The sequence below is a fragment of the Helicoverpa armigera genome, chromosome 29 (genome assembly GCF_030705265.1).
Source record: "Helicoverpa armigera isolate CAAS_96S chromosome 29, ASM3070526v1, whole genome shotgun sequence".
Classification (NCBI taxonomy): domain Eukaryota; kingdom Metazoa; phylum Arthropoda; class Insecta; order Lepidoptera; family Noctuidae; genus Helicoverpa; species Helicoverpa armigera.
The window spans coordinates 1,493,586-1,637,764 of NC_087148.1; the positions used below are offsets into that span (position 1 = coordinate 1,493,586).

Sequence of the window (144,179 nt, forward strand, 5' to 3'; positions counted from 1 at the left end):
GCGTAAAACGTAACGCAGAGCTTTCTTTTTGAAGTTTTTTTGTTTTGCTACAGTAGCGCCATTTTTGTTGCCAACCCTACATTTTTTCTACCAAATAAGTATAAACATAATACGAAAATAATACAATTGAATAACTAACCGTATTCACGTACAATATGTTTTTATCTTGTTATTTATTTTTAATATGAAAGTTCAGAATGTATTAACTTGTGTTGAAAAGAGTAATTTTCATAAACGTTTACTTTGGTTTTCGCGACCGTTTTAAAAGCAATTCTATCACCAATCATGATATTTTTGTATCCATATACTTTCTACATCAGCAAACCCACTAGGATTTCGTTCCTGAAGTATGTAAGTATGTAACTCAAAGCACATCACAATATAACGTTACTGAACTTCACACAAATCCACCTACTATTGCACTAAGAGAAAAAACTACCATCGAAGGCTCTACTTCGTGGTAGAAATACAGAAAAATAATCTAGCAACCCCAATCTCGATTCATTCAACTTTTCTAAGCTTTTCGCCCTTCGCGTTTGGTATTCGCCACTTTGCCCGCTGCGTTTTATAAATCTATCTTTATTATTGTTCAGTTAGCTACATAAATTGCAACTATATATCGTCTCGCGGATTCACGTCGCGAGTGATGCATAGTGTTCATTCCACTTCATCTCAGAAACGAAAATACACTCGTTCAAATTCAGTGTTTTCTAACATGTGATTACAAATGTAAATAATTAATTGAAATTATCGCACAAAATGGACGTGAAAGGTTGTAATCGTGGGTGTAATGTGTGATTACTTTATTCCTGTTGTGTTTTCTTGGTTTTTGTGAGTGTGAAAGTGTATTTTTTCGAAGGATTTTGACGTTCTCCCGTTGGGTTTCGCTGCCAAAAATACATGTAAGTTTATTTATCAATGTTTACGTATAAAGTCTTGTAATAATCTTTTTGAAGCCTACATCTGTCTGCAATATACTTTATGAGTCAGTCGAAAGTGCGGTAGAAAAGTTTTTTTTTTTGTTTTGGACCTAATTTAATGGTGTTCTTGTAGAAATTAGCTTCAATTATCGCGAGTCGGTCGCGAGTGCATTTGCATCGTTTTATTTTGATGTTTATTTTTAGATTCAACGATGTTTTGTCTGGACTGTTGAGATGTATTTACTGGATCTTGAATGAAAATCTGTTTAATGTGATTTGAAGAGAGGTTGAATGTTCTAGATTCTAGATAGGTAGTACTTATTAGATGGTATAAGTTGGTATGTCGTTTTTATTCATACATGTCTATATGATGTGTCTATAATTTTAACTGATAGATAGATTACTAAGATTTAGGATGTTTATGAAAGTTTTAGCCCTAAACAGCTTGTATGATCAGAATAATGTATATTTCTGGTACTTTTTACGCTTGTACAGGAGAGAGGGTAATACAGTGGGTGGAAGCTAGTATGACAATGATAATACCTTACAAAAAATGATTTTGACCGCTATCAACAATCATATTAAAATTTGTATCAAGATAATCAGTGAATTCATTAAGAATATCCTTTTTAAATCATATAATATAATGAAATCCTTCTCTGAACTTCATAACCAATTATAATCATCAAAAAAAGATTATTTCTACAAGATAAGTAATCTTTTTATAAAAATCTTTCATTAAAGTTTCCTAAAATGCACTTATGGCTAAGTTAATGTCATCTTATGCAACATTTCATACTTGTAACAGCCTGAAATGGACATGCTTATAATTTCACAGAGAAATCATATAGAAAGATCAAAAGTTAGTATCTATAAGTATCATCACACTACCAATTAATACTCTTAATGTAAATGATGTTTACTCTAGAAAAAAAACTATTTAAGGGATTTTGATACTTAACTTTAGTATAGCTCATCTATCTATGTATAATATCAGCTAGAATACTAGGCTATCTTTCTTTTGTGCATTGAATTCCACCATCATCACACATCATCCTCCATGATCACAGCCATGTATTATTATCACCTACACATGTTTTGCAAATAAATCTATCTTTATCTCTTTACCAAGAGCGGGTGACAGCAGGGAAAAGAGCCAGTAGTTTTAATAAAATAAAACTAGCCGTTTCTCGCAGTTTCACCTGTGTTCCATTGGAATTACCTACACCCTGCACTCAGATAGAATCTCATGTCCATTCTCAGGCTCCAAAAAAATCCAAAATTTAATTTAAACTGGTTCAGAATTTTTGGCTTCAACAGAGTTACCTTTGCATTTATTATAGGTGTATATTACTAAGAATTTAGTTCACATAAAAAAAGAAAAATCTTTTTAACTTTATTACATGATGTGTAACTAAAAATTCAAGAACTTATTTTTTAAATGATTATATTAAATATTGATAGTTACACAGTCTATGAATGTAAACAATGTAATGTTTACATTAGAATCACTATTGTATCATTTCTATGTGTTATACAATTAAATGTAAATATAGAGATTTTCAAGCTTGTTATATTGTCACTAAGTTAGAACTAAGTCACCGACGTCAAAAACCATCAAATGACCCCTCCCGCTGTGGTTTAGCAGCGGTGAGGGAGTGTCAGACTCTTACTGACTAAAACCGTCGTGTTCCATCGTAGGCCTTTTTATGTGTTGAAGATGATAGATCAACCCTTACAGACCGTCAAATTCATAAATCGACTAGCTTCTGCGTGCGGTTTCACCCGCATCTTAGATGGTGACAAAAACTATCCCATATGTCCTTCTCCCGGGTCTAAGATACCTCCCCTCTAATTTTCAGCTTAAACAGCTAAACCATCCTTGAGTTATAAAAGTTGTAATTAACTTCTTTTACATACATTGATACTAATAAAATAAAGAAGGAACATTTTGCTGTCTCAAAACTACTTAAAATATTTAAAAAGTCTTTCACAGATGAAAAGGTACACTATCCTCAAGTAACAACTTGAGCTATATTTTATTTTTATCTAAGAACGGGATTTTATAAATTCCCCTGGGATGTGAGTGAAACCCTGGGAAAGTACCCGGTGTTTTGACAATATTTATATCATATCTCTTTAAAATTATACAAACTTCAAATATGAATATTCACATAACCAGTTATAATGGGAACTGAAAAAGTATTCACATATGTTCATAATTATCATAATGTAATTGTTGCATAAGAGTTTAAATTATTTTTGCTTACTTCTCATTAACCAGTGAAAGTGCCTACATACTACAGAAATAATCTAAGCTTTATTAAGATTATGAGATAAAGACAATAGCCTGTAGAAAGTTTCTTCTACATGCCTATGTGATATTAGAAAAAATATACACATAACTAACTAGCTGTTCCTTGCGGTTCCACCTGCGTCTGAATGAACTACATCCAACATACAGAAATAAGTAACCTATGTCCTTAATGTCATCATCCTCCAAGCCTTTTTCCCAACTATGTTGAGGTCGGCTTCCAGTCTAACTGGATGTAGATGAGTACCAGTGTTTTACAAAGAGCAACTGCCCTATCTGACCTCCTCAACCCAGTTACATGGGCAACTCAATACTTATCTAATATAAATCTAATATCCTTGGTAAGACTGATACCTACATGTACCGAATATAGCTTAAATTGGTTCAATCGTTTTGCTGTGAAAGTACGATGAGCCAACAGAGTTACTTTAGTATAACTGAACTCATATAAATTGTATGAACGCAAACATGATAATTATACCTACTAGGAATTACAGCTCATTATTTAATACATAGCTTGTTTGTTTTTATTAATTGTGTAGTAACAATGATAATTAAGTCTACATTTACATTAGGTGCAATTTCCTTATTTGTATTCACTATGCAACTGGATAATTAATATGGCAAATGGCAATGTTTCATCCAAAATTCCATTTTCAATAGGGGTGATGGTGTCATCTGGTAAGTCTAAAAGTTTGTGGCTCATTAGGACGCCAATGGCGACGTCGCCGGCTACGTATCCAAGCAGTTAATATTGAAATGTATGGGTACCTAACTCACATGGCGACGGCTTGGCAACGTCGCCAAATTGGAAGCGTGGCCACGAGCTATAGTTCTCTACGTGGCTTCTGGATGCTCTGGCCACTATAATGTGGCCAGTCAGCGTGCGATTTCTTCAGCGACGACGTAAACAATTGACTGCCGAGACGCCATTTCCACTCGACTTGGCGACCTTTGGATGCCAGAAGTAGCCAGGCCTGCGCCGATGGCGACATCGCCATGGCATCTCAATGAGGCAGAGCTCTAAGTCAAAGCTCGATCGATCGATTATAATGTAAAGCGACGCTTGGTGCGGTTGTCCCGTGGATGGGTGCCCGGGTAACTGGGTTGAGGATATCAGATAGGCAGTCGGTCCTTGTAAAACACTGGTGCAGCTGCATCTGGTTAGACTGGTAGCCCCAACATAGTTGGGAAAAGGCTCGGGAGATGATGTAGGACTTTGAGTATTAAGGATGCGCGAACCTTCTTTATAGATGTTTATACAAGTCGTTATCACTTCCTATAGATAGAGTGAGTGACAATGACCTCTTATCAGTGTCTCGGTGTGTTATCGGGCGCCGCGATCGTAAATATTGCGCGATATTATTATTATCTATTGGTATTCAGACCTTGAGAATTTGTACTGTATGTGTGAATAGTTCAAAAGTTAAGTAAATACAGGAGTAGGTAGATATTTGTATGTTATTAGTCGGTACTTTGTACCTAGTGTACCTACGCCTAGTATTTGTTTTATTATATAATACCGCTAGCCGTTTTCCCGCGGTTTCACCCGCGTCCCGTGGTAACTACTGCCCGTACCGGGATAAAAAGTAGCCTATAGCCTTCCTCGATAAATGGCAAGGGCGGATCCAGCTTCGGCGTCAGGGGGGGGTCACAAAGTCGTGGTCAAGTCACAAAAAATATTATATTGTAGCGTATACTTCTTTTCATATTAAAAGTAGTAGTATAAATACAATAAGCGCGATCGTAGCGAGCTCGAAATTTTTACGAATGTTAAGAAAAGTGTTTTCATGTAGAAAATGGCCCGAGCAGAGTGAGCGCAATTTCTCGTATTTATACTACACACACGTGCGAAATAAAAAAGCGCGAGCGAAGCGAGCGCGAAAATTTTTGTTCAGGTCGAGGACTAAAGTTAAAAAAGTGTTTTTATGTAGAAAATGGTCCGAGCTGAGTGAACGCGATTCCTTGGATCACAGTTGCGAAATTGAAAAAAGCGCGAGCGAAGCGAGCGCGAAAATTTTTTTTTCAGTCCGAAGACTAAAAGTAGATGAAAACGCTTTCTTGCTGTATAATGGTCTCTGCACACAGCGGGCGTGGCGCGGCGGGACGGGACGGCGACGTAAAATATTTTCTTTGAAAATTTCAACTGTCTTACTATTGGTAAGGGTTCATGAGATCAGGGCCGTCTCTAGCTCATGTAGCGCTTGGGTGCAATCAAGGTGCACCCAAGCGCTACCTATGTATCTATTGAAAGATTTTGAGTAGTACATATTGATCGAAGTCCTTTACAAGGAATATAAATAAGAACGTTCGAACGAAAGTCACTTTTTTGGTAGTTAAAGGACTTTAAAAAAATGGTTCCAAATCCAAAATAATAATTAGCGCGAGCGAAGCGAGCGCGCAATTTTTTTAATTTTGAGACACAAAAAGTTCATAAGTTTTAAAAAGCGCTGTAAAGTAACAAGCAGTCGGAAGCGCAAACTGTTTTGTTTTTGAGGACTCCATTAATATATTTTTTTGCTATATTTGACTTATGAAGCTATCAAGGCAAGGTAGATATAATATTGCGCGAGCAAAGCGAGCGCGAATTTTTTTGTAAGTACATTGTAAAGCAGTGGTTCTTAACCTTTTTTTACATGAGGAACCACTTTAACTAAAGTTCGTCTTGCCGGGGACCACCTCATCGGTTTACCTAAATTGAGAGTTCCTTGATAAAGAATACAAGGATACTTTATAATTAGCACTCATTTTTTTATTATTTAGCAAACAACTAAAAGTTACAGATTTAAGTTTTATGATATTTTTGTGACTGCATTCTCTTTACTAATTTATGAATTTTTGGTTCAGTACTACTCAAAGTAAAACGCATGTCGGCAGTTCTAGGTAAGCAAATGCAAAGAACGATAAACGTATGCCTACGTAGTTTCCAAATGCGCGAGCGAAGCGAGCGCGTATCGTAATTTTTATGGGACTTAAACCAAATATTACGTAAAATTTAGCGCAAACGTACTTAACTTTTTGATTGCTGTCAAATGCAAAAACAAATATAGTGTCTGAATACGCGAGCGAAGCGAGCGCGAAATTTTAATTATTTTTTAAGACTCAAAACCAAAATTACGTAAGTTGCGAAAACCCGCGCGCGCATAGATAAGTCGATAAAAATAAAGTTAGATAACATATATAGCAACGTCGAGAAGCAAAGCTTCGCGGACCATTTGGAATGCCTCCAGGGACCACCAGTGGTCGGCGGACCACCGGTTAAGAACCACTGTTGTAAAGCAACAAGTAGCCGCGAGCGCAGCGAGCGCGAACTTTTTTAAATTATTTGTTCGAAGACTCACAAATCAGACTGGGAATTACGTACAAATAAAAAGGAACCGTGATTAGAGCGAGTGCCATTTGTGTTCGTTGATTCGGTGCGTCAATAACAATAATAAACAATCAGAAATACAGTACAGACATAGTCATTTACTCGCGAGCGTAGCGAGCTAGAATTTTCGGAATAAAAATTATCTTATACTTATAAAAAAAACATAAAACATCGTGTTTAACCATTTCAATTATTGGTCCTCTTAGGTCCTGAACCTGGCCCAGGGGGGGGTCATGACCTTGTGACCTACCCCCTGGATCCGCCGTTGATAAATGGGCTATCTAACACCGAAAGAATTGTTCAAATAGGACCAGTAGTTCCTGAGATTAGCGCGTTCAAACAAACAAACTCTTCAAACTCTCTTTTTATCCGGGTTCGTGCAGAGGTTCCCACGGGATGCGGGTGAAACCGCTGGCAGAAGCTAGTCTTCAATAATCAGTAGGTACACGAAGGATTCTTTATAGAACGGCGAATTAAGGCCATGATAAGAAAGTGCTAACATTAATTTGTTTTGGTTGTTTGCTCGAAAGATAAGAATGAAAACAAACTTTTAACTGGTTCATTAGATTATGTGATTACAATTTGTTTTGAAGATTTTTTTGTCTTTACAATGCTTATCAGTTCTAATTATACCACCGTAGCCTTTTCCAGCGTTTACGGGATTTAATTGTATTTCTTATTCTCATTTACATTATATCTAGGTGTGCCTCGCGGTTCTGCACGAATCCTGAAGGTACGACTTCCCGGGTAATTAATAACCTATGACATTTCTCTCATCATTTCTCTCAGGCAGAGTATTTGTGTACCAATAGTCGGTTTCAAATACTTGTGCATTATAATATGTCCTACGCAGCTGGCTGATCTTATGTAGCCGAAAATCAACTAAGAAACCATTATTTTTTTTCGGTTCAGTTTTGGCTTGAAAGTTTGACAGAGATCGAGTAACTTTCGCATTTTATAAATACTAGCGTAAGAGTATAGATTCAAATCAGAGCGTTAATGCCTTACTGGGACGTTTTGCGGTGCAGTATGGTACGGTAGCCAACTTGATGTGTATTGCACATAATCCGTGAAAACCGACGATAGTACGAGGGTAATATTGTTAGGGCTGCGGAATTATTCGCTCGAGTTACCGCGGCCCTGGTACATTTGGGCCTCCAAACGGAATATGTTGGGTTTTATGGTGCGTCTATACGGTGCATGTAGCTTGCGCATATTGAGGCACATGCGCAGATTACATGCACAGCTACTCGCGCATGTACCAACGCAAAATACCCACCCGCGTGCTCTTGTCACTTGCGCATGTTAACTTGCTCCAGCTACATGCACCCTTAGTAAGAGTCTGACACTGCGCCCACAGTGAGGGGTCAAAAAACGAAATGAAAAGGGGGACAATATGACCTTTAGTATGACATTAGCCACCCCTAACTGTGCATTCAGTGTGCATTTCCAATCAGTGCGCTAAAGGGCACTTCGGCTCAGTAATTTTGCCAGTTCAGATGTGAAAAGGGGTAGGAAATAAATTCTCTTTCTTTATACTATGTAAATGCCAACCATTTTTTTTACACCCGCGTTTCTTTTCTGTCTTTTAATACACGTTCGTCTCAGAAACATGGAGCTGCTTTAATCAAAATAACTAGATTATAATCTGGTGTCACCTATATTTATTCAGCCTGAAAACTCTTATCAACTATAACGCATTATCCTTACTAATATTATTTATTTATTTAATACTTCTGCACATTCTCTGCGAGGGCGGAATTAACGCCCTAGGCATTTTCTCTCAGTCTACCTTTGGGAACCTTATTATGAATGCGAAAGTAAATCTTTTTATCTGTCTGTCGCGCTTTAACACAAAACTTAATCGATTTACTTATAATAATATGATATTTTTTGCGTGTTCCCGGCACGAGAGTGAAACCGCGTGAAATATCTATTTCTACTAAACGTAAAACAAGTGAATGCGACACTTTTGCTAAGCCTATCAAGTTATGTTTACCAAATGGTTAGCGGGGGTGGAAATTCGATGCAAGACCTTTTTTCCCCTCCGTACGCCGGGTACTTAGATAATATTGGCTCGTATTCTGTTACACTCGATTCGCGGAAATGGTGTTTTTTTTTACCAACTTTTTTCTACGACTTTAAAAGGGGTGTTTTAATTTGTTTTAGGGTTTACATATCAAAATTTTATATGTGTTTGTTTGATTTTTTTTACCTTGTAATGAGTTAATTTTTTGACAGTAAGGTCAACTTATCTTCATAAACAGCTGAAACTATTTCAATGAAACTCCCGTCAGTAGCATACTACATTAGAATCAGCAAAGGTTACCTCGCCTGAATAAAGTTAAAACAAATCTTCTATATTATGAAATTCAGTACCTATTTTGCAATTACCATATTGTTATCACACTTGAATTGATAATTACATTTCACGCAACATAATAGGTTATTGACTTTAAACTTAAAAACCAAAAGAAATATCACCAAAATTATAGATACAAAAAGCAATAGATAGGACTAATCTGCGAATTTAACTATCAATCTGACTGTCAAATATTTTTATGACAGTTTTGAAAAAACAAAAAAGGTTTTTGACAGCGGTGGGATTCGAACCCACGCCCTTTCGGACTGGTGCCTAAAACCAGCGCCTTAGACCGCTCGGCCACGCTGCCTTGAAATGTAGTGCTGAAATAGGCGTTCAGGTTCTATCTAGTATTTTAGTACTTTTCCATGGTGAAAATGGTTGGAATTGAGTTTGGTACCATATTATGTTGCCCTAAGATATCCCAAGATACTATTTATGTGTCGTTTTACTTATTAGAGATCGGAATTTGACATTACTTGAATAGGACTTATGTCAAAATTCTTATGGCAAATCTACATATTTTCATATGAGTTGAACTATTCAATGTAATCATATCCTATGATAATAGATTAACCTACTAGAAGATAATAATCTAGAACTGACGTCGTTTCCAATAATTCTATCTATCCGTAGTTTTGCTCACTTACTAGACATATAATTTTGACATAAACAATTCAATAGATAATAGGTATAGAATGTTGGAAACGGCCTTTACCCGAATGACAAGAAGGTATTTTTAACTATGCAACTTATTCGTCGTTAAAAAGTTTTCAGTCGGTCTGATTTATGAACCCAAACAACCTATCGGCCCACTAAAACTTTGCAGTGTGTGAGCTCTTAGTGTATCTCAGCTAAAATCAATAAACAAGGTTTTTCCATTAGTTAAATTCAAAATTAAACTAGGGGTGTTAAAATGACGAATTTCTGTATAATCGTATCGCAATAAACCCGACGCCAAAGTAATTGTTCGTGACGCTATGAAATATTAAATTTAAACGTCATAACTCGTATCGAGGGGAGAACTTAGATGGTAAAAGGTGTTGGATGTGGCAATGTGGAATTAAAATTTTATGGAATACTTGCTGTTTGTCTGCGGTTGCACCCGCGTCTTCACCCGCGGTTTCTATTCGTGGACACAGATAAAAAGTCGCCTTTTTCCTATTTTAGGATGAAGACTATTTGTATATAGCTCGTGCCAGCGGTTTCACCTGCATCCCGTGGGAACCTCGGCACGAACCCGGATAAAAAGTAGCCTATAGCCTTCCTCGATAAATGGGCTATCTAACACTGAAAGAAATTCAAATCGGACCAGTAGTTCCTGAGATTAGCGCGTTCAAACAAACAAACTCTACAGCTTTATAATATTAGTATAGATTTATAGTATTAGTAAGGACGTCATGTGAAATATTTTTTTAAAGTACCTGTGTCCCCTCGCTTTTACCTCAGTTACTGTATGTTTTAGAGGTACTTCCGGCATCCGGACCTGACTCCAGCTATTTTTTTTTAAATTTAGACTGAATATTTTATTCAGTCTACCATGTTCAGCAGTGGACGGCAACTGATTAGACCTTATTTTGAGATTGTGACCTAATCATGAATCCTTATTTCGCGAATTACATAATATGTAGATTTGATTACTCATTAGTTCAAGCGAATTTCAACCACTTCTATGTTAGTTAATCACCCTTAACGCATCGGAACACACATGGTTGGCTAGGGTCGGGGCTTCACCGGGTCGCTGACACCCCTCTGCCAAGGGTGGCCGCCAATCAATATGTGACGTCACTGTCTGGCTGGTCTGGCTGATTATGATGATGATCATTCAAGCTAAGACCTCATTTTGAGTCATCATCATCTCCCGAGCCTTTTTCCCAACTATGTTGGGGTCGGCTTCCAGTCTAACCGGTTGCAGCTGAGTACCAGTGTTTTACAAGGAGCGACTGCCCATCTGACCTCCTCAACCCAGTTACTTGGGCAACCCAGTACCCTTTGATTAGACCGGCTTCTGACCTGTAACGACTGCCAAAGATGTTACATGACAGCCGGGACCTACAGTTTAACGTGCCATCTTCATTTTGAGTATGCTTAATCATTCTAATTAATCAGCTCTCTATTGAAGTCTACTCTTAACGCATCAGAACACACATGGATGGCAAGGGTCGGGGCTTCACCGGGTCGTTGACACCCCTCTGCCAAGGGTGGCAGCCAATCAATATGTGACGTCAGTGTCTGGCAGGTCTGGTTTTATGAGGGGTAGTTTTTGAAGAGTTCAAGGTTGGTGTGTGAATTTTTTAGGGCTTTTTTGTATAAATTTTTGTTCTTTTGTTGAATTTGTACTTGAAAAAATTGAAATTTTTAAGTGCTTGACTAAGTAAGTTTTTAACTACTTACCTGCGGAAAAAAATATATTGTTTTAGGCACTTTGTAATTTGCTCGCAACATAATGATAACCAAAAATACGTCCTATAATTTTGAAAGGATGATTAATTTTTTTTATGACATTAATATTAAACGTATCTTTTATTGTTTCAGAAATCGGTGGCAAAACTACTGGTATGTTCTATTCTATATTTATTTATGTCGAATAATATCGACATATTGGTATGCTATATACTGCAATATTTCTTTAAGATGATGTGTAATACACACGTCAGATGCTACACGACAGCAGTGCCGTAGCTCTCGTAACAAGCTCTTCCTATATGACTCAGAGGAAATTAATATATATTGTTCACAGCTGATGCATTCATGTGAAGACTTATTTAATGAGACAAATTCATTTCTTGATTGTAGTAGGACTATTCGCTTTAGTATTACAATATCGGGAGACCTTTCACACACGGTCTTTTAGTGCCATGGTAAACTATTGATTAGTTAGTGTTTTCTATTCTACCGGAACTGACAAAATACATATATACTTTACATATAACAACACTCATGATATACATATGCAACAAACATGATCATCACACAAATGTTGACCGTACCGGGAATCGAACACGGGAACCTCTGTTCCGAAATCCAGCATTGAGACCATTGTCATTTATTTATATATTTCACTTCGTCACTATAGTTACAGGAATTTCCCAATTCAATACTGTGGCTATAAATGAAGTTCTAGTTACTGTTACATACAATGTACATGGTGGTTTTTGTGAACTTTATTTTTTACTGTAACTTTCAATCCTAAACAATTCTTTAAGGGCCTGCCAAAGCCAATGCCCTACCGAGTCCATAAATAGGGTCATTCATTCATGACGTCAAAGACGTTCTGTAAGTACTTCTGACGTCATTCAGACTCAGACTCCATTGATAAAAGATGTCTAGACTGAAACCGTCTAGAGGTCTGACACGTGACCTGTGCATGGGTTAAGTTTAGATAAGTGATATTGATAGGAATGTAAAAGATTTTCAATGGTATAATTCGATGCAATTCGAATATGCAATCCAGATGATCAGATGTTTTGTGGCGTTTTCTGCCTTTTCCCCGAAATTATGGGGCCGGCCTCCAGTTTAACTGGATGCAGCTGAATACCAATGTGCTACATGGAGAGGCTGCGTATCTGATGTCCTCAGACCAGGCTGTTTGGCGTTTGACTACTTATGCGTTATTCACACAGATCTTGAAATGACAGCTAGGACCCCCAAAAAAAAATCTCAAGCCCACATCTGAAACTATTTCACTTTCCAAAAAAAAAAATCGAGAAAATTCTCTAAGCACGCAAACCCAGTTTACATCAACTCCAATAAAACACGTTTCACGTTACACTAACTTAACCCATACCTACGATAACTGGCTACAAATAAACCACGGTTTAACGTAACAGTTTTCAGTTAAAGTTCGTACAGTTACATGTTTTATCAGCTATTTACAATCCTGCACTGGATACGACTTTGCGAAAGTTTCTCTGCTGGTGCAGCGAAAATGTTCGCCGCGTTATTGAAATCCTTGTTTTGTATGGGTGCGTGAATGTTTTTGCTACGTTAGTTCTGTTTAAAAGGATGCTTTGCTCATATTTAAAATGGGTATAGTACTGACGGGTAATTTATAATTTTATCATCCTTTGATTTTTATGAGATTGATTTGTCGAACTCTACCGGCCTTGCTTATTTTGATATACAGTCATGGACACATAATTAAAGACACTGTTGGAATCTTAAATTGCTGCCACATTTCATCTGTATTTCTTTTTTCTGATTGCTACTGGAACTTTATTTTCTATTTTAAAATATTTAAGAGGGCATTGTGAAATATTAAAACTAAAGACTATCTTCAGTGATCCTTCGCGACAAGTTTTTTTTCGCTTTATCCGAATCTCGAGCGGTATGAACCATAACGTGGCCTGGCCATATAACTAAAGACACTCCATTTGCGCAGAGGAACAAATGCAAATTATTAATATTATTGATGGTACTTTTCTATAACAACATTCCCTACACTGTAACTAAGCATACTAATGAGTACTAATATTTGGTTTATTTCCTTTTACCTCAATGACAGCACGACATCCCTAAGCGTGCAAGCGGTCAGTTTTGTTTTAAGTCGCTACGGGAATTTTCTTCCATGCTTCATAAAAATTTGTGTGAAATTGATCAATGTTTCATGTATGACTTATCGCCATTGTGTTTTCTGGCCGATCACCAGTTTTTTTTTCTATTAAATTTGCGATGGGCCAAACCAAAACCGTCATAAGCTGCTCGATCAAAGAGTCCTTTTTACTACTCTTACAGTGTTTTTCAGAACTTTTCTAATTTGGAAAGCGCTAAGGACCGGTAAATTATGCTTAGCATATAAAAAAATGCTATTTCTAAAATATTATAGTACTTGAATTCGCCTATTTTTAATAATATCTTTCTAAAAGATCACCACACCAAGTAGTGGAGAGAAGCCCCACACTATTACTTTTTCGCCTCCTATGTTTGAGAACTTTCTTAGAGTATTTTGGTTCCATCTCATGTTTTGGAGGCGACTAATTTCGATACATTATTTTAGAATTATTCGTATCCCTTTGTTTAATGAGAAAAAAAAACATTTTTGAACACTTGTTAACTGCACCTTTCACATTTGATAGAAATAGCCAACTACAGTATGGACACGCGGTGCTTTTCCAAAAGTAACCTCTTCCGATACCCATGCCTTACAGCTTTTCCTGACCCGGTTGTAGTCTAAAAGTTCTGCAGACACAATTTTCGTCCTTTTAGCATCAAATGACTCCCAAAAAAAACAGTACCGAATCATGTAAATGGTTCACTATTTGCCTATAGCACCGCCTTAAAGTCTGTTTGCGGACAAGTTTTCCTTGGGGTCGGTTTTGAGTTGTTCTCAAACCATGCCTTTTTTAGAAAGAAGAAAGAAAGAAGAAAGAAAGAAAGAAAAGAAAATAAGTTTAATTGCGCAAAATATAAGACGCATAAATGCCCCTAACAAAATGAGCATAATATGGATAAAAAGAACATAACACAAATTTAAGGGAAAATATGCGTCCTAAAGTGCGCAATACGGCCCTCGCTCAGCATAATGCTGCGACCCGAAACGAGATAGAGTCCCAGCGGTGGTTTTCAGCGATAGCCGGTGCTACCGCGATGACGTCAACCGGTGGAACTAATGTATAAAATAAATAAATAAAAAATACCTAAATTTTAGTGCCATTGATAAGAAATCTTTAATAATAAATTTATTACCATGTCCTTACTATAGATCAAGTGGTATGAATAAATCCGTATGTCAAAATATAATATTAAAAAGCCTAAAACATTTTACTTACCAGAATTTTTGTTCTAGTCTTATTGATAAGACTATAATGAAAATTTTTAATGAAATAAACCTAAATTATTACCTAATTCGAGTTTTCGTAAGTATTTTATTCATTTCTAAAAAAATGTATGGCAACTATTTGTATCTTTCGTTTTTTTTTTTTAACTAGGCTTTAACTGTCTTTAATTAGCTGACCAGCCAAGTATCAGCTACAAAAGTTAGTGTTCATTTCCCATAGAGCTTTATATCTAAAGTATTAAAGAAAGAAAATATTTTTTGTCCTTAATTTAAAGAACACAATGTAATGTTTCTTTTAATAATTATTACACTACAGTTTATACCGTGCTTAAGCTCATGTCAGTACCATAACTATTTATTTCACTTTGAGTCGGGGGGTGTCTTTAATTATGTGTCCATGACTGTATTATTTTGAAGTTCATTGTGAATCAAATCGAACTTTTAAGTCCGTCTGAAAGCGGTTGGGTCATTGTAATTTGCGCATATTGCAACATAGTGATTTTTGAACCCGATCTATCGGCAGGACAGTTTCATCAAAATCCATCCAGTAGTTTTTGCGTGAAAGAGGAACATACATCGATACATAAGTAAAAACTTTCACCTTTATAATATCAGTAGAATACCCACTAAAATGGGACAATACCTACGTAGTAAGAAGAACCTTTGATCATATGGAGCGTGACCCCCGGTTATAAATAGATGTCTTCCCGTATTAGGAAACGGGAAGACACTCATGAAATTAATTCAATAAGTTAAGATTAGGCTCATTCAACACTCTTGGTGTAGTGCAAGCTATCTTTCTTAGAGAGTGTTCTGTTCATCTTGAAGAGCGAATATATTTGTCAGGACCCATGGTTAGGCGTAAACTCTCGTGTTATTTTGGGCTTTTGAGAATGTACTAGCTATATACATACAATTAGGTGTTACAAATTTTGTTTCAATAACAAAAATATTATAAGTACACGTTGACTTGGGAACTTCCTTCTTGTTTTTCGTTGGTAAATAAAGCAAGTGGATTTCTATTTCAAATGTGCAGATGGGTACATAAACTCTCTAAGTAATTGGGAATTGTGAATCTTAATTTATTACAAAACTTTACTCGTAAAAGGTGTCGCTGATCTATATTGAGATGGGAAAATATCAGATGATTTACTTACTACAACTTATTTTGTTACACACTGGAGCTCTATTTATCAAGGTTAAGAGTAGAAGGGCCTACAACAAGAATCTAATAGTACTGAATTTAACGATGACAATTTTAATATATTTCACACAATTCTATCTTCATTTAGAAATTTTATTACCTTTTCAATGCCTTTTCAGGTGCAAATAAATTTCTGACATTGACTTTACCAGACTGACAGTCCTGGTCGTCCTATTGGCACAATGACACCACATAATCCAGTATTTAGCAATCGAGGGCGTCCTAAGGAGGTCTGGATTATAACCTCGATACCACCCAGACGGGCAAAGCTCTACTGACCCTGTGCAAAGTTGTTCAAGGGCATAGGACTTAATTTGCTGGAGTGAATGAGGTGTCATTGGCTTTGAAATTTAACTAAGATGTCTTTCCTTTTATTGTGTTTTAGAGGTTTAGTTTTTTGGTGGTCTCACAATGATATGGAAAGTCAAGTCATGGTGGACAAGTACACTAATGCATCTCAAGTATGACGGTTCGGGATCGATTCCAAGTCAGACAAGTACCAATGCAACTTTAAAAAAAACGGCCAAGTGCGAGTCGGACTCGAGCAATAAGGGTTCTGTACCATTATTTAAAATGAGCAAAAAAATCACGTTTATTGTATGGGAGCCCCCAAAATATTTATTTTATTCTAGTTTTCAGTATTTATCGTTATAGCGGCAACAAAAATACATCATCTGAAAAATTTCACCTCTCTAACTATCACGGTTCATGAGATACAGCCTGTTGACAGACGGACAGATAGAGGAGCGAAAACAATAGGGTCCCGTTTTACCCTTTGGGTACGGAAACCTAAAAACACTGATGATAAAAGGTCATTGTCTTCCAAGACTTTGTAAACAAAATTTAAAATTGCACCTACAGTCGCCCACGCCATATAAAACGCATATAATATAGGAAGTACAAATAAGGTTGTGATGCAGGAAAGACCCTGTACTAGCTAGCTTGAAATACTAATGATGTGAGGTTTAGGCTGGTTACAATTACTTACAATGTTATGAATAGGTTTTGTTCACTGCCTATGTTAATTTGTGAGAGGTGTAAGAAAGGGGGCGTATTTTGTGTTTTGAAAAGTTGTTTTAATATTTTAAAATTCGGTGGTAGGTCTGGTCCTCCTGTAATCTAAAATGAAGGTAAATGTAACATGTCTCCTTGTTGGTAAATGTATTTTGAAAGTACATATTTACTTCAGAAATTATGTATTTAAAGTTTTATATAATAATTTTATATGTCCATCCAGAAAATATACTATGATGCTTTCTAAAGCAAAACCAACTAATAGAATTAGTTTTTTACCTAATGACCAAGATGCTTTTCACATTGGAAACGGTCAAAGAATTTTTAACTACATATTAATAATTTAATAGATATATCACAACTAAGATAAAGTATGTAAAAAGCCTAAACTACAATAAACGCTTAGTATTGCGATTTGCTATTACCGATGATTACCAACAAAAATAGATCAAAACGTCACGTACAGAATTTGTAATGGCTACTTAGATTTTTATCGTACGTGATGAATATAAATAGTTTCTGATTGATAAACTTTGTAAAGTGAGGCTCTTGAGGTTTGATTCTCGGTTTGGGACATAACCTGCCTAGCTTTATAATCATCATCATTGTCATCGTCGTCGTTCCTTTATCCCAATTTTAATTATGGTTAGCGCAGTGTTTTGTGCTCCCATACTCTTCTGTCTGCCGTCATCTTACAAGACCAGTAACACTCTTTTTAGCCATGTTGACTTTCACACAATCCATTAATCGTTTCTTTGGTCGTCCCTCGCAACTATATCGGATGGATATAGTATCATGGGACGACCACCATCATTTAGCATTCGTGCTCATCATCTTCCTCACAACATGATTCTCATTCCTCCGCATCACCTTTCCAGATTCATCATCAGCCTATCGCAGTCCACTGCTGGACATAGGCCTCTCCAAGTGCACGCCACTGAGATCGATTTTCGGCTTCTCGCATCCAGCTCCTGCCAGCCGTCTTGCGCAAGTCATCACTCCACCGTGCCTGAGGACGTCCTACACTACGTTTGCCGAGGCGCGGTCTCCACTCTAGAACTCGTTTACCCCAACGGTTATCGGTTCTTCGGCTAATATGGCCAGCCCACTGCCACTTCAGCTTGCTGATTCGGTGGGCTATGTCGATGACCTTGGTTCTCTGACGGATTACCTCATTTCTGATGCGATCCCTCAGAGAAATACCGAGCATAGCCCTTTCCATAGCCCGCTGAGCGACTTTAAACTTGTGGACCAGCCGTACCGTCAGTGTCCACGTTTCGGCTCCGTAAGTCATGACAGGTAGGACGCACTGATTGAAGACTTTGTCTTTAGGCACTGTGGGATCGACGATGTTAGGACTCGACGCAGCTTCCCAAATGCAGCCCAACCCAACTGAATTCTCCTATTCACCTCGTCCTCAAAGTTGTTTCTACCTAACTGCAATGTCTGCCCGAGGTATACATATTTCCGAACAACTTCGAGAACGGCGCCGTGTATCGCAATCGGTTCCGGTAGAACATGTTCATTGAACATGACCTTGGTTTTGTCCAAGTTCATCCGTAGGCCGATGCGTAGAGAAGATTCAGCCAGGTCGTTCAGCATCTGTTGTAGGTCCTGCAGCGTTTCCGCCATGATGACGATATCGTCAGCAAATCGCAAGTGAGAGATGTGTTCGCCATTGATGTTGATGCCTCGTCCTTTCCAGTTCAGCGTCTTGAACATATCCTCCATTGCATTAGTGAACAGTTTCGGGGAAATAACATCCCCTTGTCTCACTCCTCGATGCAACGGTATGGGCCTTGTTTGCTGATTCTGTACTTGGACGGACATTGTAGCGGCTTCGTAGAGATATCTCATCACTTGGATGTATCGCCAATCTACTTGACAACGTTGCAGGGACTCCAGAACAGACCAGATTTCAACCGAGTCAAAGGCCTTCTCATAGTCCACAAATGCTAGACACAGGGCTGATTATACTCTTCGGTCTTCTGTATAATCTGCCGCACTGTGTGGATGTGGTCTATGGTGCCGTATCCGCTCCGAAACCCAGCCTGCTCCGGTGGTTGGAATTCGTCGAGTCTTCGCGCAAGTCGGTTCGTGATCACTCTTGAGAACAGCTTATAGACGTGGCTTAGGAGGGAAATGGGTCGATAGTTCTTCAGCTGGGTTTTGTCTCCCTTTTTGAAGAACAGGACGACAACACCCTACTCCACGCCTCTGGAGTTCTCCCTTCAAACAGGACGGCATTAAAAAGCTTCTGGAGCTCCCCCAGTACGGGCTTTCCTCCTGCTTTTAAAAGCTCTGTTGTAATGCCATCCTCGCCAGGGGCTTTTCCATTTTTGAGCTGTCTCAGAGCGATCTCGATTTCGCCACTGCTGACTTCTGGCAGGTCTTCGGTGAAATGGCGTGTTAATGTGGCTCTAGAATCCTCATTTCCGGGATCAGGTCGAGATGCATGCGATGCGTATAACCGGCCATAGAAATTTTCCACTTCCGAAAGGACTGCCGGCACCGAAGAAACGACTTCTCCACTTGTTGTGGTCAACTTCGTCAAGTGGCTTCTTCCAAGAGATTGTACGAACACCTTTGACCCCCGATTTAGCTCAATTGCTCTTTCAATGTCAAGAGTATTGGAGCACCGGAGGTCGCGTCGTACGTGCTTGTTGATCTCTTGGTTTAGAGCCCGCTTAGCTGACGAAGTGACAGGCGGGTTTTCACGTCGTTTCTTCATAAGCCCTAATGTCTCTTCCGAAAGCTTTGATTTCTTGCCCTTACGCTGCATGTTACAGAATCTCGAACCTTCCTCCCTGAGGATCCGAACCACATATTCGTGGTTCTGGTTAACGTCTGTTGTGGTTTCCACGGCGGCAAATCGGTTCTCCAAATTTGACTGGAACGTTTCAGATCCTGTCATGGTTTGGAGCAGTGTTGGTCGGAGCCTGGCCTTCATCAGACGGAAACGTTCGGCCTTGAAGTTGATATTCAGAGAGCCTCGGACAAGTCGGTGATCGTTACCGGTATTAAACCTATTGATCACGGAGACATCTCTGAATATGTGCTTCTTGTTCGTCATGATGAAGTCAATCTCATTTTTAGTCATAGTGTCGGGGCTTTGCCACGTCCACTTCCTTTGGGGCTGCTTTTGAAAAAGAGTTCATCAAAAGAGCCCCTCGCGTTCGAGGAAGTTGACGAGCATTTGCCCCCTATGATTCCTGCCTCCAAATCCATGGGATCCTACTGCCGATTCACCGCAAATCTGTACTCCCACTTTAGCGTTAAAGTCCCCCATGACAACGGTGTAATGGGTCTTTGTAGTGAAGTGGAGGGCCCTTGATATATCATCAAACATATCCTCCACTTCATCGTCTGAATGTGTCGAGGTCGGTGCGTACACTTGCACTACCTTGAGGCTATACCTGTCGGTGAGCTTTAAGATAAGGTACGCTACCCTGTTCGACACACTAGACACCTCCACAACGTTATCAGCTAGGGACTTATTAACCAGAAACCCAACGCCACCTTGGGATTGTTGGTCTCCCTCTTAGAAGTACATTAGGTGACCTGATTCGAGGGTTATGGTGTCCTCCCCCTCTCTTCGAACTTCACATAACCCTAATATGTGCCACCTAATCTTCCCAAGTTCCACCTCGAGTTGCGCCAGATGCGAGTCAAGCCGTAGCGTGCGGCCGTTGTACGTCGCAAGAGTCAGATTAGTTTGGTGGCCTCCCGTAACCCGGAGATTCTTCGCACCCCCTGTCCCGCCGTAACCACGGTCGCCACCGTGACCGGGAATAGCGGGACTGCCGGGAACTAGGGGCCGTGGCTTTCTCGTTCTGCACATGAGGAATTTAGCCTACTGCTATCACGCTGGCCAGACGGGTTGATAGAGGGTTTTTTTCGAGTTTTCCTTCTCTCGCACTGGTGTTCGGTGCATTTTTTTTCCATTTTCCATTAGTCGCCTTGTACGACACCCACTGGAAGAAGGGGTAGCGATACATGTATTCTTAAGCCGTCGCTAAACGGCACAGATTATTTCCTTTCCAGATTATTTCCAATTATATATGGTCTTCCAGTCTCACTGAATGAACTTTTGTAAAAATGTTTTAATCTCATGAAAGCGTATGAGCCACACTTGTGTGTGTAAAATGCACATTGTTGTTGTATGACTCGACCACTACTGAGCGCTCCCGAGCTTACGCATACAAAGACAATGTGCATGTACATTCACACACACCAGTATGGCCCACCCGCTTTCGTTAGATGAAACATCTGTAATTATTACAGGAGTAGGTTCCTCATAATGTTGTGAATATCTAAAATCTAAACAGATTGTCGTTCTACGAAATAATCCCCGCGTTTCCGAATTAATCACGCATGGCTGATCTTGGGGGATATTGAGTAAATCCTTACAATGCGATTAGGAGAATAATCCGCTTCGGTATTAATATTAAATAATTTTACGCCTTATTTTCATGGATGGGTAGGCAGAGGTTGTCATTAAATAGGTCATGAATATTATCAAAGTGAAGAGTTTGTTAGTTTGTATGTCTGTTTGCCTGAATGGGCCATTCTCTGTAGTAACTCTGACGCAAACGATATTTTTCAAATTGCGTCAGATAGAACATTTCAAGAGGGAGGATATATGATACTCTTTATCCAGGCGCGGGAAGTAATAACGGAACGCGGGTGAAATGGCAGGTGAACACTTGTTTCAAATAGACCTACCCCAGGTTCTTATGATACGTCAAAGCATCTAGGTGCAGTAAATTTAATACCACCTATAAAATCCTCAATACTAAGAAATAGCCTATTGGATTTGTAATCAAAATAGTTGGCACCTGCTGCAGCGTCTCTGGTATAAATATTTGTCGATGCAGTAATCTGTAATTTAATATGGCTTCCGAAAATAACGTTATGGTACATACTGCAGTTGAATTTGAACCGTGTAGCATACAAGAGCTCGTGGTTAAGGCAAATCCGCAAGGATCGATTGATCATGAAAGTTAAGCAACTCGTGGTGAGGTCGGTCTAAGTGGGAGACCATCTTGTCATAACGAGTTCTTCCGTGTTTCGGAAGGTACTATAAACTGTAGGTCTCGGCTGCCATTTGAACGTCTTTGGCAGTCGTTACGGGTCTGATAACCAGTCTTACCTAGGCGTATTGGGTTGCCCGGGTAACTCGGTTAAGGAGGTTAGATAGGCAGTCGCTCTTGTAAAACACTGGTACTCAGCTACATCTGGTTAGACTGGAAGCCGACCCCAACATAGGGAAAAGGCTAGGTAGATGATGACCTGGTACAGCTTCTCTAGATAAAATATTTGTCGATGTAACTGTCTTGTCAATCTGTTACTTAATATGAGTTCCAAAAATAACGTAATGCTACATACTGCATTTGTATTTGAACCGTGTGTAGCTTTCAAGAGCTCTTTCATGTAGGCCGGATTCTTTTTCAGACTACTCGGCATGTAAAAATGTTGCTTCACATTGCGATATTTCCACTGAAAAAATCGTTTTTTTTTCTGGTTGTGTAGTACTAGCATCTGCCGCTTTTCACCCGATTCACGGGTTAACTACTTCGCACACTCGGATGAAAATAGCTTATAGGATGCCATATTTAACACTGAAAGATTCTTCATATCGGTGTTATAGTATCTAAGCCTGACCCATTAAATACTTCAGTCTAACAAAAAAACAAAAGAGTCCCTATTGGACCAAACAAAAAACTGCAGCAGATTTTTTTGTGCCAAAAAGGGCTGCATTTCTGCCTTAAAAACCCCCTCATGTTTCTTCACAATAGATACTAGGTCACAAAACATTCCCATACTTGAAAGATACGTCCTATTTCAAACAATGGCCGACCAATATTCTCGATGTGTCGATACACGTTTGTCTGTTCAAAGCGTGGAGAATGAAATGACTAGCGGAGGTGCCATTACGGAAAATCTCCTAAGAAAGTAGGGCGCCAAAATGCGGGTGTGTGGAGGACGAGAAATGCTACTATCTTCGCGCTTAAACGGTTTGGCGATCATTTGCTGTAATACCAATAATAAATAATGTCGGGACACCTTTTCACTCGCGGTCGCTTAGCCCCATGGCAAGTTATTAATTAACTTATGTTATGGGTTCTAACACAAGTGATAAACTACATATAGCTATATCAATACATATTTATACATATATATTGGAACACCCAGACCACGGCCAACACATGCTCATCACACAAATGTCGACCGAATCGGATACCGAATACCAAAAATCGTTGACAGATGTCTTAAAGAGCCCGAAAACCTCGTTACATCACTCGTAAATTATCGTTCTGGTCCCACACCGTACGTATTTGACCTAAAACAAGGTGCCTGACCTACCTGCATTATAGCATCTCTCATCTTTCCTTACTCCGTGGTTCAAAGCTTCACTGCTGTCCTATTTGTTACTGTCTGGTTCTGAGCTCCAGAGATCGATATCCTATATGTCTGGCTGATTTATACAGAAGCTGCTTAGATTTATCTAGGTTTAGAGCTCGAGAGAACTTGGCTTGATTGTTTGAAAAAGAAAAATGGTTTAGAAGACTTTTAGTTGTGAATGCTCGGTTATAGACGTTTATATAAGTTGGGGATGGTGTCTTAGGATTAGGGCTTTCAATACCGGTATTACGGGATCCCGTAATACCGTGATCACGGATATATTTTGGTCTTTTTTCAATACCGGTATTGACGAGCCAATACCGTGATCACGGTATTACAATTTATTTATAATTTTAATTATTTTGGTTTGTTGTAAGTAGCAGGAAGTTGTATTAAATAAAATAAATAACTACGTACTCGTAAGATGTACTCGTAATATTATTCTCACACTTCACACTTGTGTATCAAGCGCCAACTTTTATCTCCAGCATACCTCCACCTTTCTTAAACAACTGGTTTCTTAATCGATCGAGCGAGCCAAACGACGTTATTGTTTTGTTAGTCAGTAGTAAAGAGACATCTCATCACTAGGATGTATCGCCAATCTACTTGGCAACACTGCAGGGACTCCAGAACAGACCAGATTTCAACCGAGTCAAAGGCCTTCTCATAGTCCGCAAATGCTAGACACAGTTGAAGTTGAAGAACAGGACGACAACAGTCCTACTCCACGTCTCTGGAGTTCTCCCTTTAAACAGAACGGCGTTAAAAAGCTTCTGGAGCTCCCCCAGTACGGGCTTACCTCCTGCTTTTAATAGCTCTGTTGTAATGCCATCCTCGCCAGGGGCTTTTCCATTTTTGAGCTGTCTCAGAGCGATCTCGATTTCGCCACTGCTGACTTCTGGCAGGCGGTGAAATGGCGTGTTAATGTGGCTCTAGAATCCTCATTTCCGGGATCAGGTCGAGATGCATGCGATGCGTATAACCGGCCATAGAAGTTTTCCACTTCCGAAAGGACTGCCGGCACCGAAGAAATGACTTCTCCATTTGTTGTGGTCAGCTTCGTCAAGTGGCTTCTTCCAAGAGATTGTACGATGTCTCTTCCGAAAGCTTTGATTTCTTGCGCTTACGCTGCATGTTACAGAATCTCGAACCTTCCTCCCTGAGGATCCGAACCACATATTCGTGGTTCTGGTTAACGTCTGTTGTGGTTTCCACGGCGGCAAATCGGTTCTCTAAATTTGACTGGAACGTTTCAGATCCTGAAATGGTTTGGAGCAGTGTTGGTCGGAGCTTGGCCTTCATCAGACGGAAACGTTCGGCCTTGAAGTTGATATGTCGTTGATATGCCGTGATCACGTGATCACGGTATTGAAATTTTTAATACCGGTATTGATACCGGTATTGAAAAAATCCGGTATTTGAAAGCCCTACTTAGGATCTACTAGTCGAATTTGAAAACTTGTGTCAGTTTTAGGTAGCCCATGTATTGAGGAAGGCTACAGGATACTTTTTATACCAGGTGTGCTGAGTAGTTCCTACGGGGTGAGGCTGAAACCGCGGACAGAAGCCAGTAGAGAAATATGTTTCTAAACATAAGATCACGATGGCTGTCTCTGAACGGTCAAGGATTAACTTATAAGCCTCCGGAGCGAGGGTCGAGTCTATAACTACTTATCTAAAGGGCATAAGTTAAGATCAGTACGCGTATATAAGTATTTGTGTAAAATATTAAACTAGGGATCTATACCATCTTGAAGAGATGGTATAGATCCTTTATCTTACGATAGCGGGTGAGCCGTACTTGTATGTGTAAATGTATGTGTAAATTGTCTTTGTATTCATAAGCTTATTTACAGCTTTACCGAATCATACAAAGACGCATGTTCATTTACCTACACACACAAGTCCAGCTCACCCGCTTTCGTGGGACAAAATATGTACTATGATCCCCTTGCGAAAATAGCAGAATTTTCAAAAGAAAAGTGTAAAATTCGTCCCTGAGCCCTAATTGGCGAAACGTTGATGAAGTTTATTTTTACATAACCCTTTAGGGACACCAGGTGTGATGTAATAGGTATTACGTAAGTATGAAGTACCGATTAATTAATTAAGGCTGAGCGGTTGCCTAAATTAAGAGTTTCGCTCTGTTAAAGGTACTCGGGGGTGTCGTTAAACACACTTTGGGTACTAGGCGGTCAGAATGGATGGTCCTTTAATTAATGTACTAGGTGTGTATTGCCTACTAGTGTGGTATGGTAAAATACAAACATCCGAATTGAGAACCTCCTCCTTTTTGGGAAGTCTGTTAAAAAGCAGGACTTAGCAGGACACACTCAGAGACATTTAATGATTAGTTAAGCCGTTCCTTAGTGCCCGTGCAGATTTTGCCCGCGGTTTCACCCGCATCCCGTGAACACCTTCTGCATAAACCCCGATGAAAAGTAGCCAATAGCTATCTCGATAAATGGGCTAACTAACACTGAAACTGTTTTTTAAATCGGACTAGTACCCTGAGATTGGCGCTTTAGCTTTATAATATTATATTAGTATAGATATTTCATTACTATAGTGTAAAATAGTATCAAATTCACCAAGAAAGTACTTCCCATTATATCCAACCTGATCCCCCGCATCTGTTTTATCTCGTCAATATTGATGGAGGCAACAGTATGCTAATGAGAGTATCTTGGCAGGAAGACACTTGCTTAGCCAATCGCATCGTGCGGCAATTACTGGGTGATCGATTGTTGTTCTATCAACTGTATTGTGGTGTTAAGATAAGTTGGTTATTGAGGGTTTAAAAGTTTGAATGGTCAGTAATAAAATCTCTTAGCCTGAAGCCTTTTCTTACCTGTTTTGCGGTCAGCTTCCAGTCTGAATAAATGCAGCTGAGTACCTGTGCTTTACATGTAGCGACTACCTATCTAACCATCTCAATTCAGTTACGTGGATAATTGGATAAGATCCTTGGTAACCCTGGTTGTAAGGGTTTTATTAAAACTACGACCCTATAATCAGTCTAACATGCGTAATAGATAAAAGAGACAGTGAGAGAATTTAAATGCTACAGAATCATCTATCAATTTCAATTCGGGCAATTTACTTTTCAAATCTGGTGGAAAACTTCAGTAAAACAACCCTTATAAATTGCCCTTTGTAAATAAATAATACTTGCCTTTACAACTTTGGATAAGTTTCAAAAACTCTTGTATACAAAGAACGGAGCACAAAAGGAATAACTGATCAATACTTTGCTGAACTTTTGTTAGCTTTGTCGCCTAAGGACAGTTGAAAATCACAGGGTGAATCTCAAGGGCGTAGTTTAGAATCTCTGCATAAATATGTGTAGGTGTACTGTAAAAAACTTGATTAGATTGAAACTCGTCTCTGACTCGTTAGAATTAAAAAAGAGACTGAGAGACAGACAGTTTTATTACTTTTAGTAAAGGCTATGGAGGACCTATCAAGATACATGTTTACATGGCCCGTGGCTCCAAGCCCAACACTAATGTTTATGATCACAAATGTTTGACCACAACCTCCAGCCTGGCAAACACTAAATTCTACGCCATCTGGTCGCCAAATTATCAACAACTACCACTTTTATTTCCTTCAGTATTTTACCGAAGAAAAATTAAACTGACTTCAATAATATACTAGTCTGACATATAGCCTGCTGAAAACCGCATCATAATAGGTACAGCGAAAAGTGAGACAATTTTGCACAAGTATACATATAAACACAGGTCAAACAGCGAACCTCCTTTTTTAAAGTTGGTTTAAAATAATTCTGTTTTATATAGCATAGCTTAACAATAAAGGTCACGTCCCAAACGCCAGAGCCTGCCAACTGCCAACCCCAAGTCAGAACTTAAACAAGACATAACAAGTTGTGGCTGAGTCAGATACTCTGCCGCATAACCAATGAATACACTGACTTAGACAGCTGAAACTATTTTGAACTTTACTGATGAGATTGGTGAATAGTTTTGTTTCGTTATATCATAATTTGAGTAGCTTTGTGGGTTTAAAAAACTTTCACAGAGCAGTACAAAGCCTGAAACTTGGTGATTGATACACCCGTGCATCGGAGAGCACGTTGCAGTTGGTCTTGCCTGTGATCTCTCTCCGGTCGTGTCGGATTGCCGTCCCATCGCGCTGAGAGTGAAGGAATAGGGAGTGCACCTGTATACTAATACCTGTACCTGTATACTAAGTAATGAATACTACACTGACTTAGACAGCTGAAACTATTTTGAACTTTACTGATGAGATTGGTTAATAGTTCTGCTGAGATGAAATGCTCGAATAAGAATTTTTAGGTGAAAACATGCTAAATTAGAACATCTTAGACAGTCGGAAGCTGGAAAATCTAACAACTTCATCAAGAGGTATCGGGTTGTACTGGTAACTGCTTTGAGAAGATTAGTCGCCCCATGTTAGACTGGAAGCCGACCCCAACTTTCCTGGTTTTTAAGTATATCGCTCTGAATTGAAAATGACTCGTACCATTAGATTTCTATAAAAACGACGGCCTATGCCAAGAAGAAATAACGGAGTAATCCAGTTTAAGCAATTTATCCTGATTTCGGAAACGAAGACGACCTTAGCATACATAATGAACCAACAGATCAATAAATAAAAGCAGATGGGTACAGTTATAATTTATTTTTGTAAATAAACCTGTTAAATAAAAACCGCTATCCGATTTGAACGGAGATCCTTAAGAGGTCTCATCACGTTCTCGGCTGCTTTAGAAGGTTAGCAAAAAGTTGTTTTTTTGGGGTTCGGTATGAAAAGGTTAACAGCGGAAATATATAAACTTTAGAAGCAATCAGTGTTACAAACATTTTGTTAGTTCTAGACCGCCTCTATTCCGTGACAACTATCACACTACCATCGCTCTATTATGATGACCTAATATGAACCATAGCACTAATATGATGAAGTAATATGAACGCGAAAGGTGTATTTTGCATGTTTGTTACTTCTTCACTCTGCTAGCTGAACGGATTTAGATAAAACTAGAACATCTGGAAACTTTTTATACGTATGCGAAAAGTAGTGGTTTGCTTAACAAAACCATAAGATATCTGCTCTTCAACTCATACAGTAAAGTTTTTCTACTAACGAAATAAGGATCGTTCATAATTTACAATTTCTCACACCACGCAACCCTTCCACAAATCCAACTCACACTTGACCGTCTTCCATCCTTTTTACAAACATTTGCAGATAGTAGGTATGTGGTTGTTGGTGGCTACGTGACTGGAGTGAGACCTAGTTCGTAACATCGCTATTTGTTGTGCCCTGCCAAAATGAACTGGATTTGATTTGATTGTTTGGACCTGAATTGTTCTGAAAATTGGCTGTGAATACAACCAATTTTCAAATATTACATATTTACTACTACGAATTTATTACATATATTTACTGGTATATACTTATGCGAAAGTCCCTATAACTCAAAACTACTGCACTAATTTAAATAAGTTTTTTTTCGTCCGTACGTTTGTAATACATACACTCAAATCAAACATGAAGATATTTTTATAACTGGAAATGAAATTAGGCACAGATTTGGTGTAGTCTACAATCTAGACCCTGAGAAATTGCGGTGATTAATCAACACATCATATGCCAAATACATACATATAAATGGTTTCAATTAAGATGATGACAACAAAAACAGAAAAAAAAAGGTTTACAACAAACCAAATATTTTTTCAGCGTGGTACAAAAAGGAACAAATTCCTACACTTGAAAAAGAGACAAAATACTTTGGGTTTCTGCGTTGATCCGATAAGGAAAATTTAGATATTAAGGTCAAGGACAAAAGGAATGCGGAAGCTGGGAACGCGAAACGGGACAAATGGTCCCTTTACGTAATCGAATTAGACAGGGAAATATTAGCCAGATGTCGGTACTTAGTGTTGGATGGCTTGTTAGAATAATAGGCGTTACTTAAGGTTATACCTAAATGCTGAAGGAACTCTGTTGGGCTTTTTCGCTAAAACCACAGAAACAGCAAATCCTAATTTAATATTATAAATGCTAAAGGAATTTTGCTTCTTGGGCGTTTACGCTAAAACCTAGTCTAGTTTAGTCTAGCTAGAGCCTGAGAAAAGACAGGCTACTTTTTATGCTATTTCTCGCAGAAAGGCGTGAAACTTCGGGGAGCAGCAAATTAAGCCATTTGGTTTATTTTTTTTAAATCTTGACCCTGACTTCTGCAATGACATAGAACAGTTCCAAAATCTAGCTCTTGTAGGCTTGTTCGATGACAATGTTAATTCCATAGGTCAATATAAAGACGTATTGTTTTCTTAAAACTATTTGTTAACACACATAACCCTACTTGACAGTCGAGTAAAAATTATAACTTCCACAACCTTGTTATTTTGATTTTCAACAAGAACCCTAACAAAGCCAGTTCACCCAAAAAATTCTACGGAACAAGCAAATTTTGCTTTTTTCTGATTTCTACGAGACGATCCAATTACGCATTCTAGCAGTTATAGCTTAACTCAACGGAGAAGTTTGGTAGTCACGTAATCTGTAACTTAAGTTAGGTTCGTGACTTCGGAATTCTGGTGAATATTTTATCTTCTGTACGATTTTGTATTCTAGGTCTTGAGAAATTTTGAATGGCTCTGAAATTGTTGACTGTTTCGAGTCTTTTAAGTTTTTGTCTGTGACTTTGATTTTATTTAATGTCCCGTATTTAACTGATTGTCTGTCTTCTTTTTCTTCTTGCTCTGTTCTCAAGTTATATGTTGTCCGCACACTATGTCTTCCGCTTCCATTTCTATTCGTGATATTTACATTTACTCTCTTCCTATTAATCTTTCAGGCAATCTGCCCATGTTTTGTTTCCTCTACCTCTGCTTCGCCATCCATATTCATTCTTCTTATGCATATTATAAACCCAGAAGTTTCTATGTATGGATGTTTGTTACCATACATGCATGTTTGTTGACAGTTCCTTTGTAAAATACTGCTGTGATTCTAACAGAGTGATGAAACTTTGTACATTCCAATTACAGCTCAAATAGACACGTACAACAAAAGTACATGCATTCTAAATCAAGGAAAGTGTAATACTACCCGCAAGACGGACTGTTTCCTGCGGGCGCTATGAATTTATCATTGTTACCGGAAGATGGACGTTAGTGGGTCATGTGCTTAGAAATGTACGTTTATATCTGCTAGTTTACTCTGGCTTCATGTGGTTAAATTATATTTTTTGATTGTTTTTTGGATATATGTAGTTAGTTTTCTGTTGTCCCAAATCTTTCCGTAAAGTTACACATTAAAATGAATCGTTCGAAAGTTCGAAATGCAAATATATTTCAAAGATTGATTTTTATTTGCTTGATATTGTGGGGGACTAGCTGTTTCCCGTGTCACTCTTGTCCCGAGAGTACCTTCTTCTCGCACCCGGATAAAATGTAGCTTATGTTCTTTCTGGGGCTTTATAGTATTTGCATCATAATCGTTAATTTAATAGCCCAGCTCTTGTCGGTGCAGCTCCTTCCATTTACAACTATCTAGCGCCAACTCCTGAACTTCCTTATACGTCACAACCTTCACCTTTTCTTCAATTTGCTTGATGTAGCTATACCTTGGACGACCCCTTCCTCTCTTTCCTTCGACCTTCCCTTCCACGATGTTTAGATCAAGTGTCATTTAAATAGGTTGAGTAGTTTTGCGACAAACAGGCAAGCAGAGTTACTTTAGCATTTACAATATCGGTAATTATTATGACATGCGATATCACACACTCCAAACGTACAAATAGAAGTTTCGAAATAACAATGATAACTAATTTGAGTATCCTCTTCCGAACAATACTTACATTATCGCAAAATTGCGATAAACCTATCGAAAATAGATTCCATTTCCACTATGTTTACACAGAAACATACTCCTACGTAGCTAGAAGTGACACGGTACCCCGAGGAAGGAAAGATAGCGGAGATGCCATAAGGAAGGTAGGCCAGGCGCCTTCTTGTAGGTCAAGTAGTAGATATAGGCGTGATCAGTCACTTTGAGCAAGAAGGCTTTCGGGTTCCTTGTTAAATCAAAAGTAATCTATCAAAGATTGATCTTGATTTAATTTTGAAAATAATGAGCTAGTTCCATTCCTCGTCCTCCGAAAACCGGCATTTTGACGCGTTACTTTATTAGAAGACTAGCTTCTGCCCGCGGTTTCACCCGCGTCCCGGATGGTGACAAAAACTATACTATGTCCTTTTCTAGGGTCTAAGCTATCTCCCCTCTAATTTTGAGCTTAAACAGTTCAGCCAGTATATAAAGATATATTTTGCGTTATGACATCTTTTTTTTTTTAGCGACGTAAAATCATCAAATGACCCCTCCCGCTGTGGGTTAGCAGCGGTGAGGGAGTGTCAGACTCTTACTGACTAAAATCGTCGTGTTCCGTCATAGGCCTTTTATGTACCAGGGCCGCGGTATCTCTTTCGAACAACCCGCAGCCCAGGCGATAGTCATTTTGTACTCCATGAACTATACATATTTACTCAGAAACATACTCCTACACAGCTAGATGAGTTCGTACTCGGAACAGCTGATAATAGCCTGATAAACGTCCGGATAACGCAATAAATCAATCAGAATTGTGACAACTGTCTCTGGTTGTGTTCTGTTTATTGTGAAGCCTAATTTATGTGGTCGATGTTCTTGATTTTGTCGTTTCTTGTCTTTTATTCACTATTTGATAGCGCTGTTTTTGACCGACTTGCCATAAGGAGGAGGTTCTCAATTAAGATGTTTGTATGTTCTTTGGGCTATGTTTTATAAGGAAGTATTTCTCTTTCGTAGTGCTGTTTTCGCCAACTCCATAAGGATGTAGTAGTATGTTTTTTGGGGCTTCCTATATTTTATAAAGAACAGTCTTTTTCAGTTTCTCAGAATCTGCCTAGCTTATTCCCAGTTATGTTGGATCGGCTTCCAGTCTAACTGGATGCAGCTGAGTACTAGTGTGCCAAATGGAGCGTTTGCTTTTCTGACTCTCTCAACTCAGCTGTATTTGAAAAACCTGATAGGTACCCCTTAATATTAGGTCTTCATCGGATTTAAGACGGTTTTGGAATCCGATCAAAAACTAATACCGATCCTAGAAGACATTAAGTTACACAAGAATATATGCTAGCCTACTTATCATTCATCTTCACTAACAAATAAATATCCAATTTCAGTGTAACAGCTTATAGCTAGCCTCCCTCGTTCGCCTATCTTTGTGGGCTATAAAACTGTATTTTATTGCGATTTTTCTTCCAAGGACATCGAATAAGTTACATAGTTTATCGGTAGTGGTGTGCCCTATAAATCTTCTGTCGTAAACTCCTTGGATTGGCGTATAAATATCGAGAGTAAGGATGTTGGGGTTGGTCGAAATAACTAAATCAAATTATGTAGATGATAATGCTTTTCTTATTTATTTAACCATTTATTTTGTTCAGAGTGGAAATATTACAAAAGAAGAAGTTCATCATCATCCTCCGAGCCTTTTTCCCAACTATGTTGGAGTCGGCTTCCAGTCTAACCGGATTCAGCTGAGTACCAGTGCTTTACAAGGAGCGACTGCCATATCTCACCCCTTCAACCCAGTTACCTGGGGTCATAAAATAATAGTATACATATAGGTGCTGCTTATTTCTAAAGAAATTTCTTCCAGCAGGCCCGTTCGAGCACAGTTAGAATTCTTCTCATCTTGTAGAACATGGTCCTACAAGCCTCAGTGTCAGAGTTTTCTCAAATCTGCCTGACGACCTCCAAAGTGAAGTGGCTATTATTTCCCTACATGACAACATCAGCGTTTCTACAGTCTCTTTCTATGAAGAAAATAAGAGATGAACCGCCAATAACACATAGAGTAAGAGCAAGTTTCTCTTTTATAATAATAGCTAAGATCATGGCCATATTTAAACAAGCTTCCTTCCTATGGGAATTAGTTCATCTAAAACCACCAACACGTCTGCTTAAAACATAACCATTAAACGTGACAGGTTGCTAACCCATATTTTACGATTTCCATAGTGTGTTGAACTCCACATGATAATCATTGTATCTATTTTTGTAAACACCACCACGTGTTCACTTACCATCCTACTTCAGACCCTAATCTCTTCAGCATAAAGTCTGAATTCATTTGTGGCCAACATTCACTTTAGTATACAAACATGTGATGTCTATTTTGAACCCTATTTCATCTAAACAAAGTCTACAATTTTATTGTTTTCCTATGCAGCTATTTTTAAAACGCACGTTGTATCCACTACCAACCGATTTTGAACTCTATTCAATAGAAGATGAGGTATAAATTCTTTTGCGTGGTAGATTTACGCAATATCAAAATGCTCTGTGTTTGATTATTATGACAGGAGTTGATGATGTAAGGTACGGTGCTGATATAATCCTTGATGTATTGGTTTCATCATCAAGTACAGAGGGTTATGGTGTACTGCGTATGCTGTAGGTGGAATGAATTAAATTGTACACGTAATATAATGTAATGGTGTTGGGTAGGTAGCTATGGTGACCACCCAGCCTTCGGCCCTAGATTAAGTCTGTACGCACACATGTATAATGTGCTGACTATAATTTTAAGAACTTAGGTAGATAAGTCGCCCCACCGGAGATGTCGCGCCGAGATGGGTCAGACAGTAGATTAGTTTTTTTACAATTAAAAGTACCTCAGAATCGGTAACACGCTTTTAATTTGTCTCCCGAAATTCCTTAGTAGTAATACTTAGTAATTTCAATAGTTTCCCCGCTCCGGAAACAAGAGTGGCGCAGCCGGTAGGATTTCGCTGTTATATTCCTAAATTCTTCGCGGTTTTAAATTCGTCGCGTGTCTCGAGGACGAGCTGCACGATAGCTGTGGGAATTTAAGGACGAGTGAAATCCGACGAACCAAATAAATTACTCTTGGTGCGTGTGGGCAAACAAAGGAATACCAAGGATGAGAGTAGCAGCTGGCTGGTGAGTGATTTTTCGCCAATCCATGTTCCTCTATCCCCAATACTTAATACCTACATTATTTTGAGATTAAACCCTCTCATTATAACGTGTTCATTTAGATTATTGGCTTATCTCATTGTGTTCTATAAATAGAACCGACATAGAGTAGTTAAACTTTCAGAGACGCCAATTAATTGTTATCTCAAGTGTATTCTTTGCATTGATATTTTTATAAATGTGTTTTATTAAAAGTAATAAGTAAAGTGTATGTAATTCTACACCTAATATAAAAAAAAATATATATTTTATACATTAATATTTTTAATTTTATTACCTAAACTATTACATACATTTTGCGTCTAATTATTTTCTGATTTACGTGTGTTATGTTTGAATTGTGTTATCTTGTGTGTTTCATAGCATAGTCAATTGTACTCTCACGAATTGTTTTATCTGTTCCGTTCTCTACTCTGTGAACATGATGACTTCAGTGACTATTGAACAAATACCCAAAGAAATTATTCAATTAATACCTTTGTATAATGGTGATAAAAGACAGTTAAATCTTTATTTGCGAAAGTGTCAGTATGTCCTTGACCGATATAAGGGTAGCCACGAACAAAATCTTTACGTTTATAATGTTTTAACTAGTCGATTGAGAGATGACGCCGCAGCGCTCTTATCAGAACGTGAAGATATTGTGACATGGTCTGCTTTTAAAGATCTACTTATTCAACATTTTGGAGACCCGCGTAGCGAAGCGTGCATTAATATCGAATTAGAATCCTTAAAATTAAATCCGGTGAAAGTTATTTAGAATTTTGTAATAGAATCCAAAGTGTTCGATCATTATTGATGTCCAAGGTCAACATGATTGAGGATACTGATTTGAAGAGTGCAAAGACAATTATTTATAACAATACGGCCTTGAATGTGTTCTTATACAATCTCCCAGAGAATATGGTTCGTATTGTAAGGCTTAAGGCACCCTCTAGTTTAGAAGCGGCCTTGAGTATAGTACTTGAGGAAGTTAATTTCTTAGAGCAGTATAATACTAGGAATCGCATTTACGGTCAATCTAGCAGTTTCGGATCAAAATTGGTAATGACGCCAGCGGATACAAACCTTTATTGCCAAATAATATTACCACACCTAAATTTAATTTCGGTATTCCACAGAATAAATTCAATCAGCCCCAAGGTCAATTACCAAATGCATTAACATCACGCCCCAAGCCTGGGTACTTACCCCAATCTCAACAATTTGGGTACAGGCCACCCCAACAATTCGGGTACAGGCCACCTCAACAATTCGGGTATAGGCCACCTCAACCATTTGGGTACAGGCCACCCCAACAATTAGGATACAGGCCACCGCCACAGTTTGGCTATAAACCGTTGCAACCTCAGCAGTTTGGTTACAAATCCCCCAATAATTCTAATACCCCACAAATACTAAAACCTCAAACGCAAACTACCGATGTGTCTATGCGAACAGCCCAACCTAAATCGAATGTACCACAAGGTTTCAATTTAAATGAATTGTCTGCTGACGACTATGAGCCTTATTACAATAACTATTACTCTAACTATGACGATGACTATTATGGTGACTCAAATGAAATTAATTATCATGACGAGACTCATGTTGACTATGAATTACAATCAGAAAATGAAATTCAGGCACTGGATTTTCAGGAGAGTGCCTCGACGGACAAGAAATCTTAGAATTAAATTTTGACTCTAATTTAGAGCTACCGTATATTTATGTAGAAGAGATAGACGCAAAAATGATGATAGATACTGGTAGTATGAGATCGTTCATTGGTCCTACAAAAGCATATGAGTATTTTACGACTATATACGTAATGAAAATTTTCAGGTGGTTAGTACTCATGCTACTAGTAGACATAATGAAGTAATAGAAATTCCTCTTCTACCTACCTTTGTTAGTGACGATTGGCATAAGTTCTATGTATACGAAGTAGATCCACGGTATGACGGGCTTATAGGTAACGACCTTTACAGCAATTAGGTGCAATTATTGATCTAAAAGAACGAATCTTAAAACGAATTCCACTTGTATTCCAATAATCAATAATAATTTAAATTATAAAATTACTGTACAGCCACGTTCAGAACAACGATTTAAATTGCCAGTAGATCAATATTCAGGTGACGCTATTCTTGACTACCAAGAATTTCGAAATGGACTACGAATGCCTAGTGCTTTAGTAAACTGTGATAGTGGATACGCATTTACAGTAATTCAAAACACTTCAGATTGCCCAAAACAACTGACTATTTGCCAACCTTTCACAGTAACGCCATATGAAAATACAGAATACAACATTAATTTTACTACGACCAATACTCCTCTAGAAATTGACAAATTACTTGAAGAAAATTTAGATAAATTAAGACTCGATCATACCAATGGCGAAGAACGTGAGAAAATTTATGCACTTTGTAGGGAATATAAGGACATATTCTACTGTGACCAAATCCCCCTTACGTTTACTAATCAGGTTAAACATCACATACGTACCAAAATGAAGATCCTATATACATTAAACCCTATAGACAGGCACCTTTCATCCAAAACGAAATAAATAATCAGGTAGAAAAATTACTTCATGAAAATGTTATACAAGAATCTCATTCCCTTGGAGTGCTCCAGTTCACCTTGTCCCTAAAAAGAAGGATGCGTCTGGTGAAATTAAATACAGGATGGTAATAGACTACAGACGACTGAATGACATAACCATAGACGACAAATACCCCCTACCTAATATTAATGACCTTTTCGACAAACTAGGAAAGAGTGTGTACTTCACCACATTGGATCTAGCAAGCGGCTACCACCAAATAGAAGTAGAAGAGAAGGATAGACAGAAGACAGCTTTTCGACGCAAAATGGCCATTTTGAGTTTCTCAGAATGCCGTTTGGACTTAAAACCGCTCCTGCTACCTTCCAACGGACCATGGATAATATTTTGCGTGGTCTGCAAGGACTCCACTGCATGGTATACTTGGATGACATAATAATTTACGGAAATAGCCTTGACGAAATGATAAATAAATTAAGAATTGTATTTGACCGACTTAGAACAACTAACATGAAAATTCAATTAGACAAATCTGAATTTTACGCAAAGAAGTGCTCTACCTTGGACACACTATAACTAAAGACGGGCTAAAGCCTAATGACGACAAAATAAACGCTGTATTGAATTACCCGTTACCAAAGACAACGACAGAGATTAAGAGCTTTCTTGGACTTGTAGGTTACTACAGACGTTTTATAAAAGATTTTGCAAAAATTACTCAACCATTGACAGCCTGCTTAAAAGCGCAACAAAATTGTTATTGACCAGAAATACATAGACGCATTTAACAAATGCAAGGAACTCCTGACACATGCCCCACTGTTACAATACCCTGACTATGACAAAACATTTATACTGACGACCGACGCATCCAATGTCGCTCTAGGCGCTGTGCTGTCACAAGGACAGATTGGCAGTGACAAGCCCATTGCGTATGCTAGTCGTACCCTCAGTGATACAGAATCACGTTATAGTACCATCGAACGTGAACTGCTCGCTATAGTGTGGGCAGTAAAGCATTTTAGGCCCTATCTGTACGGTAGAAAATTCTATATATATACTGACCACCGTCCCTTAACTTGGCTCCAATCTCTTAAAGACCCTAGTAGCAAACTCACACGTTGGCGGTTACGTTTGCAAGATTACGACTTTGATTTAATTCACAAAACGGCAAACAAAATACAAATGCAGACGCTCTGTCCAGAATAAAATCAATGCCTTACTCACAGACGACGAAAATCAGTCTCTAGCAGTTAATATTGATGAGAAGGAAGATAAAAATCTAAATGAATGTGCAGATAGTAAAGGTTCATCAACAGTAACGATATCTGATTCTAGTCGAACTATGACCTGTAGTCCTATAGATTTTTCCGACAATATTAGAGAAGTTCACTACGATACAAATGAGTATCCAATACGATCAGTGTCCAGTAAGTCGAACGAAACCGTTCATTCCGCTGTAGAATTAGAATCAACCGGTATACCTATTTTACATGAGGCGATCGACACCAAGCCGAATCAAATCTTAATATTTTCATGGTTTAAAAATCAAATGCATGTTAAGAACCTGTCACGTGACAAACAAAAGATATTAGAAGTTTTCCTGCCAAAAGATAATCCGCAATTAGTAAAGGACTTTTTAAAGGAATACATACAGCCAAAATTAAAATATTTCATTTATTTTGAGGAGAATGAACATCGGAAACTATTTAGCAATATAATAATTGAACTATTCAGAAAGGGAACTATTAACCTATTTGAATGTACAGAAAGAGTTATTTTGTAGAAGATGAAGGAGAGCAAAAGGCACTTATACTTAAACACCATGAAGGAAAGACCTGTCATAGAGGCATAAAAGAAACGCTAGTTAGGCTCCGTAGAAATTATTATTGGAATAGAATGCAGGAAACTGTAACAGCCGTCATAAACAGTTGCGATGGGTGCCGTAGAATGAAATATGATAGGAAACCCATCAAACCTATATTACAACTAACACAAACCCAAGACGCGCCTTTTCAAGAGCTATTTATAGATCTTTTTAGTATAGAAGGTAAAACTTATTTAACTATAATTGACGCATTTAGCAAATTAGGTCAGGCAATCGAAACTCAGGAAAATCAACTCCCGAAGTAACTAGAGCACTGATGAAATATTTTTCGTATTACGGTACACCCAGAAGAATAAGCTCAGACCCCGGAACCGAATTTAATAATGAACTAATTAAGGAATTTTTGAATTTACATAAAATTGATTTCACATTGGAACCCTAATAACCCCAATTCAATGGGTCTTATTGAGAGGTTCCACTCCACTATAATAGAAATTTACAGACTGGCCAAATACGAAAAACAATGTACTGATGCGGCTTCGGTTATGACTTATTCTGTTCTGGCATACAATCACACTATTCACTCAGTCACTGAACTTGCACCATTTGAAGTTGTCTTCGGACATACCGACTCAAGCAGTCCGTTTAGCATAGAATTAGAAAAACGTTATTTCCAAAAATTAGTAAAAGATCATGCAAAAAGAATAAAAACATTATACGAACACTTAGCAGACAAAATGGTTAATATTAAAGAAAAGAATAGAGAGAGTAAGGGTGGTGAAGGTGAAATAAAGTTTAAAAAAGGAGAAATTGTTTTCGGTAAAGACATAAATAAGCGTAAAAGTAAGGATAAGCCCCGATATATAAAAGCTGTAGTAACAGGCAAAGCAGATAAAAATATTTTACCTATAAAAATAGGAGAAAGGGATACCAAAATTCCTATTAAAATATAAAACGTCCTCCACAGGTGCGGCATATTATTGATGACAGTCACGATGCTGTCGCTGGCCCTTCATCTGCAAAATCTTGAAGGTAATCCAGGAGTTTTACCGGTGAAACAAGGTCATGCATATTTCCAAACTGATCAGTGGACTATTGTAAAGATCATCAGCCTAGATCAAATTTATACTGACCTTAACTACATCTCTACCAACTATCAAGCGCTTTGTAATTTAATTGATTGGAATGCATCATACTCACAAGAAATTATGACTATTAAAATGCATACAGATTCCATACGTGATTTAACTGTAGAAAAATACCAACAGCTTATACCATCCAAACGATCTAAACGAGGACTCATTAATCCACTGGGCTCTATTATAAAAGTTGTTACCGGTAATTTGGATCATGATGATGCGTTGAAGTATGATAATCTCATTTCTAAATTGAATCAAGGTCAAATCACTATATCTAAAAGGTTAACATTGGTCTCTAAAATGTTTGACAGTTTTATTAATGCCACTGAAACTATTGAACAGAATACAATTAACTTCCATAACAGGTTAACTAAAATTGAAACATTAATTAAAGATTTAACTGCTCAGCAAAATAGTTGGATTTTTCTGACGTACTTAACTGGGTTGTTCAATGTTTTCATGAGTAACTTTCGTACTATATTTATTAGATTAAGTGAAATCGAAACTGCACTTGCATTAAGCAGAGTCTCTATTTTACATCAATCAATTGTTAATTCTTCAGAACTTTTATATCATCTTAAATTAATATCCGAATATGAAAGCTTAATATATCCTCCCGCCGAAGCGAACTTGTTAAAAATAGAAGAGATTATATGTGTTAAATCATTTATTAAAAGTAATCAAATAACGTTTATAATGGAGATACCACTTACCGATAATGTTACTTATAACTATTATAAGATTTACTCCCTACCAATTTTCCATGACACCGAAAATAAGACCCTAGCTATTTTCCCCAAATACCCTTACCTATTGGCGAAAGAAAATAGATACTCACCAATCGCAATACCGTGTAGACCATTCTCTGCCGGTGCTCGCTTCCTCTGCACTGCAGACAACAGGATCCCCTTCTATGAACTTACCTGTGTCGAACAGCTTATGAATTTCGAAAACGACCTTACCCTTTGCAAACAACATCCAATAGAAATCGAACAGGTCAGAGTCCAACAAGTCGCTAACAACAACTGGATCCTGTATAGTGAAGAGAAGACCACACTAACAGAACGATGCAAGGATGAGACCAGTAGACAATTGGTATTTGGTACTTACCTGATGACCATCGAAGAACCCTGTGAGGTGGAGATTCATGGCATACACATTAATCATCGTATCTTCATAGAGTCCGATGTGGTGAAAAGAGTACCAATCATCGCCTTACCTCAGTTACGCACTAACGCACAGCTATCCAGTACACGCACTTGATATGAAGGGCATAAATCTAGACGAAGTGAAATATATGGCGTATTCGTTAAAACATAGTGAAGTGATCGAAAGTGTTTTTGATAAAAGGACAGTAGCTTCAGTGCGTCCTTGGTGTACGTGACCTTAGGTTTAGTTATTTTAAGTATTTTTGTATTTTCCGTTTATGTTGTTCGGCTCAAATTGCTGAAATACACGTGTTTCAAGAAAAATTATCGGAACCAATCTAAAATCGATTCTCCCGATAATTTTCCTCTTAAGGTCGGAGGAGCTATGGTGACCACCCAGCCTTCGGCCCTAGATTAAGTCTGTACGCACACATGTATAATGTGCTGACTATAATTTTAAGAACTTAGGTAGATAAGTCGCCCCACCGGAGATGTCGCGCCGAGATGGGTCAGACAGTAGATTAGTTTTTTTACAATTAAAAGTACCTCAGAATCGGTAACACGCTTTTAATTTGTCTCCCGAAATTCCTTAGTAGTAATACTTAGTAATTTCAATAGTTTCCCCGCTCCGGAAACAAGAGTAGGTATAGGTTTGATTGTGTCAGGCGTTCTTTCTTGAGCTGTCTTCAGAAGCTGGTGTTGGTTTAATTAAGAGTACCTTCATGGTATTTCCACAAATTAAGGTATAGGAAGAATTTATGAGTATTTTTATGATTTCACTAAAGATGAAAATATCTAGACTAGCTCCCAAGATGGGATATCATGTCGTTAATGCATTCCATAATTTACATAAGGTAGAAAATAGATTGATGGCAAAACGCGCCGCGTTAAGGTTATGTGTTTAAAAAAACTTAAATACTTAAGATGGTATTAAGTGTTTGTAATTTTCAACTGAAAGTAGGTTAAAGATTTACTTTTCTGTCATCGGCATAATCTAGACTCGTATGTATATTAGAAACTCCAAAAATCGAGGTATCTTTAAATAGATAGGTACCAAGAGACAGTCCGCCTGTCACATCAAAATTTATGCTATCCCAGCACAAGACATGTCTCAGCATAAATTGTGGCAGACAAACCCTTTGGCCTTGAAGGGAAAACATCTCTCAATAGTGATTAATATTGTTATAGGTTAAGTAAAACAGAGTTTTGGGTTTGAAGAATCGATCTCGTAAATGACAATTGGCGATTTTTAAAAGGAAATCATTTTTAGACATCCTGGGCTATCAATCCAAGTTGTCCCAAAATGTTTTCCTTTATCTTTACTCAGTCATTGATGTAGAATATATTCTTGATGTGTGGACGGTCTGTTTGTATGTATTAGCCAATTCCTTTGATCTTTTATCGATTTATTGCCACCGGACGGATAGCAAACACAACCAAGTATATATGCATATACAAGGACTTTTCTAAGTTCCATTGTTACTTGTATGTTTTTTGTATTGGTACTTGTTCTTGCTTGAGAGACTATTGCTTTAACCACCACGAATTTTGAGGTCTTCCTAGAGAGTCATCATCAGTTTTCTATGGTCCCACTTCTGGACACAGGCCTTCGCTCACACAGAGCAAGATTAAGCATTAATCATGTACCTGGGAAAAAGCGGGTGCTGCGGGAAGTCTGACTCTCCATCACGCTGCACACACAGCGGGAAGGGTCATCTCATGATCTCCCACCGAAAACAGAATAGCGGGTTTAAAATATGAAGCAGTAACAATATCAATTCAAGCAACAGTTGCTTTTTAATTTGCATTGAAGAACTAGGCCAACCCTAATAGAATTAAGACAATGCACTTACTGACAATGGTCGAGTCTACAGAGCTGTGAACGATAGCTCACTTGCCATTGTCAAGGCTCATTTCCTTCGTCAGGTGGTGATGCCTGCGGGTGTTTTATATTAAATTGACGTTTAACAGCCTCTTCTACGTCATTACTCTAGTGTAGTGGTAATATATCAGGTGAGCACGTAAATGTGGGTCCTGCGCCTGATCTCTCTCCTGTCGTGTCGGATTGCCGTCCCATCGGTTAATGAGAGTGAAGGAGTAGTGACTGCAATTGTGTCTGCACAAATGCTTGTGCACTATCATATGTACTGTGTATAATATTATATGAGAACAACTGCCGTGACTGAAATCGTCTTTGGACGCCAAAAAAATATATATATTAGGTGCACTATCTATTCCTTCACTCTCTTAGCCCGATTGGAAGGCAACACGACACGAACGGAGAGAGATAACAAGCAGGACCGATATTTACGTGCTCTCCAATGCACGGCTGGATTACTATCAACTTCCAAACTTCGAGGTGCTTTGTGAAAGTTTCTTAAAATCCAGATAGCGCCTTTGACCCAAACCATTAATTGAACTTGATACCCCTTGCATAGCAGTCGGACTTTGCGACAACTTGGCTGATGATGATGATATAATACCGAAAGATATTCAAACAATTTATCCTTGAGGATGAGGATAGATTTTTACTCTTATTTACGGGGCGTGTTAATAACCTATCTTCAATTATATCTGATGATTTCCTTACTAGAAATATTTAGCATTGCTTCTATTCTGTTTCTAGAAGACAACTCCATAGATAGATTGTTGAATTTTTTGTTTACCATGCGTTACTATTCTTAGCTTTTGCAACAAATTAGCAGAAGCTAATAAAATAATCGCTCAAGTCTGTTGTCACAATCAACAAAACAAACAGGCGATGCGTGGGGTCTTTTATTGTGTACTTTTACGAGCCAGCCTTCATTATGTCGCGTATTTATAACTTTTTGTCGAAGCGAATTGCTTATTTGCGAAACGTACTACTTGTGTTAGGGTTGATAGTTATCTGCTTTTATATTGGTGATATCTTTATTTTCTGTTGTGATGATTATTCCCGCTGTAGTCTTAGGGTTAAGCAATGCTTGGTGCGATCGATCCGTGGACCATCTCGTCATGATGAGTTCCACAGTGTTTTGAAAGGCATGTTAACTTGGTTGGTCATCTTTTTGAGTCGTTACGGGTAGCGGTTACAGTAAAGTTATGGGTAGTCAGAAGCTAAAAGTTTGTTAACCAGTCTTACAAAGAGGGTCAGAAAGGCAGACATACGCTTCATGAGGCACATTGGTACTCAGCTGCATCTGGTTGGACTGGATGTCGACCCCAACATACAATCGGCTAGGCAGGTGATGTTAGTATGGTTGTAGATAATTTAATTAACAATTGATACGTAGTAAAAGTACGACCAGGAAAATTTTTTTCTGCTTTCAGTTTCAAGTGGTAGCCCTAGCAAAATATGAATAGCGTAGGCGAGGGCGCCCTCTCATAATTTTCAGCTTAATATCTACAAATGAGGATATGGTATGCTTGCTCGCGTGCCCAGGGTATAGAAGATGAGGTATATAGTACAAGCTTGTTTGGTTTGACTGATGATTTAGAGATTCTTGCTGTGGTAGAACTTGGTTGGCGGCTGAATCACCAAGTATATTGAAAAGTAGAAATCCGAATAGATGAATGGAATCTTTTGCATAAATCGCTGCTTTCGTTGAATTTAGTAGGTATGGAAGGCGTATCTTGATTCTAAAACCACTCCCATTTGTTCGTGAAGCTTTGTCTAAAGAAAGTAGGCTGAATTATCTAATGTGAAAATTATGAGCAAAATAATGAATACTGCGCTTGGGTAAGGCGTTTAGCTATACACTTCACCCATACTACGCTATTGTTGTCGAAGATATACTTAAACATCTGTTAACCTTACTGGACCTTATTTACCTTGGACCTTATTTCAACGTCATAATCTGATATATTTTTAGACAAGTGTTCAACAGACGTTTAAAAGTTTTTGTGGTACGACGGTTAAAAGTTACATTGGCACTTGCCTGTCCCAAGTTTTTGTGGTACGACGGTTAAAAATTACACTGCCCCGGAATCGAATACACACACTCTTGCTATTCAGCTGGTGATTTACCAGGCCACACGACAACAATGGATAAAAGATGAAATACATTTTACGGAAATTGAGGGTCCTCTGATCCTTTTGTCGTATATAGAGCACTTAATTGCCCTATTACCCGCATATGGCTATTGATTTCATTATATTACGGGAATCCTACTAATATTATAAACGCGAAAGTTTGTATGTATGGATGTATGGATGTTTGTTACTCTTTCACGCAAAAACTACTGAATGGATTTTAATGAAACTTTACAATAATATAGCTTATACATCAGAATAACACATAGGCTACAATTTGTAAACATATTGTTCGAAATACTAAACCTGCGCAGACGAAGTCGCGGGCACCAGCTAGTCTTTTATAACTAATAGCCTGCATCGCGTTTTGAAAGCTTTACCATTGTTACTTTTCAAATCATCAGTTGGGTGATTTATTTTTATTTTGTCTGTAAGTACGTTATACTTTCCTATCTGTATATTCTTGGGCTCAGTTTTTACCAACAGTGCCATCATTATTCCGCTGCCTTATTTCCGCTACAATTTATCATTCGGGATTGGCACAGCTCATCTTCTTCTTCAATTCGGCTCCCAGTCTAACCGGATTCAGCTGAGTACCAGTGCTTTACAAGAAGCGACTGCCTATCTGACCCCCTCAACCCAGATACCCAGGCAACCCAATATCCCTTGGTTAGACTGGTGTCAGACTTACTGGCTTCTGACTACCCGTAAAAGAAATTATCCTTGCACCATATAATATTTCAAACATTACAAGGTAATCATTCTGACCGCTCTATTTTATTTATGAGCGTGCAAGCGTGGGTGGGATTAAGGTCATATCGTTGGGTTAAGCCTAATTTAATTGTATGTAAAATAGATGTAGGTGCTGTCTGTTTGTTTAAAGGTTTGTTATGATATGTGAGGTCTTATTTGGGTATGTACTATTACTATAATATGTTTTGATCATTTTGTTTATTTGCCTAAGTTCACATCTGTTCTCTCATCCAAGCCGCTGCGTGGCTGCGTACACAACCATTCTTCTGCTCTTATCCCAATTTTGTATTCGTCGGCGTGGCATGTTTTCTTCTTCCATACTCTTCTATCTGCCGTTGTCTCACAAGTGACATTCTTTCTAGCCATATCGACATCAAATCTTCTTTCACACCATCCATCCATAGTGTTTTTGGTCGTCCCCTTCCTCTATATCCATCCACATTCATGCTAAACACCTTCCTCACAACATGATCCTCATTCCTCTCCATCACTAGTCAATTTCATGTCAGCAATAAAATCACTTTCAAAAACTCGACTGAAGTATTTAGCTTCGTTCACTTTACAACTTTTTTTCCCCTTTGCCTTTATTGTGCCACTACTGGGCAAAGGCCTCCCCATCTCGTCTCCATACCTCTCGATCCTTAGAGTGTTCCCACCAGTCATAGTAACGCCGTCACTTTACAACTGATTATCATATTGCAAATTCTTAACTACTAAAAAAGTACACATTTCGACTCTACAAACCACTCCTATATTCATATTATTTCATATCCTTCCGCATTCAGCCCGGGAGAGCGCTCGAAACTCGCCGAATACAGGAAATGTAAAAATAAACTTTTATGGTGTATAATTCGTGAAAGTGCATCAAGTACTTTGTTTTATGGTGAGGGCTCACCATGATTTTTTTACTAGCGTAGGATTTGTGTTTTAGTTTCTGTGAGGTTTCTTGTTGGTTCTTTTGCATGAGAGCTATTTCTTGGACCTAAGAAACTTTCGGGAGCTTGTGAATACCTTCATCATTTACTAATTAATATTTATTTATTTTATACAATAAATACCTGGATGCAGGTCGCCTCCAACTTCCAACAGGTATCTGTGGAGATCTAAGGGGGAGGCCTATGTTCAGCAGTGGACGTCCTATGGCTGAGATGATGATGATGATGATTTTATACAATTTGAAAGTATGTCGTCTGTTCGTTTCGTTTTGACGATAAAACTTCTGAACCGATTAAAATGTTTTTTTTTTTACCTATGTAGACTAGAGCCTACCATATACTTCAGTTACTTATTGTACGGGTGCAGCAACAATAGTCGCATACGAATCGGAGTAGTACATACACTCAGCGGCACGGAATTTGGCCCAAACAAACACAAGTAGATATCAGCCCAGATAGCCGTTGTAAATTCTAATTTCATATGACATATTGTCAGTAATTTCGTAATTGTTAATTAAAATACAGAAAAATGTGTGTCTGTTTAACTTTTATAACACTAGAAACAGATTCCGTTGTTGGAACACAAAGCAGAAAGTTAAGTTTAAATTCAGATAGAAATTGCCGAAGTACTAAGCACGTTCCAAAAAAACGAATGATTATGATCGCTTTTTGTTTCTCTTTTATTCACAATTTGATCTGAAAATTACCCTTACTGCAGCTCAAGTTGCTCAAGTAGTGTTGCTAAGACGTCAAGGGCGTACGCAGCGGAAAATGGTTGAAACTTTAAGTGCACCGCGTACATGTAAAAAATATGCATAGAAAATGTATGACCAGACTGGCCTTTACACAAGAAGACCAGAAAGTGGCAGTGTAAGGTGTTCGTCGGCGCACGACGACCGACTTATCGTACGTGCAATAATGAAAAATCGGTTTCTCACTGCGTTTGAGATACGCCAGCCTTTGCAAACAGCAAGAGAAGTCAACGTCCGTAAGCGCACAATAAGAAGAAGGATGGAGGAACGGGATCTGCGTGCTCGAAGACCAACTCGAGGCCCGGAACTTCTCCCGCACTATCGCATAGCCAGACTTAGGTTTGCAAGGGAACATGCAAATTAGACGCATGACCAATGGAGTAAAATTTTATGGACCGATGAATGCAGAGTCGTCTTAAGAGCTCCAGACGGCCGTGAATGTGAATGGAGAAAGCGCGGAGAAAGGTTTCTTCCCACCACTACCAAGCAAACAGTCGGTTTTCCAGGTGGGTCCATCTTGGTTTGGCGAGGCATAGGTTCAGAAGCCCGTACTGAATTAGTGGTTGTCGAAAGTCGTCTGACAACAGTGCGGTATATTGAAGAGATCCTTCAAAATCATGTTTTACCCTGTCAGGGATTCATAGGAAGTGAAGAATTTCGTATAATGCAGGACAATGTTCGACCTCACGCAGCTCTTTGCTTAACCGATTACTTGTTCGAGGTCGGTATTCAAAAATTGGACTGGCCTGCAAGAAACCCAGCCATGAATCCTGTAGAACATGTCTGGAAAATGCTTAAAAGACAGGTCCAAGCAAGTCGTAACCCACCACGGACTCTTAGTGAACTGAAAACCGCGCCGGTAGCACCCTGAGAGGAGATCTCTCAGGTGGAGATAAAAAACATCATCCAGAGCATGCCGGATCGTATGCAGGCAGTCATCAAATCAAGAGGAAGAAACACCCATTATTAAAATTCGATAACTTTTTGTTTTGTTAAAATGTTGAATTTAAAAAGTTTATGGTGACTATTGCGGTAAAGGACTCTGTTTTCTAACTTAATGAAACTTAATGAAAATCCTCACAATTATGTTGTTTGTTAGTCATTTTCTTTTGGAAAATGAGTAAATTAAACAATTTTAAAATAAAAATTCATATTTTTCATTTAAATAATGGTTATAAGGCTCAAATGTGCTTGGGCCAGATTCCGTGCCGCTGAGTGTATATTAGACATTTTTTCAAATCCATGTATCAGTTCCATAGCTCAGCGATTTCAAATAAATCTTCAATCCTTATATACGACTGCCGGATCTGATATGAAGATACGCTCCCATTCCTTCTAAAGGCAATATATTAGTACCCTTTAAATATCTCCCTTTTGCTATTGATACAGACTTCCAAGTTCCAATATTCTGATATTGACATTATGAGTTGATATTCTCATATTTTCGTTTCAAGGTCATGGAATATATTTCTCGCTGCTATCAATACCTCTTATATAGTTTCCGTTGCTGTGTGTCCTATGTGCGATTTGGATGCGAAGCGGCGCGATAACAACAAACTGTCGACACCTGAACGAAAAGAATTGACATTTCCATGACAATATTATTATTTTTAACTAGCTGTTGTCCCGCGGTTTCATCCCCGTTTCGAGGGTTCTTATTCCCCGCACCGGGTTAACTATAATTGCGTATGTTACTCGGGATACTGTAGCTTTGCAATATTGAAAGATTTTATGTCAAATCGGTTCAGTAGTTTCGGAGCCTTTGTTACCTATATAAAATAAATCCTCTTTATTATATTACTATGAGTAAATATAATAGATGTCATCTGACAGGTGATTTGAGCCAATTTGTGCGCACACAGGACAGAGATACCCCAAGCCGCACTGTGTCGCGGCTCGTCGCACCGCTATCGCTTCGCATCACGTTCGCGTTGTATCATCCACGTAGGACGTAACCTTAGATAAATATTATGATGCACAACATAATGGTTGACTGGCGTTTTCTCAGTATTGACGTCAATAACGATAAATATACTTTTGTGATAATATTACTGACATACGATACAGTTATGCTCACTTGAAACTTAGTAACCTTTATTGATATATTAGCTTCCGCCTGCGTTCCGAGGGAACATGGATAAAAAGTAGCTTGTATTTATAGTTTTCGAGCCTGTATTTAGGACACAGGGAATCCTCATGTGAGTTTCAGGAATTAAAGCGTTGTATGTAATTTCAAAACAATAAATTATTCTTATCATTTATTTATTTTTCAACATATAGGTAAATTACATTTTTAAATATTAAATGTAAGCATAAAAAACATTAAAAAATAGGTTGCCACCGATATCGGGCACAGGGTCCAAGGTACCGGTGGTTAGGGTAGAAACCCAGAGACAGAAACCTCCTCACAATACGCGCCGTATCAAGGAGTACTGCCTTCTGAATCAATCCCTTGATCCAGCCGCCTAACGAGAGCCTCATGAGGTGTTGGTTGAAATTATTCTTATTCTTACAGTTGTATATTGCGCTGACCCCGAATAAAATTGGAAACATGGAATGGAGAAGAAACCTTGCACTATAAATGGGCTTTCTAACAGAAGTATTTTTTAGATCGGTCCATTAGCTTTATAATATTAGTATAGAATTAATCCCACGTTTCATACTTCTCACACCCGGACAAAGAGTAGCCTATAGCCTTCCTCGATAAATGGGCTGTCTAACAGCGAGAGTCTGTCTAGTAGTTCCTGAGATTAGCAAGTGCAAGCAAACAAACATACTCTTTAGCTTTATAATATTTCTGTGCGTGTCTGAATGACTAATAAACAACATAGTTTTTGTGTTAGTAACAAAAAATGTCTGCGGTCAACTGACTCATCAATTTTATCATAATAAAACTGATTATGAAACATGAGAAACTTTGCTGTTTACTTGTACAGTCAACTTCAGGTCAGTGGTAACAGTTTTATAGGAAAATCGTACTTATTACTATTAAGTTAAGGTGCACGACAGTTACCACTGATGTGCAGTCTACCGTACTGTAGTGAATTCCTCAGATAATTATAATTTCTATATAACTTTGAAGATAAATCCATAAAAAATTCTACGAAAATATAGGATAGCTTTTATCTAGCTATCTATGAAAATTTATGCTCATTGGCTCCGAGTGGAACCTTCGTTTCTACACGAAGACCGATTTAAATAAAGATAAAATTAATTTTATTTTGTAAAACATGGTAGGTGTACCCGCATAGGCTTTTCATGAACGGTGCATAATCATGAATGGTGTCAAAGTCATTTATTGAAAGTAAGCTAATTAGATTAACACTTTTTTACGTCAATATTTACAAAATGCAACCAGCACCAGCACAGAGATCCCATCATATGTACAAAAAACAGAGCCTGGAAACTATTTTTCGAACCATACAAAATTGTCTGACCATTCGGATGTACAGACACTAGCAAAACGAATTCGCTGAATATTTCAGTGTTCACGAGAATTGGTAACGAGAACAGCTGGGAAGCGTGGGCTGTGTTAGGCTAGTCTACATGGCACAATGCACTGAAAAACTATGTGTACATCGAGTCTGTATATGGTAAAATTAAGGATTTCCTACCCCAAAGGGAAAAACGGGACTACTGCTAAATATTCGCTGACCGTCACTCCGTCCGTCTGTCACCAGTTACTAGACTGTACCTCATAAACCGTGATAGTTAGAGAATTGAAATTTTCATGGATGTATTGCTGAAGCTATGATAACGAGTACTGAAAACTAGAATAAAATATGTCCCGTTGGGTAAGAAATTCTAACAATGCAACGTTTGGTAAAATGTGTAATAAAACGAGTCTTAAGAATAATGTCTTTCAGGAACTGAAAAGAATAAGCAAATTGTTTTTCATTTATCAAATCAACAATCCAGCATTCTAACATCAATTAAACAATGTATGAAAACCGATATTAATCTTTACTTCGTTCAAAATAAAGTCCAAAATCCATTCATCTTTCGCTAAAAGGGCATTTCTTCAAATCATTAAATATCTGGAAATACTCAAATGTGTGCTCGATTTCAATAACAAAGTTTACCAGCAAAAACCACTCTATTTCCTTATATTAAGGTTTATTTTTTCTTTAAAGTATTAGTACACGAAGGAACCACAAACCTTAACAGCAAAAAGTGCTCTATTTCCCTTAAAATAAGGCGTATTTTTCTTTAAGCTATTGGTATACAAAAGGACCACTCGGCATTTATTTTTCGCCCTCAATTGAGTGGGTCTTAATTGGTGTATGAATTACGGGTAGTTGGGACTTTTTTGTATGTATAAAGAAATTTCAGGATTGCAAACAAATGACTTTATTACAAGCTTTTGTGTCTTAACTAGCGACCTGCCTGAATTCGTTTGGGTGTAAATTATATACCTGTTTTCATGAATCACTTTTCATTATTGGTTTGTGAAAGGTTAAAAGGAACGAACAGACATACGGGGGTAATGGAGACTTTGATTTTATACTTCTACAAATAGTAAGATTATAAAGCTAAAGATATTGTTCGTTTGCATGATAGAGCTATTTTCAGGAACGTGTAAGTTAGCTCATTTAGCGAGGAAGGCTGTAGTTTACCCCAGCGGGGCCCAGCAGGGCCAAGACCTGCCAGGGATGCGGGATTGTTCGAAAGAGTTACCGCGGCCCTGGTACATAAAAGGCCTACGACGGACCACGACGGTTTTTAGTCAGTAAGAGTCTCATACCCCCTCACCTCTGCTAACCCACAGCGGGAGAGGTCATTTGATGATTTTTGACGTCGTTGAGGCTTTTTGTCCGAGTACGCGAAGTAGTTCCCTTGGTCCCCAGAACACGGGAAAGTTTTGGTGGAAAATAGTTTATAACATTAGATTACACTAAGTATGCCTCCTCTTAGCAGATGACATCTCATAGTTTCCGTCTTCCCATTGAACTAACAGCGTGGGTTCAATATAAACTTTACCTCTACAATAGCTACACCGAACCAAGAACCTTGTCTATGACAGATTTAATGAAAATTTTGATTAAACCGCAAGTATCTTCGACAGCTGTAGTGTTCATCTTCATTAATTGTTCAAGTAGGAATATTGAGTAACATTCAAATTGGTAACTTAGGTCAGCTGAAGCTTAAACGCGAGGAATTTTGCTCAAGAATAATAATGTGTTCTAGATTGATTTCCCTTTCAGAACATATTATAGATTATAGAGCATAAGATGTCGGAGAATAAATAATTATTTATTTTTGGGTGGCAACACTATTCTGAATGTCGTCTACGCTGACACACTCACAGCACTGATTTTCAGCTCCTAACAGTTGAGTCCTTCACATACTCCGATGGGACGGCAATATGACAACACCGCAGATTACAAGACTTCTATGTGCTTAAATGTGTTTGTACATTGTCTTATAGTCGCCTAGTCATACAAAGGCACATCCACATTTACATACATAACTATGGCTAACCAGCTTTCCTGGGATAAAACAATATCTATATCCCTTTCATCAACAGGTCCATATATTTTAACTTCTAACTAGACACCCGTGTTAGTTGTCAAAGGTCCTCCAATGACAACATTACCCAACGGCTTAACATCGACCCACTCGGATCCCTTTAAAATAATATTTCGCTCACGTGTCGTTTCATACAAAAATTGACGCTCCATTTTAAGCAGGCAACCTTAAATACCTCGTAGGGCTCAAAAGGTTTAATCCGTCGCTTGAAAGGGTACGGGTTGTTAGGGCTACCTCATCAACGCACTTTTGTTTTTCGCCTTCCTAAAGAATTTTATGTGTAGGTAGGTCGGTTTTTTTTAATGTGTTTGAGGGTAGGCGTGTCTTTGTGGGAGTATTCCAGGAGTGTGGTAATATGTTTGAGTCGGTAATGGAAGATTTAATTAGCGTGTAGATGAAATTGGTAACGGATTAAATAATCATGTAATGTTTATTATATTTCGGGATATTTTTGGACCCCTTCCCACCGTTTGAGCATCACGTGATTAACGTATAGCCCCTTAAAAGTTGATTTAAAATGTTGATGTGAATGATTAAAGTGGCTTTATATGTGGAAACTTCGTGCTTAAATACATTTTGTGTTACATAGTTTAACAATATGTTACTCTCATATACTTAGTTGTAAAACAAATCGATCATGTTACACGAGCGAGTTAAGCTAGCGCTAAGTAGTTTAGAAGTTCGTGGTCGGATAATCGCGCGTCTGACCTCCATTTCTTACATCGGAACTCAATTATGCCGCTTAAGCGAACCCAATTCTTACTAGTGACCTTTTCTAATATATATATTTCTTTCCTTGTTACAGAATTACGTCAAACAAAATGGTGCAGAAGAAACTAAATCGAGGAAAAAGCAAAAACTGAATGAAGAGGAGGGTTAAAGCTCATAATGACCTAGTTTGTGATAATACATAGCCAACCAATTCAAATATAGGCCTATTTTACTATTAGAAAAACTTTAAAAATCCCGCGTTCCTGTAGTCATAGAGTCAATTAGAAACCAAAGCAACTCATTAGGTCATAATCAATAGAAAATTTGAGAAAAAAGCAAATCTATATTTTCGAACCAAAGCTAGTCTTTTAAGCATGTCGAATCAAATACCTATATATAGCCAGGTTGTTCCAAAATCTCAGTATAGGGCAAAGAATTCGAAAGTCAGTAAAAGTCAGAATCCGCAAAGGAATGATTTTGATCCTCTGAATTTTAACAACGGTGGCAATTTCGCTATGAGTACTCCTCTTGATGGGAAGGAAAAGGAGAAGAAGGAGGATAAGCCGCGGAGGGTTAAGGAGGATTCGGGGAGGACGAGGAGGGTGAGGAATGAAGGCAGCGAGGGTAAAGTGGAGGCGTATCTGAGGCAGTACCAGGTCAGCATGAGACAGCAGCAGCATAGACATTCTGCTGTTAGGCAAGCTGAGCATCGGGTTAATCTCAGGTAATTGTCCATTTTATTAATGTTTATTTAGATTTTTCAGCGATAAGTGATGTCATATTTTCTCAAGATTATTCTATGAATGTCAGTTATCTTATGGATATAGTGGCAGGATCGACCAATGAAATGATGGATGTAGAGTGTGAAAGTCAATGTGTTTTTAAAGTATGTGAGATGACAGCAGATAGAAGAGTAGGGAAGTAGAAAACATGCTGTGAAAAATGTTGCGCCGACCACAAATAGGTACAATTGGCATAAGGACAGGAGAATGATGATAATTTTATGATCAGTCCTTTTATACTGCCTTTAAGGCTAAATAGGTGCCTTCAAGAATAATGATAATATAGCACTATTATTCATATACCAATTAAAATATTCCAGATCACTGCCTCTAAACGACGTGGCGACCGCTCGTGGCCATGATCGAACACCAACTGACCGCCATCGAGGCTTTCCCGAGAGGGACCGGGAGGGCAGAGAGGGATCCAGGGAGCATCGCCGCGAAAGGGACCGGGATAGGGAACGGGATAGAGATCCTTTTGATTTTGATGGTGAGTTGAACTTTTAGTTTTTTATTTGAAGATGTGGTTTTTCAATGAGACCGTCGGAGTGCAGCTCCCATTAACCTTAGTGTCGAACTTCAATATGGGAGTATCCTCCAGTGTCTTTTTCTAGTCTACTCGTTTTAGCACATGCTAAAAGTGTGCGAACATTTGTAACACGTTCATAAAATTGCAACCTTTGTGCTCGAACGCTGGCGGAATCTCGCTAGAGCTGAAGTTAAAAGCCTATTAATCACAAACATTTTTTGCTAGATACAAATTAGTGATCTTGCAACGCATTCTAGTACAGACTTGTTTCAAAAACTTCTCTCTATTCTTTTAGTTTTCTTCTTAGAGAATGATTTATAAAATCCAGCAACGGAATGGCAATGAATCATATTAACAGAATTGCTAGAAACCTAGAAACTTGCACACGATGCACCAATCTCCAAGGAATGCAACTATACTGATTTGAAAGCCGACATACATAATTACGTTTGCAACTTTCTGCCCAAAGCTCTGAATTGCGGATCCCAGTTGCCAAGTTATCCGAGTTAGCAGTTTGTGCTTAATCCATGGAGAAGAAAATGACTAGCGGAGGTGCCATAAGGGAAAATCTCCTACGAAAGTAGCGCGAAAAATGCGGGTGTGCAGAGGACGAGGAACGTTACTGTCTTCGCCCTTATACGCCTTTTTTGGACCCTATAATTTTTTTATTACCGAAAATCGTTGACAGATGTCTCAAATATAATTATCGGCACGAATCTTGAGCGCTGACCTTCACCTGCGCAGAAGTAATTTATTGGGTCTCTTTGTGGTATGAAATTAGGCGCGGGAGCGGGCTAAAGCGGTGATTGGCCCGCAGTGCATCGCATCATAGCCGTCGCTCGGGATTGGTTCTTTGCTAATAAATCACTTCTGCGCAGATGTATGTAGGTCAGAGCTCAAGATTCGTGCCGATAACTATACCTCGTTAGTTACTCGTAACTGATCGTTTCCGTACGTATTTGACCTAGACGAAGGCGCCTGACTAACCCGCATTATGGCATCTCCGCTCATCTTTCGTTATTCCGTGGCTTAATCCGATGTAGTTTAATATTTAACTGTTGCTCTAATTGTAGCAGGAAAGTTTATCCTTTTTTCTGGTTGAACCTGATGTTTGGGAGTTCATTTGAGGATTGTTATTTTGTTTTTAGTAGCTTTGGTTCGTGTTTTAAGCGGTTTTATATAAGTATAGAGTTAGGGTCCGTTCAAACACACCGGCTCGGAGAGCATCGGCGCGCATTTTCTTTTCACACAGACCGGAGTCGATCGGCTGCGCGAGCATTAAAGAGCATGCAATCGGAGCTACACGTCAAGAAAAAGTACGCGATCGGAGCCGCTCGGCTCCTCTTATTATTTCACACTGAGCGCCTTCGAGCATTCTTAATGACAAAAGCAGTGCACATCCAAAAATAAACCTTACTACAAATACTAAGTACTCGATTTTCAACGTGTTAAGAATTGGCTCTTCTCTCCGAGCCGGTCTTTCTGAACGGACCCTCATGGCATCTCCGCTTACTTTACTTCCTCAGTGGCTTAATCCGATGTAGTTTAATATTTAACTGTTGCTCTAATTGTAGCAGGAAAGTTTATCCTGTTTTCTGGTTAAACCTGATGTTTGGGAGTTCATTTGGGGATTGTTATTTTGTTTTTAGTGGCTTTGGTTCATGTTTTTAGCAGTATTGTAGTTCAGCTTTAGTGGCCAGCTTATTGAATCTTAACTGGTTTAAGGTTCTGAATGAATTAACTTTTGGGACTTGCTATTTTTTCTATCATTTTCGAAATAATATAAATAACGGTCATATAATAAGAATCGAGTACTTACTTTTGTATTCATTTTCCTACTGCTCTATTCAGCAGAAGCTGGTATTTGATTTATCTAAATTAGAGACTGATGAAAATGATAAATGTCAGCAAAATTGTTGGTAAAGCCTTTGAAGAATGGTCTGCTAATTACATACTTTTCCCTCATATATTTGAGTTACCTACTACTGTACCTTTTTAAAACACCAAACCACCATATTTTTAACACAAACATTCTTCTGTTGTTTCCAGGTACACCACTAAGTCCGATAGCATCCCGAGCCCACGACAAAGACTCCCGCCCAGTCCGCAAGTCCTCATCAGCTCACAAGGTCACGGAGACCAGCATATCGACCGACAAGAGGCGCTTCTTCTGCAGGGAGTGGGCTTTCCAGAAGATAGCTCATTGCTTAGAGCAGAGGCCTGTTAGCAAGACCTGTGGCGCTCTTATATTGGGTAAGTGTCTCATCATCATCTCCCGAGCCTTTTCCCAACTATGTTGGGCTCGGCGTCCAGTCTAACCGGATTCAGCTGAGTACCAGTGTTTAACAAGGAGCGATTGCCTATCTGACCTCGTCAACCCAGTTACCCGGGCAACCCAATAACCCCTTGGTTAGATTGGCGTCAGACTTACTTTGGCTTCTAACTACCCGTTACGTCTGCCAAGGATGTTGAATGACAGCAGGTAAGTTAGATGTCTTTAAGTGTCAAGTATGAATGTGGATGGATGAAGAGGAAGATTGCATGAATGAAATCCTCATCAGCTCACAAGATCACGGAGACCAGCATATCGACCGACAAGAGGCGCTTCTTCTGCAGGGAGTGGGCTTTCCAGAAGATAGCTCACTGTTTAGAGCAGAGGCCTGTTAGCAAGACCTGTGGCGCTCTTATATTGGGTAAGTTAACTGGTAGCTTGGTCAGAGTATACAGTTGTTTTAACGTTTATGCTGTCGATGAACTGGTAATATGGCATCGTGGTCGCAAGTGCGACTGCCGTCCTCGAGGCCCATGGTTAGATTCCTAGGTCGGGCCTATATCGATTCGAGGGTTTTCGAAACTTATAAAGCAATTCGGAATGGAAGTTGTCGGTGTTACACCCCCGTGCCTGGAAGGGGTCGTGGCGCCGGCTTCACCGAATGCTACTCAGTAGCAGTCGTTACAATTCCATATCAGAGGCCGTCAGGCGGATTTGAGGAAACTCTGACACTAGGGCTCGTATAAACCTGCAGCCCACTTAACCTTAACCTATTTTGTTCTTCTTTCCAGGTGACGCAGGCAGTGGTAAGACAGCCCTCTGTCAGGAACTGAGTGAGCCTGGTCAGGGTCCGCAGGCGAGGCAGCAGAGAGCCCTCAACAGGAGACTGCTGGCTAGACACTTTTTGCAGGTCCGTATTTACTAGCCAATTTAAACTAGTGAAAATTAGTATGATCGCTGTTAGAGAGAAAAGGAAGTGGAAAACCAAATAAAATGGGAACGGAACAGGGCAGAAGGAAGAAGAAGATATAAATCAATATCGTCAAGTACCTTAAAGGTTAATTTGCATCGTTGCTGCGACATATCTGGTGATGCAAAAGGCTCAAAGTATGATTATCGCGCTTTAAAACAAATGTATCTTAAACAGTACTAGAGTTTGTTAGAAAAATGTAATAGCGACTAAATAAAAATGAACTGCCTCAGTAAATAAGAGTCTGATACTTCCTCCCATGCTTTTCGCAGCGGGAGGAATCATTTGTGGATTTACTTAAGACGCCTGAGACCTCTTCTGTTCTTCTTCATGCCATTTCGGTCACGATTTATGGGATTTCGATCAACAAGATTGCCTACTTTCAAAAGTTTACCCCCAAAATAATCAGTGATTTAACTTAGAAAACTTTCTGATTTCAGAGTCACACGGAGAGCAGCCTAAGACCCGGTGAATTTGTCCGCACGCTAGCTATGCAAATACTCAGTCATTCTTCGCGAAGACCGAGAGCTGATAACTCTGACCTGTCGCCCAGGGATCCTGATACTCCTCATAGTTATAGGTAAGGTTTATTCTATAAATCTATATTTTATACTACCTATTTTCTATCTATACCCTGATAAAGAATAGCACCCGGGGTTAGAATAGCTTCCCAACCAAGAAAGTCTTGGAACCTAAATACATGTAAAGGGTATTTATTTAAACTTATATACGAAGATTTTTTTTCGATAATTTGGCAATCTGCTAGAATGCCTTTATTAGATTAGACAATAGACGGGAGTTCAGGAATAAGGACATGTGTTTTGACTAACTGTTCCCCGCAATTCTACCTACGTCCCTAAGGAGTTACCTCCCGTACCCGGACAAAATAGGCCTATGTCTTTTCTCAGACTGTTCAACTATCTGTGTGTCAATTATTATTTACTAATATTTATGAGACTGTGTTCTACTAATATTTATCTTATTTGCTTTTCTAGACGTAATTCCGAAGAGGAGAGGCTGATAAACCGGTTTCGTGAGCTGGGTGATGATACTGAGGAGAGCTCCAAACCACTGCTAGCTGATAGCGAAGGTATTTGAATGATTCTTAGTCATAATTTGTATGTATGCCATAGGCCATAGACTACCCGTAATCTATCTCTTCACAAATCGACTCCATCCGAATGTTGTCTTTAAGAGTTTTAGCGATAAAACCGCTTCTTGTACTATGTTTATGTTTGTTTCCTCCTTCCATGTTTGTCCTATTGGTGTACAAAAAATAATATTCTGTCTATCTATATTCTTGAGAAGAGATTCCACCGGTGTGCGGCACTGTGACGCACACAAATGTATCTTCTGTCTACTCGCTCTAGCAAACAGAAACAAATTGCGTGCGAACATTTCTTATATAAGCGTGTTTCAATGAAAATAATTATAAATGAAAATATCCTTGTAATATTTTTATTTCATTATACATAGTTCCAATAAAAAAAACTTAAAAAAAAACTTGGCGTTAAAAATTAAATAAATAAATCTATAAAAATATATCTTTAAAAACTAAATAAATAAACAGTATCAAAAGTTATTGAATCGTCAATATTCTATCTCTCTCCATGGGGTAAAAATAACCGGTCAGTAGTTTCAATGTTCTAAGAACATTCTTTATTTTTATTATTCGCTATATTAGGTTAGGGGATTTCGTTCATTGACCAATAGTTTTGGAAGATAGGATGCCTATGTTTTTTTTCTATCGAAGCTTCCATATCGGCTTTCTGCTATGCATCTTGTACAGTGGCTTACTGCGGTATTATATGCAATCAAGTCTGTTTAAACTCAAAAATAGCGTATATGCTAAAATGGTCGTATTTGCACGGAAAAATACGCTATTCTGAATTCACCCTCAGTGTTATGTACTCAATACTAAATACTTTATTGCTTTCCATGTATTTCATCCGCATATCGCTTCTATATTTTCTAGCGTCAGCTAATATTTATTCAGGTACTTTGATAGATAATATTTCCGGCTTCAGTTGTCCTTTTCAATCCCCCAATTGTATAGTTATTTGCTTCTTATCATCATCATCTTCCAAGCCCTTTCCCAACTTAGGGTCGGCTTCCAGTCTAACCGGATGCAACTGAGTACCAGTGCTTCACAAGGAGCGACTGCCCTATATACTCCAAGACTGATTGTCACACTTATTGGCTTCTGACTACCCGTAACGACTGCCAAAGATCTTCAAATGACAGCCGGGTTCTACAGTTTATCCTATCATGTTTTCTTACAGTATTTTCCGAAAACGGATACTAGGTGACCATTGCTTTACTTCAAATCATACTTAGAGCAAAGAATAGCTTATCCAATCTCATTTCTTCTTATCCTTCTTAACCTTCCTTATCCGTCTTATCCAACTGCGCAGAAGGTTTATTTTTTTCGGTCTTATCCAACTGCTCAGAAGGTTTAATTTTCCCGGTCTTACCCAACTGCGCAGAAGGTATATTTTCCCCATTCTTATCCAACTCCGCAGAAGGGGGCCTTTTCCCGAGTCTCTTTTTAACATCATCTAACTCCTTTTTAAGGTACTCATATTCTTCAGGTAACTGTTTATCTCTTTCAGTTTTCAGTCTTTCAGAGAGAGAGGTTACCGCGTTATCTATAGTTTTTTCTAGTTTTTCTACCGGCTGGTTTTCCACTAGGCGTTTGGCAGACGTTTCTTTTACAGTCTCTTTTGTGCCGCCCCAAAGGCTTTTGACTGCGGGCTTGATTTTTTTTAGAGAACCTGTAAACAAATTTATTTACAAATAACTTTTTACAATATCTTAATAATAAATATATATACAACATACGGCTAACTTATTACCTAATATATACACTTATTATAAATAAGTGCTCAACTCTTATATAAGGATATCGCTAAGCGACTTGCTGACACTTCAGGTGACCCAAGGGCTGGTTTTTATTTTGGCAAAAAGTAAGCATTGCCATCCAACGTGGCAATGCTGCCAGCCTCTTGAGTACACTCCCGGTGGGCAGCGATGAGGAGGAGTTTTTTGATGCAATTTTTTAAACATTTATATGTAAACAAATTGGGTTAAGTTTTCTTAGTTTGTTTGTGTGAGAAGAAGATTGTTGAATGTTGTGGGGTTATAAAAAACACTAGAAAATGTATCTAAGAATTATTATTACTTTACCACATAGCACAATTTTGCTTTAAGAATTTTCAAGCAGTTGATAGAGTAGGTAATTCAAAATATTAAAATGTTAGTTTTATAACTACTGAACACCATGATTTTGAAATTTTGAAACTTCACTATATTATTTTGCGATTTTCATTTACTAGAACACAACTAAACTATATTTTAATTGTCCATAACCACGTTGTACAATACATTAGTTAGTTAGTTACAGCCTATTTTATCGTCCCACTGCTGGGCTGCGGCCTCCTCTCACACGGAGTAGGATTGAGCATTAATCACCACGCTTGCTCAATGCGGGTTGCTGATTTCAGACTATATAGTCAATACATTAATACATTATAAATAAACACACTTATTTCTTACCTAACGCTAAGTCTAAGGCTTTCCTAGCTATTCTCTTTCCCGCCATTCATAAAGTTAAACCTTTTAAACGTACATATTATTATCAAAACAATTATTATTACGACAATAGTCGTGTATATTTCTATTTACAAGAACCATTGTCAGTAAGCGGGTTTCTTGACACTGACACAGTCATATTTGTCAGACTTGTCAGAAAAGAAAAACTAATAGCAACTTTTTCGTTACAAAAAGTTTTGATGTTTGCTTAAAAACTAATCTGAAAAAAATAATGCTTATTTACGAATCCGTTATTGCTCGTGTAGATTTTACATATTATGCTGAGTATAAAAACAACGTCAAAATTAAACAATATTTTACTGTAATGCATTAAAATATGCATTAATGTCTGCGCTAAAAATGTTTCACGACTCTGTAAACTTCACATCATCATCATCCTCCGAGCCTTTTCCCAATCATGTTGGGGTCGGCTTCCAGTCTAACCGGATTCAGCTGAGTACCAGTGCTTTACAAGAAGCGACCGCCTATCTGACCTCCTCAACCCAGTAACCCGGGCAACCCGATACCCCTCGGTTAGACTGGTGTCAGACTTACTGGCTTCTGATTACCCGTAACGACTGCTAAGGATGTACAATGACAGCCGGGACCTACAGTTTAACAGTGTAAACTTCACATGCAACTTTAATAATTTGTCGAAATAATATTTTCCCTTATCCAAAAGAAAGACTCTTAACTGACTTTTTTGAACTATGTACTCTGTTATTGTAACAATCACCTGTTGGTATTCTTAATATAATATAACCCAATTTCAGGCTTCAGTTTTTGCTCTGCGTCCTCAAATCATATAGTTTTTTGCTTCTTAAATTTTAATAATCCTTTCCCAACCATGTTGGGGTCGGCTTCCAGCCTAACGGAATGCAACTGAGTACCAGTATTTTTAAAGGAGCGACTGCTTATCTGACCTCCTCAACCCAGTTACCCGGGCAGCTCAATAGCTCCTATTACTTGTTTTACAGTCGCGATAAAGGCAGATTCTTTAACTCAATCATTAGGTTGACTATTGTCTTACTTCAAATCATACTTAGAGCAAAGAATAGCTTATCCAATCTCATTTCTTCTTATCCTTCTTAACCGTCTTATCCGACTGCGCAGAAGGGGGCCTTTTCCCGAGTTTCTTCTTAACATCATCTAACTCCTTTTTAAGGTACTCATATTCATCATGTAACTGTTTATCTCTTTCAGTTTTCAGTTTTTCCGAAAGAGAGGTTACCGCGTTATCTAAAGTTTTTTCTAGTTTTTCTACTGGCTGGTTTATTTTCTCTTTTGTGCCGCCCCAAATGCTTTTGACTGCGGGCTTGATTTTTTTTAGGGTACCTGTATAAATAATGAGTATTTAGAATTTGATAATTCAAGCAACAGATAGAGTGAATTTTATACCTTAACCAAAATTCTACAAACTTTTGGGTATAATTTCTGGATCAACTCCACCAATGGTCGAAAACTATTTTTTTGCAATAGAAAGCCGGCCAAGTAATTTGTGAATTTCTTTTACGAGAACTATATTTATGTTTATCTAAAACCATGTTGCACAATACAAAAACACTTTATATGACCATGTATAAATACACTTATTTCATACCTAATGCTAAGTCTAAAGCTTTTCTAGCTATTCTCTTTCCTGCCATTTCTCATTTGTTTAACCGTTTACATGTACCAAAACATTATTATCAAAACAATCAATTATTACGACAATAGTCGTGTTTATTTGTATTTACAAAAGCCATTGTCAGTTAGCGGGTATCTTGACACTGACGTATTTTGGTGTCAAACTTGTCAAAAAGGAAAAATAAAAAGGAAAATTTTAGGCTCCAAGGAGTTTTGATGTCTGATTGAAAATCAATGTAAGAATGGAATGGAAGTACAATATCCAGTAATCTTACTATCCAAACTTTTTGTACACGGAATATAGCGCGTGTCGCTACGTAGAAACCATGTTTAAGTATCCATTCAAAGTCAAGAAAGATAGGAGATGAGTTGTGATCGGCACTGCTAACTTTAAATTGGTGCCCGCTTTTTTTTTACAAAAAAGTTTATATTATACGTGATGTGTACATAATGAGCATAGCAAACTAGAATTTTATTGCACTTTATGTTTTTAACATGTGAATGAAACGACGCTTGCTTCTGGTACAAACTGCTTATATTCTTAAGAAAGTAATTAGTTACATAGGTTTCATAGTTACGACGTGTGGCGATTGGCGTTATACAAAAATATTAGGTTAATCACGACGTGTGCACTCGTCCGGTGCCGGTGGCGAAAGAGACCGGCGCGCGGCCCCGGCGAAGCGACGCGGCCAGCGGCCCTCCTCCCGCGCGTCCCGCATCCCCTTCTCGCACTGCACGGTGGATCGGTTTGGCGCGCCTGCACAGTGTGCGCGTTAACATTCTCCCGGGCCTTGATAGCACAGCTATCAAGCAGTTGAATTTGGGTCGATGTCATCTCCAGGTATGATGCAAAACTTGTGGACTGCCCTCTTGACAGTCCCTCTCGATGTGAGGACGTCGGCGACTCTGCTGACGCCATCTGGTCCTTGGTAAAGTTTGGTTATGCGGCCTAGTCGCCAGCATAATGGAGGTAGGTTGTCTTCTTTGAGGATGACCAAGTCGCCTACTTTGAGTTCCCGGTCTGGTCTCCGCCACTTGATCCTCTGTTGGAGTTCGGCGAGGTACTCTCGGCGCCATCGCTCCCAAAACTGTTGCCGCAGCTGCTCTATACGCTCGTATCTGTTAGCTCTAGACTTTTCAATTAGCAAGGACGGCACCGACTTGAGTGGCCGCCCGATTAGGAAGTGCCCAGGGTTAAGGGTAGGAGATCGGTTGGGTCGGATGAGAGGAGATAGGGACGGGAATTTAGGATAGCCTCTATTTGTGTGAACAACGTTGCAAGTTCCTCAAATGTTAAGGCTGCGTTGCCAGCTATTCTCTTAAGATGATGTTTGGATGATTTAACCCCAGCTTCCCAAATACCCCCAAAATGAGGTGAATATGCAGGGCTAAATTTAAATCTAATGCCTTCAGTACTGCCATACTCTGTCACAGCCTCGCGACTAGACTTAAGCACTCTACCCAATTCATTGTTAGCCCCTACAAATGTTTTTCCATTATCTGAATAAATTTCGTAAGGTTTTCCCTTCTCGAAACAAATCTCCTAAGGCACATTAAAAAACCTTGAGTAGTAAGGTCACTAACGAGCTCCAAGTGAACAGCTTTAGTTGTAAGACAAACAAATAAACAAAGGTAACATTTTGATACTCGACTACCTCTACCTTTTCTACTTGAAATCATGAACGGACCTGCAAAATCTGTTCCACATGAATAAAAAGGAAAACTAGGATTTGTCCTTACATTAGGAAGGTTACCCATTATAGGTTGAAGTGTTTTACCTTTAAATCGTATACATACTACACATTTTCTTAAAATACTACGAGCTAAGTTCCTACCACCTATAGGCCAATATTCTTCTCTTATAGAAGATAAAAGTAGTTGTGGTCCGGCATGAAATAACCTTAAATGCTCATGTCTCATAAGTAATTTAGTAAAACTATGTTTGGCATCAAGTATAATTGGATGTCTTTTTTCAAAATTGTAATTTGTATTTTGTATACGACCACCCACTCTAAGTATACCATCTTCATCTATGAATGGTTTTAGTGGTAGCATTTTGGATTTGTGATGCAGTTCTTTATTCGTTTTAATTGTGTTTAATTCGCAAGAAAATGATTGCACTTGGCAACACCTAATTAATGTTTTTAGGGAATTACAAAGTTCATCTGTGCTAAGACAACCTGTTAGCTTATTAAAGTTTTTATTTTTACTATATTTGCAAATAAAATTATTAACAAATCTATGAACATAGGCCATAATTCTTTTAAGTTTAGTAAAATTTGAATATCTAGTAAAATCTAAGAAATTAGTGTCTATACTAGTAACCATTACTTTAAGTTCTGGTAATTCTAAATTTGGTACACCTTGCTGAGGCCACTCACTTGGGTCCCTTCTAAGAAATGAAGGTCCCTCCCACCACAAGGATGAGGACTGCAACTGTTGTGGAGTTACACCTCTTGAGGCTAGGTCAGCAGGGTTACAGTCAGTAGGCACATGTCGCCATGAATAGTCTGCTGTAATTTCATTGATCTCATTTACTCTATTACGAACAAAAGGTTTTAGATGCTTATATTGAACCTTTAGCCAACCAAGTACTACCATTGAATCGGTCCAAATAGTTTTACTGATAATATTACAACGTAGTGACTCTAAAACTTTTGCACATAACCTTGCTCCGAGTAAGGCACCACACAGCTCCAAGCGAGGTATGGTGGTTGGCTTCAATGGAGCCACTCGAGCCTTGGCACATAACAGCTTAACTGTAATTTGATTATTATTATTAGTTGTCCTTAAATAAACACAAGCACTATATGCATTCTGTGATGCATCTACAAAACAATGCAGCTCTACTGATATTGGCAAGTCACAGATAACATTTCTTTCCAATTTTATGTTTGATAGATCTGAAAGGTTTTTTGTAAATTTAATCCAAGAATTCTTAATATCATCAGGTACTGAATCATCCCAGTCTATCTTAGCGCTCCATAATTGTTGTAATATTATTTTGGCAGTAATGATACATGCACACAAGACACCTAAAGGGTCAAAGATTTTACAAGTTGTAGATATTATTGTTCTCTTAGTAATATTTAATGAATCTATATTTATGTCTATAGGAAATGTAAACAAATCTACTGTAGGTGACCAATTCAACCCTAGTACACATGACTGTTTAGTTAGATTTAATGTATTATTATTTACATCATTTTCAAATATTTTTGGACAATTAGTGCGTATTTTGCGTAATGGGAATGATGCTGAACTTAATATTTCAGTCACAGAGTTATAGATTTTCAATAGTTCATCTTCTGTAGATGCTCCAGTACTTAGGTCATCATAATAAAAATCATTCTTAATTATATTAGCAATAGACATATCTGTACATTCTTCAGCTAATTGCAATAGACATCTAGTACTTAGGAAAGGTGCTGAAGCTGTACCATATGTTACAGTGTTTAATTGTAAAACTTTAAGTGGTAGAGATGTATCTTCCCTCCACAAAATTAATTGTAAATGACGTTGTGACTCATCAATAGAAATTTGTCTATACATTTTCTCTATGTCACCGGTTAAAACAAATTTGTGAGTACGAAACCTTACCATAATATTAAATAAATCATTTTGTATTACTGGACCTATCATCTGGATATCATTTAGTGATTTTCCAGAGGTTGTTTTTACTGAGGCATCAAAAACTACCCTTAACTTTGTTGTTTCGCTTTTTTCACGCAATACTGCATGATGAGGTAAATAATTACCGAACCTTGGACGCTCTATTTCTTCCAAATGACCTAAATCTAAATATTCTTTAATAAAATCTACATATTGTTTCTTAATATTAGGATTCTTATCTAACTTGTTTTCTAAACTAAAAAAACGCCTTTTGGCTATATTATATGAATCACCTAATGCTTCCTCTGGTGATTCTTTCAGTGGCATTTTAACTAAAAACCTACCACTTGGCAAGCGACTTGTATTTTGTTTAAAACTGTTTTCACATGCTTGTTCTTCAAGCGTGTAAGATATTTTATTTGAAGGCAATTCTTCTACCTCCCAAAATCTTTGTAATGAATCATGAATATCATCCTTTATAATACTACAATTTAAAACATTAATATATGAATTTTCATGTGACAAATTAGACTGTCCTATTCCTATAGGGCCAGTTACTAGCCAGCCTAACTTAGAGCTTTGTAATATAGGCCGATGTCTACCCAATCCTATTTGTTGGGTACCTACTATTTCCCAAAAAACGTCTGCCCCCAATAACATATCAATATCGGAGGGACAATGGAACTCAGGGTCTGCAAGGATTATGTTAGCCGGCAGCCCTAAACTTTTAACATCAACTTTTAGTGTTGGTAAACTACTAGTTATTTGTGGTACTACTAAACACATCATTTCTAAGTTAAATGATTTATCAATACATGAAAATAATTTCAAACTACACCTCTCTGTAATGTCACACTGCACATTACCAATGCCAGCGATACGTATTGGGTTTGAACATTGTGTCTGTAGACCTAGCTTTATTTTGAATTTATTTGTAATAAACGATGATTGACTACCTGTGTCAAGGAGAGCTCGAGCACGGTAAGAAATATTATTTTCAGGATTTACAATTTCCACTATAGCTGTACATAATAGTACCTGACTTGCAGAGACTGCTGAAAGTGTTGTGGGTAAAGTATTTGAAGGTAAGTTATTATTATTTGTATTTGAACTACTACTACTACATCCTACAGTAGAATCTTTATGCAACAAAGAGTTATGTTTCTTATTACAATATTTACAGGAACCTTTTAGGAAGCAATGTTTTGCAGTATGTCCACTTCGCAAACAGTTGAGACATAAATTCAACTTTAAGGCTGTATCTAACCTAGCTTCAGTTGACATATCATTAAACTTTGAACATGCATGCAAATGATGACTTTCATGACAAATATCACATGACTTTTTGTAAGAATTGTTGTTACTCATTGAACTAACAAAGGACTTAGAATTAGAATACTTTTGCTCCCTAGGACCTTGTGATTTATAATTATCATTCCTACTTATATTTTGAACTTGTGTTGTTTCTAAAACATCTGCCCTGTTACGCAAGAAATCATTGAATTGCTCTAAAGTGGGTAATTCTGGTAACCCATTTTTTAATTCTTCCCACTTTCTACTAGTGGTGCTATCTAGCTTTGTGGACACCATATAAATAATTAAAGCATCCCATTTATCTGTTGGCTGCCCTAAAGTATTTAGTGCTCTTAAGTTTTTTGAAACTAAATCAATTAAGAATCTTAAAGCTTTGTGAGATTCTCTTGTTAAGGCTTCTATATTAAATAATGCTTTTAAATGATTATTTATAAGTAAATTTTTATTATTATATCTTTGACAAACTAAATCCCATGCTACTTTATAATTGTTAGATGTGAATTCTATTGATTTGATAACTACTAGTGCTCCTCCTTCTAAGGATGACCTTAAATAATGAAACTTGTTTATGTTAGGAATATTTTCATTACTATTAATTAAACTGTCAAAAGTGTCTCTAAATTCCAGCCATTTAAGGTAATTTCCATCAAAAGATGGCAATTTTATTGTGGGCAATTTTACTGAACTAAACCTATGACTACATTGACTATTATTTACACTACCATATTCTGACTCATGCTTTTGATGTTCAGTTTTTGAAACACTCGCTGATTCATTTATTTCTTGAGCCAATGCAATACACTTATGAAAATTTTCTTCAATTAATTCTCTCTCAGCTAACTGTTCCTCTAAATCTGAGCAATTCAATTCAATTTCAGTTTGCAAGATATCAAATGTACTTAATAAAGTTTGAAATTTCTCTATTTTTAAAACAATTTCTTTAGACTGCAAGCTACTAATTGGAGTATTTTTAGATATCTCTTGTAAATAGTTGTAGAATTTTGTAACTTGGCCTTTGATGGCACTACGTTTTCTAATAGGAACTTGAATCTCTGACTTTTCACTTTCACTCATTTTGAATAACTCACTAACACAATATTTTTTGTAATTAGGTACAAATTTAGTTAAAAGAATAAACTACCTAACACTTTAGAGGCAACAATGAATGGGTAGGCACAGATTACAATAGAAACTCAAAGCCGCTAACTCACGGTAACCTTTTGAAGCTGTGACAGCACGAAGTAGGCAGCACTCACCAGGCACCTGCGCTGCGATTAGTAGACAGGCTGCAGGTAGCTAGCAGTTGGTTGAGCGAAGCACATGCACATTCACCGCAACTGAAATAGTCGGCGAGCTTTGGTATAATAACTGTATTAATTGTTGCGCTAGTTAGGAATTTACTTTTATTAGGCAATAGGCATGTATTTTGGTAAATACTTAGAACCAAAACCTCAATTTGCAAAATTAATATGCTTAGGTAGATATGCTTATAGTGCATTAGGCGTAGGTACACTTTTAGTGTGTACAATAAATAATTATTAGGTGCATTAATATAGATGCTTTTAGATTAATTAGGCGTACACGTAGTTTAGGATGCACGATTTAAATGAAATTAAGTTTAGGCTATGCAATTTCACACACGCGGCACAAAATGGACTCGCCCACTATAGCGTCGTAGGTTAGAAAACGCGGCACAAAAATAATGGACTCGCCCACTATAGCGTCGTAGGCTAGAAAAGCAAAATTTGTACCATTTTGAATATAGGCAAGCTAATTAACGAATAGTACCTAAGCCCGCTAGGCTATTCACACAAATAAACACTAGGAAAAGGATAGGAAATAATAGGAAACGAGCAACTTCCCTCGGGTTAGACCTCCGCCGTCTGATGCCGCCTGCTGTTGTAGTCTGCGTCTTCGTAGAACTCGTGGTGGTGGTACGGCGTGGTCCGCGGAGACACGTTGGCTGCACGTGTTGCCGCCGTCCTCACTTAGCCCGCTGCGCGCCGCTCGGCGTAGATTGTAGGTTCTTCGAGTTAGAAAAATATTGTCATAGACGGTCGCCAAATGAATGAAACGACGCTTGCCTCTGGTACAAACTGCTTATATTCTTAAGAAAGTAATTAGTTACATAGGTTTCATAGTTACGACGTGTGGCGATTGGCGTTATACAAAAATATTAGGTTAATCACGACGTGTGCACTCGTCCGGTGCCGGTGGCGAAAGAGACCGGCGCGCGGCCCCGGCGAAGCGACGCGGCCAGCGGCCCTCCTCCCGCGCGTCCCGCATCCCCTTCTCGCACTGCACGGTGGATCGGTTTGGCGCGCCTGCACAGTGTGCGCGTTAACAACATGTATTATGTTTCGTTTACTGTTGGTGTAAATAAATAAACAGGCTCAGTTGCAGACCAACATTGAGTTTTGCGAGAACTAAACCTATCTTATTTCTCCCCGCAGACCAGCGCACGGATGACGAGGACACGTCGGCGCGGCGGCCGCGCACCATACAGCGGATTCATGAGAAAGAGGACTACAAGGATCTACATGCTGACGCCCCGCTCACTACGTTAGACGATGTTAGTATACTTGTAGTGTTTATACGCCTTTATCTCATTAGCAAGTTTAAAGAAAATAACGATAGCAACGCCACCTACCGGATTGCTTTCACACCATTGATCCAATTATCAGATTACTCAAGAAGCCATTGAAACATATTGTGATCAAAATTTCAACTAAATACTTCGAGTTATTTAGTTGAAGTACATTATATGATGTAAGGAAGAGCACATTAGCTATCTTATTTAGTAATCATCTGCCTAGCCTGTCCCCAATTTCGTTGGAGTAGGCTTCGTAGGAGTATATACCAGTACTCCACATGGGGCAACTGCCCATCTGACCTCCTCAACATAGTTACACGAGCAATACGATGCTTATGGGTTGTAAGATATTCTGGCTTCTGACTACGAGAGATTACTAAGATTTTCAAATGATAGCCGGAATCCACCAATTTATCGTGCTTGTCAAAATACAGAACCATCCACGGACCGACCACGTTAAGCATTTTTTAAGTTTATGATAGATCGACCCTGATCTCTTAGGTACTTAGACACAAGCTCCTCTGACAGTAAATACATATATCATTATTTCCAATTCATAGTTCTTTTAAAATTAAATAAATAAATCTTTATTTCCCATTCGACAGTTGCCAGAAATCTTGCCAAGATCATCAGTGAAGCCGACGAACCCGTTCGTGTCGGACGAGAAGGACGATCTGCGACTTTACGAGAATCACGAGAACTTGTTCCTGAGGAATATCTCGCAGCGACAGTCCAAGGAGTTGCGGAATTCTAGGTAGATTTTTGGATTTAAAAATATTTTTTTTGGCAAAGTGACTGCTGTTTCTCGCTGATTAAATCATCAGTTGACTTACATCCGAGGAATAAATATAGCGGTTTGACATATTTTCTATACAAAAACTATTCCAATGTCAAACATACTCTACAGAAAAGTTGGCCCGTGAAGGTTAGGCCACTTTTTAGTTTACCGATACCTGTGATAAACGGGCTGTCTAACTCTATTTTTAGTAGTTCCTGAGATTAATAACTGTTAAACTCTTCAACTTCTTTAAACCTTGCCTTATAGGGTCCATATTGTTTCTAGACTGAAAAATGTACCACATTTAAAACGTATGGAATGCGTAAAAAAGGCTTGAGTATTGAGATTTGTAATATTAGTTGTAGTACAGATAAATAATACAGTAATTTTATTTTAAGGTTACTCCGCCAATCCTCCGAGCCGCTCTCCGAGAAGAAAGGCCACGTGCTACAGAAGAGTTTGTCTACCGAACAGAAGAATGATAGCTCCGGTGATGATAAGAAGGTGGAGAACAGTCCGCCCAAGTCTAGGATACCTGTCGCTAATTTTAGGTAAGTTTTTATACATAAAGTCCATCTCCCGAGCCTTTTCCCAACTATGTTGGAGTCGGCTTCCAGTCTAACCGGATGCAGCTGAGTATTAGTGTGCCACAAGAAGCGACTGCCTTATCTGACTCCTCAACCCAGTTACCCGGGAAGCCCCTTGGTTAGACTGGTGTCTGACTTACTGGCTTCTGACTACTCGTAACGACTGCCAAGGATGTTCAATGACAGGTAAGTTTTATACATAAAATACTAGCCACTTTATACTCTGGCAATCTTCGGAGCCCGTCCCAATTAATAGGGTTTATGAGGGCCCTTACAAAGCGTCAATTGGCAATATTTTTTATTTGCAATGTCAGTGTTTGAATTATATACCTAAAAATTTTAATAAAAACTTGATGTGCCACCGCTTGCTTAGTAATATTATAGAGCAGGTAGTTATAGCCGACTACTGACTGTCAGTTTTGTTTTCAGTTTTGCCTACACATGATGTAGGTTTTAATTTTAGATAAACTGTCCGACTGTATGGTGATGATGATGTCTTCCTAGCCGATACGACTGTATATATATTTAACCACGAAGCCGGCTTTATCTTCTGATAAGCAAACAAACAATTTTAGTAGAATCTCGCCAAAATATGTAATTTATTGTCATAACAATAATAGGCTAGTTTCCTTAAAAATAATAATTAGTCCGTCTTGTAGATTGTCCAAAATTAAGCGATACGTATTTTTTCTTTTTTAAATCGGATCAGAACTTGTTAAGATATAGCGTGTTAAAGTTGAGTGTGACGTCACAAGTTGCTACAATTTTCAGGACACTGTGACGTAAAAGGCCCCCACTCCTAATTTTTGAAGCGTATTATCTTTGTCATTTTATGTTTAATTAAAAAAAGAAAAAATACGTATCCAATATTTTTTGATTATCTAAAAAGCGGACTAAATATTATTTCATTATTTCGACCCTGGACACTACCCTATTCCCTTCAACACTAAATTCTAAGATACACACGCTACTAAAATTCCAGGTACCCCAACAAAAGTGATTTACGTTCAGCCGAGAATTCCCCCGTCAAAAAGCCAGAGCGACCACCTTCTCCCAAAGAAGAGTTGCCAGAGTACCAGAATATCCTCAAAGCTGAGTCAGAAGAGATAGAGAAGATAGAGAAAGTGCAGAAGAAAGAAGAAGATGTGCCACCGCCGATACCTAGTCTCCCGATCAGTCCTAGGACTCTGATAGCGAATGCGTACTATGATAAGCTTCTGTCTGAGCCTGAAATTCAGCAGGTATTTAAGATATTTTAACTATGTATATTTTTCTCGCATGTCCCAGGGAAATTAATCGTTCCTGGATAAAAAGTAGACTGTATGTTATTTTGATATTTAAGCTGTATTGCTGCCAAGAATTAAAATCCGTTTAGCTGCTTTCCGTGAAGAAGTAACAAACAAACAAATACCCACACAAAATAACAAACGTACGCGTTTATTGCGATATACATATTCTTCCGAGTTTCATCAAAATCCGTGCAGACGTTTGTGCGTGACGAGCATACATAGACACAAACTTTCGCCTAACTGTAACATTAGTTTAGTACCCTATATACAACTTTATGTACTTCCCTATATGTATACCCCCTTATATACCCTTATGTACTTTCCTTCCGTTCAACTATATGACGCATGTGCCCACAACATATTTTAATTTGTCCCTGTATACCACAAAAAGTGTGTCCCAACTACCCAACATTCCATTGACTTCTCCGTTCTTCTCAGGCGCTGTTGCCCCAGAATTTGGAGAAGAATCCAGACGAATGCTTCAAGAAGGCTCTGCTGTTCCCGCTGCTGGAGATAGACCCGCCCAAACAGTGTCTGTTCCTACTGGTCGATGCTATTGATGAAGGAGTAGTAGGAGGTAAGTTTGTCCGGATATATATTGTATCTACTTGAGAAGAATCCAGACGAATGCTTCAAGAAGGCTCTGCTGTTCCTGCTGCTGGAGATAGACCCGCCCAAACAGTGTCTGTTCCTACTGGTCGATGCTATTGATGAAGGAGTAGTAGGAGGTAAGTTTGTCTGGATATATATTGTATCTACTTGAGAAGAATCCAGACGAATGCTTCAAGAAGGCTCTGCTGTTCCCGCTGCTGGAGATAGACCCGCCCAAACAGTGTCTGTTCCTACTGGTCGATGCTATTGATGAAGGAGTAGTAGGAGGTAAGTTTGTCTGGATATATATTGTATCTACTTGAGAAGAATCCAGAAGAATGCTTCAAGAAGGCTCTGCTGTTCCCGCTGCTGGAGATAGACCCGCCCAAACAGTGTCTGTTCCTACTGGTCGATGCTATTGATGAAGGAGTAGTAGGAGGTAAGTTTGTCTGGATATATATTGTATCTACTTGAGAAGAATCCAAACGAATGCTTCAAGAAGGCTCTGCGAAAACCTGCTTCAGGAGGGTCAACTATAACATAGGTTAATAGTTCATGTAAATATATTTACATCTTGTCATGACGAGTTCCTCCTTCTTTCGGAATACATGTCAAATTGGATACCGGTTTTCAGCTGCATCCAGGTAGACTGGACTGGAAGCCTTGTCGGCTTTCAGTCTGGCTGCTGCATAACTTGGCAAAAGCCAGATGAGTGACATAGAAATATCAACTTTACTCATCATCATCATCCTCCGAGCTTGTTTCCCAACTATGTTGGGATCGGCTTCCAGTCCAACCGGCTGCAGCTGAGTACCAGTGTGCCACAAGGAGCGACTGCGCTATCTGACCTCCTCAACCCAGTTAGCTACTCAACTTTACTTAACATCATCCTCCTGCTCTTATCCCGATTTTATTAGGGGTCGGCGCAGCATGTTTTCTCCTTCCATACTCTTCTATCTGCCGTCATCTCAAAAGTAACATTCTTTCTAGCCATATTGATTTTCACAAAATCAACTTTAATCATCATTTTTGATATATTCCAGGTATTTGCGAAGATCGAGAAGGCACAGAAGGCTCTACAAGCGTCGCCAGCCTCCTCTCCCGTCACCAGCACCTGTTCCCGCAGTGGCTGCTGCTCGTCTGCACTGCTAGGAAGCACTGCAGGGTGTTCACCAGGATGTTCACAGGTAACTTCTCACACAGAGAAGGCACAGAAGCGTACATAAGGGAGAATATGAGCGAGGGCATAAGAGAGTATATAAGGGAGAACATAAGAGAGTACATAAGGTTGTACATAAGGTAGTATATAAGGGAGTACATAAGTGACGAGGAACGAGTTGCAACTTGTTGAACGAGTTGCAACGCCGTCCACTCGCCTCCTGCCCGTGCTCGTTCGATTCACTTCGGGCATTTTATACAATATCTAGGCAATTTATGAAATGAATCGTATTATACACATTGCCTAAACGTTATAAGTTTTGGGTGTTTCTTCTTTCTCCTGTCCTGTTCTCAATTTTATTTGGGATCGGCGCAATATGTCATTCTCTTCCATTTTCCCCTGTCACTCGTCATACTGACACACACTCCCTTCCTATTCATGTCATCTTTCAGGCAATCCATCCATCTTTTCTTAGGTCTTCCTCTTCCTCTCCATCCATCTACATTCATAGGTTTTGGGTGCTGTCAATCTTTTAATATGGTATTTAATATTACAGGTTTCCGCAAGATAACTTTGGACGAGTTGCAGAGAGCTCACGTATCGGCTGATGTTCAGAGATATGTACTAGCTCGGTTGGATACAGAACCTAGATTACGGTAAATTTATTATTATCTAGATACTAACTTCCATTACCCAGATAAAAAATAGTCTATAGCCTTGCTTGATAGATAGGCTAGAGACACTAAAAAAACATTCTATTAAAATAGATACAAAAATATTAGCGTTACTGACACAGCACACATTTTTTTTTATCAAAGATCATCAGCTAAATAGATAGATAGATATTTTGGAGTTTCATCTAAAAAAAATATTATGATAATTGACTAGTTATAAAAGTGCTACAGCTTCGCTACCGTATTAACGAATGCTACGGCGAGCGTGTTATATCATAATAAAGCATTTTTTTTTTGTAGATACGTTTGACATTTAGACTAAAAAATGGATAATGTTCTTTACTATGTATACGATTATTCGAAATTCGAAATTCGATTATCTTGAAACGGGTTAACTTTTGCCCGGTGTATCCCATGGTCACATTTGTCCGTATTGACGTATACTATCACCTCATGAAAGGATGCGTACTACTTACCAGTAACCCTGTATATAAAATTTATATTCTATATGTTCTTGTGTTTACAGAGCGCGAGTATCGAGCGATTCGACAGCAGCGGCGGCGGCTGCAGCTGCACTCGATCATTTACGAATCAAAAGCGATGGTTGCCTACTGTATTTAGAGAAGGTAAGATAGATCAAGGCAAATAGACTTTTGGTTTCACAGGCTTCAGATAGCCGTATCTGGTAGAAATTATAAGCAGCGCTTATCTAGCTGATAGCTTTAACTGTCAGACAACTGACACTATTTGTAACCAGTTAAATTGAGCCTTACCTCCTGTCTCATACACAGAACACCCTTTCTAAAAACTTATTGATAAATTGAAAGAGAGCAGAGGCATTGCGCACTGAAAACTATAATCGGAAGAGTAAAACACCTTTTTAAAAACCGCTAAAAATATAAAATAAATCGGCATCGGCAGTTTCTTGATTAAGAGAATATCAGAATTAATGATAAAACATATGATAAATTTCCCTTTAATGTCATATTTGCAGGTGCTAGATGGCGTAGCGGACGGTTTCATAGCTCTGCGTGAAATTCGCGAGATCCCCGGCACTCTAAATGGACTGTATCTATGGTTGGCTCAGAGATTGTTCCATGGACGGAGGTTTACTAAGGTAATGTATTTATGCTCAAATATTTTTATTCAAACAGGCCTATAAAAGCTGTTCAAAATACACTTTAAGCTAGTTATATGGGTCCATGAATTGGGTCTCATGGAGAAGAATCTGCATGAAATTCCATACATAATGCTCTATAGTTGGTACTATCGTTTTACTTCTATTTCACCATCACCTGGTAGACTGGCAGAGAACACCTAAGGCGTAAAGTCCTTCATTGAAAATAGCGCAAATAAATAAATAAATCATCATCTGACTAGTCTTTTCCTATGTTTTGGTTGGCTTCAAGTCTAATCGGATGCAGCTGAAAACCAATGCGCCACATGGAGCGACTGCTTATCTGACCTTCTCAACCCAGTTACATGGATATTTTTTGTTAAGACTACCAGACTTTCTGGCTTCTGACTACCCGTAACGACCGTGTGGCAGTTATTACCTAGCTACGAGCTCCTGTAAAACTTGCCGTCTTAAAGTAATATAATACTAAGGTAAATATTCCAGGTCCGTTTACTACTAGATGTCCTACTAGCGGCGCGATGCGGCGTCACAGAGGAGATGCTATACAAGTGTCTGCTCACTAAAGAGTATAGCGTTACAAGGGAAGATTTTAATAGACGACTACATTTGTTGAGGAGGTAAGTGTTAATTCTGAATAATTTTCAATTTTGTTTTGTAGTTATGAATAACCCGCTGTGCCCCGCGGTTCCACCCGCGTCTTGAGGGGGGGAACTACCATCCGCATTTATAGTTATTTATTAAGTAATAAGCATTGTTGAATAAATATTTTTCCTATTTTTTTTAAATTACTGTTAAGGAGTCAGTGGATTATCCCAGCATACTAAGTTGAGCTGTATTACTCTGAAGTTTCATCAAAATCAGTAGTTTTTGCATGAAAGAATAACGATGATGCATGCATATATATTTTCTTTATGTCACTAAAGACATCCTTATAAACTTCCTTGTTAGAAATATGATTTTGCTTTCTGTCTCTGCGTTCCTGAGAAAAAAGAGTTGATCTCCTCAGAGAGAACAGCTGCCGTGTCCAAAAATCAGTCTGGACGCCATTACTGTTACTTTTAGTAGTTTAAAGCTATAGAAAAACATCTAATTTTGTTATTTTCTCTTTCAGGATTCTAGTAATGGAGCGTTCAACCGGCTTCCTATCGATGTTCCACCACTCCTTCGCCAAGTGGCTGGTGGACGTCAAGCATTGTACCAGACGTTACCTGTGCTGTCCCACTGACGGACACGCTGCCATCGCCATGTATTATACTCTCGATGCTAAGAGGTGAGTTCATCATCATCATCATCATCATCATCAAGTGGCTGGTGGACGTCAAGCATTGTACCAGACGTTACCTGTGCTGTCCCACTGACGGACACGCTGCCATCGCCATGTATTATACTCTCGATGCTAAGAGGTGAGTTCATCATCATCATCATCATCATCATCAAGTGGCTGGTGGACGTCAAGCATTGTACCAGACGTTACCTGTGCTGTCCCACTGACGGACACGCTGCCATCGCCATGTATTATACTCTCGATGCTAAGAGGTGAGTTCATCATCATCATCATCATCATCATCAAGTGGCTGGTGGACGTCAAGCATTGTACCAGACGTTACCTGTGCTGTCCCACTGACGGACACGCTGCCATCGCCATGTATTATACTCGATGCTAAGAGGTGAGTTCATCATCATCATCATCATCATCATCATCATCAAGTGGCTGGTGGACGTCAAGCATTGTACCAGACGTTACCTGTGCTGTCCCACTGACGGACACGCTGCCATCGCCATGTATTATACTCTCGATGCTAAGAGGTGAGTTCATCATCATCATCATCATCATCATCTCCCGAGCCTTTCCCAACTACGTTGGGGTCGGCTTCCAGTCTAACCGGATGCAGCTGAGTACCAGTGTGCCACAAGGAGCGATTGCCTATCTGATCTCGTCAACCCAGTTACTTGAACAACCCAATACCCCAAAAGTAAGACTGGTTGTCAGACTTTCTGGCTTCTGATTACCCGTAACGACTGCCAAAGATGTTCAAATGACAGCCGGTATCAAATTAAAGTGCCTTCCGAAACACGAAGGAACTCGTCATGACATACATAGATGGTCATGATCATTGACTGTGCCTAGCGATTGACCCCCTTTTTTGGTGGGAAATCATCAAATGACCCGCTGTGGGTGCAGCGTGAGGGAGTGTCAGACTCTTACTGACTAAAACCCACCATGTTCCATCTTGAGCTCTTTATGTACCAGCGCCGCGGTAACTCGCGCGAACAATCCCGCAGCCTAATGATCGAGCCATGCTTCTATTACTTAGCCATGAGACATCTAAGTATTAACCAATATTTCTTTCATTTTGTTTCAGATTAAGCGCTTTGGAGATTCATAACTACGTGTTTCATATGACCAGCTTAGAACAGCATATGGCTTCGCAGAAGAAACCTAAAAATATGTAAGTTTTGTTTTATGTAATATTAGAAAAGTACTAGTGGTTCCCCGTACTCTGACTCTAGGCTATCTGTGTACCATGACATTTCAACCATGGAGTTTCTTGCCCGTTCTTCTCCCTAGGAAGCTACTTTTGGAATGGGCGACTAGAATCAATCCTATTTATAATTTTTGACATTCATAAGTGCTTGTAAAGACCTAAATGAAATAAATGATTTGATTTTTTTTTCTGATGAAATTCGGGATAAAATATCCAACTGCGATTTCTTTCAAAAGGAACGACTTCGTGCAAACATATAAAAAATAGCCTTAGTTACTTCTATGTTATATCCCTATGTGAAAGTCCTGTGAAAATCGGTTAAACCATTTTATAGATTAGCCAGATTCAAGAAGGACAATTATGGGCAAAAATAAGTTTTGATTAATGTACAATGTATCAAGTTAAAACTGATTTAATAATTTAAACTGTAATTTTATTTATTTATATTTTGAATAGGTAACCTTAAGAATTTTTAAAATTTAATATTTTCAAAATTTTAACGCAGTCTTAAGACTACAAAACTTAACACTATCATAGTTACATTATATTAATGTTTTTATATTTTCCAGAGAACAAAAAGAAGATGAGTTAGACCTGCATACTTTAATACTCCTCTGGGTGCTGGACTCCGGATGTGATGTGGAGTCAGCTCTCAGGAGGGAGAGTGATACTCAGAAACAGTTGCACAGTGAAGAAACGCAGGTAAATGCTTGGGCATACCAAAATATAACAAAAAATTTGAATTTTGACAAAAATAAACAATAAACTGGATTTTTATCCGATTGCCTAGTAGGGTTGTGTTTTTCACAGACGTTATCTAGAAACGTTCGGTTTTTAGTACATATTTAACAGTTTTGCAGTTCTATGACGTAAAAAACCCCGCTCCCGAATTTTCAATGTTATCTTAGACATCCTACTAATATTATAAACGCGAAAGTTTGTATGTATGGATGTATGGATGTTTGTTACTCTTTCACGCAAAAACTACTGAATGGATTTTAATGAAACTTTACAATAATATAGCTTATACATCAGAATAACACATAGGCTACAATTTGTAAACATATTGTTCGAAATACTAAACCTGCGCAAACGAAGTCGCGGGCACCAGCTAGTATTTAAATATTTTTTGTGGTCATTTCTATTGCACGTACATAACAACATATTTTAGACCATAAGCCAAAAATAGAGTAGGCATCCAATAAAGCAATAAGACATTGGTCTAAAACACTGTTTTACATGATTTCATGTGTAAAATATGTAAAATGTTGTTACAGAAACAAGACGTGAAGGCTGAAGCTGTAGACGGTGACCCTGAATCTGAAAGCAAGGATTCCATATCAGGTGAGTTTTTAATTAAACTTACGTACATGCGAAAGCATATCAACCTAACTTTTTTTAATGACGTCAAAAATCATCAAATGCCCCCTCCCGCTGTGGGTTAGCAGCGGTGAGGTAGTGTCAGACTCTTACTGACTAAACACCGTCGTGTTCCGTCGTAGGCCGCGTATGTACCAGCGCCAAGGTAACTGGCGCGAACAATCCCGCAGCCACATCAACCTACCTCAAACTGCTGAATTTCTGCAATAGATTTTCAACCTTAGCACAAACTTCACGCTTATTAGCTTTGCATTTTTGAATTTAGCCATTGGACTTGTTGCGCATATGTTCGTACAGATATCACTGAGAAGCTTTTCTTGATCAAAGTTAGCTACTATTGTTTTCACAATAGTAAAAAAATACTGCGCATAATGTAAGGGGTCAAATGGCTTGCTTCAAAAACACGAACTGTGATGGTATTATGTCCCTGCGGGATTGTTCGCGCAAGTTACCGCGGCGCTAGTACATAAAGGGCTTCAGAAGGAACATGATGGGTTTTAGTCAGCAAGAGTTTTCAATCCAATGACACTCCCTCACGCTGCACCCACAGCGGGAAGGGTCATTTGATGATTTCCCATAAAAATGGTATATTTCCCAAAATCCTTTGAATGATAGTTAGCCCATTATACAAAAGATTGCGGAAGCTAGACAATAATATAAATATAATAATATTTCTTAGGTTAACCTTCAACTATTTCCTTAAACCATATCAAATGAACTTTGACATACCCTAGGAAAATATCTTGAAAACGTATTAATTAATTAATAATACACACGTTGTATATCTTATTTTCATGTTTAATTGTTGGTGATAAAACAATAATATTAATATTAGTTTCCTGGTAATACTAGTTTTCCTGTAACCCAGTTTATTGTATGTGTTATGTTTTTTTTTGTACTTGATCAGCCTTTTTATTGTTCCACTGCTGGGTTGTGGCCTCTTCTCATACAGAGAAGGAATGAGAGTTAATCACCACGTGCGCAAGAGGCTGATTAGTGATTTCAGATCTATACTAATATTATAAAGCTGAAGAGTTTGTTTGTTTGAACGCGCTAATCTCAGGAACTACTGGTCCGATTTGAAAATTTCTTTCAGTGTTAGATAACCCATTTATCGAGGAAGGCTATAGGCTACTTTTTATCCCGATACGGGAAGTATTTCCCACGGGATGCGGGTGAAACCGCTGGCAGAAGCTAGTTTAATATAAACTAAAAAATAATAAAAAACACATTTCGATATCGTGCCACGTGCATTTAAACTTCAGACCTATTTTAAGGAAGGATTACACTACTAAAGATATAATTTTCAAATCAGAAATTGGGTAACAAAGCTAAAACAAAAACAATGGAATCGAGAACTTCTTTCTTTTTAGAATTCGGCAAGAAATCCCTAAATTTCTGCACAGCGACTCGCGCAATTTCACATGATGACAAAAAGTTTGGCGCGGACTATATAACAAGTATCCTGCACATAGTATTTCCCTATACCCCAGATAAGTCATTTTTACAGCTAAATCCACCGGTCATTGTATATAAGGAAACGAACGTCAAATTATATTGAAATAAACGATGCACTTGTGGTTTTTGATTAGTCAATTAGTGTAGGTGTAAACTGTATTGAGTATCATTTTTGAAACTGAGGTAAAGGAACTTAACTGCCTTCCAAAAAGGAGGTACTCAATTTTGATTGTTGTTTTTGCGCATATTTTCATCGTTTACCAACCGAGTAGAACAAATGACATATCTTATTTTTTGTAGGGGTTTACGTCCTAACATCTTTGGCAGTCGTTACGGGTAGTCAGAAGCCAGTATAGTTACTGGCACGAATCTTGAGCTCTGACCTTCACCTGCGCAGAAGCAATTTATTGGGTCCCTTTGTAGTATGAAGTGGGGCGCGGGGGCGGGCTAAAGCGGTGATTGGCCCGCAGTGCATCGCGTCATAGCCGTCACTCGGGATTGGTTCTTTGCTAATAAATCACTTCTGCGCAGATGTAGGTCAGAGCTCAAGATTCGCGCCGATAACTATAAATTTGAAAACCAGTCTCTAGGGAGTATTGGGTTGCCCGGGTAACTGGGTTGAGGAGGTCAGATAGGCAGTCGCTCTTTGTAAAACACTGGTACTGGTAACAGTGAAATCATTTTCAAATCGGTTCAGTATTTTCGGAACCTTTATACGAATTAAAATGTTTTCTCTTTATAGTATAGACAAGGCAAGTTAAATAAAAGTTTGTAAAATGGTATTGTGAAAGTGTGATTTATCAATAGCTATTGTTTGTTAGATAATAATCATTTGTCGAATTTCTTTGAATGGCTTATATTTGAAGATAAGATAAACAAAGCATTTACTATATACACTTATTGTTATACAGGATGTCTTGTAATCAATAATGAATAATGTCATTATGATAAATAAATATTTACATTATAAAACTAATACATATCCATTATCCATTAGTATTGTATATAGTATTTTTATTTAGTAAAGTAATTTAAGTTTGTAAATATAGTGTAATCGTTATTACTGAAAATAAATGATCAACAGCGTAATACATATCCTTAATGAAATACTAGCTTTTCCCCGCGGTTCAACCAATTGAAGGGAGAACCACTTTCTGGAACCGGGTAAAACAGTAGCCTATGTCCTTTGTTTGGGCGGTAAATGAAACCGACCTTTTGTGATTTAACGCTTGTATTTTGACAATAATTACTAAAACAACAATATTTCGTAAAATAACGATGCGTTTCGTTCGAGGGAAAAAATGGCAGTATAGTTCACTGGAACCCCCCCCACACACGTCGCCCCGCGTAGCCGTTCCGTTTCACTCGGGTTGCGTTCCGGCGTAGACATCCTTTCTTAGGCTCTCGACTATCTGTGCACTAAATTTTATTTTAATTAATTCAGCCCGACAGACTTATTTTTTTGCAAATAAGCAAATAGAAACATAACAACAATAAGCATGATAGAAACATTTAGAATCGCGAGAGGTACTTAAATTATATTAATAGCAATAGGATTTTTATAGCTTTTATTATATTTCTAACAAACAACACCCTGTATACAATTTACAATCACATTTTATCAATGTAACTGACCTGACTGACTGACTGTATTCCTTCAAACAATGATTGCAATAATTATTATTTTTAATTTTATTATCATATCCTGTCCGGTCGATGGAAAACTAGGTGGATTCCGCGGGTTTCACTGGCCTTTTTTATTAAATTGCTAATACTTAAGGTAACTAAAAATCATGAAACAAAGTCGCCTTATCTGTTAGTGATAAGGTCAAAAATAACTGTACGGATTTTCATGTGGCTTGCAATAAATATTCATGAGGAACATTTTAATTAGGTACTTGCCGCAACTACATAAAATGTATGACTGAAATATTTTTTCATAAAGGCCACAGTAGTTTATGACATAAGTACAAAAGAGTCGAAAAAATATTACAATCTGCCTACCCTTTCCTAATCATGTTGGGGTCGGAATCTAGTCTCACCATGTATATCTGAGTTAGCGGTGTTTTACAATCGAACAATTAAAACCTTTATTATAATATTGACAGACAAACAGACAAACCAATAAAATATTAGCTACTAATAACAATTACCACAGTTGTAGCTCTTATCTCAATACAAATAAAGTCTAAATTATGACTAATTAGTTCTCAGGAAAATTGTAGCTACATACATTCAGTTGCTCACTATATTTTGTGTTGTAAACACCTATAGTATGTTTCAAGTGATTTTAAAATAAAGTATTATTGTTTCGTATTTTTTTTATACTAAAAAGAATATTTTTGAGAAAAAATAATAATAAGTGGATCTGTAAAATCAGTAATACTGACAACCAGTCATACCAAGGGGTATTGGGTTGCCCGGGTAACTGGGTTGAGGAGATCAGATAGGCAGTCCTTGTAAAACACTGGTACTCAGCAGCAGCCGGTTAGACTGGAAGCCGACCCCAACATAGTTGAGAAAAGGCTCGGCCGATGATGAAAAGTTTTTGGTACTAAAATTGGATATGTTTTAGAAAATATTTTAAAGTTTTTTTGTAATTGGTTCCATTTATGTGTAAATGTTACTGGATTTTGGAGTTTTTAAGTGAAACAATATTTATAGTTTTGTGATTTATCTAAGTGGAGTGTAAATAGTTTCCTGTGTGTGTCATATTTGTTCTTCTTAAAAGATAATCTGATTTGTGATAGTGATAAAAGAAATGACAAAACTCAAGCATTTTACTTACTCTGTAAATTTTTGAAGTATTTGCAAAACGGAGACGTGAAATCAGTGATATTTTCATACATTTTTGGATCTTAAAAAATATGTATTTACAAATTGGTGGTTCTAAAATATAAACTTCCGAATTGACTTGAATTGAGAAACTCCATTTTGTCGATCGATAACTTGCAAATGTGTTACTGGACTGTGTAGTAAAAGAACCTCCTCTTTTTGTGAAGTCGTGTAATTACTTTTAGTGTTATAGGACTGTGTATTGAAAATAACTTAGTGGATACTTAAAATATACTTTTCAAAGTTTAACAAGTAAATGTTAACCCGATGTTAACCGACATAGAAATAATGTACAGCAGTATAATGTCGAATGTGGAAAATATGGAGTATTTGTACTATAATCATTATCAGCAATTATTGGGTGAGTAGAAACTTTACTAAGATAAGGCACCGTTTATTTGTTGATTGATTTTACCACGTGTTTTGTTTTTAATGATAGAGCATACTCGTTTTTTGGGGCGGGAAATCATCAGATTATCTCTTGCTGTTTTACTGACTTAAACTAGCTTCGTTCTTTTTGGAGCACTCTATAGATATTAAGAGTTCTTGGCTGTATAACAGCTGTAGGTATGGGTCAATCAATCATAAGGTTAAGTAACGCTTGGTGCGGTCAGTCCGTGGAATGACCATCTTGTCATGATGAGTTCCTCCGTGTTTCAGATGGCACGTTACATTGGTGGGTCCCGGCTGTCATTTAAACATATTTAGTAGTCGTTAAGGGAAGTCAGGAGCTTGGAAGTCATACAACCAGTCTTAGCGAGGGATATCGGGTTACTAGGTTGTTCAGGGTTGGAACATACATAGGGATATCATCGGCTATTGGAAAATCCTATTACTTAAAACTAAGAATCCTCTAAACTCTAAGGGTTGAAACAAACATAGGAATACCATCGGCTATTGAAAAACCCGTAGTCAATAATTAAGACTGCTCTAAAAATAACTATTCATATACAACTTCTTCCTCCTTACATATGGCTATTTACCCGACCGATTAAACTATTGACGCAAATAACATATTACTAAGCAATTACTGACGTCTTTTGTAGAAAAAATGGGACATGTAATATTGCCTAATGACAGTGGGGAAAATTAAGTACTTTTCCCGGTAAAAAAGAAAAATAATGTAGGGATTTAAAGGTTATTTTTCAATGCGAAAGTAACTCTCGACAGTCTAACACGTTTTCACGCCAGTACAACCGAATGGATTTGAACGTTTGGTACACAAATAGTTAAGAGCCTGAGAAGGGACATTGGACATTACTTTTTAGCCGGTTGCGTTAAGTGGTTCTCCCGGTACGTGGGTGAAACCTCTGAGGAGTATGGGAAGTAGTTCCATTAGGATTTTGGGAAAAGGGCCAAGTCTTCATAATGCTGGATGAAAATTAGGTTTTGTAAAAAGATTTTTTAATCAATTTAGGGTGTGTCCAAATATGTACTTTCTTTATTTCTATATTCGCATTTACTATAGGTACTAATTACGATAAGTTATTTACTATAATCAGTAAACAGATTATCTTTACATAACATTATTGTGCATTAAAACTAGTTCACACAGTTATTATCAATATTTTTGCATTTCACTTGTTATCAGTAAATATATCTTATTACAAGATTGTTATTTAAAAGATAATGCTATTTTATTTATAGGTCACATGCTTATCTGATTGGATTTATTATTTTTGTCTCATGTAATACGTTAAAATTAGGGTATTTTATCATGTCATAATTTATTTTATCACGTGTAGGCTGCGGCCTCTTCTCATCACCACGTGCGCGAGAGGCGGATTTGTGATTTCAGACTCTTTAAGTCCAGTTGTCCTCGAGATGAGTTTTATGTTGAAGAAGATGTAAACCATGCTTGTTATGAGATATAAATTAGTATATATTAATTTTAGAGTAAGATTAGTCCAAAAAGGCACTCGTAGATCGATCATAGTTTTGACCGTACTTGCGTATCAGAATTATGAAATATAAAGTCGACTCTTGTACAAAATCTTCTTTCTTATAGCACAAATATTGCCAAACTTAGCCGTAATGTTTGACTCGAAGTCAAAATGTTGAAACTTGTTCCATTTGGTCTTATTTTACTTCGAGATACACTGTGATGATGATGACTGATGGGCATAGGGCTCGCAGAAGACTGATGACACCCGTTTTAACTCTTCTATTTTTCTCGCAGCAGACCCAACGGCACTCGAAGCCATAATGCCGGAGCTCATAGCCGGTGAGAGCACTACTCACTGGCCGAGAGACCGACGCGTGCTGCGGGCTCTGCTGGAGCTGAGTCGAGCTGACTCCGTGCCTCCTGAAGCTGAGCAACAGGAGATGATGGTGAGTAGAGTGCATAATGCCAGAGTTGATAGCCGGTGAGAGCACTACTCACTGGCCGAGAGACCGACGCGTGCTGCGGGCTCTGCTGGAGCTGAGTCGAGCTGACTCCGTGCCTCCTGAAGCTGAGCAACAGGAGATGATGGTGAGGATCTTAAGGCCCGAGTCACACCAGTATAGCGGCTGTCAGCGGCGACGGAAGGAAGAAGACATTAATTGCCCCCTTACACCCGAAATCTAAACGCAGATAGCCTACAACCTGATAAACGATAAAGGCTATGTATTATACGGTGGATGAACTACTGTTACTGTTACAGCCTTTTTATCGTCCCACTGCTGGGCACAGGCCTCCTCTCACACGGAACTACTAGTCTTTATTATTTTCTGGCTAATCATTACAAGTGCTGGACCGATTTTGACAAGACTCACTGGCCTATGTCACAAAAAGTAACACAGGCCACTTTTAACAGATTTTTTAAACTATAAAGTAATTTTAACCTAACTGCTTTCCCACAGCTATCAACAGACCAGCCATTAGAGAACGAGGATGACACCACTGCTGCCAAAGAACAGGATGAGGAAATACCATTGGATCCTAACACCGTACATGAGCTAGCTGCGAAAGGTGACGAGGAGACCCTGGCTGCGCTGTTGAAGGTAGGAACTTTGACCCTAAAACCCATCGTGTTCCTTCTTAATCCCTTTATGCAAAAGAGTTGCGGTAACTCGCGCGAACAATCCCGCAGCAATTTAATAAATAAAAAAATAAATCCAATCACATATACTTTATGGTATTCTATAACAATTTGTCAAAAAAAAAGTCCTAATACATCCAGTTATTTTCGGTACAGAAATCATTTTAAGTATGAAGTACAATTTCTGCACTTGACACCTGTCAGTTCTCAATACCAGATTGTACTCATTGATCCATCTGTTAACTTTGTTCGAAAAATTGATCCATCTGTTTCCAAAAAATATAATGTTATTGTGTATGTAATATGTGTATTTAATTATTGTAATATTGTATGTGTAATATGTGTATTTAATAATTTTCTCTATAAGCCAGTATTACAGCGTATATTTAAATGTGATTAGGTTTGACATACTCTGTATATGAATAAACGGTTTTTGGTATATCCCCAGCGTTACCCCGGGCTAGTAGACGCAACAGACGCTACAGGCGGCACGGCGTTACACGCGGCGGCTCGCGGCGGCCGCGCCCACGCCGCCGCACTGCTGCTGCGAGCCGGCGCCCGCCCCGACGCTGCCGATGCTGACGGCTGGAGCCCGCTCAGGGCTGCGGCCTGGGCTGGACATACTGAGGTGGGTACTGCACTATACCCCGGTCTAGTAGACGCAACCGACGCTACAGGCGGCACGGCGCTACACGCAGCGGCTCGCGGCGGCCGCGCCCACGCCGCCGCGCTGCTGCTGCGAGCTGGCGCCCGCCCCGACGCTGCTGATGCTGACGGCTGGAGCCCGCTCAGGGCTGCGGCCTGGGCTGGACACACTGAGGTGGGTACTGCAGACCCCGGGCTAGTAGACGCGACAGACGCTACCGGCGGCACGGCGTTACACGCGGCGGCACGCGGCGGCCGCGCCCACGCCGCCGCGCTGCTGCTGCGAGCCGGCGCCCGCCCCGACGCCGCTGATGCTGACGGCTGGAGCCCGCTCAGGGCTGCGGCCTGGGCTGGACATACTGAGGTGGGTACTGCAGACCCCGGGCTAGTAGACGCGACAGACGCCTAGCTTTTTACCCAACTATATATATTTAAGTCGGCTTCTAATCTAGTCGCAGCTGATAACCAGATTACATGAAGGGACTGTGTAACTGATCTACTCGAAGTTACTCCTAAGTTACTTCAGCTAATCTAGTCTACCAAATTACTCTTTAGCAAGATATTTTGTCATGTAGCATCTAAGCGAGATGCTCATAAGCACACTACGCAGGCCTGAATAGGACTGTGTTTAATAAAAATGCTTCAGCAAGATTGTAAAAGTATTGTAATCTGTCAGACTATTTTGACGGAGAAAAATTAATAAAATATAAAATAAAACACACACACAAAAAGTTCCGACTATACAGGTTTTAGTCCGCCACAGTCAAAATTTCTGATGTTCAAGATGGAACATTTCGCGAATTGGACCAAAAGCAAACTAGACCTTATTTGGTTTTGACATTGGTCTAATTAAACTGCCTTTAGAACAACTTATCAAGATTCTGAATATATTTGTTGTTTTCAGGTTGTGGAAGTTCTACTGGAATTCGGCTGTGACGTAGATTGCGTAGACGCAGATAACAGAACTGCTTTAAGGTATGTTGGTACATGTTATTCTGTTAGTTCAATCGTTTTCCAATTGTTAATAATTATGTGATTTTAAGTCGTTTTTTATAATAATAAGCTGTTTTTTTTTATTCCGCGGTTTGTTTTACTATTATATTATGATTTAAAATTTTAACCCTTTCCCAATTTTGCCGATATTTTTTTAACAACACGCATAGGTTTTTGATGATGACCCATCTATCTATCATGTTATGTTCAAAATTGTGACTATTTATCTGTAAAATCCCCTATTCCTACCCAGAGCGGCAGCCTGGTCAGGCCACGAGGCCGTGGTCTCCCGTCTCCTAGCCGCCGGGGCCGACCCCGACAAGGCGGACGCGGAAGGCCGGACCCCCCTCATAGCGGCCGCGTACATGGGCCATGCGGACATCGTGAGGGCCCTGCTAGATGCTGGCGCTGAGATCGATCATGCTGATGATGATGGTGAGTAGTTAGGGGGCCTTTAAGGGGTCTTTAGGGGGCCTTCCACCCTTCAAGGGGCCCCGTATCTATGATGATGGTGATAGTGAGTAGTTAGGGGGTCTTTGGGAGTGTCTAGGGGCCTTCCACCCTTTACGAGGCCTCGTACCTATAATGATGAGGATAGTTAGGGGGTCTTTAGCGGGCCTCGCATTCTATGAGGCCTCGTATCTACATGGGCTACGAGGCCGTGGTCTCCCGTCTCCTAGCCGCCGGGGCCGACCCCGACAAAGCGGACGCGGAAGGCCGCACCCCCCTCATAGCGGCCGCGTACATGGGCCACGCGGACATCGTGAGAGCCCTGTTGGATGCTGGGGCTGAGATCGATCATGCTGATGATGATGGTGAGTAGTTAGGGTGTCTCTTAAGGCCTTGTGGTGTCTATGAGGTTGCGTGGTGTCTATGAGGCCTCGAAGTGTCTATGAGGCCTCGTAGGGTCTATGAGGCCTCAAGTGACTATGAGGCCTCGAGGTGTCTAGTAGGCTTCGTGGTGTCTATGAGGCCTCGAGGTGTCTATGAGGCCTCGTACATGGGCCATGAGGCCGTGGTCTCCCGTCTCCTAGCCGCCGGGGCCGACCCCGACAAAGCGGATGCGGAAGGCCGAACCCCCATAGCGGCCGCGTACATGGGCCATGCGGACATCGTGAGGGCCTTGCTAGATGCTGGGGCTGAGATCGATCATGCTGATGATGATGGTGAGTGGCCGAGATCGATCATGCTGATGATGATGGTGGGGTCTTTAAGGTGTGTTTAGGGGCTTTCTACCTTTACGAGGCATCTTACCTATGATGATGATGATGGTGAGTAGTCTTTAGCAGGCCTCCTACTTATACATGAGGCCTACAGACTAAGTTAGGGGGTCTACAGGCCGCTCGTCGTCTACGAGGCCTCGTTCATGGGCCACGAGGCCGTGGTCTCCCGTCTCTTCGCCGCCGGGGCCGACCCCGACAAAGCGGACGCGGAAGGCCGGATTTAGATTTTCAGATTGTAATTATAACCCGCCATATAACATTACGGCTAGCCGTGATCCAGGCTTCTAAAGCGTTCCACATTCTTTCTTCTTTTTCTTCAACCCTTGTTCTCCCCTACAGGTCGCACAGCGCTCTCAGTAGCCTCTCTCTGCGCGAGTGGCTGCGCTTGCGCCGCGCTGCTACTGGAGCGAGGGGCGGACGTCTCGCGAGCTGATCGCGACAGAGCCACGCCGCTGTTGGTAGCTGCTTTTGAGGGCCATACGTATGTATTTTGTTTTATTATGTATGTATAGTTATCGGCACGAATCTTGAGCTCTGACCTTGTAAACAAAATAAATTCTCTTTATTATATAATTTCTACAAAGGTATAGTTATCGGCACGAATCTCGAGCTCTGACCTACATCTGCGCAGAAGTGATTTATTAGCAAAGAGTCAATCCCGAGTGACGGCTATGACGCGATGCACTGCGGGCCAATCACCGCTTTAGCCTCACTTCATACCACAAAAGGGACCCAATAAATTACTTCTGCGCAGGTGAAGGTTCGCAGAGCTCAAGATTCGTGCCGATGATTATACTTGGTTTTGTTTAGCAGGGATATGTATTTTTTTTTCTCATTTGGCGGTTAATTGTAAAGTGGTATTGTAAATGGGACGGACATTTAATTCTCTTTTAGCAGTATGATTTTGTACAAAAAAAGCTGGTAGCCGGCGCCGATCTATCGCGGGTCCATTCCTCGCCATAGCCTCGCGATACTTTAGGGTCCGTTCAGACAGACCTGCTCAGAGAGGAAAGCAAATTCTTAACACGTTAAAAATCGAGCAGTTAGTATTTGAAGTAAGGTTTATTATTGCATGTGCACTGCTTTTGACATTAAGAATGCTCGAAGGCGCTTGGTGTGAAATAAGAAAAGCCGACTGGCTCCGATCGCGTACTTTTTCTCGGTCACGCAGACGTTTGCGGGACTCCGATTATATCTTACGCAGCTGATCGGAGCCGACTCCGGTCTGTGTGAATGAATAGAAAAATGGGCGCCGATGCTCTCGAGCCGATCTATCTGAACGGTCCCTTAATCTACTTGCTTTCGTCTGGTAGATGGGCGCGCGTTATCGTTTATCACTCTACAGTTTGTGAAATTAGATGTCATGTACGTGCTTCAATCACGATTTAGTGGTCGATTAGATTTCGACGGAACTTCGACAGTAATATAGCTTCATAATTTTTTTTCAAATTTTCCTTTTCACCCATGTTTAGGGAGTTCTTTATTTCACATAATTTCTCCCTTTTTTTAGCGAGATCTGCGAGCTGCTCTTGGAGGCAGAGGCGGACCCGGAGGCGGGCGACGCGGCGGGCCGGACGGCGCTGTGGGCCGCCGCCGCCGCCGGCCACGCGCGGGCGCTGCGCCTGCTGCTGTTCTGGGGCGCCTGCGTCGACAACATGGACGCTGACGGACGCACTGTGCTGAGCGTGGCGGCGGCACAAGGTGAGTGTGTAGTGAACTCTGCGGCTCGTGAGGTACAGCCTGGTGACGGACGGACGGACGGCGCTGTGGGCCGCCGCCGCCGCCGGCCACGCGCGGGCGCTGCGCCTGCTGCTGTTCTGGGGCGCCTGCGTCGACAACATGGACGCTGACGGACGCACTGTGCTGAGCGTGGCGGCGGCACAAGGTGAGTGTGTAGTGAACTCTGCGGCTCGTGAGGTACAGCCTGGTGACGGACGGACGGACGGCGCTGTGGGCCGCCGCCGCCGCCGGCCACGCGGGCGCTGCGCCTGCTGCTGTTCTGGGGCGCCTGCGTCGACAACATGGACGCTGACGGACGCACTGTGCTGAGCGTGGCGGCGGCACAAGGTGAGTGTGTAGTGAACTCTGCGGCTCGTGAGGTACAGCCTGGTGACGGACGGACGGACGCGAGCTGCCTCGAGGCAGAGGCGGATCCGAGGCTCGACAAGACAGCTAAGCGACTGAGAGTTTGCAACACTCATCCCAGCGCTGAGAGATGATACCCGGTCATCGTAGGCATGTATCTATGGGCAGTGAATTCGGGTGGCTCATCGTCTCTCCGTCTGTATAGACAGCAGACCCGTGTCGGCGGTGCTCGTTGTTCCACGCGCTCCTCAAAGAGATGTCAGCAACCCCAGCGGGGTCTGCCGGGGCTGCGGGATTGTTCGAAAGAGTTACCGCGACCCTGGTACATAAAAGCCATACGACAGAACACGATGGGGTTTTAAAGAGTCTGACATTCTCTCAAGCTGCTCACATTTCTCATAGAAGACGTGGTCCAAAACAGCACTTCTTAAACAATAATCAGCCCCAAAACGCCCACTCTTCGACACTTCCCATGTGTTTTTGCTTTGAAGAAGTGACGCATGAAATTCCGCAGCTACACCACAGGTCCCGTTTTGCCTTTAGGTTTGAAATTCTAAAAATAGACTAAAATCTTTGTATTTTGTTCCTAGGTAACGTCGAAGTAGTGAGACAGTTGTTAGACCGGGGGCTGGATGAACATCATAGAGATAATTCCGGATGGACGCCGCTACATTATGCTGCTTTTGAAGGTAATATTGGACTTATTACATGTATGGTTAATTTTTTTATATACCTAAACAATAAATATAACGCGATTTCACCGACCTCCCGGGAGAACCACTTTCAGCAACCGGAAAAAAAAACCCTGGAAAACAAATTGGTGGCGGAATAAACATATCTGCATCCTCCGACCTATAGACCAATGCACATATTACTTTTTTTAAGTCAGTTTTATGCTATTTTAAGTTTTTGAGAAGAAAGTTTTCGTTTGAGTGTCATAGTCATAAAATTGTTAAATTATAACGAAAAGACAAAAATGTATATAATGAATGTGTAATATTTTTTTTCTTCAATACAGTATAATTATATTTCCATTCTTCGTTTTTCCTAGGCCACATAGAAGTCTGCGAAGCTTTACTAGAAGCCGGCGCGAAAGTCGACGAAGCCGACAACGACGGCAAAGGACCCCTCATGCTAGCTGCCCAGGAAGGTCACCACAAGCTGGTGGAAATCCTCATAGACCAGTGGGATGCGAGGGTGGAACAGCGAGCTCATGATGGGAAGACGGCTTTCAGGTGAGGATATCATCTCAAAGGTTTTTATTTCATATGGACCTATTACAGGTGCTTAAGGAACGTCAATTGGAGCACGGTTCCAAAGAGTGGGTCTTATGGAGAAGAATGGACAAGAAACTCCATAGACAATCTTTTCAGAAAAGAACAGTTTACAATATTAAATAGGCTGCTTTTTCCATTTGCCTAGTCTTTGCCATGTACCTTTTCCATCTGCATAGCCTTGTCCCAACAATGATGGGATCGGCTTCCAGTCTAACAGTATGCAGCTGAGTACCAGTGTGCCACAAGGAGCGACTGCCTAACTGACCTCCTCAACCCAGTTACCCGGGCAACTCAATACCTCTTGGTAAGACTTTCTGGCTTGTATGAATTGAGCAAAATTATTGAATGAGGGAAAGTCACCATAAACTGGTGGAAATCCTCATAGACCAGTGACCTCTTTCGCCGTGAAAACGTATCTTTGTGGCATTATATTTGTATTTCATATATTTTGCGGTTTGACCTCATCTTTTGAGTCATTATGTAGTCCCAAGTTCACCTTGCAATCTTATTCTTGTTTTTTTTTGTGATAAATCATCATCGAATGACCTCTTTCGCCGTGGGTGCTGCGTGAGTGAGTATCAGACTCTCAACATGTTCCTTCTTAAGCCCTTTACGAACCAGGGCCGCTGTAACTCTTTCCAACATCCCGCAGGCCTGGCATGCTTTGCCCTGCTGTGGAATGCTGACTCAGAAATCTTATATCTTGGCCTTCTAACCATCATATTACCGCTTACCCCACAGACTAGCAGCACTAGAAGGCCACATAGAGACAGTAGCAGCCCTGTACGCGCGGGGCGCGGTAGTGGACGCGTTGGACGCGGACCGGCGCAGCACCCTGTACGTGCTGGCGCTCGACAACCGCCTGCCCATGGCGCGGTACCTGCTCACGCAGTGCCGGGCGCAGGCGGATACTACTGATAGCGAGGTATGGGACAGGGATGGGGCTAGGCCGGTACCTATGCTGCCCAGGGACTGAGCACAGAGTTAGGAGAATCGTAGAACACGACCAAGTTTCTAAGTTACACAGCTCATTCTAATTAGTAGTATTTATGACTAAAATTAAAAACAAAAATGCTCAAAACACTTTGTTTTTAAGGGGTTTAATATGGTCTAGAGTCCAAATCTGCATGTGATACTACTTGCGGCAGGATTGACCATATTACATATCAAGCAATTTTGTTTATTTGTAATAGCAGCTGAACCTTACTGAACCATTTTGATTTCGAGAGTAAAATATTCCATGATAAAACAAATATTTCACTTTTATATTTTATGTGCTCATCAAAATTATCACCTTTAAAAATCATATTTATGTTATTCAGCGAATAAAAGGTAACATGGGGCCCGCGATAACATTTCCTACGGGCCCCAGCACTTGCCTAGTACGGCCCTGATTCACACCAAAAGCCGAATTAAGTTAGACAAAAAGTTTTTTTTAATATACATACTAGAAATTATTGCTGTCATTTCTCAAAGACACCCATCCCATGTTATAGGAAACTACGTATATTTAAACTAATATTTATTTATTATTTTGGTTTAGGGCCGAACACCTTTGCACGTGTCAGCGTGGCAGGGACATACGGATATGGTCAACCTACTGATCAAAGTTGGTGAGTTCAAATGACAATATAATGATTTATTTATCTCTTATGTTTATTGTAGGTATATAAGGGCGCGAGGGATCTACTTCACGCACCTGGATAAAAAGTAATCTGTTTAAAATTCTGATATAAAACCTATGATACTACTGAGTGTCATCAAAACCCATTATGTAGTTTTTTGTGAGGAACGAAATACATTCAAATTGGAAAATAGGTACGTGGAAAATAGATTTAAGTGTGATATTCATATTCAAGTCATTATTTTTATTTCAAATAGGCTTATGAAAGCTCTTTCGAAACGTTAAACGTTATATTAGGTAGGCAACGCATACTCTACTAGCACATTATTATCTACTTCAGGCGGTGCAGCAGTAGACGGCAGAGACAGATGCCGTAGAACGGCCCTCCATGCGGCAGCCTGGAGGGGCCGCGTCAACGTGCTGCGAGCCTTACTCGACCAGGGAGCCGATCCCGCGGCTGTGTGTACTCAAGGCGCTACACCACTGGGTAAGTCAAAAAAATTCAAAGTAGGCTGAAAACCAGCACTCTTCGAAAAACTAGCTTCCGCCCGCGGCTTCGCCCGCGTAATGTAGATGTTTAACTGCAAAAGTTTCGATTCAAATCATCCTTTAAAAACTTTAACCACCTTATTATAAAAGGTGGTTTTAAGAAGTACCCGCTTTAGTAACAGCTTTAGTCCATTGATTACCCGCTTTAGTTCGGGAAGGTGGTACAAAAGCCGGTACTTTTTTTAAACCACGTTTTATGATAAGGTGGAATGCATAAAAACATCTACGTCTTAACTTGAACTTAAAAAATGTCAAGGAAAGGGTTTATAAAATTGTTTTTTCTTCGCGCCGACATTTTGGCGGGGAATAGTCTCCTACATATTAATTTTACATACATACATTAACAAATAAATCTATAAATAAAGTAAATAATGATAATAATTATGAATTTATGTTTGCTCAGGTATCGCGGCTCAAGAAGGACATGAAGAATGTGTGTTGTGGCTTCTACAGCATGGAGCCGATCCATTGCAAGCTGATCATTGCGGTAAGTCTAGTAAACACTAACTTAGGTATTATTTGGTATATTTTAGAAGGATTAACACAGGTTGCTTATTTAAATGTATATTTATTTTATACTTAGGTATTCAATTCAAATAACCGAGAATCTATACATACATATAATAAAATGATAGGAAAGTCAAAACTGTACATTGAATATTTTTTTTAAAGAGTAGGTACTTGGGGGGTGACCTATAATAATAAATAAATAAAATTGAGGTCCGTGCGTCATGTATCGACTTCAAGAGGATGAAGCGATATATTAATGCTACGTTCTGTTCGAGTCAAAGTTTCTATGTACGAGAAGGGACATTTGTTTTGCATTAAGACTGGAATAACACTGATAAAGTTAGATACAAAGCGTTTTAGGAGTGTGTGTTTCTTTGGTATTTCTAGATTTTTGCGAACCAGGCCTAAAACATATTATTTCTGCTACACATGCCATTTTTTTTTTAGATTTTTGTCGGACCCAAGCCTTAATCTTACCATTCTGTTCCTCAGGCCGTACTCCAGCTAAGGTGGCGTGGCGAGCTGGTCACGCGAACATCTGCCGGCTGCTGGAGCGATGGGCGGCACCTTCAGCCCCCGCAGCCGACCTGCAGCCGCGCCCGCCCAGCGCCGGTACGTACTGAACATACTAGAAGCTGGGGTTAGGGCGACAGAGATGTGGGAAACGGATATGTAGAGAGGGATATATGACGCTAAGGATCGGCTGATGTGGGATGCCATAACTTAGAGGTGACATAGAAGTAGGTAGATGTAGAATTCCGCGGTTGTATGACGCTAAAGATATGGGAGAATTTGGGTGGCAGTGGTTGATGACGAGCTGCAGATATGCAGGTCGTTCTAGAGTTTGATGTTGGATGCTAAAGATAGAGAAAGGCATAGGTGCCTGCGATGTAGGCAGATCAATGGCGCCCGTAATGTAGCGAGCTTGAGATGGCTCCAGGAAAATGTGGCTTAGGGGGAAGGTAACAAATGAGGTAGATCGCGAGACATGAAGACCACCAGTAATGAAGTTTCCTAGGTAGCATGATAGTTTTCACTGCGCATTTCAGCCGAACACTGCAACGCTAATGTATACTAAGTATGAGCTATCTAATATAATATTTTAACGATAAGGCCGACTATTGTACTCATCTACATATGTGTGTATGATTCCATATTGTTTTTGAATTTAAAAAAAAACGCAATTAATTGTGACGTAGACGTCCTTATATAATTCTCGTTGCTCAACTTACTAATTGTCCTAATATATGCCTTATAATATACATAATTTCTTACCCAAATATTTCTCCTATCACCCAGGTTCACCAGAATACAAGCGTCGCAGCGTCCACAGCTCGAACTCGACCAAATCCTCGTCCAACATGACCGCCGGCTCCGCACGCTCGCACTCGCACCACGACCCGCCTGACACTATTGCTGAGAAGGTTAGCTCATTTATACTCTACAAAATCAAAAATCGTTTATTCAAAGTTGACTGCAAAACAACACTTTTTAAAAGACAGCCCTCAAAACGCCCACTCTTCATCACTTCCTATGTCTTTTTGCAGTAGTAACAGTTACAAGACGATACAAGCTTCTCTTTATCAGGGATATAACTAGTTGCTATGCGCGATTCAACGCTGTCCCTCGGATAAAAGCTGCTTATTTAACCCCCACCATATTCTTTCTATATTTATCCATATATTATGGCCACTTATAACTACGCGTTACCCAAATCAGATTCCTTAGCGTAACAAAGAATTTAGCGTGTTTTATAAAATTATAGCAATATTTAATGTTTGTTTAAACAAACTTCTTACCAAAATATTTGTAGCAACAATGTAATATTTCTTCTATTTCCAGCCAAACCGCGCAAATCTATCGCTATCGTTCGCCCAGCAAGTGGCGCGGTGCGGACGCGGTCGCCGAGACATTCCCGAGCACTCAGACATACCAGAGCATCACGTCGTCGAGAAAGACTCCAAGCTGAGGTAAGATAGTATACAGGTTATCCCTCGAAGTAAGGATCAAATGAGATAGAGGTATGGATAAAAGTGGGGTCATTTGTCAATATTTTGACTTCAAGTGGTCCATTCTGTTTTATTGCATCTATACTTTAATGGACACCTTGTTTTTGTCTTGGTATTATACCAGCAACTGGGCTGTTATGAAGAGTGTCTGAGGTGTAGGTCGCCAGAGTTGTAAATGGCCTGACATGAAGGATGCCAGAGATGTAGATCGCTAGAGATAGACGTCGCCAGAATCATAGGTCGCCAGAAACAGGGGTCTCCAGAGAACTAATTCGCAAATACTATCCCGGAACTTTAATTTTAAAGCTTTTTTAGTTTTAAGTAATGGTGCTCAAACTCAAGATTTTCACACGCACGATACAGGGAATACTACTAGTATAAATCTTTTGTGACAAATCACACTTAAAAGAAAGTCATTGTAACATTCATTTTTATTCGACAGAAGCTACCTAGCCAACGAACGCGACGCGGAACTAGTAACCTGGTCAGGAGCCGGCCGCCGCTCCAACTGGCGCGGTGACTGTTCTCCCCTCTACGCCAGCCCGCCTCGCACTCCCGTCAGTGATATCACATCCCCAACGCTTCCGTCACTGCCTACTGCGGTGTTACAGCCAGTCCTGACAGATACGCATTTCAATAGGGATACCCATATGAGGATTATTTTGGGAAGGGATAGTAAGCCGCCTCAAGATCGGAGTGAAAGGTTGGTTCAAGTATTTTTTATATTTATTTATTTATAAGTCAAAAATCATCAAATGATGAATGAGCTATGGGTTAGCAACGGTGAGGGAGTGTCAGACTCATACTGACTAAAAACCGTCGTGTTCCGTCGTAGGCCTTTTATGTACCAGGGCCGCGGTAACTCTTTCGAACAACCCGCTACTTGATAGCCGCTGTCTTACTAAGAGGTTGCCCGGGTAACTAGGTTAGAGGTTAGGTTATGTCACTTCCCCCCACCCTGCCGTCACTGCCTACTGCGGTGTTACAGCCAGTCCTGACAGATACTCATTTCAATAGGGATACCCATATGAGGATTATTTTGGGAAGGGATAGTAAGCCGCCGCAGGATCGGAGTGAAAGGTTGGTTCAAGTATTTCTTATATTTATTTATTTCTAAGTCAAAAATCATCAAATGACTCACGCTGTGGGTTACGCGCGGTGAGGGAGTGTCAGACTCTTACTGACTAATCACCGTCTTGTTCCGTCGTAGGTCTTTATGTACCAGGGCCGCGGTATCTCTTCGAACAACCCGCTACTTGATATCGGGTTGACAAACTGTCTTACTAAGAGGTTGCCGGGTAACTAGGTTAGAGAGGCTAGGTTACGTCATTTCCCCACCCTGCCGTCACTGCCTACTGCGGTGTTGCAGCCAGTCCTGACAGACACTCATTTCAATAGGGATACCCATATGAGGATTATTTTGGGAAGGGATAGTAAGCCGCCGCAGGATCGGAGTGAAAGGTTGGTTCAAGTATTTTTATATTTATTTATTTCTAAGTCAAAATCATCAAATGACTCACGCTGTGGGTTAGCAGCGGTGAGGGAGTGTCAGAATCTTACTGACTAAAAACCGTCGTGTTCCGTCGTAGGCCTTTTATGTACCAGGGCCGCGGTAACTCTTTCGAACAACCCGCTACTTGATAGCCGGTTGACAAACTGTCTTACTAAGAGGTTGCCCGGGTAACTAGGTTAGAGACTAGGTTACGTCACTTCCACCACCCTACCGTCACTGCCTACTGCGGTGCTGCAGCCAGTCCTGACTGATACGCATTTCAATAGGGATACCCATATGAGGATTATTTTGGGAAGGGATAGTAAGCCGCCACAGGATCGGAGTGAAAGGTTGGTTAAAGTTTTTTAACATGTTAGCTTTCTTACAACCGGTCTTATAAAAAGGTTGCCCGGGTAACTGGGTTGAGGAGGTACGCAGTGGCAACCCGTTAGAATCGGATCTAGTTTCCCTGAAATCAGTAACGTCCGTTTGTCGCAAAACAACTGTTTACTCTGAAATTTAACGTGAAAGTTGTTTGCCGAAAACTAACGTTTAAGTTGTTGGTGTACTTGGGCTCAAAAAACAGCCACACGGGTCGATCGATCACAAAATGTGGATGGGTGATCATCTATGACATGGGAAATCTTTCATATGAAATATTCGTGTATCGGAAGTCACGGTAAATTAGTGGGTCCCATTGGTAGGTCCGGTTGTCATTTGAACATCTTTGGCAGTCGTTATGGGTAGTCAGAAGCCAGAAAGTCTGACAACCAAAAGCAAATCATTAAATGTTCTTATTTATTGCTTCTTAAAAATAGAGGACATGCTATATATTTCCATGGTTTATTTATAAAATAGCATGTGCCTGAATTATTGGACTATATGCCTATATGTATAAAGGAAATATATCTAGAGAATGCATTATTATTTTAAGAGAACTGTTCCTGGAAGTGTAGATATGGGAATAAGATTATTTAAACATGAAATGATAAATAATAAGTAATGCTTTTGTAATGTGTTAAGTAACGCTAACATGTATATTGTATATCGTTGTATGTTTCACGGATATTCGGCTTTCGGCCTAATATACCCATATTTTGAACGTTAAAAACCTGTAGACATATTTCTGTAAAATATTATCATAATATTCTTGCAAGCCACGCGGAGTGTGTTAAGTATGAATGTGGATAGATGGAGAGGCTGAGGTAGACCGAGGAATCCAGCTTTTGGATTGATAGACTGAAATATGACATGAATAAGAAGGAAGTGGACTTTATTTAATATGACGGCTAACAGAGAGGAATGGAATTACTCTTGATATAAATCTGGATATTAGAGGCCGAATACCAAAGGCCGAAAGCCGAATACCCGTTTATTTAACTATGAAAACAAAACGCTATAGTCAAGTGTATGTGTAACATAGCGAGGTGTGGAAAGCGATGGGTCGCGTAGCGTACAACAGGCTTGTGGGCAGTTTCGGCCGCGCTAGAGGCCGAATATTTAAACAGTGAGTTCATTTAGTTTTGTAAGAGGTGTGACTGTGGGTCTTTGCAAATATTATAGAGTATTTTAAATGTCATTTTTATAATAGTTATATAGCTCCATGTAGAATAATATAACTTAAAAAAAACATTTGACCTTGACTTTGAAATTATGTATACTCGCACTAAGCTGCGATTTGAAAATAACTTTGGTTGGTTGGTTTTACCTCAAAGGGACTATGTCCATCTGTTTTGCTATTTACAAATTCATAAAACAGTTGTGCGTAAATTAAACCGAATTACTACTGACTTCAAAATAATTTCTTACTTAAAGGAAAATTAAACATTTTAAATAGAGTTAAATTTTTATACCTAACCATAATAACATAAAAATGGGTTCAAACACAAACTCTTTTTAACAACAACTTTCTAAAGATATTTGCTATATAAAAAACTTCGAATTAATGGACTCACAGTCACACCTCGGGTGTTAGCTGGGATGGCTAATTGGCTCGTGGCTGGTGATTAGGTTTCGTACCTGGGCTTCACCATCATCATCTGTCATCATCTAGCTGCTTAGCATTAGGGTCCGTTTATCAAAGAGCTCGTTAATGTCGGTCCTGCTTGTGATCTCTCCGGTGGTGTCGGATTGTCATCGCGTTCTGAGAGTGAAGGAATAGTGAGTGCACCTGTGTCCAAGCAAATGTGCGTGCACTATAATATGTCCTGCGCAGCTGGCTGATCTTCTTATACGAGAACAGCCGACAAGGCTAGGACGCCATTATTCGGCGTATTTAACAAAAAGTTTGGCTAGAATATATGTGTACATTTTATGCTGTATTTATAATATTTCTAACGTAATAATTTCATACATTCATCAGCTTGGCAGCTAAACTAATATCCACTAATTTTGGTGGTTGGTTGCACGAAACATAACATAACTAATATTGGTTTATTTATTTATACAATTATTATTAAAGTATTAACTTTGTGTAAAATACATTTTTAAATTATCATAAAATAGTGTGTTTGTAATACAAATACCTCTTTATATTTATATTAAGATAAATCTAATATTAGATATATGTATCTTTAACTATATTTTTCTGTCTAATAATTCCATTTAATATCGTTAAGTTTAATTACCTCTATATCATTATGTGTTAACTTCAGTCTCTTTTGGCAATCGGGCAAAACAATGTTCTAAGTTGTTTCTTCACATTATAAATGTAAAAATACATATGTAGGCATAAACTTTATATTTATATATAATACTAAATTAATATTTGTTTGTTCATAGCAAGAGTAAGAGGAACGGCATCGTCACAAATCCAGCGATGCGATTGGTCGCGAACGTCAGAAATGGACTTGGTAAGATCAGTAATCTATACTACAAAATTAAATTAAAATATTTCATAACCTGGAAACTAAATAATTTAGTATGATTTTTTCATTTACTTTGACTTTATAGTCTAGGTTTTCTTGAGATATTTATTGTCCTCCACAGTCTGAATTTTTGTAAGGCAGATAGACTTGCCGATTTTTTGTAGGGCGTTCTGACTAGGATTTTCTGATCGACCTTTTGTACGATATGTACGTTTTATTATTGCTATCAGGGTGTTCTTTATTTCTCCGAAACGTCGGTCACTGATGTTATCGGACGTGGACGGGCCTTATATATCCATGCCTAGTACATCTAAATATTGTGTAACATTCTAACAACAAAAATTCCATCACAGACAGCGCAGCCGCCAACATACGCAGAACGGGCGTAGCCCTAGCAGCGAGCGCTAGCTCCGCGAACCCGGCCGTGAAAACCAACGCTTTTCAATGGAGAAAAGAAACTCCACTATAAACACGAAAACATGAAAAAACTACGGCATAAAGTTCAAAAAACCTTCGACAAGGTAACTGGGTTAATTTTCTCGTTTAAAAAATTCAAGGTCACCTTTCAAGGTCAAGGTCAGATTTTCAAGGTCAATGTGATTTGAAGGTCAGGTGTAACGAGTATTGTTTAATTAAGCTTTTTGGTTTGAAAAGTTTGATTTTGTTTATAGATTGCCAGTTTGAAAAAGGTTGTTTTTTAGTGATGTGGCAATATTGAGTTTATTGATGCTTGTGTTTATATATTCGATATTTTTAGAGGCCTACTCGAATATTTAGCATCGATTTAAAATGTCTGTCTGTCTGTTTTAGAGGATAAAAATTAAAATTTAACGATTTGAAGGAATTATAGTTTCTTAAAAAACTTCCACAGTTTCGATAAATCCTAAAACAGACAGACACACATCTTACTTTTGTCTATATACCTAAGAAAATGTACATATAGGTACATAATGTAAAGTTCATGATTATTATTACAACTAAAGGCAATATATAAAAAATAACATGTATTATAGAAAGTTTAATTATTGGAAAAAAGTAACGTTTATAGAAATAAATGACGCATATAAACATATATTTTTAATAATACAGGAAATAGTATTTTTTTTGTTTTTGTTTGAAATGTCTTGATTTCAACTCCAGGACGGCAAACTTATATGACAAGAACTGTATATTCATATTTTCTTTATGTGGGCCTAAAACACACACAAATCAATGTATTTCATATAACAGTACTATATACTCATAATGACGTATATCAATTCTAATTTTCTGTGTACGTAATCTATATCTATACGTATAAATAAAAGAGAAAAAAATTTTTTTTGTTCGTTCTACATTTCTAAACGATAATTTGACTTTGACAGTTAATGCGATGCTATAATACGATTTATTTGAATAAAAAAATAATAAAACAATTCTAAGAAGGATTTTCTTTGGGTATTTGACTGTATTTTTCGTTAAATATCGTTTTGTGAATTACATGAATTGCAATAAGTTTTTGTAGAAATATAGAGTTTTCCTTTTAGAAGCCTTTAAGTTATTCTGATATTTATATATCAATAAATATTTTATTATTTCAGCCGTTTGTGCGTGAAGAAAACAAATGTATTTCGTATTCATTAAAAAATCAGTCAACTACCCAAAACCTTCGCAATTGCTAAAAAATATCTAGTCTTTAGGTGCTGGTAAAGCTATAAAAAATTATATCTATAGCATCGCATAGCTTTCAATACTATAAATACTTTACTTTTTAACCGACTTCCAAAGGAGGAGGTTCTCAATTAGACCGCGTATTTTTTTACTATTTACTAATATTATATCAGTATTATTAACACATTAAAATGTATTGGCTAAATTATTTAGGTTTTTTGCATTTTTTTATTCGATAAATCAAAAACAGTACAATTATTTTGTATGTCCGTGTATCGTAATATGAAGTGTGAAAAAAGTAATCATTTGGTACATTTTTATTGCTAGTACTGAAGATTGCAAATTAAATACTGTATTTCTGAAAAGCCAAGAGATCAACTTCCCGCACCCGGATAAAAAGTCATCACGATATGCTATATTTGTGCCAAATTACACCTCATTTCGTTCAGCTGTTACTACATGATTGCTAAACAAATATACAAATTTTCTTCTTTTTATTATTAGTAGCATCAGCAATAGAAATGTACCTACAAAGTGTCTGATCTCAAAACGAACAAACTTTTATATAAAAATAGATATCAATTAGTTATTTTCAGCGCATTTATTCATTTGTAAATATATTTTGTTTATATACTAGTCTATATTTGTGTGGTTAAGTATGGAAAAAAAGATATAACACCCAGACTCCATTAAAACGCAGTGGAGAAGTTTTAAACTCATCATCTGGCTAGCCTTTTCCCAACTTTGTTGTGGTCGGCTTCCAGTCTAACCGGATGCAGCTGAGTACCAGTGTGCCACAAGGAGCGACTGCCTATCTGACTCGCTCAAGCCAGTTACCCGGGACACAAGATATATCCTTGGATTAAGACTGGTTGTCAGACTTACTGGCTTCTGACTACCCGTAACGTCTTACCAAGAAGTGTCATGTTACCCGGGTAACTGGGTTGAGGCGATCAGATAGGGCAGTCGCTCCTTGTAAAGCACTGGTACTCAGCTGTATCTGGTTAGACTGGAAGCCGATCTCAACATAGTTGGGAAAAGGCTAGGCAAATGGTGATGGCTATTATTTTTGTATATTGTTTTTCAAATCCATTTTGAGCACATCAACCGATAATTACATGATAATTTTTGCGTTAAATAATAAACTGATGTATACCTTCTAAACTACGAACAAAAGTGCTGAACCGAAAGACGTACAATTGTTAGAAAACGATAGCTCAGGGAATCGGACAAAATTATTCCTAGCAATAATTTGTCATGATTAAAACTGTAGATATTATTACATATATGTAATAAAAATACCTATTTATGTATGTGTAAATGTAAAATAATATCGATCGATATAAGTGTAACTAAATGAATTTAGGTTATTTTACTTATGTATATTTCTTGAATACTCAAACGTTATTTAAAATTTTGTGGCGTTTCAGAATGAGCTATTAACCAAACTATTCCCCATAAGTTTAATCTCCTTATTTTAAATAAAAAAAAAAAACAAAAATTTTTTTCAAAGTCAAAGTTTAAGTCAAAGTAGAACTTTTTAATATAAAAATAAGATTTGACATAAAAAAAATCAAAATCATTCTGTGAGACAACTTAATATAACCTATGTATAAGTAAAATAACCTAAATAAACAAAAAATAAAGAATTGTACGTAAGTGTTGCCATCAAGTTTATTTCTTTTTAAAACCTCTCAATAAATAATTAAAACCGGGGTACCGAATTTCAAAGAAAAATTGCATTTTTGGTATGGAATGACAGAACTGTCAACAGCACCAGAAAACAGTCAAATAATATATTTTAATTCGCCATTTTGAACACAATTCTGGCAACACTGAAACTCGATTGAAAACGATTACGATTGTGACTAGGTATCGATTTAGTTGTATTTATTTTTTGTAAAATTGGAAAATAAATATTGTAACTAAAAGTCGTTTTGTGGTTATATAATGGTCATTTTTGTGTTTGATATACTAGTTGTGCCATCATGCCTGCTTTGTACCAATACATTTAATTTATTTGTAGAGAAAATTTAGGAGATGGTGATTTTATTTATTATTTTATTCAAGTAAAAAGAAAGCGAAGGCTTCTGATCTCATGTAGCACGAATTTGCGAAACTGTTAAAAAGGGTTCTTTCAAATTAAACTTATCGTGTCAACGCGAAAAACAATTGGACGCCCAAGTGTGTTATGAAAAAATACAAATTCAAACGTTGTAAATTATTTCATAAAAGTAAAAGAAAAACAATATCAAATTCATATATGACCATTATTATAACTTGTAAATTAGGCAGCGATTAGAAAAATAATGATTAATTGAAAAAAAAACTACAATTAATAGAAATAAATAAAAAAATCTCAATGGTAGTTGTGTTAGGGTTTTGGAATTATTAGGTAATTAATAAAATTAATTAATTTCAGTGAAATATTTTACATGTACTTTATGCACATGCTACTTCAATCTGTAAAATTATCAAAATCAAAGGTCATTTATTCAAAGTAGGCTGAAAATCAGCATATTTTGAAGGTCAAATTCACAAAAGAGCCCCCAAAACGCCCGCCCTTCACCACTTCCTATGTGTTTTTTCTGGGAAGAAGAAGTGGCGCAACAAACTCCCCAGCAACACATGTCTGTCTGTATGGTTTGAAGAACCGGTTCTATACAAAATATAAAAACATTATATAAAATTGTATATTCCGAATCAATATTGAACCTTATGCTCTAAAGATAAAGTTCAAAATTCATTAAAAACATGACAGATTGTAGTAGCTTGATGTGCAAAATGTACATGTTTTTATATTTCACTAAAACAAGTGTATCTGTGAGGCTGAGTCGAAATTATTATGTAACCCACATATTTTTTTAAAAGTATCTTAAAATGTGAATTTATCGTTATTTTCTGTCTCTTAATTCATTTATTCAAAGGTTACATTTTTAAGGTCAATATAAAATTTTTCTCAAGGTCAAGGCCAGCTATAGCAAAAGATTTAAAGGTTAAAATTTTCAAGGTCAAAGGTCAAGAACAAATTTTCTCAAGGTCAAGTTAATTTAGCAAATATTGACTTGAATATTCAATTTATTTTTATTTTGAACCTATTGACCAATGTGTAAGAACACTACAGGTGAGTTGCACTATTTAACTATAACGAAAACCAAACCATAACCAGCCGTATACTTGCCGCTTATTGGTCACATCGGCGATTTGACAACTGAAAATGGTTCGGTCATCGTTATAGTTAAATGGTGCAATACAATATAATTTTAAATACAAAAAAATATGTGGGGGCATAAAATCAAGAAACTGTATTAATATTATTATTTTCGCTGTGTCATATTCGAGGCTAAAATGTTTAAAATCTATGTTAAAACCAAGTTGCAACTATTGTATTAATTATTATGAAAAAATAATTATTTTATTAACAGTGATAATATCTGTGTATATGTTTTGTTCGTGTCTGTCTATACTAATATTATAAAGCTGAAACACCTTATTATAAAACGTGGTTTTAAGAAGTACCCGCTTTAGTAATAGCTTTGGTCCTCTGATTTTGTTCGGGACGGTGGTTTAAAGGTGGTACAAAAGCTGGTACTTTTTTCAAACCACGTTTTATAATAAGGTGGGAAGAGTTTGTTTGTTTGACTGCGCTAATCTTAAAAACTACAAGTCTGATTTGTAAAATGATTTCAGTATTAGATAGCCCATTTGTCGAGGAAGAAATATAGATTGCTAGCTTCCGCCAACAATTTCACTCGGGTCCTAATGGGATAAAAATTTGCTTATAGCCTTCCTCGATAAATGGGCTATTTAACACTGAAAGAATTTTTCAAATCGATCGAGTACATTTCAAAGATTGGCGCGTTCAAACTAACTCTTCAGCTTTATAATATTAGTATAGATTCTATAACCAGATGCAAACAATTTCTTCATTGATGATAACGAATGAAAAAATAAATAACAATTCTTGCTATTATTCAAGTCAGTAATTTAGTTTTGGTAGCGTCATTGAGTTTTGATGGAGAAACTTTTTCATAGTTTTTTAACCGACTTCACAAAAAGGAGGTTCTCAATTTCCATTACTTTTGATAACTTTACTTAAAAGACGAAATAAAGTCCTATGTGTATTTAATACAGAAATCATAACATATTTCAGTTACCTACATATATCTGTTGATATTTGCTTATTATAGAAATAGGAATTTGACGTTTATTGTATGCAAATTCTATATCTAGTAAGCAAACCAATTGATATATAATTTATAGAGGTAGGAAATCCAAAGGGTCCGAAAGTACTGAACCGATTTGAAAAATTCTTTCACTGTTGGAAAGCCATACTCTTCCCGAGTAACATAGGCTATATTTTATCCCGGTACGGGCAGTAGTTCCCACGGGACACGGATAAAACCGCGAGAAAACATCTAGCTACTTATATAAAAAGATTTCTCCATCAAAAATATTGGCATAGTATTAGAGCTTTGTAAAAACTTAGCAATATTTATTTATTAGACAAACGTGTGAGTTTACAATGTGATCTAAGTATATTAAGTGCGTGTGTAGACGCCAATTCCTGAACAATATAATGAAATATATATAATTTCTCTTACGTTTTCGGTGTTTTATTTGGATTTGTATCCATATCTCCAGTATCCCCTAAGAAATTATAATAACGGCCATAGGAAAAGCCTAGGTATATAATGAATCTACATTAATATTATAAAGAGTAAAGATTTGATTGATTGTTTGACATGAATAACCTCTAAAATTACTTGACCGATTTGAAAAACACCTTCCACTTTTGGGAATCTACAATTTGCTCGAGGAACAAAGGAATTTATTCCTGTACCCGTATAAAATGTGTTTTACGGGTACGGGAATAAATCCCCCCGCGACGTGTAGAGTGAAACCGCGGGAAAACAGCTAGTATAAAATTATATTATTCTGGAAGATCGTCTAAAAACTCCTATCGAGATTGTTTAGGCACCTTTAGTTAAATACCTAACCAACAGGATGATATTCATCTTTAAAAAATACTTCCAAAGCAAAACCGCTATTAGGAAGTCTGATGATCAATACACCTTGTCTAACCAAAAATCTCTAATCCTCGACTAACTTCGAAGAAGCAAAGTAATTTAGCAAGAACCGTACAGTAAGTATTCTAACTTCACAACAATTTACTTGAACTATCAAAACTCCAATTAGTACGTATGAGCCGACAATTATAACAAACAAGTAGTGTCGAGTTACCCTCGTCTCACGCACTCGGTCAAACCGAGCGTGAATACTGAATACTTGCGTAGGGCTGGCAATATTATTATCATAATACTAGCGACCTGCCCCGCCTTCGCACGGAATAACAGTATTTCCCCACTATTTAATGGATGTTATTATACATAATATAAACCTTCCTCTTGACACACTCTATCTGATAAAAAAACCGCATGAAAATCGGTTGCGTAGTTTTGAACATTTAAGCGTACAAAGGGACATAGGGACAGAAAAGCGACTTTGTTTTATACTATGTATTGATATTACAACTACTGTTCAAGAGTTTAGTGGTTGAAACCAACCTGGGGCCCGATTCTCCTAAGTTAATAATGTCAAAATTGAATCGGAATAGCAGTTTCAACCATATCCGGCATTCTGCTACTAATATAAGACCAATCATATTCCAATGACATTCGATTCGTTTGCGATTGGTCTACGATTTGTATACGGTAGTTTTGCTTTACAATCATATTGCATTCGTAAATAATTTGCAGACAATATGATTCATTATTGAATCACAGAAACTGATAAAAACGTTCATTTAAAAGAAAAAAATGCGGAATACCACATACACATACACATCGTAATTGGGTCGTGATTGGATCTCAGTCGGATGTGAATCGTATGTCGCTTTAGTAAAATTAGGAAAAATCGGGCCCCTGTTCGCTATCCTACAGCAGAGGTGAATCAGGTACAAAGGCGAGCTTAATCCAGAGTTGGCTTCTCTGGAACAGAAAGCAAAGAAAGTTTCGATAGGGAAGAGAAGTTATAAATGAGTAAAATTTGCATTAAAAAAATATACAAGAAAAAAATATGATTATATACTTCGTGGCAGCCCTAGATAAAAGTAATAGGCGGATAATAGGCGCGGTAAAAATCTTGCTTGTTTGTAACCCGAGCCGGCTCACCCCTTGTTACACCGACCAGTTTGACTTGAACCCAACCTGCGGTTTGTTATTATAGTTTTTTTAGAAGTTAAGGGCGAAAAGATTTAGGAAATAAGGTGTAAGTATTCTACCAAGTCAATTTGCTGTTTATACAGAAAGCTATTTACATATTTACAATTCCACCAATGTTTTTTTTGGACTGAATTTGCAATTCGAAATGCAAAAAGTAGGTATGTGATTTCGAGACAAAAACGTAATTATCACATTATGTAACATTCATTATTATAAGATTTCAATCAGTGAACTCGAAATACTCAAATGTTACTTAACTGTGAATTTAAATCTTCCAAAAACCTTTTAAGACCAATGTTTACCGACTACATACCATTTTTAGGGTTCCGTAGCCAAAATGGCAAAAACGGAACCCTTATAGTTTCGTCATGTCCGTCTGTCCGTCTGTCCGTCTGTCCGTCTGTCACAGCCGATTTACTCGGAAACTATAAGTACTACAGTGATGAAATTTGATGGGAATATGTGTTGTATGAACCGCTACAAAAATATGACACTAAATAGTAAAAAAAAGAATTGGGGGTGGGGCCCCCCATACATGTAACTGAGGGATGACATTTTTTTTTTCGATGTACATACCCGTGTGGGGTATCAATGGAAAGGTCTTTTAAAATGATATAAAGTTTTCTAAAAAACATTTTTCTTAAAGTGAACGGTTTTTGAGATATCAGCTCTCAAAGTCGTAAAAAGTATGTCCCCCCCCCCTCTATTTTTATAACTACGGGGTATAAAATTCAAAAAAAAATAGAGGTGATGCATGCTAATTAACTCTTTCAACGATTTTTGGTTTGATCAAAGTATCTCTTATAGTTTTTGAGATAGGTTGATTTAACTGTAATTTACGGAACCCTTCGTGCACGAGTCCGACTCGCACTTGGCCGGTTTTTTTTTTAAACAACTGTATGTGCTCTGGAAATTAAAAATGTTAATTTATAGTAAACACTCGAGGCTAAGTTTTACTTAAAAGAAAATATTTCGAAAAAGGTAGAATTAATGATTAAAAAAACGATTTTATTGTACGTTTATATTAATGTAACGAACAAGCAACAGATATTAGGTAAGTATCTGAATACAATCTACTTAAAAACTTAAAGCTCTAGGAAGACGCACTCAAAACATCACCGTTTAAAAGAAAATTACTCAAAAAAACCAAACAAAAGACTTCAACATCCGTCTACCGTCTCCGAACTCTTCAAAACTAAACGGATGACATCTTTATCATAAGTGGAACTCAACGTCAAAAATCTCTCTTTTGAAAAACAGGAAAGAAAACAAAGCACCGTTTTTTGAGGCACCCTCAAGAAATCTGAGACGCGACACGCGCGCGCCGCGTGGCGAGTAGCGGAACTAAGCCCTTGATAATGGCCGACTTATGTTACAGAAAGGATTAGAATTTGATTTTGTAAATAATGATTATTTTGTGTTGTGTTGTGTTTTATTTGCGTGTAATTGTGTTTGTTAAGCGGTGGGAATTGTGGGGTAGTGTTGTTACCTACTGTTTATGTTATGGTGTTTTGCATTTTTTTTAACCTACATTTTAAGTAAAATTCGCATTGGTGAAAGATGTTGACTTTATGAGGCAAGTACTTGCGATTTAACCGCATCCTAAAAGAGTAAGTATAGTAATTAGGCAGCAGGCAATTTGAGGTAATCAAATCAGTTTTTCTTAATGGCCTTATACCAATTATATTATGATAAAAACAGGTGCGCCGAGTAAAAAACGGCGACACTTCACGAGGGTATCATCTAATACCTACTTAAAAAATCGTCAGTGATTGCCTACCTAAAGACCAGTTCTGAAAAGAGCATATAGTTTAAAAAAGCCTTTTTGTGATATTGCAGGTCAAAACAGCTTCCAAATACAAATATATGGTATTTACCTACTACAACGGAACCACGAGAACGTACTTTCTACATCTAACTTGCAAAATGAAGTTCTCACAACTATAAGAACACCACAATACACCGAACATAACATTATTACAAACAATATATCACAATAATAACATCAAAAGCTACCGAAATCAAGTCGAACACTTTTCTCACCCCCATCAACGCACAAAAGAAATAATCAGCCTTTAATGAAACGTAAACTAATTACTGATCCGAACAAGGACAAAGAAAATAAAAGCTTAATAAACATTATTATAATAACCATTATAACTTAACCCTAGTGTAAACCCAAAATCAAAAACTTTTCATTACTTTTTGACAGTTCTTTTAACAAATATCGCCGCCATGATGGATCAACTTAAGATGGCCGCCTGCTCTATGGAATAGTGCATTCCCCTGTCAAATTGCGCGCGAAATTAAATTATAAACGTCAAAACATATTTTGTTAGCTAAATTGATGATTTTATTTGACGCACGTGGCCAAAATTATCTTTATCAAAGAGTTTTAGAAATCTGTGAGAGTAGAATACTAAGTGGTATTACAATAGAGGTAAAATTTGAAGGGTGGATTAATTCACCTTTGTGATAGCGTCAAAATGTTTAAGTAAGAGGCATTTTATTAAATGGTGCTGTTGAGTAAACAAGCGAAATGAACTGATTTATTCGTTGTTAAAACAAAGACTAATTTATTATGAATTATAAGGTCACCCGAAGGCTCCGTCTCAGGGGGATATTGGGGCTTGATTTTAAACGCAACGATGCCAACACTTAGGTAGGATGCCAAGCATTGGGGTACCGTTCCGACGCTCAGTGTCCCGCCATTTGCGATTCCCGACGCTCCGTGAACATCCGAAAGTTTTTAAATTCAAAGGTCTCTCTAAATTACTTCGCCTTACGTCTATGCGTCCCGATCCTGACACTTCATCAGCATCGGCGAATTCGATGTTCCCTACATAAATTATTGACACTGTAAAAATCACATTTTCATTTTATTGCCCAAGTTGCAAGTGGGCATGCTTTTCAAAAAACGAAATGCATCATCATCAGTCTTTTCTCAACCATGTTAGCGTCAGCTTCCAACCTAACCAGGAGCCGCAGAGTACCAGTGTTTTAACGCTCACGCACATAGGTACATGTGTACGCCAATGCATATTATTCCATGTCTAGCACAAGATATTGTTATAATATTATTAGCACCTACACTTTAACACAAACATAAGTAAGTGCAATCTACATTGTGTAACCAACAAGCGACAAATATCCGTGACGTATCTACAATCAATTAAGTGCCACTTTGGCACTTAATTGGTACCGGGGGGACCGAAGCACCACTCTAATGAGTGCTCAATTGACAAAACAGCAGTTTTGCTATCGTACTGTTGAACAGTTAGATTTTATGATAAAATTAATGATTGGATTGTTAAAAAAAGGCTACCTAATTGACTAATAGTGTAGAATATAGACAATTTGGTTATAGTTCGGTAAAATACACACGTATAAGTAACTAGTTAGCTATTTACCGTGGTTTCACTAGTCCTGAGGAACTACTTTCCGCAGCTGGATAAAAAAGTCGCCTATGTTCTTTCTCAAGCATTTTTATTTGCGTACCGAATATTTTATTTTAAGTAGTTTTGGCGTGAAAGCGCAACAGACAGACATTCAGAGTTTGTTTTGAACAATATTTATTAACAACATTTCTTTATATTTGTTAATGTGTATGTAGTTAAATATTTTTACATCTACTAACATATAGGTACAATAGTTCTTTGTATTCGTAAATGCTATGCTACAATGTACATAATAATTGCAACACTTATTTAAATAAATAAAACGTTTGTAACATTCACCGGAAAAAACTTGAAATAAATAATTATAAGTACCTAAAACACAATTTCTTTTATTCAACCATACCATTTTAAACGTTCCAACTTACAAAATTACCAACCGTCAACTATACCTATATTTTCCTCACACCCTCAACAGCCAAGGGTGAGAGGTGCCACGCTAATGAGCTCCGAGCTTATCACCTCTCTCGTGAAACCTTTGTTGTGACTAGCAGTGGCACTCTGCCTCACTCGGGTAAGCAAAATGTTGATTGTACGTGCTTTGTAGAGATAGCGTATCTCGGGAACTGAGGTACCTAGATGTGTTTTTTGTGTGTGTAAAAGAAGATTTTCAAATGATTATTTTTATTGTTGAAAGTTGAATGTTTATTTACTTTTAGGTCTGTACAGAAGGTTTGGAAAGGGTTAAAAGTGATAGGTAGGCTAGTATTGAAGTCTTTGAAAATGGTAGAAATAGTGAAAGAAAATAAAAGTTGGAATGAAACTGATTGAAAAATAATTAAAATAAGTAGGAACGACAAAAATTGGAATTGGAATTGGAGCAATAGGTAATGGAATATAGAATTTTATTTTGCAAATATGGGTAGGTCTGAAAATATGGTAGCCCCCAGTAAAATTTTACCATTCGTCATCCAAACATTAACAGTACCCGCACACTGCAGACTAAATAATCAACCGCCAGTTGGCCCGAAGGATGGTTTTACACGCTTTTATTTTAAAGATAATCGTGAAATCCTCAGTGAAATCAATCAAAGTTTTTAATCGGTCTGATACCGGCCAAATACTTACCGATATAGATCGTTGTGGGCCGCCGTACACGGACTGCTCGAGCAGTTAGCGGCTGAGTGAAATACACGGACCGCTCGAGCGGTCGGCGTCGACTGCTTGAGCTGTCGGTTGTTGACTGCTCGAGCTACGACCCAACTGCTCGAGCAGTCAAATGAGAAAACAGACGCCGCGAGGCCGCAAAGGGCGGGGGGAGAGGGAAGTCGGAGAGCTGTCGACTGCTCTAGCGCAGTCAACGGCTCGAGCAGTCGGTGTATGCCTCGCAACCGCTCGCGAGCGGTCGACGGCACGATGGAATTTCGGGCCGCCGTACACGGACTGCTCGAGCAGTTAGCGGCTGAGTGAAATACACGGACCGCTCGAGCGGTCGGCGTCGACTGCTTGAGCTGTCGGTTGTTGACTGCTCGAGCTACGACCCAACTGCTCGAGCAGTCAAATGAGAAAACAGACGCCGCGAGGCCGCAAAGGGCGGGGGGGAGAGGGAAGTCGGAGAGCTGTCGACTGCTCTAGCGCAGTCAACGGCTCGAGCAGTCGGTGTATGCCTCGCAACCGCTCGCGAGCGGTCGGCGGCACGATGGAATTTCATCATGCAGTTGACGGCTTGAAGCGGTCGCGACTGCTCGAGCAGTCGTGTGTACGGCAGCGAATGAATGAGTATAGTTCACTGCGCGGTCGCGGCTTTAAGCAGTCGGTCTCAACTGCTTGAAGCAGTCCGTGTACGGCGGCTCTTACATTTTCATACTTATCAAGCGGTCGATCAAACTGTCGGCCGACTAAAAAGTTTGCAGTGTGCATTATAAATAATTTACAAAAAAAATTGATATATCTATAGTTGAAAAGGTAAAGAAGGAAAACATCCCGAGGAAACCTGGACTATATAGTCTGAAATCACCAACCCGCATTGAGCAAGCGTGGTGATTAATGCTCAATCCTTCTCCATGTGAGAGGAGGCCGCAGCCCCGCAGTGGGACGATACAAACGCTGTAACTGTAACATAGCTGAGCAAAGGTTAACCTTTAGTGGAATAAGTTATTTCTTTTACCTATAAGTCCTTAGTTTTCAATTTAGATGATGTGTAAAATCAGTAGAAATCCAATTACTGAAAGCCTGAATACACAGAATATAATTAAGAATGAATGAACAGATAAGTGCGTAACGTACCAATTCGCAGTAATAAATTAAAACTGGTCGAATCTATATTAATATTATAAAGAGGTTTTGTGAGGTTGTAAAACTCTGGATGTACTGAATTGGTTTAGATTTTTAACCGACTTCCCAAAAAGGAGGAGGTTCTCAATTCGTAGGGATCTTTTTACACCTAATAGTTTTTGCTTTTCGGTGTTTTTTGGGAGTCGGTTTTATTTTTTGTACATAGTTTTTGTTTGAGATAAGAAATAGTAATTCAAGTCACTTTATTCAGGGCTAAGTAGGTAGATAGATAACCGCACGGATCCATCGATCATAAAGTTAAGCAACGCTTTCTTCATGGATGGGTGACCAGCTTATGAAGAGTGTCTACGTGTTTCGGAAGGCAAGTGAAATTGGTAAACCTTGACTATCATTTGAATATCTGCAGGCGCTACGGGTAGTCTGCATTCGGTTCGATTGGAAGCCGACGCCAACATTGTTCGGGAAAGGCCGAGCAGATGATGATATATATAAAAGTGGGTCATCGGTTTTATTTAACACCTAATGTCATATAAAATAAAATAAAAAAAGTAAAATAGGTAATCAAAAGTAAAGGAGCCTCTTTAACATATTATATTGTAACATTATGGAATGATAGTAAGTAAATACCTATATGAATATGAAGTAGGCCCCCGAAACTAATTTGATTCATATCTTATTCTTCTTAACCAAAATCATACCGATAATCGTGATTTTATATCAAAGTACTTGACAACACACGAAACGGGTCAATGGCAGACAAACGTACGAATAAGCTAGTATACAAGAATAGAAAAAAAATGACATTCACATACTTAGGTAATTATTTTTTACTTTCTTTCAAATCTCTTTTTTCTTCCACACATCTCCTTTCGCAACTACCTTTCGTACTCAAACTCTAGTGTGTACATAAGCCAAAAATATAATAAAAATAAATACCCAGCCAAACCCAGGTATCGCTTCACTAGTCTATAATAACTGACGTTAACAAAACGACAAACGTTGAAATGTAACCCCAAATCGGCAAGCTTTTCTACCCTAATTGGCGGTCTCTGATTGGTCGAGGAGACACTCTTGCGCGCGACGGCCGTTCTGATTGGTGCGTTAGGCGAGACCACGCCCTAGTTAAGGATTAGGGTGGTAAAGTGGGGAATGTTGGATTAACCGACAAACGGTCTTGATCGTAGGGATTAAGATTTTTTTTGCTTTTTTTTCTATTTCAATTTTTTTTGTTTGGTTGGTTAATTAAGATTTTTGTTTTTATGTTATTTTTATTTTTATAAATATAATGCACTATTAGTAGGATTAAATGTTTTGTTCAAGGAATTGTAAATGTAAAATTGTAGGGTTTGACTTATCATTATCATCTGAAAATGGGCTTTTGATCTAAAAAGAACCTATTGGGGTAGGTAGGTACCTCATACGATAAAGCTGAAAAGTTTTCTGTTTCATGAAAACTATTGTTCCGGGTATCCTTCGGGTCAAACGGTGGAGTGATTTTCGTAAGATTAGCCCGTTGAAATAAATAAACTCTTTAACACTACAATACTAGAACCTATTGATAAATAATCTAGCCTAACTTGGATGTTCTTTAGGCAAAAGCTCTTCCGGGGCTGTGGGATTGTTCGCGCAAGTTACCGCAGCCCTAGTACTGCTACAAAAAGGACTTAAGAAGGAACATGATGGGTTTGAGTCAGTAAGAGTCTGACACTCCCTCACGCTGCTAACCCACAGCGAGAGGGGTTATTTGAAGAATCTCAATAAAAAGCTGAACTAAAAAATTAAATTGATAAAGTATCAAGCACATTCAGTCGCGGTACGACATTTTGCATTCTAGGGATGATCCGAGTGGGTTACACCATCTTACATCAATTTAGCTGCCTATCCGACGTATAAAGGCGTATCTATACTGTATGTGTATGTAGGTATATGTATGCCCTTTAAGGCTGTGGAGACATGAGCGTCGAAACATTAGGAACTTTTATTAAAACGAGATTTTTTTAAGAACTAAAATGGGTATGCAAAATAATTAGCATATTGAGAGATGATAATATGACAGGGTGGACATAAATTACCACTGGGTTCTCATCTAGACAGTCTTTTCTTAACTAAGTTGGGGTCGGCTTCCAGTCTCACTGAGTACCAGTGTGCTACATGGAGCGACTGACTATCTCACCTCCACAACCCAGTTACCCAGAGAACTTGGTAAGACAATCTCCCTAGTTAGGACTGGTTGCCAGACTTTCTGGCTTCTGACTACCCGTAACGACGGCCAAGGATGTTCAAATGACAGCCGAGACTTATTTGCTTAACGTGCCTTCCGAAAAACGATAGGTATGGTTACTATCTAAATTCAAAGGGTAGGTTGCAACATTTAACTATAACATTTAACCATAACCAGCCGTATAGTTGCCGTTGGTCAAATGTGTAACAGTAAACAAATTACAGAAGAAAAATATCATAAAATAGTACCTACAAAAGTGCTGCTCATTTCTAATGAAATCTCTTCCAGCAGACCCGTAGTAGGACAGTTAGAATATAGAGATGTATGATGATGATGTAGTCATTTTTTATTTAATATCAAAATATCAGTCTGTCCTCCTTATCCTTGGCAGTCGTTACGGGTAGTCAGAAGCCAGTAAGTCTGGCACCAGGCTAACCAAGGGGTATTGGGTTGCCCGGGTAACTGGGTTGAGGGGGTCAGATAGGGCAGTCGCTCCTTGTAAAGCACTGGTACTCAGCTACATCCGGTTAGACTGGAAGCCGATCCCAACATAGTTGGGAAAAAAGGCTGGGAGGATATTATCAAAATATCAGTCTATCTGTCCCTACCCTTATAGTAAATTCCTCCATCAAATTGGTAGGAAATGTCTCGGTTTGATTCGGAATTCCCGTTTGATGAGAGCGAGATGCGAGCCATTTGTATCTCATACTTATATACTTTTGCTTACGTCTTATAACTTGGGAGATGGGAGTATAAGAGAGTACATGATGGAGAATTGGAATAAAATATGGCTTCTCACTTTTACAATGTTTTAGTGTGATATACTTAGCTCATTTATCGAGAGCTAAAGGCTACTTTTTGCATAATTGCTATCGTCAACAAAAAAACTGATTTAAAATATTACAGAGTATGATTTTTATGTTAAGTAGTAGAAGAGTTATGTGGCCGATTCCGAATAATTTTAAAAATAAATGTTTTAGAATAGGTACACTTTTAACACGATTATTTATTTTGATAAAATCATTTAAACCATATCAAATCTCTTTATATCGTTTTAATAACTTTATTCAATGGATTTTGAAAACCCAGCTCTGTGATGATAAGTTTGACTCTTTACATTAGTTATCCAAAGTTAACCATGAAAAAAATATCTGTAAAAAAGTAATGTCATTACGTTAAGTTATGGCTTATTTATTGTATCAGTCTTCTACCTATTTTGTTAAGTCTGCTATTTTCGTTCTGAGTTTTAATTAAGTACATAGAATATAAACAATAGAAGTTTAATCTTTTATATTAAAACCATCAAAAAACGCGGTAACTATTTAGGTCCACAAAGATTCTAATCGAACTTCAGAAAAAAAAACCATTTAGCTCGTAAAACACTAATTAAAATTCTCATTAACAATCCTATATGCAAATTAAAAACGTCTGAACTATTTATAACACCAACCTTAAAAATTTTAAATACCAAACGCTATTCTACAAAAAAATACGTTTTAAAAATAGAATCCGCGCAGAACCACCCAATAAAGAAAGAGGGTTTATTAAAAAGTATACAGTTGTGCCCCATCCCTCGCGAGGCGGCTCATCCCCTCACCACCCCATTTCATCCCCTTGCCCCGTAACGACAGTTTATCACCGGGCTCCGAACCATTCGGCCAGTTTCTGCCAAACAGTAAAGCGAGCGATTATTCGAATAATCGCCATCGATTTACGTAATCGGTAAAAAATCGGATTGCAATCCAAGCTTTTGGTAACGCATTTGGAACTTTTTTTTTTTGAAGATTGATTTTTTTTTGTGGAAGTGAGTGCTGGTTTTTTGGCAGTGACGTTTTTCTTTTTTTTTAATTGGTGGTGATTTCAGTTTTTTTTAATGGAGCCTAATAAATTAAAAAGTGGATTTAAATATAGGATTTTGCTATTACTTTTAATTTAATTTAAATCACGTAACGTTTAAAAATTATAATAAAAAATTGCAGTGCACGTATTAGAAAGATAACATTTTCAAACGAAATAATAAAATTATCTTTTGTGAGTTGTTATTATAAAAACTGAAGAACTTGAGTGAATTTTCAAAATGCTTATAAAACAATTTCTACATAAATAAATTTGTTTAATATTGTGATCAATTCTTATAATAACTATCGCTAATCAAAACTCAGTGACAACTAAAGAAAAAACTGGTCTTCAAATTACTATCACAAAAAAATAACATTGACTAATAAAACCCCAATAAAGTGAAACCCCACAAAACTCCTAAACAAAAAATAACCACCACTTCTAAATGCAATAACAAACCCAAAAAAAAAAATGGATCCAGAAACTCGAAGCGAATCACCATCGGACACGAATCGCCATGAACAGTCTTCAAAAACATCATTTTTAATTGAAGATATATTATACCGGAGCCATGATAGTCGAAACTTCAAAACGCCCGAACAGAGAAGATTTGACTACGATAGAGACCCGAAACCTTTTTTTCCCGTACCGGGGGAAATGAGACCCCATGTCCCTGGTAGAGAAGGGTCCTATCTGCAAGTCGCTATGGGGGCTTTGGGAGCTTATTTGCATACTCCTAATACGTATAAGGCTGTGGAAACTCCGTATTTTCTTTCACAAGGTATGAACACATATGTATATTCTCTCAACCCATCCAAAAGTTATCTTATATATATTCATCAAAAGTAAAAGCCAAAGTAATGTCATAAAGTAAAACTAACGGTCAAATTCGTATTTTCACGATTTTATCTATTAGTTTCGCTGTTACTTTAGCCTTGAAAAAAACGAATTTGACTGTTAGAAATTTCTTTCTAACAGTCAAATTCATTCAACACACAAATGACGCAAGAAACAACAAATAAATAAATAAGGGACAAAACAAACAATGAACATAAAAAGAAAAAAGCTACAGTTGCATCACTCATGCGTGCAAGGCTGTAACTTTTACTTTATGAAATTACTTTGGGTTTACTTTTGATGAAGAAACTGCCTGTAAGAGATCGCTTTTAGCGATAAGACCGCCTATTGTGTCACCTAAACTTTTTAATAATTCGTGTTTTTTTTTACTATCCATTTAACACATTATCGTCTGTCATCTGCCTAGCTTTTTCCCAACTAAGTACCTTTAGACTTAAGAAACTCCATCAATAAAAATGAAAGTACTGGCCCATCTTTGCCTATCGCTCATCACCTGTCTAGCCTTTTCAAAAACTATGTTATAACTATAACCAAATGCAGCTGAGTAACAATGTTTTATAAAGATCGTTTGCCTATCTGACCTTGATACCAGGGCAACCCTTGATAAGACTAGTTTTTTTCCTGGCTTCTGACTACCCGTATTAAGTGCCAAAGATGATGAAATAACAGCCGAGACCCACCAATTTAACGAACCTTCTGAAATACGGACCATTCGCGCTGAGAGTGCTTATTCGTGCTCAGTCTTGTAATTCAGCTGGCCTGTACCTATACAGCTATACCCACACTAAATTTAAAAGCACAAAGTCTGTTTTTTCACAATAAACTGAAAAACTATTAACACCGATTACTAAACTGATTTTCACGTAGTTTTCACCACTAAGTACCTATAAATAAAGAGCGAATGAGGAAGATATATTATTTATCTATAGGTAGTAGAGCGCAGGTATTCCGAGACGGGTCGCCTTGCATTTCTTTTAAATAGCTATTGGTGGAAACTGCATTAAAATCCGTTGTCTTTTGTACGATTTAAGTATACAGACCGACGGAAAATTGTTTATATGATGTATTGCATCCATTACCGTTGTCTCATGGGAACTAATACAAATGGGTTATCTAACACTGAAAGAATACCTATTTCAAATCGGTCCTGTAGTTTCTAGAATTAGCGCGTTGAAATGATGAAAAAAGAACCTCTAGTTTTATGATAGTTTCTATAAGAATACACAAAGGTTTATAAGATACTAACCTTTCACAAGCGTCCCGTGGGAACTACTGCCCTTACCGGGATAAAATATAGCCTATGTTCCTCGGGAAGAGTGTAGCTTTCCAACAGTGAAAGGTTATTTTTGTAAACCGATTCTTTAGCCTCAAAACATACAAAAAAAATTCCTCTCAATTTATTTTATTCTAATCAAAGTTGTCAGCCGGTCTATCTTCTGTCTATCTTTGCAATGTGCGTACACCATTAATTAATCTTCATACTGATTTATGAGCCCAAACAAACTATCGACCGACTAAAAGTCTGCGAGTAGTCTAAAGTGACCCTTGATCGAATTTCGGCAACCCAATGGCCTCGTTAACTGATCTCCAAAGATTCAATTCATTTAGGATGTATTTATTTCAGAAAAATCTACATAGGTATATATGTAGATTTTCTTCTTCATAAAACTACTTTTGGAAACCGTGCAATTAGCTTCTAATCTTGAAATATTTATAAGTAACAACTCCCGGCCGGGGTAAAGGTATCCGCGTCCCAAGATAACTGCTACCCGTGGCCGGGTGTTATTCTGGGTCTAAGCTACCTCCCTTCTAAGTTTCAGCTTTAACGGTTCAGACATTCTAAGTTATAAATAGTGTAACTGGCACGACTTTTTTATATAAGTATATAGATTACATATGTACATGTTTTTCGTGAAAGAAACCTTTGACTTTGAGTGGCGAGTTTTAAAAAGGAATGTTTAATACCGGACTCGGAAACTCTCTGTCGGACACATCCGTCAGAAGGAGAGACATCAAAGTCGCCCATCTGACGTTTGTCGAAACTTCCAGTGCTTCAATCAATCGGCACAGGATACTGACAGCGTTTTGATAGACAGTATGTCCAAGAGTTGGCGCTATTCTGTCTCATGTCTATCTTACAGTGAGTGTGATGTGCCGACGCAGCGCAAAGTGCGAATTGATTTGTTTAGCTCAATATATTGAAATAGTCAGCCTCAAAAGATTTGGAACCTAGTTTAGTGGTTAAATTAATGCCATTCCATGAATACAAAATATGGCTGATTTTCGCGACCAGCCAGGGCCGTGTCGCCATGCTGTCTTACTAGAAACAGATTCATGGTAAAGAGGGAAAGAAATTGGTTAGGTATTCACTGGATGCTGGGAACCAGGGGATCGCTCCACCATATCAATGGTAGTCGTATTAACACTCGCACAATGTAGGTATTAAAGCTACCTACATTGTTAAGTTCCCAGCAAAAACATATAGGTACGAAGTATTGAAACCGGGAGTTTTTGGAGGCTGTCTTATGTACTTAATTTTGAATGTGTGTTTTTCAGCCCACTCGGAATAAATGCTTTTCTATTTTGATTTTTACGTATATGATGTAGATATGTACGATACTTCGAAGTGTATCTTCACTAATGATCCACGACGTGACCTTGTCATGACTAGATTTTCCGTGTTTCGGAAGGCGCGTTAAATTGCTGGGACCCAGCTTCGATGGGTGCAGGTGGGACTTGGGGTTTGAACTTGTTAAGTATTTGAAAGGGTAGTCATGAGCCAGAAAGTCTAACAACCTGGTTTGCCAAGGGTATATCGAGGTGCCCGGGCAACTTGGTCGAGGATTTCAGATAGGCTGTCGCTTTTGTAAAACACATGACACCGCAGTAAATGTTCAAAACAAATACCTAGTAGGTATATTCGTGAATCAAAGGTCTTAAATAACAATAACATGTGGTGGGAATGGCGACGCCACACCGCCGCCGTGCCGCCAGAGCTTAGTTTATTGGTACCGCTATCGCTGAGGCGTACCTAATCATCCACGTTTTTGCTATTACGCATTCACACGATAGTCGCATCGGTTATTTATTAAATTATTATGTAATAGTAAAACAATGTTTACATCCCCAAATATATGTAGGATTAGGTTCTTGAATTGTAACTAATTATTTTATCTTTGTAAGTAAAGTAAGCAGCGCGTTACCGTTATATTAGGAAAACGCGAAGAAATTGCTTTAGTGTGGTGATTATCGCTCAGTTCTTCTCTGTATGAGAGTATCAGAATAGTAACCTATCTGTCGTTGTTACAATGCCACGTCAGAGGCCGTCAGGCGGATTTGAGAACACTCTGACACTAGGACTTGTTAGGTGATTATACCTGCAGCTCACTTGATAAGACTAAACAGTAGATTCTTTAACTTTGTTTGTATTGTTTCAGGAGTCCCATATCACGCACTATTCACACCTTCAGAATTATCTCTATCGGCACTGAAACATTGTCGGCGGAGGAAAGCTAGGACGGTTTTCTCGGATCCACAACTAACAGGTATGTACTGTTTCTTCCGTACATGTTTTTTTCTAAGTTTTAAGCAAATACTTAAATTCTTCTACGGCATGAAAAAATAAAGGTTTTCATTGAATGTTTGTATGTATATTGTTAATAATTGGATGAGCACTAGGTACAGGTACGGAATTTTGAAAAAAAAAAAAATATTGAGGCATTTCTTTGACCCGTTTAATTCCTGCGTTCCTGGGTCAAGTTTGCAAAGATCCCTGGTTATGCTCTTTTCCTATTCGATTTGATTTATACTTCGAGCGACATCCTGTCTATCTAAACTAGCTTCTGGTAGCAGTTTCACCCGCAACCAGAGGTAACGTCTCCGCGTACCAAGATAACAGTGAAATATGTTTTCAAATCGAATGGCTTGTCATGAAGATATGTGTGATGTTAGTGATGAGTGACTTAGAGGAATAGAAGCGGAAAATTTATTGCGCCAACCTCAAATAAAATTGGCAACAGTGCAGGATGAGAAAAGCATTGCAGTCAAGCAAACAGACATATTGCATTATGCTTATTGAAACCATTATTAAATCAGCTAATTGCCGTCCACTGTTGAACGTAGGCCTCCCCCAAGGAACGCCGTCCATCCCGGTTAAGGGCAAATAGGTACTTTTCGACCTACAGTTTTTTTTTACACATTCTGATGATCATTTCCCTCTAGGTCTAGAAAAACGCTTCGAATCCCAGCGGTACCTCTCAACTCCTGAGCGCGTGGAGTTAGCTGGAGCCCTCAATCTCTCGGAGACGCAGGTGAAGACCTGGTTCCAGAACCGACGGATGAAGCACAAGAAGCAGATGAGGAAACAGCAGCAGCAACGAGGTGAGGGTTTTGAGTTTCTAGTACCTAAAATAGCCCTCAATAGCCCGGGTAACTGGGTTGAGGAGGTCAGATAGGCAGTCGCTTCTTGTAAAGCACTGGTACCTACTCAGTTGAATCCGGTTAGACTGGAAGCCGACTAAAACTAGACTAGTTGGGAAAAAGGCTCGGACGATGATGAATAGCCCTCAATAAATCTCTGCGTATATTGGTGAAAATTGTATGAAAATCCGTTGAGTTCATTGAGTTTATCGCGATCGACGGCCGCGATTCAGAAGAAAACAAGCATTTATGATATGGCTCAAGATTTGGTACAAATGAAATTTTAATTAATAAAATAAAAAAGGTTGTGCCAGAAAGATTCAGGATCAGTGTTATGTCAGATAACAAGTGCCCAGCTGGTTTAAAGAACTTAGGTATACAATTTTCTTGGTAAACAATTTTGCCAAAAACGTACAAGTATAATGTAAAAGTTTAAAGAGTCTTCCGAAATACCAAAGAAAACTTTATGACAGATGGGTTCCTATTAACGATCATACCAAGTGTTGCTTAAACTTATGATCGACGGCTTTACATGTTGTAGGTAATGCAATAGAGGCTTAAAAACTAGTTCGAATATTAAAGTTATAGAAAATACTACATTTTCTAAACTAAAGGACTCTCACTTTAACTTATGCTTATATACGAAACTATCTAACTCTATCTATTTGCCTATCACGCTTTCAAGCCAAAACTACTCGACCGATTTAAATCAAAATTCGTCACCAGAAAGTCTAAATCCTCAGAAAAGACATAATGACTCCTTTTTACCCTCTTCCAGAAAGTAGTTTCAGAAAACGTAGGTGAAAACCTCTACACACAAAATAAGTTCCAATTTATACATAGTTGTCCGTAACAAGGGAACATAAAATTCCTCGAACAAACTGCACGAACATGCATTTCCAAGAAACTTGATACCTATGAAGTATCAAAGTTATTATATTCAATCAATAACCAATTTCACAAGTTCCAAGTTACTTGGGAAATTGTTCTGAGAACATGTCTTGTTAAGAGCAAGCATACTACAAACTTTTAGTCGGCCGATAGTTTGTTTGGGCTCATAAATCAGTACGAAGATGAATGGTACGCATATTACAAAGATCAGGGGCTGATCTGGCTAATTTCACTTAAGCGACATATGATTGAAGCGTATGTGGCATTCCGCTATTTTTTCTTTTGAATAAACGTTATTATGCTTTTCTGTGATTCAATAATAAATTTTAGTGTTTGCAAATTATTTACGATTGCAATATGATTGTAGAGCAGACTACCCTGTAGACCAAATGGCAGACCAATGGCAAACCAATAAAATATCGTTGGTCTTATATCAGTAGCAGAAAGCCCGCTAAGGTTAAAACTGCTATTCTTATCCAATTGTCAAATTATTAACTTAGCAGAATCAAGCCCCAGTTATTTGGCCGGTGCAAAACCGTATGCAAAGCTTGGAATCAAGGTTTTCTTTAAAGAAAAAATCGCCAATCTTGGGGTCAACTGTTGACCGATTATTTAGTTTGCAGTGGGTACCCATTCTTGTGAACTTGTAGGTGAGATTCCACCAGTGTGCGGCACTCTGTCGCACACAAATGTATCTTCTGGTGTACTCGCTGTACCAAACAGTAACAAATTGCGCGCGAACATTTCTAAAATGTCTGCGAAACTGCCACCTTCTGCGCGAACACATGCTAGTTGTGGACTCGTGCCGATGCGTAGTCTCACATTTTGTTCGCGAAAAATTCTGGTGGAATCTTGCCTTTATGTAGCTCAACTTATTGTTTCAAACTTAACGGCAAAGGGTGAGAGGCTACTAAAGACGTACTTTATGAAGAAGCTGCCAGTTATATAGGCCCTAGTGCCTTAAATAAAGAGGTAATCTTAATCAAGACTCAAGACGTATAAATTGTATTTAAGGAGAAAAAAAATAAGCAAAGTTTAGCGCAGTCGATCCGACGTTAGGGCTGATTTTTCAATCATCAGTTAACTTCTATCTGAGGAATACTTAAGTATGTATTTTTGCGGATTGACATAACTATTTCCTATACAAAACTGTCGAAACGTTAAACACATTCTTTGGATAATGAAAATTGAAAATGGCGATTGAAAAATCGGGCTCAAGTATCTATCTAGCTAGAGATTTAGAAAGGAAGATAGGTTACTTTTTATCCAGATTGCAGGAAAAGGACATATAAGTCCATTTGCTATTTTATTTATTTCAGGAAGCGGGTGAAACCACTGCCAAAATCTAGTCTTCTACAAAGTACATAAGTCCATCCTACCAAAATCTTCCCGTCTTCGCAAATTGCCATCTGAAACCCACCACTTCGAATTTAATCAACTGCCAACCGCGTCTCAAGACGTTCTTAAATCTAATTACCGACAATATGGCCGCGTTGCTAGGCAACCAACGTCTTAGAACCATTGTCAAACCATTTTATAACTTATCTCTTTAGAGTTTGGGTTCAAAATCGGTTGCTAATGTTTTAGTGGGAGGGTGTTGAGTGTGTAAGGAGTTTGGACTTTATGTCGTTGAGTTAAAGGTTAGAATGGTTTGAAGGTGGAGTTTTGGTTGAGTTTCTTTTAGGCCAGCGTCTTGGGAGTTTAATGATTTTTGTGTTTTCAAGATGGTGACGTCTGGGTATATAAGTCAATGAAATATTATAAGAAATATCGTTTCAAAGTTTATACATCTATTTTTTGACGCAAAACTATTTTATTTCATGAAAGCGGATGAGACATATTTGTGTGTGTAAATGTACATGCACATTGTCTTTGAGTGTGAAAGCATTTACGCAAAATATTTATACCTACTTAAATATCCTACGGAGTAAAAGGCCGGCCGAGGCTACGATTTATATCGTAGCAGCGTAGCACCGTAGCGCCGTAGCAGCGTAGCACTGGCTGCGTAGCCTATAAAAGGACTTTTCAGATTGTATAACGAATTTACAGACAATTTTGTTGTTTGAACGTCATGGGGACAAATTATTTAGAAATAACATAGGTTATAAAGTTATCCTAGGAAAGCCATTAAGCTTTGAGTGTATTAGCCTTTACCCAAATATTGGATCGGCTTCCAGTTTTAACTATTTTACATGCAGCGGCTGCCTATCTGATATCCGCAACCCATCAGTAATACGCCTTGGACTAAGACTAAATGTCAGACTTTCTGGCTTTTAGTAAAATGACAGATGTTCAAATGACAGCCGAGTTTCAACAATTTAAGCCCGGTTTCCACCGCGAGCGGAACGGACCCATTAATGACTTCGTTAAACTCGCGAACGCAAACTGCATACTTGTATTTCCACCAACAAATAGTCGGACGGAAAGAGCCGAGCGTGTAGAAAGAGTAGAAATGAGCTCGCTCAGTCCTAGGGAGTGGAGCGGAGTACTTACGGACTCCGCTCAACTCGCAATTACAATTTACATAGTAGCGTTTCCACACAGAAAGTCACTCGATAACATCGCAACAACACGACCACACACAACCAGCTTAAAACTTCAGCTGAACTCGTTCTCTGAGGAAATTATCTATTCGTTTTCCATTTCTCATTTTCCGTTCAGCTCAGTCCGCTCATTTCTCTATCTGAGTTTCATTTTGCAGTGGAAATCAAATGACCAACTCTTCGTTGGTGGAAACGCAAACCTCTTTCATTAAAAAGGAGTCCGTTCCGCCTAACCATTTTCCGCACATTACCCTTTCGCAGTGGAAACCGGGCTTTAACGTGCCTTCCAAAACACGCAGGAACTCGGACCAACGCGCCAAACTTCGCCTAACCGTATTTTTTAAATTAATTTTTTTTTTTTTGACTACATTTTGGTTACATAATGGATGCGGCTGTTACTTAGCCACGAGCCACGAGATCAATAGGAGTTTTATTTTATTAACTGTTATTCTATTTTCTTTGTCCACAGGAGCAACAGCAGTCGATTTCACCACAAAACATTCAGCCACGCACTCTGATAGTCGGAAAGTGAGTATCTAATAAAATAATGTTTAAATATTTCCTAACTACTATCCCTGCACAATATACGTGTCTATAGAAATATAACTACTCAACTCTTGTATGAAGCAAAGTTTTACTTACCTACCCTTTGTTTTACTTAGCTATAAAACTTCATTTATAAATAAACACGGATTAAATTAAGTAACCAAGGAATAACATAGGAAAAACCATACATTTTCATAGGTTTAAACTTGGATTAATTTTACTCCATTTATATTAATATGGATCAAAAGTTTTTGCGAGTAATAATCTAAGTTAACCCAAATTTTTAACTTTTAATTCAATTCCCAGGCGGAAAACTCAAGAATATCGACAGATTCGGACACAGAACACAGTGACAGCGACATCGATATTGTCGGCGAATCGACATACGCACAACACTACTCTTCTAACAACACGTAAAGGTCTATTTAAGCGTTAATATTGTAATAATAAAGTTATAAGTTGCACTATTTGACTATAACGATAACTAAACCATAACCAGCCGTATACTTGCCGCCCATTGGTCAAATTTTGTTTTCACAACTGAAAATGGTTCGGTCATCATAATCATCTGCCGAGCCTTTCCCAACTATGTTGGGGTCGGCTTCCAGTCTAATTGGGTACAGCTGAGTAGCAGTGTTTTACAAGGAGCGACTGCCTATTTTACCTCCTCAACCCGGGCAACCCAATACCCCTTGGTAAGACTGGTTGTCAGACTTACTGGCTTCTGACTACCCGTAACGACTGCTAAAGATGTTCTAATGACAGCCAAACAGTCAAATGGGCAATTTGACAGCTGAAAATGGTTCAGTTATCGTTATAGTTCAATGGTGAAACTTACCGTTAGTATAGTGTTGAATAGTTTGGTAAAATTTACTTTTACTTTTGTGCCATAGATATTTTTAATAAGAATATACGTACTGTTCTTCTTCTTATCGAGTGAGCTGCAGGTTTAATCACTTAACAAGCCCTAGTGTCAGAGTTTCCTCAAATCCGCCTGACGGCCTCTGACGTGGAATTGTAACAACGACTGCTACTGAGTAGCATTTGGGGACGCCGGCGACACGTGCCCTCCCAGGCGCGGGGGTGTAACACCGACAACTTCCAGACTATCTATGGGCTGTTTTGTGAATGTTTTTAAGATCCAAAGCAAATATGTCCTGACCTAGGAATTGAACCCTGGACCCTGGGCACTTTTCTTTTTATAAGTTTATATATTTTTTTCAAGTTTAATATTGTCAGGGCTGAGATATTTTATGTTTTTTTTTGTGTTTTGAAAATAACATATGAACGATCTCAATTTTGAAATAAATTAATAAAAATAATATTTAGAATTTAAATATTAGCTGATTTAACTAAAAAACTAGTCGAATAGTTAATAGAACCTTGTATTATTAAGTGCAATAATAGTAATATTTTGTATAATAATAAATTAAAAATAATAATATATGGATCGAGTTTTTAATCTAGTCAGTTGAAAAAGTATTGGAGAAATATTTTGAAAAAACTGATTTAAAAGATAATAAAAAAACGTAGTTACTAGAAATACTGTATATTATTAAGTTGTAAATAAATGAATTATGGTATAGGGAGGCTCAAAAATATAGTTTTAACTAAGAAAAATAGGCTGTTTTTAGGTACAATAAATATTTCAGTTTTTTTAGCCATATTAAAGTGTGATTGTTCGTGAAATTTCTCACTACTGACTTATTTTTTTTTTACTTAAATCGGTCGTTTTTAGCAGAAAAATCAATAATGTACGCACGATAAAATTTGCAATTGTGAAGGCACTGTAACGCCCCTATTTTTTCCAAATTCGTTATACATTTTTGCTACAGTTAAAATATAATTTGCATACTACGAATCGGTCATTATACTTATTTAAAGGGGCAATGAATATGTCAAATATTACTAAGAAACGATACTGTATTTCATTTGAATTCATTATTTTAAAATATCTAGTGAAAAAATTCACGAAAATATTATTTGGACTTCATAGAAAAAACTATAGACTTCAGTTGAATGTTATACACGAAAGAAAAATGGGTTAATATGTTTTGTACATGAAAATGTGCTGTTTTGGTTTTTTGATTCATGTTCACTCAGTATATTGAGATGTAAGGTTAAACAATGAGTTGTCAAATTACCTACCATAAATTTTTCATTTTGTTTTAAGGCTTTAATATATGTGTCTGATATCGTTGATCTTATTACGATGTTCGTTCAAAAAAGGTAATATAATGAAGTAAAATGTACATTTTTCTATCGTGAATAACAAAAATACAAAGTGTTTTCAATAGCAACTTTAGACAATGGTTTTTGCAAAACAATTTAGTTAAAGTTATAAGTAAAATGGAAGATAATTTTTAGTACTACAATGTTTTCTTTGTTGGAAATAGAAGGCAAAATTCTACCGATGTGCGGCACTATGATGCACGCAAATGTATCTTCGTGGTGTACTCGCTCTAGCAAACAGTAACACATTGCGTGCGAACATGGAAAACAAAATGACTATCGGAGATGTCATAACGCAAAATCTCCTAAGAAAGTAGCGCGACAACATGCGGGTGCGAGGGGGACGAGGAACGTTACTGTCTCCACCCTCATATATATTTTTGAAACCCGTTTTTGAGTCATATCACCAATCATTCAATCTGTCTGTCAAAGATAGGTTTTGATTTAACAAGTAAGCCAAACGCCTTGTTTGTTGGTGCTTGACCTACCTTCGCTATGGCATCTCCGCTATCTTTCCTTCCTCCATGATTATAGAGAACGCTACGTAATATAATCATATTTCTCGAATACACTTATGACAATATAACTTTCTTATTTCAATGATGATTATCTTACATTTTATTTATAGCTAAAGATAAAAATCAATAATAACTGTTAAGAATAATATTGTACATTTGTTTGTGATGTAGTTGTAAGTTATTTAAAATAAACAGTACTTGAAAAATATTTTTTCTTTTATTATCTGCCTCGCCTTTTCCCAACTATGTTAGGGTCGGCTTCCAGTCTAACCGTATGCAGCCGAGTTCTAGTGTGCCACACGGAGCGACTAACCTATATGACCTGCCAACCTCCTGGACTACCCGATACCTCTTGATGAAAATGTTGCTGGCTTCTGACTACCCGTAACGACTGCCAAAGATGTTCAAATGATAGCCGGATCCAATTTTAACGTACATTTTGAATCACGGGGGAACTCGTGATGACGGAATGGTAATTTACGGACCAACTGCGCCAGCACTATAATATAGCACTGGCGCATCAGAACCATAATATGATCGGTCAATCATCGGCGATAATCTGTACTACGAACTCCTCATATTTTTTGTATCATGTCAGGATATATAGGTGATCAATAGATAAACTTGCCGCATAAACTATCTAATTCTGAATGATTTATAGCAGATAGATAGACAGAAAGACACGAAAGGAATTGCAATGTGTAGTGTTGACTACAGAAAATCACAAGCAATCAAAACAACCCTCTTATAAAAATAAATATAATAAACTTCCCATAATTATCTCAATACTAAAGGCTTACCAAGCTTAGAGCATTCAACCTACCGGACACGAAATTGATTGATTCTTTGTCTAAAGAGGAAACAATTTTGTTTGCACCCTACAGGCTCCGAAACTACAGAACCGATTTGAAAAAATCTTTCACTGTTGGAAATAACACTCATCCCGACTAACTTAGACTATATTTTATAGTGGCATATTATGAGTGGATCCGGTTGGTAACATATTCTAAGAACGATAGAAATAACAAGTATAGTTAACAACGAACTTGGCAAGGTGCACACAATATAGAAATTAGTGACAAATTGTGCGTGAGATGTGACGCTGGAACAATGTTATGTCGGCCGGTAATGTTGTTAAATGTAGGCGTTTGGACAGAAATAATATGATTTCTTTGGATTTGTTGTTATTTGATTTTAGTGTTAAAAGGCTGATCATAATATTGAGAAATAGAGAGATGTCGTATGTTAGAATGTGGATGGATAGCAATAATTTATGTATGGGTAAAGTGAAAGTAAGTAAATACGTAGGTAAATGATATCGTTCTTTTCCAGACAAATCGGCCAAAAGAGACCTGTTTAATAGTAATAAGATCGTAATATATGTAATTAGGTCCTAAAATCGTAATATATGTAATTGTTTATATCTTATTTTACAGAAGAAGTTTACTTAGTAACATATTAATAACTAGCCGTTTTCCATGGTAGCCGCGTCCCGTGGGAACTACTTTCCGTACCCGGATAAAATCTATACTCTATCTATACTTAGGTACTAATATTATAAAGAGGAAAACTTTGTATGTTTGGTTGTAATGGATAAACTCAAAACTACTGGACCGATTTTAAATATTCTTTCACCATTGGAAAGCTATATTATCTGCGAGTAACATAGGCTATATTTTATCCCGGTGCGGGCAGTAGCTCCCACGGAACGCGGGTGAAACCGCGGAAAAACGGCTAGTATAACATATATTACTCGGGGGTAGTGTAGCTTTCACACAGTGAAAGAATTTTTAAAATCGATTCAGTACTTTCGTAGCCTTTGGGTAGAAACAAAAAAAAAAAACATCTTTATTGCATTAAGTATAGAAAATCTTATTAAATGGTATCAGATTAAAAAACACAAGCTATAAAGTGCCAAAATCAAACATAAGGTATAATAGTTCAATAAGCCATTTAGGAGGGTAGCTTTATAAGTGTTTTGTCACAGGTTAATAAAGGTGTGTGTGTATTAACTAAATAGAATGGGGTTATATGAGAGGGAAGCACCACTTAGAAATATTTTATTAAGCAGTTTATGATAAGAACTATCCATTTTCCCGTGATTTCAGTTTAGTTTAGTAGTTCAGTGGAAACTACTGCCAGTAGCGGAATAAAATATAGCCTATGTTACTTGGGAAGAGTGTAGCTTTCCAACAGTTAATGAATTTTGTAGTCAAAGTCAAAGTCAAAATCGTTTATTGAAAATAGGCTAGATTCTAGCACTTTTCACGTCAAAAATACAAAATTACAGCACCCCAAAACGCCCCCTTTCACCACTTCCTAGTGTTATGGCTGGGAAGAAGAAGTGGTGAAGAACAAACTTCCCAGCAACACAGCTGTCTATTACAATTTAATTATAATTAAATTACAATTATACAATTCAATATTAGTCGCAAAATATATATATATAAAAAAAAACACTTGTTGTCCACTTCAGAGCTGCCATCTGCGTGTATCTGTGAAATAATCATTAATGTTATAATAAGCCTTTTAATCAGTATATCCTTAATTTTGATTTTAAAAGAACTGTCCGTTAGTTCTAACAAATGAACTGGGATTCTATTATAAATGCGTATACAAAGGCCCACAAACGAACCGTGCACTTTATGCAATCGATAGTTGGATGCGGTTAATTTATGTTTATTTCTAGTGTTGAAATTGTGCACGTCACTCTTTTACTAAATAACTCTATGTTTTGCCTTACATATATTATATTGGCATAAATATATTGAGACGCCACAGTCAGAACACCAATATCCTTAAACCTTTCCCTTAGGGAGACTCTAGTACCTAGTCGGTATATAGCACGGATAGCACGCTTCTGTAACACGAAGACATTTTCTATGTCGGCAGCATTGCCCCACATAAGAATTCCGTAAGACATAACACTGTGGAAATAACTGAAGTACACTAAACGCGCCGTGGCTACATCGGTGAGAGCTCTTACCTTTCTGACAGCGTACGCAGCAGAGCTTAGTCTATTCGTGAGGCCAGTTATATGCTCACCCCATTGAATTTTGGAGTCTACAGTTATTCCTAGAAAAGTGGTAGCTTGGACCGTTTCAATTTCCTCGTTGTTTAAAACTACACTGGGGCCGAGATTTTTCACGTTTGGCAAAGCAAATTTTATACATTTGGTTTTCTTCGCATTCAAAACCAAATTATTGGCTGTGAACCAGTGCGTTACTAACGACAGACACGAATTCACGTCATCAAAATCTACTCTATTCCTATCAACTTTAAAAATTAGAGACGTGTCATCAGCAAACAATACTACATCACACAATGATTTTAAATAATATGGCAAGTCATTAATGTACACAAGAAATAAAAATGGCCCTAGAATCGAGCCTTGCGGTACGCCCAAACAAACGGGTAGATTGGAAGATTTGACACCATTAACGTCAACACATTGCATTCTGCCGCTTAAATATGAGCTAATAACACTAAGTGCGCTATCTCTAATGCCATAGTACTTAAGCTTCTGAGTAAGCGTTTCATGTTGGACGCAGTCAAACGCCTTAGAAAGATCACAAAACACCCCAATTGCATTCTGCGACTTCTCCCACGCGGTATAAATGTGCTTCAGTAGAGCAACTCCGGCATCCGTTGTTGAGCGACCCTTAGTGAAACCATATTGTTCCGCATGTAAAATATTATGTACATTGAAATGGCGCAGTAGCTGATTTAAAATGATTTTTCATAAATTTTGCTTAACGCGGGTAAAATTGAAATCGGCCTAAAGTTGCCTAGGTCATTCTTGCTCCCTGATTTAAAGAGTGGTATAACCTTACTGTATTTCATAAGTTCCGAAAGGTACCTGAGTCAATACACTCATTAAATATACTAGCCAAATAGGGTGCAATATCGACAATAATACAGTCTATAACTTTTACAGAGATACCCCACAAGTCACCTGTCTTTTTTGAATTTAATGACTTGAAGGTTCTAACTATATCATGAGGTGTAATATAACTAAAAGTAAATGTGGCTTCACATTGGCTAACACTACTTCGTAAAAATTTTTCGGCGTTGGTGGTAGAGGAGTCTAAGTCGCTAGTGGTCTTTATTGCAATATTAGAAAAGAAGGTATTAAATTCTCTAGCTACATCCGAATCTTTCTCATAAACTTGATCCTCATCAACGATTTTGTATCGAGTATCACGCTGTTTATTTTTCCAGTCTCACTATTAATAATATTCCACGTAGCTTTAATTACACTATTACTGTTCTTGATTTTATTACTAAAATACATCGATTTTGCCGCATGACAGACTTTTTTAAACAATTTGGAATAATTTCTAACAAATGTAATAAAATTTTCATCAAATTTATAATTTTTCATTTCATACAGCTCATACAACTTAGCTCTACTCTTGTAAATGCCGGGGGTAGCCCACTCATTGAAATTAGCCGTTTCTTTTATTACGAAAGTTTTGGTTTTAAAACTAGAATTAAATTCATATTTAATGATATCGAACAGAGCTCCGTACATTAAATGGGGATTGTCATTATCTAATATCTCATAGCCTAGTTTTGCAATTATATTATTTTTGAAAGTATTAAAACGACTGGTTGTTAAGGGGCGACATGTTATTTCCCGTTTGATTTTATGCTGTCTATCAGGAAACCGTGCCAGTTGACCACGGTGATCGGAAGGAAGGCCATTGGTAATCAGAGTCTCCGTGGCGGTACAATTACTAAATATATTATCTAAACAGGTTGACGAGGTTGCCGTAATTCTTGTTGGTTCTAGAAATAAATTAAACAAGTTGAAAGATTTAAATAAGTTAAGCAACCTTATAGTTAAGGGAGATGATTCTAAAATATTAACATTGAAATCACCGCAAACTAAAAGTGTTTTACTACTTGAATTTAGTTTAGAAAGGAATTTTCCATTACCGATTCAAAGATGTTAAAATCCCCAGAAGGAGGCCTGTACACACAAATTATAACAAACCGCTCCAGTTCAACACATGACAGTTCTATGTTGCGCTCCACTGATAATTTAACTATATCCAAACGTTCTTTACACTTTATATTATTAGACACAATTATAAGAGAGCCACCATGGATGGCTTCCTTTCTAACAAACGCACTTTGTACTGTGTAATTACAATTATTAAGGAATATTATTTCAGAATTTCTGTGCCAGTGCTCAGTTATGCACATTACTTGTACCATATAATGCTCAATAAATAAACTTAATTCTAAATCCTTGCCGGAAAGGCCCTGAATGTTTTGATGTACAACATTCAGTTGATGTGGCCCACCCTTTGTCGCACCATGTAGTTTAAACTATCAGGTGTATCAATAGTTGTATTAGTAGAACTACTAATATTATTAAAAGAAGAGGTTACCGTAGTAGAACCCGGGTCAATTTGTATATTATTTGCTATCAATATAGCAATTTGTCTTTTATAATAAAAACTTAGATACATTGTATCATTTGTCATTACAAAATTATTTATAAATTTATTTGTATCAAAGTACATTATTCTATTATTGTAATGCCTAGTTGTATTGTACATTAATAGATTTAAATCAAATATGTACTGATTTTGTTCTTCAGTAAAATTTTTTGAATATGGTAAGGCACAGATGATAAACTTGCAATTTGTTTCATTATTTAATTTTATCATTAATTCAACACAATCTATTATATTTTGTTTACTAACTGCTAGACTATCTCCAAATAGCATAATGGCAGATGAAGTGGTATTAAGATTAGTCAATTTAATTCTTTCTATAATCTCATTGTAGCTGGCACCGGGTGAACAATTGTTTATTATATTACTTTTACAGTATTGAGAGACTAATTTACCAAAACCTAGACCAAATCTATCAGAAAATATTTGTGATGAGTTTTGATTTCCTGAACTATGTTTATGTGAAATGCTTGATGGTGGAATATTGCACTGAACAGCGACACGAGGTGGTATTGTGTCACTGTTCACAGCTGACTGCATAGTACTAGGCGTTGTTAACTGTAGGTCAGCTTGTACTGTTGGTTGAGAACAAGTACAGTTGTTATATTTGTTTTTAAGAGAATCAAGACGGTCCATATTTTCACTACCTAACTGGAGCAGCTCATCGGTAGCCAGAATATGTGCCTTAATTTGATATTTGGCTGCCTCATAATTGTGTGTAATTTTTGTTAACTCACGCTGCAGATCAAGCATCTCCTGTTGCAGAACCTGTGTATCTTGGTCATACATTAGCCTACTTTGTAAAAGTTGATTAGTGCACAAATTTAACTGTTGTTTTAAATTAACCTTACTTTTAAGTAAATTATTTAATTTGTAAGTCGATTTCTGTTTATGACACACTCTCTTAATTTTTTGAATCAATTTGTTTATTCTAATGTATTTTTTAATTTTTTTGTGACTCATGTCACACTGTAGTTTCGAGACTTTAGGCGGAGTAAGTATTGTGTGTACCCTACAATACTTACTCCCCGCATACGGATAAAACGCCTGTGTTCTTTTCCAGGCTTTAGACTACTCGTTCACTAAATTTCATTTAATTTTTCTTCAGTAATTATGGGTTGAAAGCAGCTACAAAGGATGACAGTTGTACCTAGCGATAAGTTGTTTTTCTGTGCGGCATATATCGCACGTATGAAAACCTAGCGACCAAGTCGGCTAGTGTGAAAGAGCTCTGTGAAAAAAATATGTTCTAATTAAAGCTATTTATGTTTTTCTCTGAAAATAACTACGTCCTTTGTGTGAATGTAGGTCAACAGTAACAAAAACAAATGAAAACTTAATGAAACAAAGAAATGACAAAAGACAAACGTAGTTTTAAAAAACCTGCCAAGTATGAGTCGGACTCATGCTTGGGTACCGTGTCTTAAAAGCAAGTAAGTAATATTTTTTTTGTTGTATGAGAAAAATATCAAATTATCCTAGTTTTCAGTATTTTTTCTTATAGGTATCATCATCCTCCGAGCTTTTTTCCCAACTATGTTGGGGTCGGCTTCCAGTCTCACCGGATGTAGCCGAGTACCAGTGTTTACAAGGAGCGAAGACTGCTTATCTGACCTCCTCAACCTAGTTACCCGGGCAACCTAATACACCTTGGTAAGACCGGTTGTCAGTCTTTCTGTCTTCTGACTAGCTGTAACAACTGCCAAGGATTTTCAATGATAGCCGGGACTCCATCCGAAGCACATTCATTGGTGTCCAAGATATACTTAGAAAACGCTCACGCTCACACTACTGAACCAATTTAATTGATAGCTACACAGATAGTCTAATACCATTTTACGCTTTGGCTACGGAACCCTAAAAAACTGGTTCTTTCTAGAATAAACTTGTACGTCAGTAATCAAATCACGCCGATATTGAGCCCTCTGTTCGTGAATTAAAAAGAGTTCGAGTTGATTTCACCCCTTGACAATTTGTAGAAGGAATACAGTAGATCCAGTCTAAAATGTTTTTTTTAAGGGGTAAAAAAATATGTATGACATGTAAAAAATATGGGTGAGTTGATAATGTTAGAAATATAAACATACAGTAAAATATGTGTTGCTATGTATGTATCAACTTAAGTAGATATTTGTTTAAATTGTTTGTGTTTTTTCAAAGGTGTTTGTGCTGTTTTGAGTCTACACTAAAATATATTTTGCTAGTTTTTGCCTGTAACCATTCTGATAAACGCTCTTGCTTTTCCCGTAAGCGAGAAAAGGCCTGAGCCCTGAACTCTTTTTTAATAAATAAGGCTCTGATGAGTTTAAAGGAGTGTTTGTGTTAAGCTATAAAGTAAACTCCTCAAACTACGACTCAATTCTACGTCATAGTAAGACTCAATTGAGCTCACGCCATCCAAGATTTTGTTACTAACTTTTATCATCTGCCATCGCTAAAACACGTTAACCTTCTGTAAGTTCTCTTTTACATACACATCGAACAATCTCCGAAAACAGAACGTCCATTGTATCAATTTTTCCTGCCAAACAAAAAACATTGTAAAACCGACCTTAACTCGTACCAAAAGAGTCCAAAATCGCTTGACAACCCAAAATTAACTTGGCATCCAATAATTTGCAGTTATTACGAACTGGAATGCGTTGCTTTGATCCGGTTCGAAGCGGATTGAACCGGTTTTTAGGGTAGGTGCGTCAAAGGTAGAATAGATTTTAAAAGCTAAATATGATTATTTTAGTTTTGTTTGATGTTAGGGGGTAATAATAAGATTTAGATAAGGGTATTATTAGATTAAATTAATAATGGATTGAAAGGGTAGTGTGAAATTGATTAAAAGTGTTATGGTAGGTCAGGTACCTATGTTGCTTAGAAATATTTTCAATTCTTAAGCTATTACTAATTTCTACACAGACAAAAACTAATACGTTATACTGAAGCCTCCAAAGTTTCATCAAATTCAGTTAAGTAGTTTCAGCGTGATAGAGTAACAAACATACCTACCACGGACTAGTAAATACCTACATACAAAAAAAACAAAGGATTACCTAGATAGATGATACATTCTAATAACCTAATTGCCTTATACATCGGGTGTGTCGTACTTACATACATACTTTATGATAATAAATCAATGTCGAATTGTAAAAAAAAAATAACCTACCACAGGAGTCATTTTTCGTTTTTATAATTTACAACATCATGTGTAAAGCTGAGATAAAGTTAGGAGTATCGAAGAGACCTACAGTTTATCGTAGGTACCTTCCGAAATACGGACAGACGGTCTAATAGAAAGAATTAGCTTGCTCTGAAAGGTTAACAGCACCTAGGGCGCGACATTTTGATAAAATCGCCATTTTGAATTGACTGTCACCCCTTTTAATGTAAGGGTCGTGAGTTAATAGATTTGAACATGTTTTTAATATAGTGTTTACTCTCGAGGGATTAGGGTAATCATTGTTAAATGTCTGCACAGGTAGCCGATAGGCAAAAAACATAAGCCTTTTTAAAAGTCGGGTAAAAAAGGTGTTGGTAAGTTGGTTATTTATGTTGTTCTAGTGCATTGATAGATAGAATTATTATAATACGGAGGTACATATCTAGATTAAACCCTGTTTTGTAAAGATTTGATCTGAAACAATACACAAAGCCAGCCAAGTGCGAATTTAGGGTTCCGTAACAGTGTCTACAAAACGGCAAAAAAAATCATGTATATTGTATGCGAGCCTCCAAAAAAACTCTATTTTTGAGGTTTCAAGATACATATGTTGAAAAGCAGCAACAGAAAAACTTTTTGAGTCGGTGAAATACAGATAGAGGGATAGCAAAGTTATAATTATAGGGCCCCGTTACGCTTTGGATACGAAACTTACGTAGTAACTATTATAGTAATCTGTGACGAAACTCCAAAAAAACATACCTAGGTATAATCACTCAGCATTAGGTCAAGCTTTTTAGTTTAAAATCTATTGCATAAACAAAAAAATATATCAAAAAAAGATTAAAACAGATCTTAATAGTCATTAAAAACAAATTAACATTAAATACGTCAGCAATCAGTACAGAATTACCGTTTTCCCCATCAACGGGCGCTTAGCGTCAATTATCAAGTGATTACGCTACTCGACGCTAGATGTCGCTGTGCGGATTAACGTCTATAGGGACTTGTTAGGGAGAACGACGGAGGAAGAAAACATTAGCAGAAATGCTGTAAGGAAGGTAGGTCAGGCACCTTCTTGTAGGTCAAGTAGTCGTGATCGGCACGAATCTTGAGCGCTGACCTTCACCTGCGCAGAAGTGATTAATTAGCAAAGAATCAATCCCGAGTGACTGCTATGACGCGATGCACTGCGGGCCAATCACCGCTTTATAGCCGCGCTCACTTCAGTCACTACGTGAAGGTCAGCGCTCAAGATTCGTGCCGATGATTATATTGGAAGTAACGAAGCGTTCAGGTTCCTTGTTAAAACAAAAGCAATTTGTCAAAGATTGGTTTTGATTGATTTGTGATTAATTTTGAAAATAATGGGCGTCCATAGGTGTGTAAGAGCAGAGCTAGTAACGTTCCTCGTCCCTCTCGCACCCGCATGTTGTCGCGCTACTTTCTTAAGAGATTTTGCGTTATGACATCTCCGCTAGTCATTTTGTTCTCTATGGGGCATAAAATGCCAATATAACTTGACCTGTGTGCGCATTATTTTTACTACTTCTCATAGGTCGTTTAACACTGGTTTTTATAGTTAATAAGTTTGAAGGAAATTGGGCCTTGTTTTAATGGGTTAAGGTTGCTTTTTGAGTGGTGTATGTAGTAATTAGGTTTGGTTTAGACAATCTCTTCTGTTATCTACATTATCAGTGATAAAATGTTATTGATTGAGGGCGTGGAGAGAAACTAAGTAACATAAGGTTTTTTAATGTATTTGTCGTTACTTTTTAAAGGTCAAAAGATTTTGATTGAATTACGTAAGTATCTAACCATAGATTAAATATAAACATAACAATTATGATGATGCAATGATACTTAGGTGAATTCGGTGAGACTAGAAGCCGACCCCAACATAATTGGGAAGAGGCTCGGGAGATGATGGTAATTATTATGATACTAGCCGTTTTCCTGAGGTTCACCCGTGTCGCGTGAGAACTACTGCCTGTACCGGGATAAAATATAGCCTATGTTACTTGGGAAGAGTGTAGCTTTCCAATAGTGAAAGAATTTTTCAAATCGGTTTTGTAGTTTCGGAGCCTTTACATGTCTCCCCTTTTTGTATTTTTGTAAATATTTAGAATAGCACATGTAAAATATGATATATTATTATGTAAATAAAAATTTGGTACGATAGATTGGTAGCAACGT

At 38.2% G+C, this 144,179-nt stretch overlaps 4 protein-coding genes, 2 long non-coding RNA genes and 1 other non-coding gene across 7 annotated transcripts; 4 read left to right on the forward strand and 3 right to left on the reverse strand.

The window, feature by feature from the left end:
• Positions 1-504: 504 nt before the first annotated feature.
• Positions 505-109,983, forward strand: LOC110378512 (ankyrin repeat domain-containing protein 50). Its single transcript, XM_064042522.1, has 45 exons — positions 505-902; positions 11,502-11,522; positions 53,864-54,493; positions 54,872-55,041; positions 57,130-57,333; positions 58,144-58,262; positions 58,763-58,902; positions 59,318-59,412; positions 70,919-71,037; positions 71,664-71,812; positions 72,235-72,387; positions 73,406-73,664; positions 74,151-74,289; positions 74,336-74,440; positions 74,487-74,544; positions 74,597-74,742; positions 75,347-75,490; positions 76,019-76,118; positions 76,663-76,762; positions 77,131-77,253; positions 77,758-77,891; positions 78,386-78,544; positions 79,638-79,724; positions 80,330-80,462; positions 81,038-81,104; positions 87,613-87,768; positions 88,288-88,418; positions 88,905-89,084; positions 90,006-90,076; positions 90,348-90,529; positions 91,657-91,798; positions 92,828-93,018; positions 93,993-94,091; positions 94,454-94,637; positions 95,421-95,604; positions 96,223-96,292; positions 96,644-96,790; positions 97,256-97,339; positions 97,855-97,974; positions 98,662-98,786; positions 99,205-99,332; positions 99,814-100,074; positions 102,287-102,370; positions 103,645-103,715; positions 104,084-109,983. Exons 3-45 carry the CDS (start codon positions 54,144-54,146, stop codon positions 104,197-104,199), a joined length of 5,979 nt encoding a protein of 1,992 aa, XP_063898592.1. The 5' UTR covers positions 505-902; positions 11,502-11,522; positions 53,864-54,143; the 3' UTR covers positions 104,200-109,983.
• On the reverse strand, positions 9,197-9,276 carry Trnal-uag (transfer RNA leucine (anticodon UAG)). The gene has a single exon. It is a non-coding gene; the product is annotated as a tRNA-Leu (tRNA).
• LOC135119082 (uncharacterized) lies at positions 33,917-41,207 on the forward strand. Its single transcript, XM_064042646.1, has 2 exons — positions 33,917-34,375; positions 39,758-41,207. The coding sequence occupies exons 1-2, from the start codon at positions 34,356-34,358 to the stop codon at positions 41,190-41,192; spliced, it is 1,455 nt and encodes a 484-aa protein (XP_063898716.1). The 5' UTR covers positions 33,917-34,355; the 3' UTR covers positions 41,193-41,207.
• On the reverse strand, positions 60,356-62,026 carry LOC110378515 (uncharacterized). The gene is made up of 2 exons (XM_021337804.3): positions 61,878-62,026; positions 60,356-61,096 (listed from the first exon to the last, which is right to left on the reverse strand). The coding sequence occupies exons 1-2, from the start codon at positions 61,921-61,923 to the stop codon at positions 60,702-60,704; spliced, it is 441 nt and encodes a 146-aa protein (XP_021193479.3). The 5' UTR covers positions 61,924-62,026; the 3' UTR covers positions 60,356-60,701.
• LOC135119057 (uncharacterized) lies at positions 64,780-67,173 on the forward strand. The gene is made up of 2 exons (XR_010277956.1): positions 64,780-67,012; positions 67,127-67,173. It is a non-coding gene; the product is annotated as an uncharacterized LOC135119057 (long non-coding RNA).
• On the reverse strand, positions 66,002-70,805 carry LOC126056836 (uncharacterized). Its single transcript, XR_007512282.2, has 2 exons — positions 70,594-70,805; positions 66,002-70,491 (listed from the first exon to the last, which is right to left on the reverse strand). It is a non-coding gene; the product is annotated as an uncharacterized LOC126056836 (long non-coding RNA).
• Positions 109,984-121,814: 11,831 nt separating the features above from the next.
• On the forward strand, positions 121,815-131,054 carry LOC110378511 (brain-specific homeobox protein homolog). The gene is made up of 5 exons (XM_064042488.1): positions 121,815-122,135; positions 125,650-125,757; positions 126,434-126,598; positions 130,538-130,593; positions 130,918-131,054. Exons 1-5 carry the CDS (start codon positions 121,826-121,828, stop codon positions 131,026-131,028), a joined length of 750 nt encoding a protein of 249 aa, XP_063898558.1. The 5' UTR covers positions 121,815-121,825; the 3' UTR covers positions 131,029-131,054.
• The last annotated feature ends 13,125 nt before the right edge of the window (positions 131,055-144,179 follow it).

Coding starts and splice junctions, on each gene's coding strand:
- LOC135119082 (XM_064042646.1), top strand. CDS start 34,356: ATGAGAGTAGCAGCTGGCTG. Junction 34,376..39,757: donor ATGAGAGTAGCAGCTGGCTG/GTGAGTGATTTT, acceptor CGTCCTCCACAG/GTGCGGCATATTATTGATGA.
- LOC110378512 (XM_064042522.1), top strand. CDS start 54,144: ATGTCGAATCAAATACCTATATATAGCCAGGTTGTTCCAAAATCTCAG. Junction 59,413..70,918: donor ACTGCTAGCTGATAGCGAAG/GTATTTGAATGA, acceptor TTCTCCCCGCAG/ACCAGCGCACGGATGACGAG. Junction 81,105..87,612: donor AAGCAAGGATTCCATATCAG/GTGAGTTTTTAA, acceptor TTTTTCTCGCAG/CAGACCCAACGGCACTCGAA.
- LOC110378515 (XM_021337804.3), bottom strand. CDS start 61,923: ATGGCGGGAAAGAGAATAGCTAGGAAAGCCTTAGACTTAGCGTTAG. Junction 61,097..61,877: donor AGCCTTAGACTTAGCGTTAG/GTAAGAAATAAG, acceptor ATTTGTTTACAG/GTTCTCTAAAAAAAATCAAG.
- LOC110378511 (XM_064042488.1), top strand. CDS start 121,826: ATGGATCCAGAAACTCGAAGCGAATCACCATCGGACACGAATCGCCAT. Junction 122,136..125,649: donor TCCGTATTTTCTTTCACAAG/GTATGAACACAT, acceptor GTATTGTTTCAG/GAGTCCCATATCACGCACTA. Junction 125,758..126,433: donor CTCGGATCCACAACTAACAG/GTATGTACTGTT, acceptor ATTTCCCTCTAG/GTCTAGAAAAACGCTTCGAA.